Source organism: Ochotona princeps, chromosome Y (genome assembly GCF_030435755.1).
Source record: "Ochotona princeps isolate mOchPri1 chromosome Y, mOchPri1.hap1, whole genome shotgun sequence".
Classification (NCBI taxonomy): domain Eukaryota; kingdom Metazoa; phylum Chordata; class Mammalia; order Lagomorpha; family Ochotonidae; genus Ochotona; species Ochotona princeps.
In genome coordinates this window covers 8,733,329-8,877,507 of record NC_080866.1, presented here as the reverse complement: position 1 = coordinate 8,877,507, position 144,179 = coordinate 8,733,329, and the positions used below count along the sequence as shown (strand labels likewise).

The following is a 144,179-nucleotide window of genomic DNA, read 5'->3' as shown; positions in this document are numbered from 1 at the left end:
TCATTCACATTCGGATGGCTTCCACAGAAGCTTGACATCCTCCCTGGTAGCGCCTGTTTGTATGTGTGTGTGTGTGCTTTTGTGTGGGTGGAAGACCGTAGATAGTAGAGATTGAGCCACTTGCCCACTTTTTCTTTTGGGAGCCATGTATGGGGACAGGGGGAAGGTTTTTTTTTTTAACTGGATGCTTCGATATATAAATGAGTTTGTCAAGTACACCCGCCACCTCCAGAACACCAGTGAGTGCTCCAGGTGTTACTAAGGAGGGTGCTGCCTGATTAGACTTACTGTTCACATTGTGACAAAGGCTTCAATATGATCAGCATCATTGCTGCTGTTGCTCTCCTCCTGGATGTTCTGGGTACACTGTGGTAAATGGAGCAGTTGTTTATGAGTGAGTGTGGTGATGCCAGGCTTGCAACCAGCCAGCCAGGGCTTGCACCTTTCACACTATCAGTTGACAGCATACAATGCGTTTTATTAATTTGTTTTGTATGTGCTGCTATGTCTATCCATTTTTAATAAAGGTAATATTATCTTTGAGATAGCTTGTTTGATGAGCTATGCTTGGTACGTTAAGTTAGACCTCAACATTGAAGTGTACCTGTATCAAAGTATGTATTTTGACTTTGTGCTTCTGGAAGATCAAGTTTTGCAAGCAAATCAATTTAGGAGAAAATTTAGAGTGCAGGCCAGTGTTGGATGTGGTCCTGCCTTCCTTCTGAGAATGCTGAGCTGGAATTCAGGCATCAGTGTGGCATTCTGCACACACATGCTGCCCAGGTGGCTGCGCAAACCTGGTTCATGGGCAGGAGTACTAAGTCAGTTTCAAATTTAACATGATTCGTGGGTTTAATTTTCTCAGGACTGGTTAAAAGCTCTACAAATCTGTGATTAATATTATTTAATACACTCTGCACCTTATCCTGCTCTTAACCTAAAGAATCAAATTTCCTTTGGAGAACATGCTAGCACAATAGCTTAAAACTATGCATTTAAGAAGAAAATGCAAAGTAAAGTTGTATGTAGTTCAAGGCCATGATGTTAGCACTGTCTGCTCCCTGGCCACTGATGAAGTCACCAAGAGCCTTGCCAGCAGCCCCTGTCCACCTCAAGTGTACTGGTCATCTTGCTTCCATTGAACATTTTCCACATGGTCTGGTATTGCATTGGGGGAGTGTATTGAATGGAGGGTGGGTGAACAGATAAGTACCACTTTCTTTTAACTTGTTCTTTTTTATCTCACTTTGCAAAAATCTATCTAAAAGAGGCATTTAAGCTTGTAGCATATTTGTATGAAGTTGGAAAGAGTCCCTACTTTTTGACATTGATGTAGTTCTGGCAAATTAGGATACTGTTTTCCTAATAAACACATTTTAATCTAAAAAAAAAAATCATCCACCTTCCCATGCCTGTGAGCTTCCTGGGATATGGAGTTTGACAAAATCAGTGACACCTGGCTTACCATCCTATGGGCGTCCAACTGCTACAACAGCCCACTCCACACAGCCGCCACGCTCTTGTTTGGCAAATGCTTGCTACTCAAGGAATCCAAAATGCATGACAGCTTCTGACATGTATATGTCTCACATATTGGTCCTTCCTGAGCCGAGGACCCAATCATACAAGGGACAGCCCCAATGAGTGTCACATCATTTTCATAGTCCATGTTCTACCTAGACAAATGTGGTTTCCATAGGGGCTCAAGGAATCTCTGTTGTGGGACAGTGCTATGTCCATCCTCTGCCTACATCACTCTAAAGAAAATGACAATGAAACCACAACCTTGGAAAAACGCTTTCCTAGTAACAGTGTTGCAAAAACCCTGAGCTTCACTATGTTTTCAGCATAATGGCACACTCCTACGAGGTAGACAACCCAAGACCCATACACTCATTGTCAGCTGGCTTCCTTGGAGGCTGGACATCCTCCCTCATAAGGCCTGTGGGTATGTGTGGAGAGGGAAGGGGGAAGACCACAGAGAGAAAAGCTTGAGCCACTTGTCTGCTTTCTGCACCAGGCCAAAAGGGGCCTCTCTGTTGCCATTGCTTTTCTAGAATGCTGAGGCTGTAGCATTCCAGACCAATTATGACCAGGCAGCTGCTGATTGGACAGCTGGTATGACCACAAGGTACTTTGCAGTCACAGAGGGGCAGCCAATTGGGATGCTCGCTGTACCGGGACAGCCCCATGGGCTTAGGTGAGTGAAGCGAGAGTGAGGGCTGAGGTCATGGTCAACCAAAGATTGTGTGTTGTCACCTTCCGTTTGTTCCAACTCATCCACCCCATTCCTGCGAGCTTCCTGGGATCTGGAGCTTGACACAACCTGTGGCACCTGGTCTTCAATCCTATGGGCATCAAACTGCTACAATGGCCCACCCCCACACACACCCACACACTCCCACTCACCTGCCACACCCTTCTTTGGCAACTGGTTGCTACTTAAGAAATCCAAGATGAACCACAGCTTCTGAAATGTATCTGTCTCCCATAGTTAGTATTTGGTGAGCAGAGGGCCCACTTCATACAAGGGACAGCCGAAACGCTGTGTCAAACCATTCTCGTGGATCCCCATGTTTAACGTAGACAGATGTAGTATTCATAGTGGCTCAAGGATCACCCTTCTGATATTTTATGTAATTCTTTTGATGGCTTTTTTTCTGCACATGAGAAAATGGTTCCTGTATCTAGTAATAACTAAAAATGCCTTTATCAATCATGTTATGGTAAAAGGGTCTTTAGCAACTTAAGACAATGACACACAGCTAAAATCATACAGTACCACAGTCAAGACCGCATTGTTCACAAATGTCATATTATGTGTCCACCTCTGTCTGGAACTTATCTTTAAATGCATAATGTTCTGCTTAATATGTAGATTGATAATATCTTAGAAACAGATGGCAATTCTGGAGGTCTCAGGTGAAACAGGGTTGGAGTCTAAGATGGGAAGCTTATGAGCCTGACTGAAGAGTATGTGCCTTTGCTATTTTGAGGTTACTGAATCCTGGGTAAGTGTATGCATTATTTGAGGCTGAACATCTGTGTGAATGAGGCTTGGGATCTCTCAAGTTGGGCAGTTTGGGACTGGCCCTGGACTTTATTCAAAGGGCAACTCTGTGATTGGTGACATGCTGGGTGGGGGTTATTGCAGCACACCAGGTTTGAGGGCAAAGGGCTCTCTCAGGCTAGTAGACATGGTCTCTCACCCTCCAAGGATCCCTGGTCTATCACCCTGAGGAAATTGGTAGGTGCTCAGGGTGAAGGGGCCTGTGGCACAGGCTAAGATGAAAGGAGTCTCACTACATTGCCACAGCCTGGGCTGTGGTCTATTATTCATTCTCTCCCAAGTGCATTTAGCCATTGTTGTCCCCTCCTCTGACACGTCTGGGATAACAGAAAATGCCAGTATGAAGTGTGAATGTTCTGTGTGGTACTGGCTCTCTGATGATGCTGTGATGAAAGCAGTAGTACAGGTTGGCAATGTAGGAACCGATGTTGCAGGGCAGAGGAAGGAGCCATGACTATCAGTCATGGTTACCTCAGCCTTGGGTCCTGTTGGTTTGGGTGGAGCTGAGTTTACTTGCACCCAAGTCCTGGCCCTATGCACAGCACATCTGTGTCCTATTCAGGGAATAATAAGACCTCCAAGAGTCAAGCTCAAGTCAAGCTTCAACTTCAGGATGCTGCATTTATGCTGGGCCTTTCTGGAACCAAAGCCAGACCTGTTTTCAATAGCTCAACTCCAGGCAGAAGCAACTGTGTCCTGAAAAGTCAAAATCCATGTTGTGTATTGTGTCCTGGGTATGGTGAAGCACATGTGGGATGTTTCTGGGTGTGCCAGTGTCTATGTGTGTGATGGTTCCTGGGAGTTCAGGATGTATATGTGTGCTATTTTCTGAAATGTCAGTATCTGAACTAATGCATATTCTTTGGTGTTCAGCAGCTCTCCATGTGTACTGCTTTCTGAAAGGCTAGGGGAAATGTGTTAATTATTTTATTGGAGGCAGGGCTCTGAGGTAGGGACTTTCCCTTTGAACCTTGGGATTAGATGTATCTTGTTTCCTTGAATTCTGGAGACTGTGCATGTGTTACTTCCTAGGAGTGTGAGGTGATAGCTCTCACTCATATTCCTCTGGCAGTGGTATTGGTCTCATTTTCAAGTCATAAGCCATTAGTTATAGCATTATGATTGTACCTGTGAGTTGTGGAGTCTATTTCCTGTTGTTAATATCACATTGCCAGGTCTGTGTTGTAGTGAATGTATACCTTTGCTAACCCTGATGAATCAATTCATTAAAAATGAAAATGATAAAGAAATGAAATTGTATTGCTAGGAGAAAAATGACAAAACAATGAAGCAGAATAAGGGAGAAATTTACAGTACAGAATCAAAACAGGAAATACACATATTTAATACTTGAATGTATAGCCAAAGGGGAAGATAAAGTATTAGAGACAGAAAAAGATAACGTCAACTTAGAGAAAGATACGAATTTGAATGTCTTTACCTTGGAAAAACCACAAAAGTTTTCAGCACAAGAGAAAAATTAAATTCAAGAGATGTATTAAATGTCACAATGAACATAGAGAAACGTAACAAATGCTAAATTTTTATCAGAACCAGGAAGGAATATAAGTAAATGACAGAATTTCAAAATGAGAAAGGTCTTTAAAACTACATATTCCTTGTTCATATAGATATATATAAAAGTTCACCATGCGCGTGAAAAGATGTCAAAAAGCCTGATCTATATCAATTTAAATGCCCAATGTTAAACCACTTCTGATCCAGAGATTACAGAAAGGGAAATGAATGACTTGGAATTATGTGAAACCTCACAACATTCTTAGGTCCTCCTCTCTGTCTCCCCTCCTCTCTGTATATCTGATTTTCCAATTAAAAAAAAAAAAAAAAAAAGTTTTTTTTTTTTTTTTTTTTTTTTTTTTTTTTTTAAAGATGGGTGTGAGAGCACAGTCACAGTAGCCTAGCGGATAAAATCCTCACCTTGCATGCATTGGGATCCCATTTGTGCACCATTTTAATCCCAGTGGCCCTGCTTCTCACCCAGCTCCCTGCTTGTAGCATGGTAAGGCAGTTGAAAGACTTGGGACCATTCATCTATGGGGGAGGCCTGGAAGAAGCTCCTGGCTGCTTGCTTTGGATTGCCTTAGCTCCAGCCATTGCAGCTTCTTAGGGAGTGAATCAGTGAACGGATGATCTTCTCCTTTGTCTCTTGCGTCTCTCTTTATATCTGATTTTCCAATAAAAATATCTTTTGAAAAAGATACATACATATATGTATGTATATACATATATATACATATGTGTGTATATATATATACATGTTGGGAGCACTGCATGTGTGCCCTGCCCTAAGATGATGCTTGTACCATACTTCCTCTTGGAGACAGGTTTTAAGAAGTGCCTTGTGATTTGCCCTTTACTGCTTGCCTCAGGCGTGTAAGCTGATTGGATAAGCCAGGAGCTTTGGGAGAGGGGTGAGGAGGTTCTCTGTGTAATGGAAATAACAGAATTAACCGACTTAACTGAAGGCTTCTGGGTAGCGGATTTAACGGATAGGAGGGATATATAAGCCAGGGACTTCTGCCCAAAGGAAGGAATTGAAGGTTGGAATAAAAGTGCCTCTGAAACACTTTCTAGTGTCAGGTGTGATTTCTTCCACGGGATGGGAGACAAAGATATCTGGTGCCTTGATACTCGGATAGAAGTTAGCTGGTGAATACCAGGAAGGTAAGTAGCTGAGCAGAACACTCAGGCAGCCACTTATAGCAGGATTAGTGTGCCACTGAGCCTTTTGCTCAGAAAGCCACACTAGGCGGGGACGTGCACGTCAAGTTCGCAGGTTAGCCACAAGAAAAAATTATATATATATATATATATATATATATATTATATATATATATATATAAAAGGTTTGCAGTTGGCGCAATAAGGTTCATGGTTGAGAGACTAGAGAAAAGTTAGAGCAATGGGGAATTTGTCCTCCATGGTGTGCATGCAGCACCTGCAGCAGAGATTGTTAAGTGAGTCAGGAGAGTCAGATTCAGAGGATAAGGAAGAGGTCTCTGGAAGTGAGTCTTCTGAGGATCCCCGACCCATTAAATACTTGGCTAAATGCTTTGCTAAATGCTTTGCTCTGATAGCAGTTCTTGGGATGCTGATTTTGTTAGTCAGGCCTTATATTGCTACAGGTGGCCGCTTTTTGATTCATTCAGACCTCCATTACCTGACCCTAAGTTTTCTCTTGCCTGGTTTTCTACCTTTTAAATATCTTTTTATTATGATCAGAAAGAAAAGGTCAAGAAAAAAAAGACGATTTTATCTCTTGTAATTCTTAAGGCTTCATTTGTGATGTTTTCAAAAATGTAAAATTTTATCGCAAATAATTTGTTATAGAAGTTAAGTGTAATTCACTATTAAATTATTTCAAGGTATAAGTTAAATTAATGTGGTATTTATTGTATATAAAGCATTTTTATAGTTTAAAATAATTCTTGTGTTTTCAGCTGGTTATCAAACTTCTCACTGCTTTAAATTGGTAAAGATTTTGTATTTGTTTTAAAGGTATTTGAGTGATGATTTCATGTCAATAGCGAAGTCTAACCTATAATGTGTTATACTAACAACAACAAAAACCTTCTTCCAGATATTTTTAGCCATCCTTAATGGGGCATCCAAGAATTCAAGTTTCCAATTCTAGGGTTTCCCTTGGTATTCGTATGAGGCCACAAAAATGCCAACGGATTTATCTCCTGTTTTGTGGAGACAGTTAATCAGATTGATTAGATTAAGATTTGCCAAATGTAGTAACATTCTGTCATCCATGTATACATATGTATACATCCATGGAGTTGTGAAGGTTTAAATTTTAGTTTGCAATGATGAAAAGATTTCATAACGGTGACTTTTCTTTCTCAAGGTCTTTGTTCAAGACTATTTACTTGATGATTTTACAGCTATTGGTTTCTGGAGAGCACTACTATTACTAAGTTTGATTAGGAATAATTATTTTTTTTAAGTCTCCAAAAGTATGTGTCTTTGTGTGTGTGTATGCGCGCACATGTGTGTCTTAATGTTTGTCTTCTGTATATTCTAGCTTTTGAGAATTAAGTTTAAACTTCCTGTAGGAAACATTTTAAGAAGCAGGTAAATTAATGCATCTGTCTCATCAGCTATCTGGATCCTCAACTGCACATCCAGGACACATAATTTGCATATCATCAGCAAAAGCAGGTTGCCTTGAGCTCTGAATTCTGCAGACACTCCCAGAGCTTTCTGATAGGATTGTAAAAATATCTAAGTGATTTTAAACCTTTGCTACAAACTCATTTACTTTGAATAAGATTACTAGTTAACATGGATTTCTTAAATTTATGTAATTTAAATTACTAATAATTGTTTTCAAAATATATTATATCTTTGATACATTTATTATTAAGCTGTATTCCTGCCTCAATTATAACAGGAAGTAGGCCTTTGGGATAAATGTTTAGTAAAGCTATTATTTGACAGTTTTCACTTTATACTAACCCTATAAGAGTAAGCAACCTGGTACCTCATACCCAAGGCCCAGATCCCATCCTCATTTGGGGGGGAGGATCAGTCTATATTTTCCCAAAGAATGAAAATGGTCCGAGGTGGATTCCTGAGAGGCTTGTTTGGCAAGCTCCTGCTGCTGAGTCGTGAAAGCTCGGGTACTGTACAAGATGATGGCATTTGAATTGGAAGATCGACGGGACAAGCAAGTATATTAGGCTTTTATATGTTATATATTAGTATTTGTTAAGCACTTAGGTCCTGATATTTCCTGCCAGTTTCTCCTTAAACCAGACTATCAGATTGTCTGGTGTGTGACCCCAGCTGTTGGGGGTCTGGAGCTCTTTTTATAAATAGCTCAATTTCTGCCCATGCTTTTTCTTGGAAGGTGGCATACCAAGAGATTTGTTCAGAAACTGTGCAGCGTAATGCTGCTGCAGGAAACTCCCAGTGGAATTTAGAGACAGGCAGTAGAGATCTACAGGGATGTCTCTCCAAAGTTATTCTCGGAGTCAATGAGCCTTATGTTGATTTTGTAGCTAGATTTATTCAAACTACCTCAAGAATTTTTGGGGAGGTGGAGTCAGCAATGCCTTTGGTAAAGCAGTTAGCGTATGAACAGGCTAAAAAAATGGTATCAAGAGGCAATAAAGCTATGGAAGTGTAGAAAAAATGATTAAAATTATGCTATATAAGCAGAAATGGGGAATAGGGATCAATATAGATCCACAAAGGACAAGCTAGTTGTTATTTTTCAGGTGAGTATTAATATTAGTAATTCTACTGTACCATCACCCTGCATTGTATTGACTAATTAAACCTTAGGAATAGTGGCCATTCTTTTACCTTTTCCAAAAATTTTCTCACAGATAAAAACAGTACATTTAGAGGACATAAGTATTCATACTAAAATCCCATGCAGAGTATAAACACAAATTCTTTTGAGGTGAAGCCTCCGTTTGTGCTGTGGGAGCAGCAATGTCCATGATTTTTGGAGGCCAGTTGCAGAATTGCTTTTACTTTTATTCGGGTAATGATACTTTTGAGAGCTCGGTAGCAGTGGTTAATTGCACTTTCTTTTAGGCCCACTCCTTTGTGCCTGAGGTCCATTTGTGTTTCTTGTTAGCAATGCTACTCAGGTAGGGATTCACTTAACTTATGGAATAGATTGTTTTCTTTCAGAATGTTGGAATACAACCGAGTACCGCTGGCTGTGGTGATGTGCATGCCCACCTATTTTCCTAGAACGATGATGGTTGAAAAAATGACCTGTCAGTCAACCTGAAGCCAGAGTATGACTTCAGGGTTACCGCTGCCACTGTAACAGCAATAACTACTGCTGTACTGGCGGTTATGACTGTGAATGCCTTGGCACAGCAGATCTCTGTGGTTCTTCAGATGGGAGCAGTTTAACCAACATGTTTGGACTGGCTTGCTAATCATGAACTGATGAGTGGACTTGACTTAAGAACAGGTGGACATGTTATCTGAGGTCCTCTCTGTTTCCAACTTGAACCTAATCTATTTAGAAGCCTTTGAGTTTATTTGTATGGGATTTGGGATGTTCAGTTTGATATAATTATGCATGTGGTAATCCTGTTCAATCTGTATCTGCCCTGCCCTGGAAGGCTTGGGTATTGTGAACCAGTAGGGGTAGATGTTTGGGTATATCAGCTTTTGCATTTATTGATAAGGTAGGGATAAAAAATTGTAATTATAGTAGTAATAGTTCTAGAATATGGGAAGAAGATGTTAAAGTTAATTGCAGTCGTGATGTTATCTATAATGCTATTTATGTATGTGTACAAGCTCCATTATATGGGGACCTCCTGGGTGCCTAGTCTACCTGGATTGTGTGTTATTCCCTCTATTGTCACCAATGGTTGTTGAGCATTGAATTTGTCCAGAGAGTTATAATTTGACTTAGGAACTAAGATCCCAAATTATAGCCATAAATAGCACCAAAGTAGTGATTGCCACGGTAGAGCAATGGACAAATTGGATATTAAAGGGTCTTTTCTTTGCACGCCAATGGGCCGGTATAGTAGACCTGGGCCTTATCTTATTAATTATTTCTTTGGGGTCTGCTGATGCTTCATTTTTGAGTACAGTGTCAGCAGCAGCAACAGCGGCTGCTAGTGCAAGCTGTGCTTGCCCTTCACAACAGAGAATCCCCAGAAGTCTGTCTAGGCATGTTGGACTGGTAGCCAGAGACAGGTAAGTATTCAATACAGCTTCACCAACCTAAGACAGGCGCCATGTTCCTAGCCATGTGGTTAGCCCTTGACGGGTAAGGGGAGCCCGAACTCGGAACACCAAAGACAGGCACAGTCCTTTGCTTAATAAAACAAGAATGGGGAGTTGTTGGGAGCACTGCAGGTGTGCCCTGCCCTAAGATGATGCCTGACCCTAATTCATCTTGGAGACAGGTTTCAGGAAGTGCCTTGTGATTGGCCCTTTACTGCTTGCCTCAGGCATGTAAGCTGATTGGATAAGCCAGGAGCCTTGGGAGAGGGGTGAGGAGGTTCTCTGTGTAATGAAAATAACAGAATTAACTGACTTAACTGAAGGCTTCTGGGTACCGGATTTAACGGATAGGAGGGATATATAAGCCAGGGATTTCTGAACAAAGGAAGGAACTGAAGGTTGGAATAAAAGTGCCTCTGAAACACTTTCCAGTGTCAGGTGTGATTTCTTCCGTGGGACAGGAGAAAGAGATATCTACATACATACATCATTGTAGATTTCTGGTTCTGTCAAAGTTATTTTGTGAAATTTTCAAAGGTAAATGCAGAATGACCTTGTTTTCCAGCTGTCTTTAATCTACGGAATTACCAAATCAGATCTAACCCAATACAGTAACTGCTTGCTTAGTGAGAATGCTTATTTCCTGAGAAACACATTCTCATGCAGTTTTCTGTGTGTATAAATACCATGCTGTGTGCTCAAACTAAGATGATTACAATGTTTGTGGGTGATGAGATCACTCTTTTCTGAGAAATTGCTCACTTGTGTTTTACAGTGCTTGCTAAGTTGCTTGCTATACTCAACCACGTGCATGCATATCCATATAAAAGCCCTATCCACTGCAACAAAAAGATGGACACTCTTCTAGGGTTTGTCAGGGGTGAGCAGCTTCAACAATTATGGCATATCTGCGTAAGAGTACAGAAAAATAATGTCATTGGGAATGGAGCTGAAAGCATTTTATTTTATGCTGCCATACATTTTTGAATCTGTGTATAATTTAAAACCATTTATTTTTATTAGAAAGAGTAACGTGAGGACTGGAAAGGGAGGAGGAAGAATAAGGTAGGTAAGGAAAAAGGGAGAGTGGGAAGGAATAGACGGGCTGGGGTAGGATAGAGGAAAGTAGGTCTCTCATCTGCTGATTTAGCCTGAAATCACTACAAAAGCCAGGAGTAGGCCATTATGATGTTCCCTGCATGTGTGTAGGTGCCAGAGCACATTGGCTATCTTCCACTATTCTGTCACATGAACAGGAAGCTTGATCAGAAGAGGAGCACCAAGACTCCAATCATGTCCCAAAGGAAATTCTAGGATTGTGGGTGATGCTTTACCGATGCCAGACCTGGCCCTGGAGACACATATGTCATTTCACATTTTCTATAGATGCTTTGTCATATTCCCACACAGTGTGAGTCATGCCAATTGGAGCTTAATGCATAGAGTAATACCGTGCGTTAACATCCTACAACCAATTATTAACAGGAGAGGACATGCACTTGGACTAGAAGGGAGGATGTCCTTGTGTGAAGGGATATTAGTTTCTCTCTGATCCCGCTTCAACATATCTACTAACACATAAACTGGGAGGCAGCAGGTGATGGCTCCTGAGTCTAGATGTCTGTCACCTCCCTGAGAAATGTAAATGAAATCCTGATTTCAGCCTTTGGCTTAGCCAAGCTGTGGATTTGCATATATTTTGAGAGTGAAATAGTGCCACACAGAAGCTCAGCTCCAGGGAGAACAGGTCTGCATTGAGCAGGTCACAGAACAACTGCAGGGCTGACTGCAGATGCACATCTCTGGTTTTCCTTTGGAGGAACACACAGAGTAGATCTCCCATTCTCAAATTGGGGCCAACTGTGGTCATCTTTACACACGTCTGTCCCTGGTGTTTTGCATATTCTTAGAGGCAGCCCAACAGTCACATTGCAGTACCATATTCACTTCTGGGAGAAGCAGCCTGATAGATTTGTTTTCATACACAATTTTTAAGAAAATGCAGTTTAATCTTTTTTGTGATGCAGTTCCATAGGCTCTAGGATTTACCTTCCTACTTACCCGTACTCCACAGCCTATTTTCGCCTCTATCATCACAATAGTGTTGTCCTTCCAAAATAGTCATTAAGTTCATTACTCTGCTATTTAAGTATATCCTGACAATTTAACATGAACAATGCCTTAAAAGGAACTATTATAAATACTATATTATAACACATGTTATAACTTGTATAATATATATATATGTATTTTTGATTATATATTATATATTATAACATATGTAAATATTGAGCAACTATTCAAGGGAAGAAGAAATTGAGAGAATGCAAGAAAATATTTGAACATGATTGAGTGTGAGTCTGTATGTATCAAGTGTATATAAGCTTCTCAAATAACGCATCTGCAACAGCAGCAACAAAAGAAAAGCAACGCATTTATTAGATGCTTGTGCACATTTCTTAAAAGAAGAAAGACGGATTATAAACAGAGAATGAATCATGCTGTCAAATATTGCTAATTTTGTAAACAAAAGTGATTTTCTAGCACTTTGTGAATTTCCTGAAGAAGGAAAACTCAGTACATCTAGCTTTTCACTGGAACTGCTTTTCGAGTCCCTGAACATCAATTCTGAGTTGTGAGGAAGCACTTTTTTGCAGTTCAGTGTTACCCACATGATGTAGGACATTGATTGTTATTGAATTCATTATAAGGCCATGTGCAGCTGAAACCACATGCCAAGGTTTACATGTTTAAATGATATCTTGTTTTTATTTGAACCATCAACATGGAAACAGAATGAATGACAGATTGTTCCAAAGAACAATTCAAACTGTAGCCCACATAATTTGGTAAAGAAGACAATCTCCTCATCCAAATTAGAAAATTATCAGACACGTAAGATTTACAATGCTGACAAATCACTGCATCAGTTGTGAGTAAAGTTAATTTAATCTGGCCTAATTTCCCTTGTGTATGGCAAGTAATCTAACCAGAATTCCCCACATATAAACCTGTGGTATATTCATGACAAAGGACTTGGCATTTTCCTGTAATCTTAGTCAAATGTACATTTCATCCTATGGTCAATAAAGGAATGCTGTAGTCTTCATGGAATAATTCTCTTGAATTTTTAGTTTTTCTTGACACTATAATCTTGTAATATATGCAAGGTCAGGTGTATGTTGGAGATTTGAAAATTGAGAGGAGAACTATTTTCTCATTTTTTCTTCTGTGTCAATGCATATTAATATTCCACAAATTTGCAACAGAATATTCTGAAAACCACATGCTAAACTTTCAGAATTGCCTTTGAAGTTTGAATAGGATAATTTAACTACACCGATGGAAGAGAAGTTGGATCCTAATTGAATATATATAAAAAGTGAATCTGAACTTGAGTTATCCTATCATCTTATTCTGATACATTTCTCCTTACATTGAAATAAGCTATTTAGCATGTTAAACATATATGTTCTTTTAAATTTTTGTCTTCAATAGAGAAATAGGGAAAGACATATCTCAGTGAAATTCCTGGATCAACGACATGCTCAACTGGAATTCTTGTCTTGCCATAACCTCTTTGGATCCACATTTTTACAGTTGTGCACCCTAGAAAGGAATAGGTGATGGCCAAGAAACATATTTCCTGCTGTTCATGAGGACGTTTGAGTTTGAGTTTCTTTCTCACACAAATGACTGACCTAGTCCTGACCACTGTAAAAATCTCAACAATTGCTGCAAGTTTACTTTGTGCGTCATTGTGAGAAGAACAATCAAAAGAAAGGGGGAGGGGTCTTTGCCTGGAGTGCTATCAAGATTTATTTTCAGGGTTTCACTTCTTACATACTTATAAAGCAATAACTCAAACACAGCTCAGAATTAGATCATGAATGTAAGCAGGCAGTTCAAAGAAAATTAACAAGCGAGCTTTGTCAAAGCACTATTAAAATGCAGAAGAGATAAAGAGTACTGTCTGCCCTTGGTTAGCTGATTAGACCGACCATGGATGTTCGCCTTTCCTCAAGGAGTGCATGAAAACACCTTGGAGGACTCAGTGGTGGTACCATGTATGCTGGGTGAGAGGCCCTGTGCCTCCTCTTCCTGGATCCTCTTTTTGACACATCCCCAACCTTGAATCTGTCACCCCCATTTTACCTTGTTGGATGCATTCCAACAACAAGCACGACCTCACCACATACATTGAAACACTTACCCACACACTTCTCATATCTAACAATAGGAGTTAACTGATGGAGAATGTCAAAGCAAACTGAAAGATACATTTAGATTAAAGTGAGAATAATGTTCTTTTGTAGAATTATAGTATAGGCTGATTTAGTTGCTGGGCTCCATGCAGTAGGTTTGGATAACAGAGCAACTTCAAAGATGTGAAGAGAACAGCTCCCTTTTTGGCAGGACCTAGGGTAGCTGCCAGCAGTTTGGCAGGGTCTGATGGGTGTCTCTCTAACCACCTTGACACAGTTTCATCCCCTTTTTGCACAGACACTCAACCACTGCACTAAGAATTCTGTAATTGATTGAGGCATTGCAGTGCAGATCTGCTGTGCAGTGCCAGTTATGGGTTATTTCACTTGCCTTTGCCTAGCTAATTATTATTAGGAACTTGTAACTGGAATAAAGGTTATAACACATCTTCTAGTTTGACTGTTGCAACGCTATTCATTAAATATTTTGGAGAGTATAAACCAGATAAAATAATCTGTCTCACTTCCTTACACTTACACTTACATAGCATAAAACTTATTTCAAAGTCAACAGATTGTTAATGAAAGAAACGTTTTCGCCAAGGTAAGTTACATGGAATACAAATTACTTGAAAGTATGTCACTAAAACATAAGTCCACATAGTACACACCAAAGGGATTTGGTTTAAACGAAGTATTTCAAGATTATTTGTAACAAAATTGCGCAGTTTTAAGACCCTGTTGTCTTGCAAAAGACTGTTTTACCATAGAAAAGATAAAAGTAACATTTTTCTAAATACCTTTACATTGTTTAATTTGACAGCGAAATATTCTCATTGCCAGACTGTTTTGATGGCACTGCTCTGTTCTATCTATGTCTTTGTGGAATTGTGGTCCCTTCAGCTTTTTTTTCCCTCAGAATATACTTGGCTAGTCATGATCTCTTTTCTTCTCTGAGAAGATTGTTGTTTGGATTTTGATTGGGAATTCTTGAATTGCTTCATTACTTTTAGTAATATAGGCCTGTTCTTTAAATATTTATATGCATTTTAGTGCACAGTCAGATGAAAAGAGAGGAGAAGAAACAGAGGAAGATCGTCCCCCTGCTGATTCACTCTCCAAGTGGCAACAACATGCAGTGCTGAGCCAACCCAAAGCCTGGAACCAGGATCCTCTTCCTGGTCTCCATCACAGTTGCAGGGTCCCAAGGTTTTGGGCCATCCTTGCCTGCTTTTCCAGGCCACAAGCATGGAGCTGGTTGGGAACTAGGATTAAAATTTCTAGCCATAGTGTTTCCTGACATGTGTAAATTGAGGATTTATTGGTTAAACAACCAGTTGGATCCAATATGGACATTTTCATGATGTTGATTGTACAGGTCTAGAAACATGGTGAATTTCTCCATGCTTTAATTTCTGTATATCTCTAATGTGGTTTGTTTTGATTTGGTTTGATTAGATTTGATTTGATTAATGTTAGCTTAATTAGTATTCTATAATGTTCATCATAGAATTATTTTGCCAGAGTCCAGCTCCATCTGCGTCAGAATTCAAGAAAGCTGCATAGATGATGCACCAAGAGGAATAAAACAGACCACTACAATTCCAGGATCCTAATGGACAATGCGGGAAAGCTGCCCCTTTATTTTACACAAGCAATCTCAAGTTTTGACACAGATGTTTGACATCAATGTCAAAAGGGTGTATCCAAGTGTAATTCTGCCATTGGTTTCACCGAAAAACAATAGAAGTTCCTAGTACAAATCTTATGCTATAACTAAATCTTTTATCACAAAGAAAAGGAGAACCTAAAGAACAAGGCAAGAATGAAACCCTAAATACAAGTCCCTTGATTAGCATGAGGTCAATGGAGACAGCCAAGGCAGTAAGCATAATAAAAGGCTCTTTTGCAAGATGTTATCATTGACCTTAACCTCCAAGCTCACGCTGAGTATAAAGCCAACTTCATAGTACCAAATAATGCCCTAAAGGATTCAAATTCTTCATCTGGGTGGTCCAGTGTGTTCATGCAAAGGAAGGTAGAGCTGCATTCAGGTTGTTGTAGAGACATCCACCAGACCCTGCCTTAGAGCAGGTAATTGCTTGAGGCCATGCCTGCAATGGACAAATAATCTTCACACTTTTGTCCCCCACATCCACTGCATGTACCCCAGCACTTCCCCTACTCTTATTATTAAATTTGAGTGTGTGGAGTTGTCTTCGAGTGAATCATGGAGCTCAGTCATTGGAACATGAATGGGCCAAAAGACAATACAAAGAGGAGAGCAATTAGTGTGATTCTGAAAATAAGAGAAAATGGAGGAAATATCTTGTCAGAAATGAAAGATGAAAGAGATTGCAGAAATTGATTAGCAACACATCCCATTTAATGGCCTGAAGTTGAGAGTGAGAGATGGCAGAAATCTGGGCATTTAATTTGTGGATGCAAAGATTAGGAGATGTGTCACTCCACACACAATGGAGGTGAACTTTAATATCACTGTGAGAGACAATGGAGTCATTATAAGTGAGAGGAGTGACCCAATTCAATTTGTAAATACTGTGGAAATTGGTACCAAATCTGGTTTGGAAGTGTTGAATTTCATTGCCAATGAATGATGGTATAAGCTAACAACAAGTGAAACCAAACTATGTAAGGTGCATGCCAAAGATACCAATGATCCTTTCTATCTTTTACAGAGAATACCATTTCCCATCTGAGGTTTAGCCATTCTTATCCAGCAGCTAGAGCCAAGAGTAGCAACTTTGCACAGTTTTGGCAAGCTACAGGTGAGTTTTGTAATTTTTAGTCTGACATCTCCAAGTATTGAAATAATTTACATTAGTCTACACAGAAGATGAAATGGCCACTTTGCTTGGAAACTTCATGAATTAACATTGCTGTAACACTCACTGATACAAACATGAAATAGAGTCTGTGTGAGATGCTAAGAGTGATTTTTTGACACATGCACATGGGTATGGCTATGAATTTAAATAACTAGAAATGTTACCACAAAATTCCACATCTAGGATCATCTATGAACAGTGAATAAATGTGCACATATGGTTTTGCTAACTGGAAATTTAATAGCTTCATGTCTCTAGTGCAATATTTCAGTCTGTTTGTTCATTTCAGCTCATGGTGTAAAATGCATGGAACAGACACATTCTATCACATGAAGTTCCACAAATAGCTGGACTTGATCTACATTACTTTTCCCAGTCTGGCACAGAATCACTGAAACAAACATGACATACATGTCACAGAATTTGTTGCTCATTCTGTACTACTACTTTCACTATGACCTCAGTATCTCCCTCAAAGTGCCATGGCAGAGAACTTCATATCATAAATGCCAGAAATCTGAGCACTTTTACACATCTCCAACAGATCAAATTCTAAATTTAAAGCACTCTGGAGCACACCAGTTTATACTGACATGTATTCTGTCAGAAGAGCTCTAAATATGTTTCATACTGTCAAGGATCTGCATAGAAAACTAATCCAACCCTCATGTGTGTGCTTTCATTTAATGCCCCCAGAAAAGATCAAAATCAGTTTCCTCAGGACCAGCATGGTAGTGTAGTGGCCAAAGTTCTCACTTTGTATGCTCTGGGATCCATAGAGGTGCCAGTTCTCATCTGAGCAACCCTGTGTCCCATCCTGCTCCCTGCTTGTGGCCTAAGGCAATGCTCAAGGATGGTCCAAGCCTTGAGATCCTGCACTCACTTAGGAGACCCGCAAGATGATCCTCCTTTTTGGCTTCTGATTTTGTCACCTGCGGAAATTGCAGCCACTTGGGGAATGACATTGACTTGAACATCTTGCTCTCTGTCTTTCTTCCTCTCTGTATATCTGACATTCCATTAAAAAAAAAAAAAAAAAAAGCTTGAGACTGCTGTAACCGAGGGTTCTAAAATTGAGGGATAGGAGCAGTCTGAACTGAGCCCGAGAGGAAAGAACCGCGAGGAACACTGTGGGAAATTCCCCACAATGCCCTGGACTGAAACAGGTGGCAGCAAACAGCAGAAAAAAGAACGCAAAATACTGGTATCAGAAACGTGAGAAGGACAAAGAAGGAGCCATGGGCTGAAGAGACTCAAGTGAAATTGGCGAACAAAATTTGGGGAGCAAACCCTGGTGAGTTGCTAACACAGGGAAATGTCCACCCTTAGCAGGAGGCCAATTCGGGTGAACGAAATTCTCGGAGTGAACATAGATGAGTCTCCAACACAGGGAATTGCCCACCCATAGCAAGAAGAACCTGGGACAAAACACGGTGAAATTCAATCGAATCTGGGCAGGTTTGGATCTGCGCAGACAGGTCGGAGAGGGCAACAAGGCACACAAACAGAGAACCTGGGCGATCCTGGTAGCTGGAGCTACCAGCACTGGGTGGTGCCAATCCCAGGACCACGAGAAATTCACAGAAGGGACATTCAAAGCTACCATAGGGCCCGGTGGTGTGGCCTAGCAACTAAAGTCCTTGCCTTGAATGCACCAGGATCCCATATGGACACAGGCTCTAATCCCGGCAGCTCCACTTCCCATTCAACTCCCTGCTTGAGGCCTGGGAAAGCAGTTGAAAAAGTCGTACCCTGCACTCACATGAAAAACCCGGAAGAGGTTCCTGGTTCCCTAGCCTCAGATTGGCACAGAACCAGAAAAGGCGGCTCACTTGGGGTGTGAATCATCGGACAGAATATCTTCTTCTCTATTCCTTCTGCTATCTGTATGCCTGACTTTGTAATAAAACTAAATAAATCTTTCCAAGAAAAAAAAACAAAAAGCTGACATAAATCCCAGTTTTAAAGAGCCCACAAAACCACAGACCTAAGTAGGGGGAGGGGAATCCAGACGCCACAAAGAAGAAAAAAAGCAATCTAGGTCTGCAATACCTCAGGTCACCCACTAGGTGGCAGCGGAGGTCAACCGATTGAAGCCAGCAATGCCCATTATCACATAGACATGAGGCGAGGTCACAAAAAAATAAATGAGTCAGAGGAAGGAGCCAGTGCCACCCCAAAAAGTCACTGAAAGGCCTGGTCAATCGCAAAGCTTACAGATGAAGACTTTGAAGACCTATCCAAGAAGGAGGTCAGCAAAGTAATGATGAAACTCTTCAGAAACAATAAAAAACAATGGGAGGAACTTAAGAAATTCAAAAACCACATAATCACAGAAACAAAATTAGTCAAAAATGCGATCCTTGACCTGAAGCACAGAATTGAGAGCTTAGCCAACATAATTATAGCAGCAGAAGGCAGGATATCGGAATTTGAAGATTCCCAGAATGAAAGCAGGAAGATTATTAACCAACTAGAAATACAACAGAACAAAACCAACGAGGCAATGCAGAAGATGAATGCCAACATCAAGAAGTCAAATATCAGAACTATAGTACTTCCAGTAGGAGTAGAGAGACAGGCATGCAATCCGTGCTCAATGAAATTATAACGGAGAACTTCCAAAACACTTGGATCATGAGCCAAGTCCAAATCCAAGAAGGGCAGAGAACATCCCATAGATTTGACCCAAAAAGATCTTTACCCAGATACGTGGTAATCAAGCTCCCCACAAACGAATACAAAGAGAGAATCCTGACGTTAACACGAAGCAAAGGCAAGCTTACATTTAGAGGCAGACCCATCAGGATCACTGCTGACTTCTCAGAACAGACTCTCCAAGCAAGAAGGGAATGGAATAAAGTCTTTCAAATCCTGAAACAGAACAATTGTTAATAAAGAATAATGTACTCAATGCATCAGTCAAAAGACATAGATTAACAGATTGAATCAATAAACAGGACCCAACTATATTTTGTCTACAAGAAACGCATCTAAGCAGAAAAGATGCTAAGAAACTGAAAGTGAAGGGATGGAAAAAGCTATTTCATGCCAACCCATGAGAAAAAAAGTCTGGTGTAGTGGTCCTAATTTCAGATGATATAGACTTCAACGTGACAAACATCAGAAATGACACACACAGACATTTTATACTGTTGAAAGGAAAGATCCATTAGGAAGTGATTATCATCCTTAACATTCATGCTGCAAGTACAGATGCACCCAGCTATGTGAAACAATTACTTATAGATGTAAAGGGAGATAGAGATGAACATGTAATAATCCTGGGTGATCTGAAAACCCCATTGACATCAATAGATAGATCAACGAGACAAAAGCTCAACACAGAAGCTACAGAGCTCACAGAAACAACAGAACAACTGGACCTAATAGATATATACAGAACAGTTCATGCTGAGCCCACAGATTATACAATTTTTTCAGCAGTGGATGGCACCGTCTCCAGCATAGACAACATGATAAGACACAAAGCCAGTCTAATTACCTTTAAAATATCAGAATCATACCATGTACCTTCTCAAATCATCACGGAATGAAACTGGAAATCAGCAATTCAAAATGCCCCAGGATATGCAGAAACTCTTGGAGATGGAATAATATGTTATTTTTTATGAGCTTTTTGATTCATGAATTACATTATATTATGTGACACAGTTTCATAGGTACTTGATAGTTATTAAAGGGTCAGTGGATTAGAGAAGAAATTAAAGATCAGAACAAAAAATCTATGGAAATCAGTGAAAGCTCCGATACAGCTCCCCAAGAAAAAAGAACTTTACTCCAACAAATCAGAAAACCACCAAGAAATGGAAAGGTTCCCAGATTCCCACCACTTACCAATATGAACCTGAGAGGCTACAGAAGATCTGAATAAACGCATAACTGAAGCAGAGATAGAATCAGTGATTAAATCTACTAACAAAGAAAAGCCCACGTCCAGATGGCTTCACCGTAGACCTCTACAAAACATTGCAATCAGAGCTAAACCCAATACTCTACAAGCTCTTCAAAATAATAGAAAAGGAACCAACCCTGACAAACTCAATCTATGAAGCCAACATAACTTTAATCCTAAAACTAGATAGAGAATTAACACAAAAGGAAAACTACAGACCAATCTCCCTGATCAACACTGATGCTCACATTCTCATCAAAATCCTAGCCAGTAGAATTCAAAAGCACATCGGACAGATCATGCATCCAGACCAGGGAGGTTTCATCCTGGGAATGAAGGGATGGTTCAACATAAGGAAATCCATAAATGTGATACACCACATCCAAAAACTGAAGAACAAAACCATATAATAGTATCAATACATACAGAAGAAAATTCGACAAAATCCAACATCACTTCATGTTCAAAATTCTAGGCAGGGTAAGCATAGAAGGAGCAATCCACAACATAATCAAAGTAATATATGGAAAACCTAATGCCAGCATCGTACTGAATGGAGAAAAACTGGATTCCTTCCCAATGAGATCTGGAACAAGACAAGGATGTTCACTCTCACCACTGCTATTCAACATAGTCCTAGAGGTACTCACAGAGGCCATAAGACAAGACAAACAAATCAAAGGAATCCAAATTGGACGTTCGAATGGCAAAGGAAGAATTCAAGCTTTCACCATTTGCAGGTGACATGATCCTCTACATAGAAGAACCAAGAGACTCAGTAAAGAAACTCCTAGAACTTCTGCAAGAATTTGGTTAAGTGGCAGGGTACAAAATTAATGAACAAAAATCAACAGCCGGAGGAAAAAAAAATGGACAACCTGAGAGGACAGGCATAGAAAGGGAAGCGCTGAAAGTGAGACAGGGTGCAGCTGCAGAGAGATCTGCGGACCAAAGAACCACAGGAAGGAGTGCCAGAAGCTCCCTGGACATCAAGCATCCAAGAAGAAACAAATAACTCGGAAGAAACCCAGAGAAGGAACGCAGGAAACACAAAGACCCGGTTAAATCGTGGTGAGTCATCCCGGGAAAGGGGTGCATCAGCTGGAAGCCCAGAGGACCCAGGGCGGCTGGAGACAGCAGGACGGGTTGCCTTTTGCGAAGTCCCCTACCAGCAGCAGCGACCGCTCCCCTCCTGGCGTAACTTTCAGCAACCAAAGCTGTGAGACTGCTTGGCGCTCTAAGCAACACGGGCCCCTAGAGGCACCTGGCTTAGCAGTTTTGTTGTGGAGTGGGCACCGGTGACTCCGGGATGCACAGGAACCCAGAGAGGTGGAGTACTCCAGGAGCGAAAAAGAAAAAAATTTCGGGCTTTTCGTTCCCTGAGAGAACCATACTGAGACTGACCCTGCTCAGTACCCCCTCTCTTCCAGAATTCTCCCAGTCTGAAGCTGTGCGAGAAATGAACACTCCAACTTGTGTGGGAGGCCCCCGAGTGCTGCAGCGCAGGAGACTTGGGCAGCTTGGCTTTCTCTACCGTCTCGGTGGCGTTGCCCCACTGAGGACTTCCTCCTCCGTGTGGGCCTCTGCTGCTCGAGCCTTGTGATCCCCGGCCCCGGGCTGTGTTGGAGAGTTCCGCAGGCCTCAGCACCAGACTGCTCTCTGGAATTCCCGCTCGGGAGTGCTGCTCCGGAATTCCCTCTCAGGTGCTGCTCTGCTGAGAGGGGCTGTGCTGCCTCCAGCTACCACAAGCAGACTCTTCTGGGCAGGCCTCCAGCTGGAAGAACCAGTCTAGCCGATTCAGCTGAGTCAGCTCTGGTTTGGCCTCTCCCACTGGGCCCAGCAGGGGATTCTGCCTGAGAGAGGCTACTTTCTCAATTGCAATCTCTAAACCGTGGAAGCAGAGTCCTGGGGGGCGCAGGGCTGTGGGGAGCCGCACCCCTTCTGGCTTGCTCTTCTGCCCAGGTCGTGGGGTTGTGCTGAGTGTTGTCCGGCCTCTGAAGCTCAGGCTACGCCCAGCGGTAAAAGCCAGTGGATGCTCTAGCAGCCGCTCCACTGTTCAGAGCTGGTGTGGGGACTTCTGAGCCCCAGTCCATGGCCCCACTGCGGTTCCCTTTGCACTCTCTTGGAGCTACTGAGGAGTGGGGAGGCGCTTCAGGGGACTGAGGGTAATGGCTGCGGACAAAAAAAGTCAGACGCTAAAATCCCAAAACAACAGAAGGCAAAACACAATGAGGAGAAGCATCAGAAAAAGCAATGACCCAGAAGAAAGATCAAGCACTCCCTCCCAATACAACCAAAAACTAATCTCAATATCTGAGATGCAAGATGAAGATATAGAGGAAATATCAGAGAAGGACTTTAAGAAACTAGTGATGAAATTCATCAGAGACAGTGAGAAGCATTGGGAAGAGTCCAAGGTATTTGAAAACCATATCACTGCAGAAATAAACCAAGTCAAAAAGGCATCCTCGATATAGAGCACAAAATTGAAAGCCTAGCCAACAGAATGAACACAGCAGAGGACAGAATATCAGAATTGGAAGACAATCAGAATGAAAGGCAGTAGCTCATCAAGCAGTTAGAAACAAATCTAGAGAAAGCCAATAGGTCCATACAGGAAATGAAAGACAACCTCAAAAAATCAAATATTAGAATAATAGGCCTTCCCGAAGGAGTGGAAAAAGAGACAGGCTTGCAACGGGTGCTCAATGAGATAATACAGGAGAACTTCCAGAACACCGGAAATACAAATCCAGCACAAATCCCGGAATGTCAGAGAACCCCCAGTAGATATGATCCAAACAGATCGTCACCCAGACATGTGGTCCTCAAGCTACCCTCAAGTGAACATAAGGAAACTATTCAAACAGAAGTAAGAAAAAAGGATAAGATTAATTTCAGGGAAAGGAAAATCAGAATCACAGCCGACCTATCAGAAGAAACACTCTAAGCAAGGAGAGAATGGGGTAAAACCTATCAAATCCTGAAACAAAACAACTGCCAACCAAGAATAATGTACCCAGCAAAGCTCTCATTTGTATTTGAGAATGAAATCAAATACTTCAACAGTAAAGAGAAACTCGAAGAATACATCAACACGAAACCAGCTCTGGAAAATCTCCTCAGAAGGTGCTAAACCCAGAAAGAAAAAATGAAAACCAAAATCAAAGATGGCAAATGGGAAGATCCCCCCACTGAAACCCATACAAGGAAAGTCAGCTAGTCAGAAACTCTAATAATCGCAAATACACACTTGCACACTTACACACACTCATAGCAGCCCAAAATCAATTTCTCTCAATATTATCTCTAAACACAAATGGCCTAAACTCACCAATCAAAAGACATAGATTAATGGAGTGGATCATCAAACAGCACCCAACTATCTGTTGCCTACAAGAGACACATCTAACCAGAAAAGCCTGTAAGAAATTTAAAGTGAAGGGATGGAAAAAGACATTTCATGCCAATGGACAAGAAAAGAAGGCTGGAGTAGCTGTTCTAATCTCAGATGTCCTAGACTTCAAGCTGACAGACATCAAAAAGGACAGAGAAGAACATTATATAATGGTGAAGGGTCTGATCCATCAGGAAGCAATTACAATCGTGAGCATATATGCACCTAATTCCAATGCACCTAGCTACGTGAAGCAATTACTTACAGACTTAAGAGGAGACATAGATATACACACACAATAATAGTGGGCGATCTTAACACTCCGCTAACAACTATAGACAGATCAACAAAACAAAAACTCAACAAAGAAAACACAGAGCTCATACAAACATTAGAATAATTGGACTTAGTAGACATCATTAGAACTTTTTATCCTAAGACCACAGATTATACATTTTTTTCAGCAGTGCATGGCACCTTCTCCAGGATTGACCACATGATAGGACACAAAGCAAATCTAAATAACTTCAAAAAGATAGAGATAATGCCATGTACCCTCTCAGACCACCACGGAATGAAACTGGAAATCAGCAATTCAAAATGCCCCAGGAAATACAGAAACTCTTGGAGGTTGAACAATATGCTATTGAATGAACAATGGGTCAAGGAAGAAATTAAAGAAGAGATCAAAAAATTTATGGAAACCAATGAAAACTCTGACACAACATTCCAAAACTTGTGGGACACTGCCAAAGCAGTGCTACAGGGTAAATTCATCGCAATTGGAGCTCATGTCAAGGCCCAAGAGAAGCGCCAAATACAGGAACAAACCACAGACCTCCAGGAATTGGAAAAGCAGCAGCAGATGAGCCCCACACACAACAGGAAACAAGAAATCATGAAAACAAGGGAGGAAATTAACCAGATAGAAATAAAAAAAAAAAGATACACAAAATCAATGAATCAAAAAGCTGGTTTTTTGAGAAGATAAACAAGATAGACACCCCACTGGCCCACTGACAAAAAAAACCAAGAGAAAGGAAGAATTAACAGCATCAAAGATGAAAAAGGCAACATAACAACAGACATTACAACCATTAAGAACATAATTAGAAATTACTACAAAGCACTGTACTCCAACAAATCAGAAGACCACCAAGAAATGGAAAAGTTCTTAGACTCATACAACCTGCCAAAACTTAGCCCAGAGGCAACAAACGACCTGAACAAACCCATAACTGAAGAAGAGATTGAATCAGTGATTAAAGACCTCCCAACAAAGAAAAAACCCAGGCCCAGATGGCTTCACGCCAGAATTCTACAAAACATTCCGAACCGAACTAACCCCAATCCTCTACAAACTCTTCAAAACCGAAGAAAAGGAAGCAACCCTTCCAAACTCATTCAATGAAGCCAACATTACCTTAATCCCAAAACCAGAGATCCTACAGAGAAAGAAAACTACAGACCTATCTCTCTGATGAACATTGATGCTAAGATACTCAACAAAATCCTAGCCAATAGAATTCAAAAACTCACCCGACAGATCATTCATCCGGATCAAGTAGGATTCATCCCTGGAATGCAGGGGTGGTTCAACATTCGGAAATCCATAAATGTGATACACCACATTCAAAAACTGAAAAACAAGAATCACATGATAGTATCAATAGACGCAGAAAAAGCTTTCGACAAAATCGAGCACAACTTCCTGCTAAAGACCCTAACCAAGGTAGGCATAGATGGAAAAATTCACAATATAATCAAAGCAATATATGAAAAACCCAACGCCAGCATCATACTGAATGGAGAAAAACTGGAACCCTTCCCACTGAAATCTGGAACAAGACAGGGATGTACACTTTCTCCACTGCTATTCAACATAGTTCTAGAGGTACTCGCTGATGCCATAAGACAAGAAAAAGAAATTAAAGAAATCCAAATGGGAAATGAAGAAGTTAAGCTCTCACTATATGCAGATGACATGATTCTTTATATGGAAGAGCCAAAAGGCTCAACACAGAGACTACTAGAACTTATACGAGAGTTCGGTGGAGTGGCAGGGTACAAAATTAATGAACAAAAATCAACAGCCATAGTGTATGCTAACAGCCCCAAGTTGGAAAAAGATCTCACCAGCAAGATACCATTCAAAATGACAGGGAAAAGCATGAAGTATCTGGTAATAAACCTAACCAAAAATGTAGGAGACCTATTTGAACAAAACTACAAACTACTGAAAAAAAGAAATTGAACAAGATCTAGAAAGATGGAGTAACATCCCATGCTCCAGGATAGGTAAAATCAATATCATTAAAATGTCTATATTGCCAAAAGCAATATATACATTCAACGCAATTCCAATCAAATTGCCAAAAACATTCTTCATGGAACTGGAAACAATGATCCAAAGGTTCATCTGGAAACACAAAAAACCACGAATAGCTAGAACCATTCTCAAGAACAGGAAGTTAGCAGGGGGAATTACAGTCCCGGACCTCTGGACATACTATAGGGCAGTGGTTATCAAAACAGCCTGGTACTGGCACAAAGATAGAGAGGAAGATCAATGGAGCAGAATAGAAACACCAGAAGGGAACCCACACAGATACAGCCAAATAATCTTTGATAAAAAGACAAATGATAATCCAGGCAAATGGGAAGGTCTTTTCAATAAATGCTGTTGGGACAACTGGTTGATAGCCTGTAGAAACAAAAAGATAGACCCACATCTCTCACCATATACTAAGATCAAATCTAAATGGATAAAAGATCTAAACCTACATCCAGAAACCTTCAAACTTTTGGAAGAAAATTTTGGAAACACACTGCAACACTTAGGGGTAGGCCCTCACTTCCTATAAAAGACTCCAAAAGCAGTAGAAATTGAGACCAAAATAAATAAATGGGACCTCATCAAACTAAGAAGCTTCTGCACAGCAAAGGAAACAATCAATAAAGTAAAAAAGCAACCCACAGAGGGAGAAGATCTTCGCTCATGACATAGGTGATAGAGGACTAATCTCCAGAGTATACAAAGAATTACAAAACAGCCAAAACACCAAAATAAAAAAGCCACTCAAGAAATGGGCACTGGAAATGGGCAGACATTTCACAAAGGAACAATCCCAAATGGCAAATAAACATATGAAAAAATGCTCAAGCTCCCTGGCAATAAGGGAAATCCAAATTAAAACATCAATGAAATACCACCTAAGACCAGTAAGGGTATCCCACATGAAAAACACCAACAACACTTGCTGGCGAGGTTGCAGGGAAAAAGGAACCCTACTCCACTGCTGGTGGGGCTGCAGATTGGTACAGCCTCTATGGCAATCAGTATGGAGAATATTCAAACAACTCAAACTCGACATACCGTATGATCCAGCTATAGCACTCCTAGGAATATATCCAGAACACTTGTTTTATGAGAAACCAACATGCACTCCTATGTTCATAGCAGCACAATCAGTAATTGCAAAAACATGGAAACAGCCAAAATGCCCATCAACAGAGGATTGGATAAGAAAGCTATGGTTCATCTACTCCATGGAATACTACTCAGCTATTAAAAAAAACACAATGCAGTTCTTTGTGGCCAAATGGGCCAAACTGGAAACCATAATGCTAAGGGAAATGAACCAATCCCAAAAGGTTAGGTACCACATGTTTGCCTTAATTTAATATGATATGATGTTAAGCTTATCATGTTATGTTATGGATATTATGTCATTTGTAATATATAAACTAAAATTGAACTGTGAATGGGGGATCACAGAAAGTGGTTAAGAAATCGCATTTATTTTAACCATGTTGACTGCTCAATATCATGTCACTTCAATCCATAATGATGTTAATTGTTGCAGATGGTATATTAGTGCTTTTATTTGACCAGGAAGATGCTCTGCTGACTCTGCCCTCAGACCAGAGGGTCTTCCCAATAAGTAGATGGACTTGTCTGGACTATGGGATGTTGGACTCTATGCTTGGCAAATTCTTGCAGGGTGGGAACTTCAACTAAACTTGAACTATGGTTATGCAGTGGGGTGGAGGAACCCACCATGGGGGGAGTGTGGAGGGGAGAATCCCAGATTCTATGTAATTACAACACAATGTAACTAATGAATAAATTAAAAAATAAATCAACAGCCATAGTGTATACGAACAGCCCCAAAATGGAAGAAGATCTAACCAGCAAGATATTATTCAAAATAACAGAGAAAAGTATGAATCATCTGGGATAAATCTAACCAAAAATGTAGGAGACCTTTATGAAGAAAATTATAAAATGCTTAAAAAAGAAATTGAGCAAGACCTCAAAAGATAAAACAACCTTCCATGCTCCTGTGAGGGCAAAATTAATATCATTAAAATGCCTATACTACCAAAAGCAATATATACATTTAACACAATCCCAATCAAAGTACCCAAACATTCTTCATTGAACTGGATAAAATGATACAAAGTTTCATCTGGAAACACAAAAATCCATGAATAGCTAGAACCACTCTTAAGAATAGGAACTTAACAGGAGAAATCACAGTCCGGGACCTCTGGACATACTATAGGGCAGTGGTTATCAAAACAGTCTGGTAATGGCACAAAGATAGAGGAGGATCAATGGAGCAGAATGGAAACACCATAAGGGAACCCACACAGATACAGCCAAATAATCTTTGACAAAACGACAGAGGACAATCCAGGCAAATGGGAAGGTCTTTTCAATAAATGCTGTTGGAACAACTGGATGATAACCTGTTAGGAGCCAGAGACTTATGGGCCTTAGACTTGGCCTACCTGACTGTTGCATTGCAAAAGCCTGCAAGCAGGGCTACAGCAAACAGGATATTAGGACAAAACATCCTCTGTAGAGCAAGCTGAATAGAACCTCGTCCCTTGTTAATGTTCAAATAATTAGCTCCTCCCCTGTTTCAATATAGCTGATTAGTTCCTTTCCTGCTTCAGTGAAGATAGTTACTCCCAAGACACCCCTCCTTTTTTTCCCCTCCTCTAGCGAAGTAGCTATATATATGAGGAGGAAAAATAAAGAGAGAGGCACTTTTTTCACCAAGTTCAAGTGTCCTTGTGTTTCTTGGGCCATTGCCTGGGTCTACCAGCCTGGCATTTCCAGTCCACAGACAGGGTTTCAGCATCGTGTCCTGCAGGTTGGGTCAAATTGGTGGCCCGTATGGGGACCCTGATATAGTGGAGCTACTGAGGAAACTCGCTGTGAAGAATTTGTCCGAAGCGTTTGGGGTGCGAGACAAAAAAGGTGAGTCGATAATTGACTCGGACATTTCTAAGAAAAATGTTGTAGGGGCTTAAGCGATTTCATCTCCAGACCCTCTCCCTGTCCGAGGGCACGAGGGACAATCTGAGTGACCCCTGAAACTCAAGAGGGGCATAGTTGATTTCATCTCCAGATCCTCTCCCTGTTCTGGGCACGAGGGACAATCTGAGGCCCCTGGAACTCAGGAGGGGCATAGTTGATTTCATCCCTAGACCCTCTACCTGTTCTCTTGGCATGAGAAACAATATGAAGCCCCTGGAACTTTGGAGGGGCATAGTTCACTTCATCCCCAGGCCTTCTCCCTCTCTTGGGGCACGAGGGATAATCTGAGGGACCCCGGAAATCCAGAGGCAAGCTTAGAGTTACTATCCTGATCATTGCATACGGTTTAACCTCACAATTCTACTTCCTCTACACCCCGGTTCCTGTCTTAAAGTCAGGATTGTGAAGATCTAAGTCTGGAAACCTGAAGTTGGATGAGGGCTCCTGACAAGACCTACTGAACCCCCTCAAATGCAAACACTCAAAGCTTCTCATTTTCTGAAGTTGCATCAATGAAAACTAAGCCATCTTCTGGTTAATGAGAAGATTTGCTTACCTTTGGCTCTCTCCAGCAAAGATGCATCCATGTCCAAGGAGAAGAGAATAAAAACAAGTTCTAAAAACTGCTATTTGACAAATGGTGGGGGTTGAGGGAAGGCAGGCCCCCGTGAACATGTCACAAATGTCCAATCCACCCTTGGCCATTTTTTTAATGCATACTTAGCAAAGTTTTCAGCTTGTTCTATTGAGAGGTTTAGGAAGGGGAGAGTTATGTTTGTGCTTTAGCAACTTGGATTCCTCGATTTGTAGCTTGGTTATTTTAGTATTCAAATTATAGTCCAAAGGTTTGAAAATGTTTGTTATGACATGAAATGACACTGATTGATTATTGCCAATGGGGGAAATCAGCTCGTGAGAGCATGAAAGTGCTTTATTATTTTCAGTGTCTGTGGTGTTAAGAGTCTGTGCTGCTGTCCTCCACGTCACCCTGGCCTGGGGTGCATTGGTTTGGCAGGACACCTGCCAGGGCCACAGCCCAGCAACAGAAAAGGCATATCACACTTTTCCAAAGTAAAAGCTCTAAACGTAAGTACTGATTCATTGCTAAACAGATAGAACTCTTCCTTATTACTCCTGGTTGGAAAAAAGTTTTGACTGGACAATGGCAAGGGCCTGACCCCGTTCTTACTAGGGAAATGTCAGGAGCACTGCACGTGTGACCTAAGATGGCACTGAGACCTCTTCTCCCCCAAGAGCTTGGCGGTACACAGGTTTCAGGAAGTGCCTTCTGATTGGCCCATAGCTGCATGCTTAGCGCGTGTGCTATGCGTGATCAGAACTATGATTGGCGTGCCTGCCGCGTGCATTGGTGACCTTTAAGCTGATTGGACTAGGATTGTATTTAGTGGTGGAGGTTTCAGGAAGAAGCAGGCCAGGACAGCAAGATGGAGACAGATGGAGACACACGGATGCACTGAGACGGAGGACAGGGTAGGACTGCGACGGACAGATGGATGGACAGAAGAACACTAGGGGCAATGAGGAGAATGGGAAAGGAAACAGAGAGAAGTGGAAGAAAAACGGGAGGTAGTAGAAGTCCAGTCGACTGGCTGGGAAACGGACTGGTTGGAAAAATAAAGTTCCTCAAGAAACAGAGCCTGGAGTGTCAGGTGAATTCTTCTGCGGGACGAAAGACACCAACAGGGGAAGAGGAAGTGTTTGTCTTTTCCCACAGGATGAAGACAGCCCTGGTGCATTCCTGAAAGGCTGGCTAAACCCCATTTTCCCTGGCTTACTTATTCTACTCCTGTGGAACCCACACCCCGTAAGGATGGAGATACATGGGGAAATAATGAGAGCAATCCCACTTCCACTGCAATTGGGATCCACGACTAGAGTCCTCCCAAAGCTTTTTCAGGAATGTCAATGTTGACATTCATTACTCGGGTTCAATGCAGTATGTGTCACCTTGGTACAGTGGGAATGTTTCTCTACACTTGCTAGTCTCTCTCATGAGCTCTCTTACAGGTTGAATGGTTCCTGGAATGCAAACTTTGAATTCATGAGCAGCATGCTTCGACATCACATCTTTGCCATTGATTCTACCCATGTTGATCCCATTTCCTGGAATTCTCTCATAGAATTTCTAGTTCAAGGCTTCCATTTGTTCAGTAACTGGGCAGGAGTTACTGCTATGATAACTCTCTTTATTCATAGGCCTCCTTTTGCTGTGTCTTCAGCTTAAGCGGCAAAAACAGCAAGCACAGGCTCAGGTTATGGCCATAAGACAAGTCTTTGCAGTCCTAGAAGGAAGGCAAGACCCTCAATTCTGGCTCTCACCTATACAGTAGCCGGGGCTGGTAGCCAAACACAGGCAACCTCTGACCCAATCAGGTACCAACCTAAGACAAGAGTTAGGCTTTGCCATCTGCCTAAGCTTCCCATGACGGGTAAGGACCTGATGGGAGGTCAGAGGACCTAAGACAGGCAGAGTCACCGAGCCGTACACTTATTGTGTCATAGAAAAAATAGAAGGGGGAACTGTTAGGAGCCAGAGACTTGTGGGCCTTAGATTTGGCCTACCTGACAGACTGTTGCATTGCAAAAGCCTGCAAGCAGGGCTACAGCAAACAGGATATTAGGACAAAACATCCTCTGTAGAGCAAGCTGAATAGAACCTCGACCCTTGTTAATGTTCAAATAATTAGTTCCTCTGCTGTTTCAATATAGCTGATTAGTTCCATCCCTGCTTCAGTGAAGATAATTACTCCCAAAAACTCCTCCTTTTCTCCCCCTACCCTAGATAACAAAGTATTTATGAGGAGTGAAAATAAAGTACAAGTACAAGTGTCTATGTGTTTCTTGGGCCAGTACCCGGGGCTACCAGCCCGGCATTCCCAGTCCACCCTCAGGGTTTGAGCATTGTGTCCTGCAGGTCAGGATAAAAGCCTGTAGAAAGAAGAGGATAGACCCACATTTTTAACCAAGCACCAGGTTCAAATCTAAATGGATAGAAGACTTAAACCCACACCCAGAAATCTTCAAACTTTTGGAAGAAAATGTTGGAAACAGATTGCAAGATTTAGGTGTAGACCCTGACTTCGTAAAAAGGACAGCAAAAGCACTAGCATTCAAGGCCAAAGTAAACAAATGGGACTTCAAAAAAAAAAAAAAAAAAAAAAAAGAAACTTCTGTACAGCAGGGGAAACCATCAACAAAGTAAAAAAGCAACAAACAGACTGGGAGACCTTTTCACACTACATAGGTGATAGGGGGCTGGTCTCCAGAATATACAAGGGTCCCCAGAACAACCAAAACAACAAAACAAACCACTCAAGAAATGGGCAGATGTTTCACAAAGGAACACACCCAAATGGCAAACAAACAAACATATGAAAAAATGCTCAATTTCCTTGGCAATAAGGGAAATTCAAATTAAGACAACAATGTGGTACCACCTAACACCAGTAAGGATGGCACACATACAAAATTCAATCAATTAATCAATCAATCTATCTATCTATCAAATAGAATAGAGAGTCAGAAAAATACATGAAAATCTTAGAACCAAGCAGGAAATGATCATCGTGGATCCACATATACCTTACTAGATAGGACACAACGATCACTTACTCCTCACTAGGGTATGGATGATTTCTCTGCACACCCCTACTAAAACAGTTCTACACCTTAACTGTAAACAAAGGCCTGATTAGAATTATAAGCCAGTTTAAAACTATCCTAAAATTTACCAAGTTCAGCAAAATTATGCATCAACACAATAAACAGCTAAATAATAAAATGAAAACAGATATGAGGCAGCTGAATAGTAGCCTATAGCCACTTTAAGGTGTATAGCAGCTGGGGCTGAGTACAAACAAAAAACTGAAGTGTCAATGAAGTAATCACATGAGGTGGTTAAGAACTTGCATTGTTATAATGTATTGATTACTCAATACTGTATCAATTAATTCTATAATGTTGTAGAGTGTTGTTGATGTTGTGCTGGGGCTTCTAATTGATCAGGATGATATTCTGACAGTTCTACCTTCAGACCAGAGAAGGTCTCCAGCAACAAACAGTTGAATTGATCTGGACAATAAGATGCTGGACTCCATGCTTGGTATATGATTACAACGAAAGAATCTTGACTGAATTTGAACTGTAATACTGCAACAAGTTGGAGGAACCCACCAAGGGAGGAGGGCATGGGGAGGGCATGGGGGAATCCCAGAGCCTATGAACCTGTGTCACATGATGCAACGTAATTAATTAAAAAAAGCTTACAAAAGTTTCCCATCACTCCAGTGAAATTGGTGGTATTCAGTGCAAGAAAAGATGTGGATAGGAACAGCATGCTCTATTTCCAACAGGAAGAGAAGTATGCAGGACAGGATAGGATCACATCGCCAGTTACCTGTCACTCATGTCCAATATCTAGTCTCTGAGAAACATCTCACCATTGATGTTAGCTCGATATTCCTTAACAATCACTGTGTTAGAGAAATAGGGATTGCTGCAGAAAAACAACCTGATCTTGATGCAATTCTTGGGATGCTGGAGTTTGGCCACCTACTAGGAGAAGATGGAGCAGCTCCTATGTGGATTTCAGTGTCATGTGCAAGGTGAATATCTAGTCTTTCAGCCTTTAACCGCTGCCAATGTGTCCCTCATTTATGCTGTCTCTGTCACTTTCTCTTGTTGACAAAGAATTAACATTTTAAAAACAGAAGACACACATATGCAAGAGATAGAGTATTTACTTGCTTTAGTTTGAATCTACTTTCTCAAGGCAACAGCAATTATAATCTTAAGCCACCTTTCAGTTTATTTTATTGTGATGGAAGCTTCATCTAGAAGGTGTACAGGGAAGTGTTGCCCGGAGAACCTCAAAAAAGCATATGCAGGAACCTTAAATACTGTTAAGAAATACCATGTATTTATGAATTGGTAAGCAGAAGTCTTAGAGTATTTTTAAATTATTGAGGATATTGACATAAAGACTACTGACTTTGAATCTGGTGTGTTGGACCAATAAGTAAAACCATACCATGCATGTGCTGTGATCACACATGGCTGCTGGTTAGTGACCTGGCTGCTGAAATTGCCACTGAGCACCCTGTTGTGACCTGGGAAAACAATACTGGATCTCCCAAAGCCTGTGACCCTGCTCCCAAGTGGGAAATCAGGAAGAAGCTTTGAGTTCTTGGCTTCAGATTGGCTAGATTCAGCTCTGGATATTGGGGCTTATTTGGGACTAAAGTATTCGGTGGTCAATCTTTCACACTGAAACACCCTCTCACTGTAAATCTGCCTTTCCAGTATAAATAAATAAATAAATAAATAAATAAATAAATAAATAAATAAATAGTTAAAAGAAAACACCAGTCTTTATATATTACTGAAACTATAAGCATATTATTATTCTGAGGCAATCATCATGCTTTGTTCCTACAATGCTACTACTGATAGAAGGAGACATTTTGACAAGCAGCAGTTTAGCCAGTTTGTCTATTCTGCTGCTAAAAATATCAATCCTATTATGTTCACTGATAGAGGCTATTTTCTGCTGAATCTTATGGCTATTCCTAATCAGCTTAATCAACTTAATATCTTTCATTTATATCTTGGATTGATTTTCTTATCTATTTACCCTTCTGCATTATAACTTACTGAGTTTCCTTACAGTTGCTATTTTGAATCATACAATTGTTCTTTCATTGAGACATTGAGAGATTTGGGACCACTCGTGGAACCCTGCTTCTATTTGTTTCATGTGTCCTCGTCATAGTCTGCTCATCTAGCTACAAGTCCAACCTCCTAAAAGGAGTTGGTTTTATGATTCGTGAGTTTATCTCTCTTATCATACTTGAATTGGATTGGATTTCTTTCGCAGTCATAGGGCAGCTTGTATATCAAAGTTTGTTAATTTCACTGGGATGACTTTCTACCTAACAATTCTCCTAAACTTTCCTGTGAGATCTAGTAGTTGTCTTATGGTAGTCTGTATTCCCTTGTGCAGATAATAGTTTGATGTGCCCCAAATATTCTTCTGACTTCCTCTCTTACACTTTGTATCCACTTGATTTTCATTTCTTTGATTAAAATATCCAGGATTCTATTTACTAACAGGAATGAAAGTGTGCATTTTCCTTGTCTCAGGATACTACCATATATCTACAGATTTTTCCCTAATCAATATGATATTGTGCTACGTGTGTTGAAAGCATTGCTCATTTTGAGAAACATTGTCCATTTCCAACTTTGCTTTATGTTTTCAGCACAAAAGCCTATTATATTGCAACCAATGTTTTTCCTGGGTCTATTGAGTTAACCAATGCTTTCATTCATTTAATAGATTGTAGTCTTGTGCAATATTTATTTATTTATTTTTATTTTTTTTTTAAATTTTATTTTAAATTCATTAATTACATTGTATTATGTGACGCAGTTTCATAGGTACTGGGATTCTCCCCACCCCTCCCCAAACCCTCCCACCATGGTGGATTCCTCCACCTTGTTGCATAACCACAGTTCAAGTTCAGTTGAGATTTCCCCATTGCAAGCATATACCAAACATAGAGTGCAGCATCTTATTGTCTAGTCAAGTTCAACGGCTTCTTAGGTATACCCTCTCTGGTCTGAAGACAGAGCCAGCAGAGTATCATCCCGATCAATTAAAAGCTCCAACATACCATCAGCAAAAATTTACATCATTATGGAATTAATTGACATAGTAATGAGTAACCAATATGTTAAAAGTAAATGCGATTACTTATCCACCTTCTGTGACCACCTCATTGACATTTCAATTTTGGTTTATACACAACATATAACATTCATAACATAACTTGTTATACATAACATCATATCATCTTAAATTAAGGCAAACATGTGGTATTTAACCTTTTGGGATTGGCTCATTTCCCTTAGCATTATGATTTCCAGTTTGGCCCATTTGGCCACAAAGAACTGCATTTTGTTTTTTTTAATAGCTGAGTAGTATTCGCTGGAGCAGATGAACCATAGCTTTCTTATCCAATCGTCTGCTGATGGGCATTTTGGCTGCTTCCATGTTTTTGCAATTACTGATTGTGCTGCTATGAACATAGGAGTGCATGTTGGTGTCTCATAAAACAAGTGTTCTGACTATATTCCTAGGAGTGCTATTGCCGGGTCATACGGTATGTTGTATTTGAGTTGTTTGAATGTTCTCCATACTGATTTCCACAGAGGCTGTACCAGCCTGCAGCCCCACCAGCAGTGGAGTAGGGTTCCCTTTTCCCCGCAACCTCGCCAACAAGTGTTGCTGGTGCTTTTATTCATGTGGGCCATTCTTACTGGCGTTAGGTGGTACCTCATTGATGTTTTAATTTGGATTTCCCTTATTGCCAGGGAACTTGAGCATTTTTTCATATGTTTATTTGCCATTTGGGTTTGTTCCTTTGTGAAGTGTTTGCCCATTTCCCGTGCCCATTTCTTGAGTGGCTTGTTTGTTTTGACATTTTGGTTGTTTTGTAGCTCTTTGTATATTCTGGAGATCAGCCCTCTATCACCTATGTCGTGTGCGAAGATCTTCTCCCATTCTGTGGGTTGCCTTTTTACTTTGTTGATTGTTTCTCTATTGATCTTATATAGGAATAATCGCTGCACAACTTTCTTACATTCTCTAAGTGTGTAATGTTCTACGTGAGATGAGGGATATGATTAGCTAGTATTTGTTGAGAATTTTCACAATTCAGTTAATTAGGGATATTATTGTGTCTAGTGTGATGATTTGCACTTTTGATTAGGTATATGTGGCATTAAGAGATCATTTATTTGTTACTTTTCTGATTATCACTATAGGTATTAGTTTATTTTATTCATTTTTTGTTGCAAGTTGTGACTTGCTGTGTTGTTATCTTCATTCACTTCCAGGCATGTTTCAGTTTTTCTTTTGATATCTGCCGTGGCCAGTTTTTCTTCCTGGATCATGTTACTGCAGTTCTCTTTCTTTGCACACTTCCTACAGTTTCATTAGCTGTTGATTCCTTTTCATTTAATGGTGGTCACAAAGTAAACATTCTACAATTCAGTTTTTACAGTCTTAGGTATCTTTTTCCATAGTATATACTTTTTCTCTGGTTTTTCAAGTGTGTGTATTTGTGCGTTTGTTGGTGTGATGAAGCTGAAATATCTAAATGTTTAACTATAGTTGTATTGAATCCTTTTTCCTACTTTACATGTATTAAGAAATGCTTTAAATAAGCTGGTGTTATGATGTTGGTCCATATATACCTTCTAAAACATTTCTCTATATTGAAGTATTGCATTATCTGTTATTGAAACACATCTTCATTTCTTCTATGATTTTATTTTCTGATATCTGAATGACTGATGTCCGTTTTTCTCCATTGACATAGAATTTCTCTACCACCATTTCATTCTGTATCTGTGTATTTCCATTGGTGAGTTGCAATACTTAGAGACAGCAAATGGACTATGTTATTATTTAATAAGTTAGGTAAGTATAATCTTTTGGTTTAAGACTTTAAATGCCATTTGCATATGGGTTCATTATTGAAAACTAACAATCTGATATTTTCATTTTTCCATAAGCATTTTAGTACCTAATTTGTGCCCTTTGCACATAGATCAGGGAGAATTTCCTCCCACATTCTTCTCGCGAAATGATTGTAATTCTGCATTGTTGAGTGCAGCACTTGGTTAATTATTATTTGTGTCTGAATAGGTACTGGTCATTTCCTCAAGTTTCTGATTATTTTGGATTATTCTCCTACCCGATTTTCATTGTGTTTTCTTTTTGCATTCAACTGGCTGCCATAGATGTGGGGTGTAATTTTTGAGCTGGACTTTGTTTCTTTCAGAATCTAAGTATTGAAGGGGAAAGATGACAGTATAACATGCAGACAGGTTTAACTGAAGGAGAATCATTAGTAAGGGTGAAGCACAAAGGGCAGATTCCAGGAAAAGAAATCTGTCCTAGAGCAGCGGAATACCTGGAATCCACTGCATACAGCAGAAGTGACAAGAGCACAGCAGCACAGCAGAAATCAGATATACATGTGGCAGTCAACAAACAGGTATGCCATCCAAACTCCAGGGATAGTCAAATCATCAGCAGCAGCCACGTTAGAGATGAAATTCACTGGGAGCTTAGGAATTGAACACAGAAAGAGAATGGTCATTGTCTTGATGCGTTTGACTGGATAATGAGCAGTCACAGATGGAAAAGGTCATTTGGTATATTTGGCATGCACCTTACATCGTTTGGTTTCACTTGTTGTTAGTTTATATCATTATTCAGGTGTTTATAAATTTTACCCAACTTTGTCCCAGTGTGTCTTGTGTGATTATCTCTACTACACAGATGACTTGCTCTGTGGAATGTTTCATCCTTATTGTTAAAATTTCTACAAGTGTTCTCTATTTCATGCTATTTGTTTGTATATACAAAGGTATGTAAACATAGCCAAAACTGTGTTTCTTGCCCATTTCTGAATCAATCTCCTATTGAATTTCACTATTTTCATCTCATAGATTCAAAAATCTTTGGAATTTGAGTTTTATCTTTTAGAAGTTGTGGTCAAGACATAAAATGTCATTTTGAGAGAAGAGCACTAGGCTGATAAGATGGGTGCCTATGATGCATACATTCTGCATGAGCATGGTTGGAGTCCTGGCTGCTCTACCTCTGATGCATTTCAAATAAATATTGGTAAGAAAAAATCACTGAAACACCACACTCCGTATCAGTGTTCCTTCAGTATGACACAGCATGAATCATCCAGACAGAAAGCCAATAAGCCTAAATTTAAGTAAATCACGCTATCCAGCAGATGGGCCTCACAGACAGTTTGCATAATATTTGACCTAATATCTACAAACTACACACTTTTCTCATCAGCATTTGGAACCTTTTCAGAATTAGACCACATATCATGCCCCAAATCAAGTATCAGCAAAACTCAAAAGTACTTTATGACACTAACCATTGAAAATCTGCCATGTAAAACTCACCAAAGCTCTCTGTGTACCCAAATGAGTACTGCTTCCCAAGCCTTTGTGCGACCTGAGATATTCTCCACTTAGACCTGGAACTGGGATCAACTCATCTGTAGTTCTGTGCAGCCCCTCCTGGGAGCCACAAGTGTCCCTGTACTGGGTGTAGCATCTGTGTATATGGATTCATAATTGTAGTGTGTCTACCCAAGACTGCTCAGGCCCTGAAACTTTGGACCTTTTCTCACTGTTTCTCCCCAGAGCCACCAAACACAATATGAGTTCTCTACCCTCAGACACACCCAGCCAGCAAATGTTACCGAGGTCCTTGCAGTCTCAGGAGCATCGGCTTCTCCTATAATTAGCATATAGAAAAGACACACACACAAATATGTGTTACTCATGATCATAGGCACATACATACATATGTCATTACAATTTCCTGACACGCACACAGGTGCACATTTCCATGACACCCACATAGTCATGCAAACACCTACATGTAAGTGCACCATACATCTGTTGGTCTTCAACACTGAGGGTATAGAGCCTGGAAACAGCAGGTGGAGGTGCCAGAATATGCCATTTCTTGCAACAATATCAGAGCCAAAGTCAAAGAGAGGCCATCATGCTTCACTGGAGATAAGATTCCTCTCCTAAACCCCAAGGAGTATTTAACAACAGGTTTCTCTCCCACAGTCCGTGAACAGATCCGCCTTTCATATACTCAAAAGAAATACAGGTATACAGCTCCATGAAGTCTTAAGGAAACCTGATCTAGAACCTCTGTCCTAAACAGTAGTAACAGTGGTGGTATGTAACTTGGTCTTCAGGTGTGCATGCAAACAACATTCATTAGCATGAAGAAAACAGGTTGGTGAAAGATGTGTCTAAGGGTCACAAGTCAACATCCGCCAACAATCTCAGCAACACTCCTCTGTTTCTCTAACCCATTTCTCATCATGAAAGTGGAAACGTGCTAAAACATTTTTTCAGTCTGTACACTGTTGGAGAAATTCATCACTCCAATAGCTCAAGACATGTCCGAACTAAAGGCTGCTGTATTGTGTTGGCTGTTAGATGATTTTATCTCTCTTTTACTCTCCTTCTCCACAAACATGCTGCTTCTTCCCACATGTGTTCCCTAGTAAGCTGATGAGTGTAGTCTCAACCACACTCCCTGAAAGCATATGGGTTCTACCTTCTGTGTCCTCTGGTGTGTGATGAAATGTAACTTCTGTGTGAAAACCCACCCACACTCCCTTCAACTTGAGAGCATCTCCCTTGTGAGTCTTTCGGTACCTGGTGAGGTGTAATTTTTGTTGAAGCCTTGCGTACATTATTTGCACTCATTGGGTTTCTTCCTAGTTTGCAAACTCTGGTGACAGATAATAAAGTTTACACATAAGACTCTATCAACCTCAGTGTGATGACCCAAATATCCACAAGAGTCTTTTTTCATCAGGAATATCTAGACAGGGGAAAACAGCATGGTGCTGAGGTGCATTAAGCTTCAGACTGCAGTGCTGCCAGCCTGTATATATGATTGCTGAACTTGTAGCTATGCTGCTTCTGAGCAACCCCCCTGAGAGCACATCTGGGAAAACAGCAGACTATGGCCTTAGTTTGTGGAAGCCACTATGTGGGAAACCTGAAAAAAATTCTTTGGCCCTGACCTAAGTCTGGAGTTAACTGATGGAGAATGTCAAAGCAAACTGAAAGATACACTTAGATTAAAGTGAGAATAGCACTCTTGTAGAATTATAGTATAGGCTGATTTAGTTGCTGGGCTCCATGCAGTAGGTTTGGATAACACAGCAACTTCAAAGATGTGAAGAGAACAGCTCTCTTTTTGGCAGGACCTAGGGTAGCTGCCAGCAGTTTGGCAGGGTCTGGTGGGTGTCTCTCTAACCACCTTGACACAGTTTCATCCCCTTTTTGCACAGACACTCAACCACTGCACTAAGAATTCTGTAATCGAATGAGGCATTACAGTGCAGATCTGCTGTGCAGTGCCAGTTATGCCTTATTTCGCTTGCCTTTGCCTAGCTAATTATTATTAGGAACTTGTAACTGGAATAAAGGTTATAACACATCTTCTAGTTTGACTGTTGCAACCCTATCCATTAAATATTTTGGAGAGTATAAACCAGACAAAATAATCTCTCTCACTTCCTTACACTTACACTTATATAGCGTAAAACTTATTTCAAAGTCAACAAATTGTTAATGAAAGAAAAGCTTTGGCCAAGGTAAGTTACATGGAATACAAATTACTTGAAAGTATGTCACTGAAACATAAGTCCACATAGTACACACCAAAGGGATTTGGTTTAAACGAAGTATTTCAAGATTATTTGTAACAAAATTGTGCAGTTTTAAGACCCTGTTGTCTTGCAAAAGACTGTTTCCTATAGAAAAGATAAAAGTAACATTTTTCTAAATACCTTTACATTGTTTAATTTGAACAGCAAAATGTTCTCATTGCCAGACTGTTTTGATGGCACTGCTCTGTTCTATCTATGTCTTTGTGGAATTGTGGTCCCTTCAGCTTTTTTTTCCCCTCAGATTAGACTTGGCTATTCATTATCTCTTTGTCTTTTCTGAGAAGATTGTTGTTTGGATTTTGATTGGGAATTCTTGAATTGCTTCATTACTTTTAGTAATATATACCTGTTCTTTAAATATTTATATGCATTTTAGTGCACAGTCAGACAAAAAGAGAGGAGAAGAAACAGAGAGGAAGATCGTCCCTCTGCTGATTCACTCTCCAAGTGGCAACAATAGGCAGCGGTGAGCCAACTTAAAGTCTGGAACCAGGATCCTCTTCCTGGTCTCCATCACAGTTGCAGGGTCCCAAGGTTTTGGACCATCCTTGCCTGCTTTTCCAGGCCACAAGCATGGAGCTGGTTGGGAACTAGGATTAAAATCGGTAGCCATAGTGTTTCCTGACATGTGTAAATTGAGGATTTATTTGTTAAACAACCACCCTTCACCCAATATGAACATTTTCATGATGCTGATTATACAAGTCTAGAAACATGGTGAAATTCTCCATGCTTTAATTTCTGTATATCTCTAATTTGGTTTATTTTGATTTGGTTTGATTAGATTTGATTTGATTAAGGTGAGCTAAATTTGTATTCTATAATGTTCATCATAGAATTCTTTTGCCTCAATCCAGCTCCATCTGCTTTCAGAATTCAAGAAGGCTGCATGGGTGATGCACCAAGAGGAATAAAACAGACCACTACAATTCCAGGATCATAATGGATAATGCGGGAAAGCTGCATCCTTTATTTTACACAAGCAATCTCAAGTTTTGACACAGATGTTTGACATCAATGTCAAAAGGGTGTATCCAAGTGTAATTCTGCCATTGGTTTCACCGAAAAACAATAGAAGTTCCTAGTACAAATCTTATGCTATAACTAAATCTTTTATCACAAAGAAAAGGAGAACCTAAAGAACAAGGCAAGAATAAAACCCTAAATACAAGTCCCTTGATTAGCATGAGGTCAATGGAGACAGCCAAGGCAGTAAGCATAATAAAAGGCTCTTTTGCAAGATGTTATCATTGACCTTAACCACCAAGCACACACTGAGTATAAAGCCAACTTCATAGTACCAAATAATGCCCTAAAGGATTCGAATTCTTCATCTGGGTGGTCCAGTGTGTTCATGCAAAGGAAGGTAGAGCTGCATTCAGGTTGTTGTAGAGACATCCACCAGACCCTGCCATAGAGCAGGTAATTGCTTGAGGCCATGCCTGCAATGGATAAATAATCTTCACACCTTTGTCCCCCACATCCACTGCATGTACCCCAGCACTTCCCCTACTCTTATTATTAAATTTGAGCGTGTGGAGTTCTCTGTGAGTGTTTGAATCATGGAGCTCAGTCATTGGAACATGAATGGGCCAAAAGACAACACAAAGAGGAGAGCAACTAGTGTGATTCTGAAAATAAGAGAAAATGGAGGAAATATCTTGTCAGAAATGAAAGATGAAAGAGATTGCAGAAATTGATTAGCAACACATCCCATTTAATGGCCTGAAGTTGAGAGTGAGAGATGGCAGAAATCTGGGCATTTAATTTGTGGATGCAAAGATTAGGAGATGTGTCACTCCATACACCTTGGAGGTGAACTTTAATATCACTGTGAGAGACAATAGAGTCATTATAAGAGAGAGGAGTGACACAAATTGATTTGTAAATACTGTGGCAAGTGGTACCAAATCTAGTTTGGAAGTGTTGAATTTCATTGCCAATGAATGATGGTATAAGCTAACAACAAGTGAAACCAAACTATGTAAGGTGCATGCCAAAGATACCAATGATCCTTTCCATCTTTGGCAGAGAATACCATTTCCCATCTGAGGTTAAGCCATTTTTATCCAGCAGTCAGAGACAAGAGTAGCAACTTTGCACAATTTTGGTAGCTACAGGTGAGTTTCGTAATTTTTAGTCTGACATCTCCAAGCATTGAAATAATTTACATTAGCCTACACAGAAGATGAAATGGCCACTTTGCTTGGAAACTTCATGAATTAACATTGCTGTAACACTCACTGATGCAAACATGCAATAGAGTCTGTGTGAGATGCTAAGAGTAATATTTTAACACATGCACATGGGTATGGCTATGAATTTAAATAACTAGAAATGTTACCACAAAATTCCACATTTAGGATCATCTATGAACAGTGAATAAATGTGCATATATGGTTTTGCTAACTGGAAATTTAATAGCTTCATGTCTCTAGTGGAATATTTCAGTCTGTTTGTCCATTTCAGCTCATGGTGTAAAATCCATGGAACAGAAACATTCTATCACATGAAGTCCCACAAATAGCTGGACTTGATCTACATTACTTTTCCCAGTCTCGCACAGAATCACTGAAACACACATGACATATATATCACAGAATTTGTTGCTTATTCAATATTATTATAAATTAACAGATCTTTTCCAGATTTTATTGATATTGGGAAGCCGGATATACAGAGAGGTGGAGAGACAGAGAGGAAGATCTTCCATCAGATGTTTCACTCCCTTAGTGAACCGCAAAGGGCCTTTACATGCCAATCCAATGCCAGGACCAGGAACCTCTTCCGGGTCTCCCACACGGTGCAGGGTCTCAAAGCTTTGGGCCATCCTCGACTGCTTTACCAGGCTACAAGCAGGGACCTGGATGGGAAGTTTAGCTGCCAGGATTAGAACCGGTGCCCATATGGGATCCTGGGTCTTTCAAGGAGAGGACTTTTGCCACTAGGCCATGCCGCCAGAACTAACACATTTTTTTACTACAAGTTTAACTATGACCTCTGCATCTCCCTTCAAGTCCCATGGCAGAGAACTTCATATCATAAATGCCAGAAATCTGAGCACTTTTACACATCTCCAACAGATCAAATTCTAAATTTAAAGCACTCTGGAGTGCACCAGATTATACTAACATGCATTCTGTCAGAAGAGCTCTAAATATGTTTCATACTGTCAAGGATGGATCTGCATAGAAAACTAATCCAATCCTTATATGTGAGCTTTCATTTAATGCCCCCAGAAAAGATCAAAATCAGTTTCCTCAGGACCAGCATGGTAGTGTAGTGGCCAAACTTCTCATTTTGTATGCTTTGGGATCCATAGAGGTGCCAGTTCTCATCTGAGCAACCCTGTGTCCCATCCTGCTCCCTGCTTGTGGCCTAAGGCAATGCTCAAGGATGGTCCAAGCCTTGAGATCCTGCACTCACTTAGGAGACCTGCAAGAGGATCCTCCTTTTTGGCTTCTGATATTTTCACCTGAGGCAATTGCAGCCACTTGGGAAATGAATCATTGGATTGAACATCTTGCTCTCTGTCTTTCTTCCTCTCTGTATATCTGACATTCCATTAAAAAAAAAAAAAAGCTTGACACTGATGTAACTGAGGGTTCTAAAATTGAGGGATAGGAACAGTCTGAATTGAGCCCAAGAGGAAAGAACTGCGAGGAACACTGTGGGAAATTCCCCACAATCCCCTGGACTGAAACAGGTGGCAGCAAACAGCAGAAAAAAGAACGCAAATTACTGGTATCAGAAAAATGAGAAGGACAAAGAAGAAGCCACGGGCTGCAGAGACTCAAGTGAAATTGGCGAACAAAATTTGGGGAGCAAACCCTGGTGAGTTGTTAACACAGGGAAATGTCCACCCTTAGCAGGAGGCCAAATTAGGTGACCGAAATTCTGGGAGCGAACATAGATGAGTCACCAACACAGGGAAGTGCCCGCCCATAGCAAGAAGAACCTGGGACAAAAACACGGTGAAATTCAATCGAATCTGGGCAGGTTTGGATCCGGGCAGACAGGTCGGAGAGGGCAACAAGGCACACAAACAGAGAACCTGGGTGATCCTGGTAGCTGGAGCTCCCAGCACTGGGTGGTGCCAATCCCAGGACCATGAGAAATTCACAAAAGGGACATTCAAAAGCTACCATAGGGCCTGCTTGAGGCCTGGGGAAAGCAGTTGAAAATGGCACAAAGGTTTAGGACCCTGCACTCACATGAAAGACCCGGAAGAGTTTCATGGTTCCCTAGCCTAAGATCGGCACAGCACTAGACATTGCGGTTCACTTTGGGGTGTGAATCATCCGACAGAATATCTTCCTCTCCATTCCTTCTCCTCTCTGTATACCTGACTTTGTAATATAAATAAATAAATCTTTCCAAGAAAAAAAAAAGCTAACATAAATTCCAGTTTTATAGAGCCCACAAAACACAGACCTAAGTAGGGGGAGGGGAATTCAGATGCCACAAAGAAGAAAAAAGCAATCTAGGTCTACAAGACCTCAGGTCACCCACTAGGTGGCAGTAGAGCTAAAACGATAGAAACCAGCAATGTCAATTATCACATAGACATGTGGTGAGGTCACAAAAAAATAAATGAGTCATGTGATTCTTGTTTTTCACTTTTTGGATGTGGTGTATCACATTTATGGATTTCCGAATGTTGAACCACCCCTGCATTCCAGGGATGAATCCTACTTGATCCGGATGAATGATCTGTCGGATGATTTTTTGAATTCTATAGGCTACGATTTTGTTGAGTATCTTAGCATCAATGTTCATCAAAGAGATAGGTCTGTAGTTTTCTTTCTCTGTAGGATCTCTGTCTGGTTTTGGGATTAAGGTAATGTTGGCTTCATTGAATGAGTTTGGAAGGGTTGCTTCCTTTTCTATTGTTTTGAAGTGTTTGTAGAGGATTGGGGTTAGTTCGGTTCGGAATGTTTTGTAGAATTTTGTAGTGAAGTCATCTGGGCCTTGGGTTTTCTTTGTTGGGAGGTCTTTAATCACTGATTCAATCTCTGCTTCAGTTATGGGTTTGTTCAGGTTGATTGTTGCCTCTGGGCTAAGTTTTGGCAGGTTGTGTGAGTCTAAGAACTTTTCCATTTCTTGGTGGTCTTCTGATTTGTTGGAGTACAGTGCTTTGTAGTAATTTCCATGATAGTATCAATAGACACAGAAAAAGCTTTCGACAAAATCCAGCACAACTTCCTGCTAAAGACCCTAACCAAGGTAGGCATAGATGGAAAAATTCACAATATAATCAAAGCAATATATGAAAAACCCAACGCCAGCATCATACTGAATGGAGAAAAACTAGAACACATCCCACTGAAATCTGGAACAAGACAGGGATGTACACTTTCTCCACTGCTATTCAACATAGTCCCAGAGGTACTCGCTGAGGCCATAAGACAAGAAAAAGAAATCAGAGGAATCCAAATGGGAAATGAAGAAGTTAAGCTCTCACTATACGCAGATGACATGATTCTTTATATGGAAGAGCCAAAAGGCTCAACACAGAGACTACTAGAACTTATACGAGAGTTTGGTGGAGTGGCAGGGTACAAAATTAATGAACAAAAATCAGCAGCCATAGTGTATGCTAATAGCCCCAAGTTGTAAAAAGATCTCACCAGCAAGATACCATTGAAAATAACAGGGAAAAGCATGAAGTATCTGGTAATAAACCTAACCAAAAATGTAGGAGACCTATTTGAGGAAAACTACAAACTACTGAAAAAAAAAATTGAACAAGATCTAGAAAGATGGAGTAACATCCGATGCTCCTGGATAGGTAAAATCAATATCATTAAAATGTCTATATTGCCAAAAGCAATATATACATTCAACGCAATTCCAATCAAATTGCCCAAAACATTCTTCATTGAACTGGAAACAATGATCCAAAGGTTCATCTGGAAACACAAAAAACCACGAATAGCTAGAACCATTCTCAAGAACAGGAAGTTAACAGGGGGAATTACAGTCCCAGACCTCTGGACATACTACAGGGCAGTGGTTATCAAAACAGCCTGGTACTGGCACAAAGATAGAGAGGAAGATCAATGGAGCAGAATAGAAACACCAGAAGGGAACCCACACAGATACAGCCAAATAATCTTTGATAAGAAGACAAATGATAATCCAGGCAAATGGGAAGTTCTTTTCAATAAATGCTGTTGGGACAACTGGTTGACAGCCTGTAGAAATAAAAAGATAGACCCACATCTCTCACCATATACTAAGATCAAATCTAAATGGATAAAAGATCTAAACCTACATCCAGAAACCTTCAAACTTTTGGAAGAAAATTTTGGAAACACACTGCAACACTTAGGGGTAGGCCCTCACTTCCTAAAAAAGACTCCAAAAGCAGTAGAAATTGAGACCAAAATAAATAAATGGGACCTCATCAAACTAAGAAGCTTCTGCACAACAAAGGAAACAATCAATAAAGTAAAAAAGCAACCCATAGAATGGGAGAAGATCTTCGCTCATGACATAGGTGATAGAGGACTAATCTCCAGAGTATACAAAGAATTACAAAACAGCCAAAACACCAAAATAAAAAAGCCACTCAAGAAATGGGCACTGGAAATGGGCAGACATTTCACAAAGGAACAATCCCAAATGGCAAATAAACATATGAAAAAATGCTCAAGCTCCCGGGCAATAAGGGAAATCCAAATTAAAACATCAATGAGATACCACCTAAGACCAGTAAGGGTGGCCCACATGAAAAACACCAACAACACTTGCTGGCGAGGTTGCAGGGAAAAAGGAACCCTACTCCACTGCTGGTGGGGCTGCAGATTGGTACAGCCTCTATGGCAATCAGTATGGAGAATATTCAAACAACTCAAACTCGACATACCGTATGATCCAGCTATAGCACTCCTAGGAATATATCCAGAACACTTGTTTTATGAGAAACCAACATGCACTCCTATGTTCATAGCAGCACAATCAGTAATTGCAAAAACATGGAAACAGCCAAAATGCCCATCAACAGAGGATTGGATAAGAAAGCTATGGTTCATCTACTCCATGGAATACTACTCAGCTATTAAAAAAAAGCACAATGCAGTTCTTTGTGGCCAAATGGGTCAAACTGGAAACCATAATGCTAAGGGAAATGAACCAATCCCAAAAGGTTAGGTACCACATGTTTGCCTTAATTTAATATGATATGATGTTAAGCATATTTTGTTATGTTATGGATATTATGTCATTTGTAATATATAAACTAAAATTGAACTGTGAATGGGGGATCACAGAAAGTGGTTAAGAAATCGCATTTATTTTAACCATGTTGACTGCTCAATATCATGTCACTTCAATCCATAATGATGTTAATTGTTGCAGATGGTATATTAGTGCTTTTATTTGACCAGGAAGATGCTCTGCTGACTCTGCCCTCAGACCAGAGAGGGTCTTCCCAATAAATAGATGGACTTGTCTGGACTATGGGATGTTGGACTCTATGCTTGGCAAATTCTTGCAGGGTGGGAACTTCAACTAAACTTGAACTATGGTTATGCAGTGGGGTGGAGGAACCCACCATGGGGGGAGTGTGAGGGGGAGAATCCCAGATGCTATGTAATTACAACACAATGTAATTAATGAATAAATTAAAAACAATAAAAAAAAAAATAAATGAGTCAGAGGAAGGAGCCAGTGCCACCCCAAAAAGTCACTGAAAGGCCTGGTCAATCGCAGAGATTACAGATGAAGACATTGAAGACCTATCCGAGAAGGAGTTCAGCAATGTAATGATGAAACTCTTCAGAAACAATGAAAAATGATGGGAGGAACGTAAGGAATTCAAAAACCACATAATCACAGAAACAAAATTAGTCAAAAATGCGATCCTTGACCTGAAGCACAAAATTGAGAGTTTACCCAACAGAATTATAGCAGCAGAAGGCAGGGTATCCAAATTGGAAGATTCCCAGAATGAAAGCAGGCAGATTATTAACCAACTAGAGATACAACTGAACAAAACCAACGAGGCAATGCAGGAGATGAATGCCACATCAAGAAGTCAAATATCAGAGCTATAGTCCTTCCAGTAAGAGTAGAAAGAGAGACAGGCATACAATCTGTGCTCGAGAAATTATACAGAATTTCCAAAACACTTGGAACATGAGCCAAGTCCAAATCCAAGAAGGGCAGAGAACATCCCACAGATTTGACCCAAAAAGATCTTTACCCAGATATGTCGTAATCAACCTCCCCACCAACGAATACAAAGAAAGAATCCTGACGTTAGCATGAAGCAAAGGCAAGCTTGCATTTAGAGGCAGGTCCATCAGGATCACTGTTGACTTCTCAGAACAGACACTCCAAGCAAGAAGGGAATGAAATAAAGTCTTTCAAATCCTGAAACAGAACAATTGTCAAATAAGGATAATGTACTCAGTCAAGATCTTATTTGCATTTGAGAATGAAATTACATACTTCCATAGCAAGGAGAAATTAGAAAAATGTGCCAGCACAAAACCAGCTCTACAAAATCTCCTTAGAAATGTGCCTTGGCCAGAGAAAAAGCAAGAAAACCATAAGCAAGGATGGAAAACTGGAAGACATCCCCACTAAAGCCCATGCAAGGAAGGACAATTAGATACCAACAACCTGAAAAACATACGCAATGCAGGACAAAATCGTAATCTCTAAATATTAACCCCAATATGCATAATGGCCTAAATGCATCAGTCAAAAGACATAGATTAACAGATTGGATCATAACAGGACCTAATTATATGCTGCCTACAAGAGACGCATCTAAGCAGAAAAGATGCTAAGAAACTGAAAGTGAAGGGATGGAAAAGATATTTCATGCCAACCGATGAGAAAAAAAGGCTGGAGTTGTGGTCCTAATTTCAGATGATATAGACTTCAACGTGACAAACATCAAAAAGGACACAAACAGGCATTTTATACTGTTGAAAGGAAAGATCCATTAGGAAATGATTATCATCTTTAATATTCATGCTGCAAGTACAGATGCACCCAGCTATGTGAAACAATTACTTATAGATGCAAAAGGAGATAGAGATGAACATGCAATAATCCTGGGAGATCTGAACACCCCATTGACACCAATAGATAGATCAACAAGTCATAAGCTCAACAGACAAGCTACAGAGCTCACACAAACAATAGAACAACTGGACCTAGTAGATATATACAGAACAGTTCATGCTAAGGCCACAGATTATACAATTTTTTCAGCAGTGCATGGCACCTTCTGCAGCATAGACAACATGATAAGACACAAAGCAAGTCTAATTACCTTCAAAAAATCAGAATCATACCCTGTACCTTCTCAGATCATCACAGAATGAAACTGGAAATCAACAATTCAAAATGCCCCAGGAAATACATAAACTCTTGGAGATGGAATAAATGTTATTAAAGGATCAATGGGTTAGAGAAGAAATTAAAGAAGAGATACAAAATTATGGAAATCTTTGAAAACTCAGATACAGCAGCCCAAAACTTGTGGAACACCGCCAAACAGTGTTGTAGTAAGCTTATTGCAATTGGTGCTCATGTCAAGGCCCAAGAAAGACATCAAATGCAGGAATTAAGCACACACCTCCCAGAATTGGAAATACAGCAGCAAAACGACCCCACAAACAACAGCAAATAAGAAATTTTCAAAGGAAGGGAAGAAATTAATCAAATAGAAATAAAAAACTATACACAAAATCCATGAATCAAAAAGCTGGTTTGTTGAGAAGATAAATAAAATAGACACCCCACTGGCCTGACTTACAAAGAAAAAGCACGAGAAAGCAAGAATTAGCAGCATCAAAGATGAAAAAGGCAATATAACAACAAACAATGCAACCAATAAGAAAATATTTAGAAATCACTACAAAGAACTATACTCCAACGAATCAGAAAACCACCAGGAAATGGAAAGGTTCCCAGATTCCCACCACTTACCAATATGAACCTGAGAGGCTACAGAAGATCTGAATAAACCCATAACTGAAGCAGAGAGAGAATCAGTGATTAAATCTACTAACAAAGAAAAGCCCTCGTCCAGATGGCTTCACCGTAGACCTCTACAAAACATTGCAACCAGAACTAACCCCAATCCTCTACAAGCTCTTCAAAACAATAAAAAAGGAAGCAACCCTGACAAACTCAATCTATGAAGCCAACATCACTTTAATCCCAAAACCAGATAGAGAATTAACACAAAAGGAAAGCTACAGACCAATCTCCCTGATCAACACTGATGCTCACATTCTCATCAAAATCCTAGCCAATAGAATTCAAAAGCACATCGGACAGATCATGCATCCAGACCAGGGAGGTTTCATCCTGGGAATGAAGGGATGGTTCAACATAAAGAAATCCATAAATGTGATACACCACATCCAAAAACTGAAGAACAAAAACCATATAATAGTATCAATAGATACAGAAGAAAAAGCCTTCAACAAAATTCAACATCACTGCATGTTCAAAACTCTAGGCAGGGTAAGCATAGAAGAAGCTATCCACAACATAATCAAAGTAATATATGAAAAAACCAATGCCAGCATCATACTGAATGGAGAAAAACTGGATCCTTTCCCAATGAGATCTGGAACAAGACAAGGATGTCCACTATCACCACTGCTATTCAACATAGTCCTAGAGGTACTCGCAGAGGCCATAAGACAAGACAAAGAAATCAAAGGAATCCAAATTGGACGTTCAAATGGGAAAGGAAGAATTCAAGCTTTCACCGTTTGCAGGTGACATGATCCTCTACATAGAAGAACCAAGAGACTCAATACAGAAACTCCTAGAACTTCTGCAAGAATTTGGTTAAGTGGCAGAGTACAAAATTAATGAACAAAAATCAACAGCCATAGTGTATATAAACAACCCCAAAATGGAAGAAGATCTAACCAGCAAGATACCATTCAAAATAACAGAGAAAATTATGAATCATCCAGGGATAAATCTAACCAAAAATGTGGCAGACCTTTATGAAGAAAATTATGAAATGCTTAAAAAAGAAATTGAGCAAGACGTCCAAAGATAAATCACCTCCCATGCTCCTGGAAGAGCAAAATCAATATCTTTAAAATGCTTATAATACCAAAAGCAATATATACATTCAATGCAATCCCAATCAAAGTACCCAAACATTCTTCATTGAACTGGATAAAAATGATACAAAGGTTCACCTGGAAACAGAAAAATCCATGAATAGCTAGAACCATTCTGAAAAATAGGAACTTAACAGGGGGAATCTCAGTCAGGGGCCTCTGGACATACTATAGGGCAGTGATTATCAAAACAGTCTGGTACTGGCACAAACATAGAGAGGAGGATCAATGGTACAGAATAGAAACACCATAAGGGAACCCACACAGATACAGCCAAGTAATCTTTGATAAGAAGACAGAGGACAATTCAAACAAATGGGAAGGTCTCTTCAATAAATTTTGTTGGAACAACTGGATGATAGCCTGTTAGGAGCCAGAGACTTATGGGCCTTGGACTTGGCCTACCTGTTTCACTACAGCTGCTTAGTTCCTTCACTGCTTCAGTGAAGATAATTACTTCCAGGACACCCCTCTCTTTTTCTCCCTCCCCTAGAGAAGAAGGTATATATACGAGAAGTAACAATATAGTAGAGGTACAGTTGTCCGTGTGTTTCTTGGTCCAGCAGCCAGGGGCTACCAGCCCAGCATACCCAATCCACCCTAAGGGTTTTTGCGTTGCGTTCTGCAGGTTGGGACAATGGCCTGTAGAAACTAGAAGATAGACCCACATTTTTAACCATGCAACAAGTTCAAATCTAAATGCATAGAAGACTTAAACCCACACCCAGAAATCTTCGAACTTTTGGAAGAAAATGTTGGAAACAGATTGCAAGATTTAGATGTAGGCCCTGACTTCCTAAAAAGGACAGCAAAAGCACTAGCAGTCAAGGCCAAAGAAAACAAACGGGACTTCAAAAAAACTAAGAAGCTTCTGTGCAGCAAGGGAAACAATCAACAAAGTAAAAAGCAACCCACAGAATGGGAGATCTTTGCACACTACATAGGGGATAGGGGGCTGATCTCCAGAATATACAAGGATCTCCAGAATAACCAAAACATCAAAACAAGCAAACCACTCAAGAAATGGGCAGATGTTTCACAAAGGAACAACCCAAATGGTAACCAAACAAACATATGAAAAAATGCTCATGTTCCTTGGCAATAAGGGAAATCCAAATTAAGGCAACAATGTGGTACCACCTAACACCAGTAAGGATGGCACACATACAAAAACACCAACTGCATTTGCTCCCAAAGATGTGGGGAAAAGGGAGCCCTACTCCACTGCTGGTGGAACTGCCAACTTGTAAAACCTCTATGGAAATCAGTATGGAGAACACTCAAATAACTGAAAACCTGCATACCATATGATCTACTAATAGCACTCCAAGGAATATAACCCAAACACTTGCTACACAAGAAACCAACATGCATCCCTATGTTTATAGCAGCACAAAAATAATTACAAAAACGTGGAAGCAATCAAAATGCTCATCAACAGAAGACTGGATAAGAAAGCTATGGCTCATTGACTCCATCGAATACTACTTAACTATTAAAAAAACCGAAATGCTGTTTTTTTTGTGGCCAAATAGGTCCAACTGGAAACCATTACGCTAAGGGAAATGAGCCAATCCCAAAAGGTTAAATACCACATGTTTGCCTTACTATAAGAATGCCAATCCAGAAAATGGTACCCCTGTATTATAATATTATTATTAGTTTTTAAATTGTGCTGTTTTGGCTTCATCTCTTGATTTTTTTTAAGATTCATTTATTTTTATTGCAAAGTCAGATATACAGAGAAGAGGAGAGACAGAGAGGAAGATCCTCTGTCTGATGATTCACTTTCCAAATAGGCCCAATAGCCAGTGCTGCGCTGATCCAAAGCCGGGAACCAGGGACCTCTTGCTTGTCTCCCACATGGGTGTAGGGTCCCAAAGTTTTGGGCCATCCTCAACTGCTTTCCCAGGCCACAAGCAGGAGTTTGGATGGAAAGTAGAGTGGCCAGAATTAGAATAGGTGCCCATATGGGATCCTGGGGCATTCAAGGTAAGGACATTAGCCACCAGGCCATGCCACCATTACGTATAATAGTATTTTAACTTCAAACAGTCTGTGTATCTAATGCATTATGATATTGTGATGTATCAAGGTTCATACAATTAATGTAAATCAGACTGCTTATGTTCTACATCAAAGAATTATAAAATCAAATATACTTTTAAGACCCTAAGCTACTCGGAAATGGGGTGGAAGAACAGGGAAATCTTCCATCTCCTTAGAATGTGTGAAGAAGGCAGAAAGTATAACCTATCAGAAACATAGCAGGTCATTCATAGACAATAGACTCAAATCAGCATTAAGCCATCGTTAAATTATAAAGACATACAGGGGAATCAAGAGCAATACTGACAACCTCTTATCAGGAGGTCATATGCACAGAGCAGGGGGGGACCCCAGAGTGGAGCAGGTGGACAAGAGGAGGCTTGTATCCCAACCCTGAAGACTCGGATTCTCACCAAGGCCTCTCAGTATGGGCACCAAGGACTACATCCCAACAGACTAGGAACACATGGGGCATTGGAGTGCCTTCCGAGGCTGAGAACTCCAAGGTCACTCAGCCCCATCTGGATCTATCACATGGATGGAACAGACCAAATTCCTTCCACAACAGACCCAAGGTTATTGGAAAAACAGGACCCAAGGAGTCCTGAGAGATTTGCAGAAACAGAAGAACAGTAAAGTTCCTTCAGGACTAGGGAGAAGAGCTTCTTCTGGTCCTTACTTAGTTCCAACTTTGGATCCCCACCCTCTCTTGCAATGACCTTCAGGATTGCCCTGGAGCCTCACACCACAAAATTCAATCAATCAATCAATCAATCAGTCAATCAATCAATCAATCAATCAATCAATCAAATAGAATAGAGAGTCAGAAAAATACAAGGAAAGCTTAGAACCAAACATGAAATGATCAGCGTGAATCCACATATACCTTACTATATGGGACGCAAAGATTACTTACTCCTCACTAGGGTATGGATGATTTCTCTGCACACCCCTACTAAAACAGTTCTACACCTCAATTGTAAAGAAAGGCCTGATTAGAATTATAAGTCAGTTTAAACCTTTCCTAAAATTTAACTAAAATTTTTGCTTCAGTAAAATTATGCATCAACACAACAAACAACTAAATTATAAAATGAAAACAGATACGAGGCAGCTGAATAGTAGCCTATAGACACTTTTTTTGCAGTTAGGAATGAGGCATGATTATTTTGCTTCAACTTTACAATGGACAAGTGGGTGCTTCCAAATATAAATCTGCAAATTATTTCATCTTTAGGCAAGGTATTATCCATTCTGACGCTGTAGCCTAGAATTTATCAGTAATACACTCATATTGCAAAGCTTTTCTTTTTTTTAAATAAAGCAAACATTTATTAAATTGTGATAAAAACATCCCATCAAATTACAAAACCTGAGTAAGAAAAACAAACAAAACATGCTTAACTGTAGTTGACATTCAAATAAAAGTTGCATTCCCAAAATATTACACAGTAATTAGAAAATATCAGCCAAAGTAATATTAGGATACTTTTACATGCGGTCTCAAAAAATTTGAACAGAAGAAAATTTTAACAAAGGTAAATTTTACAGTGAAACATAACAGTAGATTAAGGATCTTAACATGTTTATTTTACTGCTATTTGACACTATGATACAAAAATAAGAGGGTTTACTTGACATTTTTAATAAATATCTCATGGGCTGTTGAGTGCCTTACTGGTGAAAAGATTTAACTGGCTAATCTCATTAATCCATTTTATACATTTAGTAAGCATCAACTCTGCCCTACATAACTCTTAATGCAATTCACAGCACACAAATGGTTATCATATTAAATACATAATCAACTCGGACTTCTGAACAACGAGGAAATTAGTAAACCATCAAATGGACTGCTTACCATACACTTTCCTCATAACTAAATAACACACAAAAAAACAAAATAATATTTGTCATCACTCTAAACTATTGCCAGCAACTGACGGAAACTGCCAATGTGCCATATTCATGTTCACAACATGCTAAATATACTCTGCTGTTACTTCATCCATGGAATGCCTACATGCCTAGAACAGAGAATTTTCACCATCTCTTGCTGTGGAACCTGACTTGCAGTAATCTATATTTTGATCAGAACTAATTATAAAGAAGTACAATAATTTTAACAGTAACATCAACCATCTTTTCAATAATTCCCATCTCTAACACTGCATATGCACTTTTACACATACTGATTAAACTAAATGCACAGCTCTTTCAGCTACCTATAAATCATAGCATTTTACAAGGAAAATGACTGACTAATGCAAATTTAACAAATCAATCACAGCATGAATAACAACAGCAACAACGTCAACAACAAATTGTAACACCTTGATTAAGTAATGTGTTACTGAGTAGGCAGCACATGCTTAACTAAAAGGAAATGCAAAAGTCTCTTAGGAACTATATTTCCATCGCATACTCCATGGGCACTTGATGAACCCACCTTTCCATGTTGGCTTCCTTATATGAGAGAGAATATATGGTATTTATTCTTTTGTGAATGACTCATTTCCCTGAGCATAATAGTTTCTAGTTGGGACCACCTGGTTTTGAACAGAATAATATCGTTCTTCTTGACAGCTGAATAATATTCCATTGAGTACATGTACCACAGTTTTCTTTTACCACTCTTCCTTGGACGCACATCTGGTTTGTTTCCATGACATTGCTATTGTGGATTGTGCTGCTCTGAATATAGGATTACAGATCCCCTTCTCGTATGCAGATTTTACTTCTGTTGGGTATATTCCTAAGAGCGGGATTGCTGGGTCATATGGCAGGTTTATTTGCTATTTTCCAAGCACTCTCCATATGTATTTCCACAATGATTGTACTAGCCTACACTCCCACCAGCAGTGAAGGAGGGTGCCTTTCTCCCCACATCCACGCCAGCAGGTGTTGTTTTTTGAGTTCAGAATGTAGGCCAGTCTCACTGGAGTTAGGTGGTACCTCAAGGTGGTTTTCATTTGTATCTCTCTGATGGCTAGAGAGCCTGAGCATTTTTCATATGTTTATTAGCTATTTGTATCTGTTCTTTTGAGAAACGTCTGTTCATTTCCTTTGCCCATTTTGCTACAGGGTTTATTTTTTCACTATCCTTGGGTTTCTGAAGCTCTTTGTAGATCCTAGATATTAGTCCGATGTCACTTGTGCAGAATGCAAAATTTTTTTCCCATTCTGTTGGTTGTTTCTTCACTTTTTAAATTGTTTCCTTTGCTGTACAGAAGCTTTTTTAGTTTGATATAGTCCCATTTGTTCATTTTGGATTTGATCGCCGTTGCTTTAGGCGTCTTTTCCAAGAAGTCTTGTCCTGTTCCTATATCTTGGAGTGTGCTTCCTATGTTTTCCTTTAGTAGTTTAATGGTTTCTGGGTGTAGGTTTCAATCCTTGAGCCAATTAGAGCTGATTTTTGTATAGTGTGACAGGTGTGGGTCCTGCTTCTTTATTCTGCAAGCTGCTATCCAGTTGTCCCAACAGCTTTTATTCAATAGACCAGGTTTTTTACCTGGATTGTTTTCTGTTTTCTTGTCAAAGATTAGTTGACTATACATGTGTGGATTCCCTTCTGGTGTTTCTATTCTGTTCCATTGATCTTCTTCTCTGTCTCTGTACCAGTACCAGACTGTTTTGATAACCACTGCTCTATAGTATGTCTTGAGGTCTGGAATTGTGATTCCTCTGGTTTCATTTCTATTTTTCAGGACAGCTTTAGCTATTCGTGGTCTTTTGTGGTTCCAGATGAACTTCTGTATCATCTTTTCTATTTCTGAGAAGAATGTTGCTGGGATTTTGATTGGGATTGCATTGAATCTATATATTACTTTTGGTAACATGGCCATTTTGATAATGTTGGTACTGCCAATCCAAGAACATGGTAAGGTTCTCCATTTATCAAGATCTTCTTCTATTTCTTTTTTAAATGATTTATAGTTTTCATCGTAGAGGTCTTTCACATCTTTAGTTAACTTAATTCCTAGGTATTTAAGATTCCTTTCCTCTATTTTAAAGGGAACTGTACTTACAATTTCTTCCTCAGTGGTGGAATTATTTGTATGCACGAATGCCATTGATTGTGTTCATTATTTTTGTATCCTGCTACTTTGCCAAAGTCTATTATGAGTTCCAATAGTCTTTTGACTGAGTCTTTTGGTTCTCCTATATAGAGAATCATGTCATCTGCAAATAGTGATTATTTTAATTCCTCATTTCCAATTTGTATTCCTTTAATTGCTTTTTCTTGTTTAATATCTCCGGCAAGGACTTCCAAAACTATATTGAAGAGTAGCAGTGAGAGTGGACATCCCTGTCTAGTTCCAGATTTTAACAGGACAGCTTCTAGTCTTTCCCCATTTAGTATGATACTGGCTTTGGGTTTATCATAAATTGCTTTGATTATGTTGTAGAATGTTCCTTCTATGCCTATCTTATTTAGGGTTTTTAACATGAAGTGGTGTTGGATTTTATCAAATGCCTTCTCTGCATCTATTGAGAGGATTATATGGTTTTTATGAGTCAACTTGTTGATGTGATGTATCACATTTATTTCAGATACCTTAGAAATACAAAGAATCATCAGGAACTACTATAAGCAACTATATGCGAACAAATTAGAAAACCTAGAGGAAATGGACAGATTTTTGAGCATATACAATCCACCAAAATTGAATCAAGAAGCAATTAAAAATCTAAATAGCCCAATAACATGCACTGAGATTGAATCAACAATGAAAGCCCTCCCAACCAAGAAAAGCCTGGGACCAGATGGCTTCACTGCTGAATTCTACCAAACGTTTAAGGAGGAACTAACCCCAATCTTACACAAGCTTTTTCAAACAATAGAAAAAGAGGCAATTCTTCCATACTCGTTCTATGAACCTAATATCACTTTAATACCAAAGCCAGAGTGAAAAACAACAGAAAAAGAGAACTACAGACTGAAGTCCTTGATGAACATAGATGCAAAGATCTTCAATAAAAACCTAGCTAACAGGATCCAACAATACATTAGGCAGATTATTCACCCGGACCAGGTGGGATTTATCACAGGTACGCAGGGATGGTTCAACATTCGCAATATAATTCTTATTCTACAACTTATCCATCACTTAATGGGAGAAATACATCAAAGGGTAAAAAAACTTAAAGTCCTAAGAAAAAATTTTAAACATTAAATCCCCCTATAGCTGCAGGTTCTGCAACCTCATAAACAATCAAATAATCAAAAGTGCATCTTTATGATGTTAGTAAAATCATCCTATATTTCCTCCTGTTAAAAAATTATGAAAGCAGCTAAAACAACTACATTTTCTATGTTCTAAAGACTTGCAAGGACAGGCTAACCTTTAAGGTCACAGTGACTATATTTTTTTCCATAGCAGGATAGCCTTTAGGGTCACAGTAGCTATATTTTTTGTCATATCAGGAGGGCCTTTAGGGTCACAGTAACAGGATGGCCTTTAGAGTCACAGTAACAGGATAGCCTTTAGGGTCATAGTAGCTATATGTTTTTGTCACAGCAGTTTCAGCCCATATTCCCATCACTTCCAATAGTTTGCCTCTTTTTATATTATTAATTTCATTGCATTATGTGACGCATTTTTTTATGCACTGGGATTCTCTCAACCCCTCCCCAAGCACTCCCTCCCCCACAGTGGATTGCTCCACCTTGTTGCATTTCTTTTTTTTTTTTTTTTAATTTTCATTTATTCATTAATTACATTGCATTACATGACACAATTTCATAGGTACTGGGATTCCCCCCCCTTCACCCCAAACCCTTCCCCCATCATGAATTCCTTCACCTTGATGCATAACCACAGCTCAAGTTCCGTTGAGATTCCCTAATTAAAAGTTTACACCATACAGAGTCCAGCATCCCACTTGTCCAGTTCAAGTTCAACCGCCTCTTAGGGAGGCCCTCTCAGGTTTGTAGGCAGAGCCAGCAGAGCGTCACCTCGATCAATTAGAAGCACCAACATATCATCAGCAACAGTCCAGGTATGATGAGGCTGGTGCAGAGTCCACTGATTGACATAGTCCGTCTTAGGGTTTCCCCTTGTCCAGTTTTCCGCTGCAAGCATAAAGCTGAGGTGGTTGATTCGTCTACTCCATTTTCCATCTTTTTTTGATTAATGCTTTTATTCCTCCATTTTGTTCAGGGGAATCCCCCTAAAAAAAACTTTGAGGCATTCCCAGTCCAGGCTCCTACATGTACTACTAGTAAGCACAGTGCCCGCCAACGTCCATCACTCCGATCAGCTGATGGTTTTAACCCCTGGGTTGGTTCTCTTCTGAGCCCCGACCTCTATTGGAACCAATGAGTATCGCATCTCTCCCCGGCTCTGCCCATCACACTCTTGTCCCTCACCTAAACCAGTGGGAGGAGTGCTGGTCGGGTGTTGCATTCCCTGCTAGCACAGGCCATTTCACCTTGGCATTTTGTGTTTTGTACTGTTTTTTTTTTTTTTTTTTTTTTTTTTTTTTTCGCAACCAAACACGGCCAGGCCCCCACACAGTTTCAGCACTTGGGCTTGCCAGTGGATGACGTGAACTGACTCAGCCTGGTCTGCCCCAACCCGAGCCAAGTGTATTCCAGTGGGTCACATTCCAAAGCCTCTTCTGGGTTATTTACCTCCATGCTTCTTGCGCTTATTTGTAGAGTCAGTGTCCTGTCAGAGGATCTGTTCAGGTTCCTCCCTCCGACTCCTTCATGGTGTCGGGCTTCACGCATTCCAGCAGGTCCTTCGGCCAGCTCCGCTCTTCAATCCATTCTGGTTCCTGCTGTTGAGAGTTTCAGCCCAGCCACGGCTCGTCCATACCCACGCATATCTCATATATGGCTCAGATGGGGTTGAGGCCTAGCCGAGCCCGTCCAACGTGTATCCTGGTCCTCCAGAGCTCCAAACTGTGCTGTGGTCTAATCCGGCATGGTGCGTCAAAGCCTAATTGATATTTGTGCCAAGGGATTACAACTGTGACCCGACCAGAACTCAGCCTCCCTCCAGTTCCTGTGCCCCTTAGTGGTAGGCTCCACGCAGCCAAGGCCTCCACCATGCTCTCCAACCAGGCCTATTGCCAGCCAGTGTTAACTATGCCAGAGGTTGCTCTGGTCAGCCCAGAGCGTCCTATAGACTGTCATGCCATAGTTCAAGTTCAGTTGAGATTCTTTCATTGGAGGTTTTGACCAATCATAAAGTTCCAGCATCTTATTGTCCTGGTAGGTTTAATGGTTTCTTGGTGAGACCATTTCTGGTCTTAAGGTAGAACCAGCAGAGTGTCATCCCAATCAGGTAAAAAACCCAACATAATATTTACAACCATTTACAACATTATGGCATTAATTGACATGGTATTGATTAACCAATATGTTACTAGGGAAATGCGGGTTCTCAACCACAACCTGTAGCTTCTTCATAGACATCTCAATTTTGGTTTATCTTCAACCCTGTTCTATATACCTTAAAATGGCTATAGATTGCTATTCAGCTCTCTTGTCTATTTTAATGTTAGTATTTAGCATATTATAGAATTGAAGCATGATTTTGCTGAACCTGGTTCCTTTTCGGGTAGTCTAACTCTATAACTTTAACAGGACATATGTCAACACTTAAGGTGAACGTTTTTGGGAGGGGTGTGCAGAGAAATATTCCATACTCTATGAGGAGTAACTGATCTTTGTGTCCCACCCAGTGAGGTATAAGTGCATCCCGGCTGACCACTACCTGTCTTTTTTTAAGCTATCCTTGTTGTTCTCTGTCTATCTGTTCTAGTTTGTTCATTTGTTTGTTTGTTATGAGGGGTTTCTGGAGCGATCCTGATGGTCCTTACAAAAGAGGGTGAGGACCCAAAGTTGGAAGCAGGAAAGGGCCAGAGAAAGCTCCTCTCCCTAGTTCTGAAGGAAGTTTACTGTTCTTCTGTTTCTGCGGACTGCTCAGGGATTCTGGCTGTCGTTCTGATGACCCTGGATCTTGCAAGGCAGGAATTGGTCTTCTTCCATCCCACATTGTAGATCCAAATGGGGGTGGGTGACCTCAGAGTTCTTGGCCTCGGAAGGCACTCCATTTCCCCCGTGGTCTCCTTGGCAGTAGGGATGTAGTCCTCGGTGCTTGTACTGATAGTCCTTGGTGAGGCTCTGGGTGTCTTCAGGGTTGGGATACAAGCCTCCTCCTGAGCCCCTGCTCCACTCTTGGGTCCCCCCTGCTCTATGCGTATGACCTCCTGTTTTAGAGGCTGTTAGGATTGCCTCTGATTCCTTCCACATATCTTTGTAGTTTTGCTATTGTCTAATGCTGACTCAAGTCCGCTGTCTATGAGTTACCAGTTATGATCCTGATAGGTTATACTCCCTGTCTGCCTCACACCTACTAGGGTGATGTAAGATTTCTCTGCTCTCCCTCCTCATTTCCAAGTATCATAGGACCTTACAAGTGTATTAGGTTTTACAATTCTTGATGTAGATCATAAGCAATCTGACTCATATCGATTGTTGTTTCACTGATTACTTCACAATGTCTTATTGCATGAGATACAGGCTGTTTGGGGTTGAAATAGTATTACTGTTTCCTGGATCGACATCATTTCATAACAGCCACATCAATCACAACAACAACACCAACACCAACAACAGATTATAGCACCCTGATAAAATAATGCGCCTCTGAGTAACCAACACATGCTTAACTATAAGGAAACACAGAAGTCTTTTGGGAAAAATGATGCCATCGTCTACTTCATGAGCACGTGATGAATTCTACTAGTGAAAAGAGATTATTTGGAAGCAACCATTCTGACATAAAAACATCAAAACATATCAGAAAGTGTTGCAGTCTAGGGAGACAACTGTATCTTGACTAGATGCAGCCCCTTTCCAGCTCATATGCCCCTTGGTGGGAATCTCCACCCAGTTACAGTGTTCCCTTAGACCCTCAACCGCAGCCTGTTCCCAGCCAGTGATCTGCCTGCCTGTGGTTGCTCTGACTCAGCTTGGCCTAGCACTTCACCTGTCGCAACCTTAGCCTTAGACACTGTGGATCAGCGTCCGTGGCTCATGTAGATCAGTTGGTATAAAAACTTAGTTGGGCATGTCCTGTGCTTCACCCTGGTTACCAACCTTAATTGTGGGCTAAGGTGTGCTCTGTATTGCCCGGCGCACCCATCCCATTGCCGTTTTAATACATTAACCAGCTGTTGATGCAGCTTTGCCCAGCCTTTCCGACCACCAGTTCACCAGTGGGAGATATAATTTGCCTGGGGAACTTCACGTTTCTCCCCCTTTGAGCCCCTCCTGGATCCCGTTCTCCTACATGCCACTGCGCTTTGGGCCAGTGCCGGTGCAATCCGGCCCTCCCCTTTGCCCTGCTTGAGCTGGTGAACGTTGTAGTCCAGCCCACCCCGCACCCCCTCAGAATGCACACTCTAGTGCCGCTGCCCAAACTAGTCCAGATTGCTGTCGGTTCTCAAATCTGTGGTCAAAGGCATGCTTCCCAGTCACACCTAGTTTAGTCCATCACCATTCCATCTCTAGAAGTGACCTGTGGGGCTAGAATTTCTATAGTGTTTGGCCCTCGCCTCCCCAACTGAGTCTTACCCCGATATGTTTCTCTGGCATGTTGTTAATGTTATATTCCTGCTTAAGGTGGCCGGACTCCGCTGGGTCAGTTCTGTTTCCAGCTCTGTTATCCACCTGGACCAACGGGTATTGTGTTCCGGCTCAACCCAACAGACTTCACACTCAGTCCCCACATAAATCAATGTGAGCTGTAGCCCTGTTGGGATGACTCAGCACAACCTCCACCCGATCTACACCAGTCCCTGCTTTCCATGCATGTGAGTGAGTTACCGCATGTGCGTTTCTGTTTAGCTACCCACCCCTATCTTGGTTTTGTGTTCATTAGAGGGGTAGTTACTTAAGAGGAAGATGCCTACTATCTCCTACTAGGCCACTCGAGCTTCTGTGTCTTAGTTTGGTTGGCCAAGGTTCCAATCCTTCCCCAACTCGCCCCACCTCTACCTAAGGCCGAGGGGCGGAGCTAGCCCTCTAGCCCCGTTCCGGAGGTTCCCTCATGGTGGGCATACCCAGGGGGAGGTGGTAGCTCTTGGGCCTGGGAAATAGCCAGGGACCCCCTCACTGCCTTGCGGCAGTGGTCTTGGCATGCTGAGTCCTCGTTCACAGATCCGTCCTGGCTGGGCTGCTCCCCCAGGGTCGCACTTCCATTAGTTTGTAAAATTCTTATCAAGCCATTTTTCTGAAAGCATGCTATATATCTGGGCCAGATTTCAGTGCAATGGGTAGGCACACAATAAGGTGTCCAGAAACAGCATGGGTTTAATTGTACTCCTGTGTACAGTTAAATGCCCCCTCACTAAGACATTATCAATAACATTAACTCCCAAGTACATGTTGGTTGCAAAAGCTATGGCACAGAGGTAAACAATGCCTCAATAGATTACAAAATTCTTAGTGGGGTGGTTGGGTGTACATGTAGAAAGGGGGTGGAACTGTGTCAAGGTGGTCAGAGAGATATCCACCAGGCCCTGCCAAGCAGGGGAGCTGTTCTCTTCACATCTTCGTGTTATTCACATCTAGTGCACGGACCCCAGCAGGAAGGGAGGGAAGAAAGGAGGCAGAATTGTACACTCCTTCCTTGCTTAGTTTGGCTCTAGAGTCCCCAGTGTGCAAGACTGACTCTGACATGAGATGAAAGCATTTAAAAGAGCTGAATGACTTGCTTGGGAAATAAATCCAGATTTCTATTTGAAAGGCAAAGTTAGAGAGAGGAGAGATAGAAAGCAAATTATTTTGTCTCATGGTTCACTTCCCAAATAGCTGCAAAGCCAGGGCTGGGCCAGACTCAATCCAGGACCCAGGAGTCTCTTCCAGGTCTCCCGCATGGGTGCAGGGACCCAAGGCCCCAGACCATCCCCCACCGTCCTCCCAGGCCACAAGCAGGGAGCTGAAATCCCAGGTTTTAACTTTTCGTTCTCAACTGTCAGTGTCAAACACCAGGTTGGGCTTTATCTTTTCTTCTCTCCTTCCTTCCCTTCCCTTCCCTGCCTTTTCCTGTCCTGTCCTGTCTTCTCCTCTCCTTCCCGTTCTCCCTTCCCTGCCCTCCCCACCTCTCTATCTCTCCTCTCATTTCCTCTCCTCTCTCTCTTCATTCTTTCCTCCCAGTTTATTTACTTATTTATTTGAAAAGTAGAGCAACAGAAAGAAAATGACAAAGAAGGGGTGAATATGTGAGAGACATCTTACATACTGCTTCACTCTCCAAAGAGCCCCAGTAGTCGGGAACACCATGCTACTATTCCCTGGGTGGCTAAGACTCCAGTATTTTGGCCATCACCCACTGCCTTCCCAAGTGCATCAGCAGGGAGATGGACGGGAGGCAGAGCAATTAGGACACTGCTGGTATGGGTGGGACATAGTATGAGTAAACTGTGCCTGCATTCCCCTCCACCCCTCATTGGATTTCATACGCAAGAGTGGGTTAGGTCACTCTAAGTACTTCAAGGTAAGGGATGAATCTACCCAATGGCATTCAATGGCTATTCACAATTTATTAGTAAAGACAACAAAATATTAATAGCTGGTATTTGGTCTTTATTCTCAGGATGAGACCAAACTTTGGTCATTGAACATGGTGATGGAAAAGCCTTGTTGAGACTCTGGTGAGAGGCCTGAGAGGACTCTGAGGGGCATAGGTGATATTTAACAGAGAATGCTCTAGTGATGTTTTCTCGAGAAAGCTCTCCTCAGGTGATATTTTCTAGAGAAAGCTCTAGTGATATTTTCTAGAGAAAGTTCTCCTACTTGGTCCTGAATGACATTTATTGTTCTTCTGTTTCTGCGGACCGCTCAGGGCTTCTGATTGTCTTTCTGATGGTTTCTGCACGGTAGTGTTTGCACTTCTTCCATCCCCTGCAGAAGCTCAGGTTGGGGGTGGATGACCTCAGAGTACTCAGCCTCTGAGGGCATGCAATTCCCTGTGGCCTCCTTGGCAGTTGGGATATAGTCCTTGTTGCTCGTATTGATAGTTTGTGGTGAGGGTCTGGGAGTCTTTATGGTTGGAATCCAAGCTTCCTCCTTACCACCTGTTCCACTCTGGTGTGCCCCCCTGATCCACGCACATGACCTCCTGTTAAGAGGCTGTCAGGATCGCACCTGATTACCCCCTCATGCATTGGTACACTAGTTTTACTATTGTTTAGTGCTGCAACACTTAGGAGTAGGCCCTGACTTCCTAAAAGGGACACAAAAAGCAATAGAAATCGAGACCAAAATATACAATTGGGACCGCATCAAACTAAGAAGATTCATACAGCTAGAGACACAATAAACAAAGTAAAAAAACAAACTACAGAATGAGAGAAGATCTTTGCACATTACATAGGAGGTAGAGGGCTGATCTCCAGAATATACAAAGATCTCCAGAGAAACCAAAGCACCAGAACAAACAAACTGCTGAAGAAATGGGCATGGGAAATGGGCAGACATTTCACAAAAGAACAAACCCAAATGGCAAACAAGCAAATGAAAAAATGCTCAAGTTCCCTGGCAATAAGGGAAATCCAAATGAAGACCACAATGAGGTACCATCTAACACCAGTAAGGATGGCACACATACATAATACCACCAACACTTGCTGGCAACCATGTGGGGAAAAGGGAACCCTTCTCCATTGCTGGTGGGACTGCAGACTTGTACAGCCTCTATGGGAATCAGTTTCAAAATACTCAAACAACTGAAAATCAACATACCATATGATCCAGCAATAGCACTCCTAGGGATATATCAGAAATATCTCCTATACAAGAAACCAAGAAACACGCTTATGTTCATAGCAGCACAATCTACAATTGCAAAAACCTAGAAGCAACCAAAATGCCCATCAATAGAAGACTGGATAAGAAAGCTATGGTTCATCTACTCTATGGAATACAACTCAGCTATTAAAAAAACTGAAATGCAGTTCTTTGTGGTCAAATGGGCTCGACTGGAATCCGTCATGATAAGAGAAATGAACCAATCCCAAAAGGTTAAGTAGCACATGTTTGCCTTAATCTGAGATGAAAAGATGACAACTTGGAAGATAGTACCTGTATATTGTAATATTATTGCAATCTCTAACAACCTGTATCCAATGCAATAAGATAGTGCGATATAATCTATAAACCAACAATTAATGTCAGAATACTTAAGATCTACATCGAAAAACTGTAAAGCCTACTATACCCTTAATACTCTATGTTACCCTGTAATGGGGAGGTTGTGTAGGGAAATCTTTCAGGACCATAAAAAGAGTGAGGAAAAAATACAATATAGCCTATCAAGATCAAATCTGGTAATTCATAGACAACAGACTCAAAGTGGTACTAAACCATAGTAAAACTACTGTACCAATGCATGAGGGGGTAATTGGGTGTGATCCTGCCAACCTCTTAACAGGCGGTCATGTGCGTGGAGCAGGGGGGCACACCAGAGTGGAGCAGGTGGTAAGGAGGAAGCTTGGATTCCAACCATAAAGACTCCCAGACCCTCAGCACAAACTATTAATATGAGCAACAAGGACTATATCCCAACTGCCAAGGAGGCCACAGGGAGTTGCATGCCCTCAGAGGCTGAGTACTCTGAAGTCACCCACCCCCAACCTGAGCTTTTGCAGGGGATGGAAGAAGTCCAAACACTACCGTGCAGAAATCAACATCATCAGAAAGACAATCAGAAGCCCTGAGCGGTTCGCAGAAACAGAAGAACAATAAATGTCCTTCAGGACCAAGGAGGAAACCTTACTCTGGACCGAGCCTGGCTCCACCTCTGGACCCCAACTCTCCCTCGCAGTGACCATCGGGATCACTTCGAAAATCTCTCACAGCAAACAATCATGCAAACTGAAAAAAACTAAAATAAATAGAGAAGCAACAGGAAGTAGAGCTTGAAATCTGACAGGAATAAGTTGGCATGGATTGACTCATCAATGAGGTACCACCTAATGCCAATAAGACTGGCCCACATGAATAAAAGCACCAGCAACACTTGTTGGCGAGGTTGCGGGAAAAAGAATTGCAAAATCAAATATACTTTTAAGACCCTAAGCTACTCGGAAATGGGGTGGAAAAACAGGGAAATCTTCCATCTCCTTAGAATGTGTGAAGAAGGCAGAAAGTATAACCTATCAGAAACATAGCAGGTCATTCATAGACAATAGACTCAAATCAGCATTAAACCATCATTAAATTATAAAGACATATAGGGGAATCAAGAGCAATCCTGACAACCTCTTATCAGGAGGTCATATGCACAGAGCAAGGGGGACCCCAGAGTGGAGCAGGTGGACAAGAGGAGGCTTGTATCCCAACCCTGAACACTCGGATTCTCACCAAGGACTCTCAGTAAGGACACCAAGGACTACATCCCAACAGACTAGGAACACATGGGGCATTGGAGTGCCTTCAGAGGCCGAGAACTCCAAGGTCACTCAGCCCCATCTGGATCTACACTGTGGGATGGAACAGACCAAATTCCTTCCTCAACAGACCCAAGGTTATTGGAAAAACAGGACCCAAGGAGTCCTGAGAGATTTGCAGAAACAGAAGAACAGCAAAGTTCCTTCAGGACTAGGGAGAGGAGCTTCTTCTGGTCCTTACTTAGTTCCAACTTTGGATCCCCACCCTCTCTTGCAATGACTTTCAGGATTGCCCTGGAGCCTCACACCACAAAATTCAATCAATCAATCAATCTATCTATCTATCAAATAGAATAGAGAGTCAGAAAAATACAAGGAAAGCTTAGAACCAAACAGGATATGATCATCGTGGATCCACATATACCTTATTAGATGGGACGCAAAGATTACTTACTCCTCACTAGGGTATGGACGATTTCTCTGCACACTGCTACTAAAACAGTTCTACACCTCAACTGTAAACAAAGGCCTGATTAGAATTATAAGCCAGTTTTTAAACTATCCTAAAATTTACCAAGTTCAGCAAAATTATGCATCAACACAATAAATAGCTAAATTATAAAATGAAAACAGATACTAGGCAGCTGAATAGCAGCTTATAGCCACTTTAAGGTGTATAGCGGCCAGGACAGAGTACAAACAAAATACTGAAAGGTCAATGAAGTAATCACAGGAGGTGTTTAAGAACTTGCGCTGTTATAATGTATTGATTACTCAATACTGTATCAATTAATTCTATAATGTTGTAGAGTGTTGATGTTGTGCTGGGGCTTCTAATTGATCAGGATGATATTCTGACAGTTCTACCTTCAGACCAGAGATGGTCTCCCCAACAAACTGTTGAATTGCTCTGGACAGTAAGATGCTGGACTCTATGCTTGGTATGATTACAATGAAAGAATCTTGACTGAATTTAAACTGTAATACTGCAACAAGTTGGAGGAACCCACCAAGGGAGGAGGGCATGGGGAGGGAATCCCAGAGCCTATGAATCTGTGTCACATGATGCAACATAATTACGAAAAAAAAAAAAAGCTTACAAAAGTTTCCCATCACTCCAGTGAAATTGGTGGTTTTCACTGCAAGAAGAGATGTGGATAGAAACAGCATGCTCTATTTCCAACAGGAAGAGAAGTATGCAGGACAGGATAGGATCACATCACCAGTTACCTATCACTCATGTCCAATATCTAGTCTCTGAGAACCATCTCACCATTGATGTTAGCTCGATATTCCTTAACAATCACTGTGTTAGAGAAATAGGGACTGCTGCAGAAGAACAACCTGATCTTGATGCAATTCTTGGGATGCTGGAGTTGGCCACCTGCTAGGAGAAGATGAAACAGCTCCTATGTGGATTTCAGTGTCATGTGCAAGGTGAATATCTAGTCTTTCAGCCTTTAACCATTGCCATTGTTTCCCTCATTTATGCTGTCTCTGTCACTTTCTCTTGTTGACAAAGAATTAACATTTTAAAAACATAAGACATTTAAAGGAATTAACATTTCAAAGAATTAATATTATAAAAACATATTCAAGAGATGGAGTATTTACTTGCTTTAGTTTGAATCTACTTTCTCAAGGCAACAGCAGTTATAATCTTAAGACATATTTCAGTTTGTTTTATTGTGATGGAAGCTTCATCTAGAAGGTGTACAGGGAAGTGTTTCCTGCAGAATCTCAAAAAATAATATGCAGGAACCTTAAATACTGTTAAGAAATGCTATGTATTTATAAATTGGTACGCAGAAGTCCTAGAGTATTTTTAAATTATTGAGGATATTGACATAAAGACAACTGACTTTGAATCTGGTGTGTTGGCCCAATAAGTAAAGCCATACTTTGCATGTGCTGTGATCACACATGGATGCTGGTTAGTGGCCTGGCTGCTGAAATTGCCACTGAGCACCTTGTTGTGACCTGAGAAAACAGTACTGAATGGGCCAAAGCCTGTGGCCCTGCTCCCAAGTGGGAAATCAGGAAGAAGCTTTGAGTTCTTGGCTTCAGATTGGCTAGATTCAGCTCTGGATATTGGGGCTTATTTGGGACTGAAGCATTCGATGGTCAATCTTTCACGCTGAATCTCCTTCTCACTGTAAATCTGCATTTCCACTATAACTAAATAAATAAATAGTTAAAAGAAACACACCAGTCTTCATATATTACTGAAACTATAAGCATATTATTATTCTGCGGCAATCATCATGCTTTATTCCTACGATGCTGCAACTGATAGGAGACATTTTGACAAGCAGCAGTTTAGCCAGTTTGTCTAATCCGCTGCTGATAAAACTACCAATCCTATTATGTTCACTGATAGAGGCTATTTTCTACTGAATCTTTTGGCTATTCCTAATCAGCTTAATCAACTTACTATCTTTCATTTATATCTTGGATTGAATTTCTTGTTTACTTGCCCTTCTGTATTGTAACTCACTGAGTTTCCTTACAGTTGCTATTTTGAATCATACAATTGTTCTTTCATTGAGACATTGAGAGATTTGTGAGCACTTGTGCAACCCTGCTTCTATTTGTTTCATGTGTCCTCGTCATAGTCTGCTCATCTAGCTACACGTCCAACCTCCTAGAAGGAATTGGTTTTATGATTCGTGAGTTTATCTCTCTTCATCATTCTTCAATTGGATTGGGTTTCTTTCGCAGCCACAGGGCAGCTTTTATATCAACGTTTGCTAACTTCAGTGGGATGACTTTCTACCTAACAATTCTCCTAAACTTTCCTGTGAACTGTAGTAGTAGTCTTATGGTAGTCTGTATTCCCTTGTGCAGATAATAGTTTGATGTGCCCCAAATATTCTTCTGACTTCCTCTCTTACACTTTGTATCCACTTGATTTTCATTTCTTTGATTAAAATATCCAGGATTCTATTTACTAACAGGAATGAAAGAGTGCATTTTCCTTGTCTCAGGATCCTAGCATATATCTAGAGATTTTTCCCTAATGAATATGACATTGTGTTACGTGTGTTGAAAGCATTGCTCATTTTGAGAAACATTGTTCATTTCCAACTTTGCTTTATGTTTTCAGCACAAAAGCCTATTATATTGCAACCAATGTTTTTCCTGGATCTATTGAGGTAAGCAATGCTTTCATTCGTGTAATAGGTTGTAGTCTTGTGCAATATTTATTGATCTTATATAGGAATAATAGCTGCATGACTTTCATGCATTCTCTAAGTGGGTAATGTTCTAAGTGGGTTGATGAGGGATATGATTAGCTAGTATTTGTTGAGAATTTTCACAATTCAGTTAATCAGGGATATTATTGTCTCTAGTGTCATGATTTGCACTTTTGATTAAGGTTTATGTGGCATTAAGAGATCATTTATTTGTTACTTTTCTGATTTTCACTATAGGTCTTAGTTTATCTTATTCATTTTTTTGTTGCAAGTTGTGACTTGCTGTGTTGTTATCTTCATTCACTTCCAGGCATGTTTCAGTTTTTCTTTTGGTATCTGCCGTGGCCAGTTATTCTTCCTGGATCATGTTATTGCAGTTCTCTTTCTTTGCACACTTCTTACAGTTTCATTAGCTGTTGGTTCCTTTTCATTTAATGGTGGTCTCAAAGTAAATATTCTACAATTCAGTTTTTACAGTCTTAGGCATCTTTTTCCATAGTATATACTTTTTCTCTGGTTTTTGATATGTGAGTGTGTGTATGTGTGTGTGTATGTGAGTGTGATGAAGCTGAAATATCTAAATGTTTGACTATAGTTGTATTGAATCCTTTGTCCTACTTTACATTTATTAACAAATGCTTTAAATAAGGTGGTGCCATGATGTTGGTCCATATATACCTTCTAAAATATTTCTCTATATTGAAGTATTGCATTATCTGTTATTGAAACACATTTTCATTTCTTCTATGATTTTTTTTTCTGATATCTGAATGACTGATGTCCGTTTTTCTCCATTGACATGGAATTTCTCTACCACCATTTCACTCCGTATCTGTGTATTTCCATTGGTGAATTGCAATACTTAGAGACAGCAAATGGACTGTCTTATTATTTAATACGTTAGGTAAGTATAATCTTTTGGTTTAAGACTTTAAATGCCATTTGCATATGGGTTTATTATTGAAAACTAACAATCTGATATTATCATTTTTCCATAAGCATTTCAGTACCTAATTTGTGTCCTTTGCACATAGATCAGGGAGAATTTCTTCCCACATTCTTCTCGCGAAATGATTGTAATTCTGCATTGTTGAGTGCAGCACTTGGTTAATTATTATTTCTGTCTGAATAGGTACTAGTCATTTCCTCAAGTTGCTGATCATTTTGGATTATTTTCCTACTCGATTTTCATTGTGATTTCTTTTTGCATTCAACTGGCTGCCATAGATGTGGGGTGTAATTTTTGAGATGGATTTTGTTTCTTTCAGAATCTAAATATTGAAGGGGAAAGATGACAGTATAAGGTGCAGACAGGTTTAACTGAAGGAAATCATTAGTAAGGGTGAAGCACAAAGGGCAGATTCCAGGAAAAGAAATCTGTCCTAGAGCAGTGGAATGCCTGAAACCCACTGCATACAGCAGAAGTGACAAGAGCACAGCAGCACAGCAGAAATCAGATATACATGTGGCAGTCAACAAACAGGCATGCCATCCAAACTCCAGGGATAGTCAAAACATCAGCAGCAGCCACGTTAGAGATGAAATTGACTGGGAGCTTAGGAATTGAACACAGAAAGAGAATGGTCATTGTCTTGATGCGTTTGACTGGATAATGAGCAGTCACAGATGGAAAAGGACATTTGGTATATTTGGCATGCACCTTACATCATTTGGTTTCACTTGTTGTTAGTTTATATCATTATTCAGGTGTTTATAAATTTTACCCAACTTTGTTCCAGTGTGTCTTGTGTGATAATCTCTACTACACTGATGCCTTTCTCTCTGGAATGGTTCAGCCTTACTGTTAAAATTTCTGCAAGTGTTCTCTATTTTATGTTATTTGTTTATATATACAAAGGTATGTAAACATAGCCAAAACTGTGTTTCTTGCCCATTTCTGAATCTATCTCCTGTTGAATTTCACTATTTTCATCTCATAGATTCAAAAATATTTGGAATTTGAGTTTTATGTTTTAGTAGTATAATGCATTTGTTGTGGTCAAGACATAAAATAGCACATTGAGAGAAGTGCACTAGGCTGATAAGATGGGTGTTTATGATGCTTGAGAACAGTCTTCCTACAGTATCCACAGGGGCTGTGTGACCTTGAGATTTCAAAGTGTGAGGCAGAAAACTGGAGTATGATGTTTTTATTAATTATTTTGCACTATGTGACAGTTTCATAGGCTCTGTGAATCTCCCTTCCCTCCCTACGGCTCTCCCCCTTTTAGATTCCTCCACCTTGATGCTGTATTGCAGTTCAAATTCAATCAAGATTCTTTCCTTGCAAACATATACAAAGCCAAGAGTCCAGCTACTAATTTCCAGATGTGTTGAACAGTTTCTTGGGGAGACCATTTCTGGTCAGAAGTTAGAGCTGGTAGAATATCATCCCAGTCAATTAAGAGTCCCAATATAACATCAACAGCAATTTGCAACATTATGGAATTGACATGGTTTTGAGTAACCAGTATGTTAAAAAAAAAAAAAAAAGCAAGTTCTTAACCACAACCTATGACTAGCTCATTGACATTTCAATTTGAGTTTATATACAGGACCAGCTGCTCTATACCTTAAAGTGGGTATAAGGTACCATTCAGCTGTCTCGTGTCTATTTCATTTTAGTATTTAGCCATTTGTTATGTTGAAGTATAATTTTGCTGATCTTGGCAGATTTTAGGATAATCTAGACTGGCTTGTAACTCTAACAAGACATTTGTCGACATTTAAGGTGCAGAATATTTTTATTTGGGGGGGGGGGTATGCAGGAAAATCCTCAATACCATGATAAGGAGTTACTAATCTTTGTGTCTCACCCATGGAGGCATGAACCAATCCATGCCAGCTTTTTCCTGTCAGATTCCAAGCTCTACATTTTGTTGTTTGTCTATTTATTTTAGTTTTTTTTTTAGTTTGTATGATTGTTTGTTTGCTATCAGGGGTTTTCAGAGCGATCCTGATGGTCATTGTGAAGGACAGTGTGGGTCCAGAGTAGGGTTCCCTTTTCCGCACATCCTTGCCAGCAAGTGTTGTTAGTTGGTACCTCATTATTGTCTAAATTTGTATTTCCCTTATTGCCAAGGAACATGAGTATTTTTTCATATGTTTGTTTGTTTGTCGTTTGGGTTTGTTCCTTTGTGAAACATCTGCCCATTTTTTGAGTGGTTTGTTTGTTTTGCTGTTTTGGTTGTTCTGGAGATCCTTGTATATTCTGGAGATTAGCCCCATTTCACCTATGTAGTGTGCAAAGATCTCCCATTCCGTGGGTTGCTTTTTTACTTTGTTGATTGTTTCCCTTGCTGCACAGAAGCTTCTTAGTTTTTTTGAAGCCCCATTTGTTTACTTTGGCCTTGACTGCTAGTGCTTTTGGTGTCCTTTTTAGGAAGTCAGGGCCTACATCTAAATCTTGCAATCTGTTTCCAACATTTTCTTCCAAAAGTTCGAAGATTTCTGGGTGTGGGTTTAAGTCTTCTATCCATTTAGATTTGAACTTGTTGCATGGTTAAAAATGTGGGTCTACCTTCTTGTTTCTACAGGGTATCAACCAGTTGTCCCAACATCATTTATTGAAGAGTCCTTCTCATTTGCTTGGATTGTCCTCTGTCTTTTTCTCAAAGATTATTTGGCTGTATCTGTGTATCTGTGTGGGTTTTCTTCTGGTGTTTCTATTCTGCACCATTGATCCTCCCCTCTATCTTTGTGCCAGTACCAGGCTGTTTTGATATTCACTGCCCTATATTATGTCTAGAGGTCCTGACTGAGATTTCCCATGTTAAGTTCCTATTTTTCAGAATGGTTCTAGCTATTCGTGGTTTTTTGTGTTTCCAGGTGAACCTTTGTATCATTTTATCCAGTTCAATGAAGAATGTTTTGGGTACTTTGATTGGGATTGCGTTGATGTATATATTGCTTTTGGTAGTATAGATATTATAATGATATTGATTTTGCGCTCCCAGGAGCATGGGAGGTTGTTTTATCTTTTGAGGTCTTGCACAACTTCTTTTTTAAGCATTTCATAATTTTCTTCATAAAGGTCTCCTACATATTTGGTTAGATTTATTCCTAGATGATTCATACTTTTCTCTGTTATTTGGAATGGTATCTTGCTGGTTAGATCTTCTTCCATTTGGGGGCTGTTCGTATACACTATGGCTGTTGATTTTTGATCATTAATTTTGTACCCTGCCACTTTACCAAATTCTTGCAGAAGTTCTAGGAGACCCTGTATTGAATCTCTTGGTTCTTCTGTGTTGAGGATCATGTCACCTGCAAACGGTGAAAGCTTGAATTCTTCCTTTGCCATTCGAACATCCAATTTCGATTCCTTTGATTTGTTTGTCTTGTCTTCTGGCCTCTGCGAGTACCTCTAGGACTATGTTGAATAGCAGTGGTGAGAGTGGACATCCTTGTCTTGTTCCAGATCTCAGTGGGAAGGGATCCAGTTTTTCTCCATTCAGTATGATGCTGGCATTGGGTTTTTCATATATTGCTTTGATTATGTTGTGGATTGCTCCTTCTATGCTTACCTTGGTTAGAGTTTTGAACATGAAGTGATGTTGGATTTTGTCGAAGGCTTTTTCTGTATCTATTGATAATATTATATGGTTTTTGTTCTTCAGTTTTTGGATGTGGTGTATCACATTTATGGATTTCCGTATGTTGAACCATCCCTTCGATCCCAGGATGAATCATATTAGGTCTGGATGAATGAATGCATGTCAGTATAAACCACTGTGCTCCAGAGTACTTTAAATTTAGAATTTGATCAGTTGGAGATGTGTAAAAATGCTCAGAATTCTGGCATTTACAATACTACCTTGTCTGCCATGGCACCTGAAGGGAAATACAGAGGTCATAGTGAAAGTTGTAGTAAAAAATGTGTTAATTTGTATTAACACTGAATAAGCAACAAATTCTGTGACATATATGTTATGTTTGTTTCAGTGATTCTGTGCCAGACTGGGAAAAGTAATGCAGATCAAGTCCAGCTATTTGTGGGACTTCATGTGATAGAATGTGTCTGTTCCATGGATTTTACACCATGAGCTGAAATGAACAAACCGACTGAAATATTGCACTAGAGACATGAAGCTATTAAATTTCCAGTTAGCAAAATCATATATACACATTTATTCACTGTTCATGGATGATCCTAGATGTGGAATTTTGTGGTAACATTTCTAGTTATTTAAATTCATAGCCATACTCAGGTGCATGTGTTAAAAAAATCACTCTTAGCATCTCACACAGACTCTATTGCATGTTTGCATCAGTGAGTGTTACAGCAATGTTAATTCATGAAGTTTCCAAGTAAAGTGGCCATTTCATCTTCTGTGTAGGCTAATGTAAATTATTTCAATGCTTGGAGATGTCAGGGTAAAAATTGCAAAACTCACCTGTAGCTTGCCAAAACTGTGCAAAGTTGCTACTCTTGTCTCTGGCTGCTGGATAAGAATGGCTAAACCTCGGATGGAAAATGGTATTCTCTGCCAAAGATGGAAAGCATCATTGGTATCTTTGGCATGCACCTTACATAGTTTGGTTTCACTTGTTGTTAGCTTATATCATCATTCATTGTCAATGAAATTCAACACTTCCAAACCAGATTTGGTACCACTTGCCACAGTATTTACAAATCAATTTGTGTCACTCCTCTCTCTTATAATGACTCCATTGTCTCTCACAGTGATATTAAAGTTCACCTCCATTGTGTCGATGGAGTGACACATCTCCTAATCTTTGCATCCACAAATTAAATGCCCAGATTTCTACCATATCTCACTTTCAACTTCAGGCCATTAAATGGGATGTGTTGCTAATCAATTTCTGCAATCTCTTTCATCTTTCATTTCTGACAAGATATTTCCTCCATTTTCTCTTATTTTCAGAATCACACTAATTGCTCTCCTCTTTGTATTGTCTTTTGGCCCATTCATGTTCCAATGATTGAGCTCCATGACTCAAACACTCGCAGAGAACTCCACACTCTCAAATTTAATAATAAGAGCAGGGGAAGTGCTGGGGTACATGCAGTGGATGTGGGGGACAAAGGTGTGAAGATTATTTGTCCATTGCAGGCATGGCCTCAAGCAATTTCCTTCTCTGGCAAGGTCCGGTGGATGTCTCTACAACAACCTGAATGCAGCTCTACCTTCCTTTGCATGAACACACTGGACCACCCTGACAAAGATTTCGATTCCTTTCAGGCATTATTTGCTACCATGGAGTTGGCTTTATACTCAGTGTGTGCTTGGCGGTTAAGGTCAATGGTAACATCTTGCAAAAGGGCCTTTTATTATGCTTACTGCCTTGGCTGTCTCCATTGACCTCATGCTAATCAAGGGACTTGTATTTAGGATTTCATTCTTTCCTTATTCTTTAGGTTCTCCTTTTCTTTGTGATAAAATATTTAGTTATGGCATAAGATTTGTAACAGCAACTTCTATTGTTTTTCGGTGAAACCAATGGCAGAATTACACTTGGATACACCCTTTTGACATTGATGTCAAACATCTGTGTAAGAACTTGAGATTGCTTCTGTAAAATAAAGGATGCAGCTTTCCCGCATTATCCATCATGATCCTGGAATTGTAGTGGTCTATTTCATTCCTCTTGGTGCATCACCCATGCAGCCTTCTTGAATTCTGAAAGCAGATGGAGCTGGATTGAGGCAAAAGAATTCTATGATGAACATTATAGAATACTAATTAAGCTCACCTTAATCAAATCAAATCTAATCAAACCAAATCAAAATAAACCAAATTAGAGATATACAGAAATTAAAGCATGGAGAACTTCACCATGTTTCTAGACTTGTATAATCAGCATCATGAAAATGTTCATATCGGGTAAAGGCTGGTTGTTTAACCAAATAAATCCTCAATTTATACATGTCAGGAAACACTATGGCTACGGATTTTAATCCTGGTTCCCATCCAGCCCTATGCTTGTGGCCTGAAAATAGCAGGCAAGGATGGCCCAAAACCTTGGGACCCTGCAACTATGATGGAGACCAGGAAAAGGATCCTGGTTCCAGACTTTGGGTTGGCTCAGTTCTGCCTGTTGTTGCCATTTGGAGAGTGAATCAGCAGAGGGACGATCTTCCTCTCTGTTTCTTCTTCTCTCTTTTTGTCTGACTGTGCACTAAAATGCATATAAATATTTAAAGAACAGGCCTGTATTACTAAAAGTAATGAAGCAATTCAAGAATTCCCAATCAAAATCCAAACAACAATCTTCTCAGAAAAGACAAAGAGATAATGAATAGCCAAGTCTAATCTGAGGGGAAAAAAAAGCTGAAGGGACCACAATTCCACAAAGACATAGATAGAACAGAGCAGTGCCATCAAAACAGTCTGGCAATGAGAACATTTTGCTGTTCAAATTAAACAATGTAAAGGTATTTAGAAAAATGTTACTTTTATCTTTTCTATAGCAAACAGTCTTTTGCAAGACAACAGGGTTTTAAAACTGCACAATTTTGTTACAAATAATCTTGAAATACTTCGTTTAAACCAAATCCCTTTGGTGTGTACTATGTGGACTTATGTTTCAGTGACATACTCTCAAATAATTTGTATTCCATGTAACTTACCTTGGCCAAAGCTTTTCTTCCATTAACAATCTGTTGACTTTGAAATAAGTTTTACGCTATATAAGTGTAAGTGTAAGGAAGTGAGAGAGATTATTTTGTCTGGTTTATACGCTCCAAAATATTTAATGGATAGGGTTGCAACAGTCAAACTAGAAGATGTGTTATAACCTTTACTCCAGTTGCAAGTTCCTAATAATAATTAGCTAGGCAAAGGCAAGCGAAATAAGGCATAACTGGCACTGCACAGCAGATCTGCACTGCAATGCCTCATTCGATTACAGAATTCTTAGTGCAGTGGTTGAGTGTCTGTGCAAAAAGGGGATGAAACTGTGTCAAGGTGGTTAGAGAGACACCCACCAGACCCTGCCAAACTGCTGGCAGCTACCCTAGGTCCTGCTAAACAAGGGAGCTGTTCTCTTCACACCTTTGAAGTTGCTGTGTTATCCAAACCTACTGCATGGAGCCCAGCAACTAAATCAGCCTATACTATAATTCTACAAAAGAGCGCTATTCTCATTTTAATCTAAGTGTATCTTCCAGTTTCCTTTGAAAATCTGCATCAGTTAACTTGTGATACAGCATGTCGTTGATCCAGGTATTTCACTGAGATATGTCTTTCACAATTTCTCTATTGAAGACAAAATTTTAAAAGAATAGATATGTTTAACATGCTAAATAATTTATTTCGATGTAAGGAGAAATGTATCAAAACAAGATGATAGGATAACTCAAGTTTGGATTCACTTTTTATATATATTCAATTAGGATTCAACTTCTCTTCCATTTGTGTAGTTAAATTATCCTACCCAAATTTCAAAGGCAATTCCGAAAGTTTAGTATGTGTTTTACATAATATTCCTTTGCAAATAAGTGGAATATTAATATGCAATGACACAGAAGAAAAAAAAGAAAATAGTTCTCCTCTCAATTTTCAAATCTCCAGCATACACCTGACCTTGCATATATTACAAGATTATAGTGTCAAGAAAAACTAAAAATTCAAGAGAAATATTCCATGAAGACTTGAGCATTCCTTTATTGACCATAGGATGAAATGTACATTTGACTCAGATTACAGGAAAATACCAAGTCCTTTATCATCAATATGTCACAGGTTAATATGTGGGGAATTCTGGTTAGATTACTTGCCATGCACAAGGGAATTTAGGCCAGATTAAATTAACTTTACTCACAACTGATGCAGTGATTTGTCAGCATTGTAAATCTTACGTGTCTGATAATTTTCTAATTTGGATGAGGATATTGTCTTCTCTAACAAATTATGTGGAATACAGTTTGAATTGTTCTTTGGAACAATCTGCTGCATCAGCCACACAGTGTCATTCATTCTGTTTCCATGTTGATGGTTCAAATAGAAAAAAGATATCATTTTAACATGCAAACCTTGGCATGTGGTTTCAGCTACACATTGCCTTATAATGAATTTAATAACAATCAATGCCCTACATCATGTGGGTAACACTGAACTGCAAAAAAACTGCTTCCTCACAACTCAGAATTGATGTTCAGGGACTCAAAGAGCAGTTCAAGTGAAAAGCCAGATGTACTGAGCTTTCCTTCTTTAGGAAATTCACAAAGTGATAGAAAATCACTTTTATTTACAAAATCAGCAATATCTGAGAGCGTGATTCATTCTGTTTATAATTCCTCTTTCTTTTTTTAAGAAATGTGTACAAGCATCTAATAAATGCATTGCTTTTCTTCTGTAGCTGCTGTTGCAGATGCGTTATTTGAGAAGATTATATACACTTGACACATGAAGTCTCACACTCAATTAATCACGTTCAAGTATTTTCTTGCATTCTCTCAATTTCTTCTTCCCTTGAATAGTTGCTCAAAATTTATATATGTTACAATATGTAATATGTAATTAAAATACATATATTTTTAATATATACACATATACATATATAATGTATATGTATAATGTATGTATGATATATGTATATATGTATGTGCATATGTATATATGTATATGTTATGTATGTGTGTATATGTATGTATATATGTATAATGTATGTATAACATATGTATAATATAAACATATAATGTATATGTATAATGTGTATGTGTAATGTATATGTATGTATGCATATATAATTAAAATATAAAACTCATATGGACCAGTAGGAGATAGTGTCACATTGGTGTGCCCTGGATTATTCAGGAGAAACCACCACTTTGAGATCAGCAGGGATTGTAGTGGCTGTCGTGCACACCTAGTTCTACAAGAGCACTGCTAGGTGATTGTATTATAAGGATAATGCATGTTCCACACTGACTTTGAACCCAGTTTCTTGGGCACAAACTGCGAAGGCAGGCCATTCATAACTGGCGCTGGGAACACCACTCCTCACCCTGCTGGAGGGGCAGATTCACAGAAACGAGAGAATTCCCACCATTTTGTGACTGTTGGAGTCTTCTATGCAGACTATGGGAATGCTGTGACTGCATGACAGTGTATGGTGTAAAGCTGGGTCTTTGGGCATTCTCTATGTATCGAAGGTCGATCATTGCAGGGCTCTGCACTTACAGACCTCCACTGAGGTTCTGTATGGTGCAAGTGCTGACAGTTGTAGCCACTATGGGCTAATCATGGCTGTTGCTCTTCTGGAAAGAGAGGATGTGATACTGTGATTATGTTAACAGTCTTGATAATTCCCTCGATTGATACACCCCCAGATCTTCACTGAAGAAGTCACGCAACCGAGTCACAGGAAGTAGTTCAAAGATAAAAGCCATCAGAGGAAAAATCAAAAAGTGCTTCTAGATATGCGTAAAAATAAACACAGAAATATAAGAAACAAAAACACAGAAGTGAGCAAGACTACCTAAAAAGAACACAGCAATTCTTCAAAACTTGAGTATGAAAAGACACCTGAAATGCCTGATAGTGTCCCATTCACAAAGCTGAGAGAACTCTGTAAATACCTTGAAAAAAACTTAACCATGGAATTAAGGGATCTTTACAAAGCAAATTTTACAAACTAGGCACTGATATTCCATTTAACCTCAGAGTTTGTTAGACTTTAATCTAATGTTTGGTACTTTGCTAAGATTCTCCTATATATTATCACCCTAGACAAAAGATCATCTTGACAACAAAGGATCCTAAGGTGTTCTTCAAGTATAGTATATGATGATCTGAACGAATAGAAACCCACAGCATGCTTTCATATCTTTCTGAAATATTTGCCATACAGTTTAGCTTATTGGCTGTGAGAAATCTGAGTGGAGTACATTTTACATTTCTCAGACTCATTCAACTACGTCATGAATCAGAGTAACTAGCAGAATTGAACTTACTCAAAACATACTTACAAGTCATTCCACTTTACAAGAAACCTAATTTTTCAGATTTATCCCCCTATTTGTATGTCTGAGTACAGAGCAAAGACCTGTTGGCTCTAAATTTCTTAGTCTTCAAACTAAACCAAAACATGGGTCCTCAAGGTCCTGCATACTGCTACACACTCCTAGGGATGAAGCGAGAATCTAACACATGGCAGCCTCTCAAGAAAGCAGACAATTCTGGAAGGATAAATGACTCTGTTAATTAAAAATTAACATATAAGGAAGTAGGGGAGATAAAAAGTAAAATAAATAAGGTGAAATATTCTGTAAGTTGATGGGCGGATCCTCACTGATAGGGTAACTAAAATGAGATTGAAATAAAGTAAAGCAGAATTAACATGAATAATTGTCAGATGAATGTTGTAATCCTGGATTCAGAATTTTTCTTCAGAAAATCACTATGTTAGGAAAACAGTGGATAGTTTTAAATGATATGTTATATGAATACATATAACAGAATCTCAGAAATTGTTGCAATTTAAAATACTGCATAAATTACATATACTTATGGTTTTTCCAGGAAAAAATCTAAATAAAAATTAAATGTTTGAAGTATAAAATATAAATATATAATTAAAAATACATCTATATACTATACAAAATATAACATGTATTATAATATAGTATTTATAATGGTTCCTTTTAAGGCATTGTTCATATTAAATTGTCAGGATATAGTTAAATAGCAGAGTAATGAACTTAATGACTATTTTGGAAGGACAACACTATTGTGATGATAGAGGCGAAAATAGGCTGTGGAGTACGGGTAAGAGGGAAGGTAAATCCTAGAGCCTATGGAACTGCATCACAAAAAAGATTAAACTGCATTTTTTTAAAATTGTGTATGAAAACAAATCTATCAGGTTGCTTCTCCCAGAAGTGAATATGGTACTGCAATGTGACTGTTGGGCTGCCTCTAAGAATATGCAAAACACCAGGGACAGACGTGTGTAAAGATGACCACTTTTGGCCCCACTTTGAGAGATGGGAAATCTACTCTGTGTGTTCCTCCAAAGGAAAACCAGAGATGTGCATCTGCAGTCAGCCCTGCAGTTGTTCTGTGACCTGCTCAATGCAGACCTGTTCTCCCTGGAGCTGAGCTTCTGTGTGGCACTATTTCACTCACAAAATATATGTGCGACATCCACAGCTAGGCTAAGCCAAATGCTGAAATCAGGATTTCATTTACATTTCTCAGGCAGGTGACAGACATCTAGACTCAGGAGCCATCACCTACTGCCACCCAGTATGTGTTAGTAGATATGTTGAAGCAGGATCAGAGGGAAACTAATATCCCTTCACACAAGGACATCCTCCCTTCCAGTCCAAGTGCATGTCCTCTCCTGTTAATAATTGGTTGTAAGATGTTAACGCACAGTATTACTCTATGCATTATGCTCCACTTGGCATGACTCAACACTGTGTGGGAATATGACAAAGCATCTATAGAAAATGTGAAATGACATATGTATCTCCAGGGCCAGGTCTGGCATCGGTAAAGCATCACCCACAATCCTAGAATTTCCTTTGGGACATGATTGGAGTCTTGGTGCTCCTCTTCTGATCAAGCTTCCTGCTAATGTGACAGAATAGTGGAAGATAGCCAATGTGCTCTGGCACCTACACACATGCAGGGAACATCATAATGGCCTACTCCTGGCTTTTGTAGCGATTTCGGGCTGAATCAGCAGATGAGAGACCTACTTTCCTCTATCCTACCCCAGCCTGTCTATTCCTTCCCACTCTCCCTTTCTCCTTACCTACCTTATTCTTCCTCCTCCCTTTCCAGCCCCCACGTTACTCTTTCTAATAAAAATAAATGGCTTTAAATTATACACAGATTCAAAAATGTATGGCAGCATAAAATAAAAAGCTTTCAGCTCCATTCCCAATGACATTATTTTTCTGTACTTTTACACAGATATGCCATAGTTGGTGCATCTGCTCAGCCAATAACAAACCCTAGAAGAGTGTCCATCTTTTTGTTGCAGTGGATAGGGATTTTCTATGGATATGCATGCACATGGTTGAGTATAGCAAGCAACTTAGCAAGCACTGTATAACACAATTTAGCAAGTTCTCAGAAAAGAGTGATCTCATCACCCACAAACATTGTAATCATCTTAGTTTGAGCAAACATCAAGGTATTTATACACACAGAAATCTGCATGAGAATGTGTTTCTCAGAAGTAAGCATTCTCACAAAGCAAGGAGTTACTCTATTGGGTTAGACCTGATTTGGTTATTACCTAGATTAAAGACAGCTGGAAAACAAGGTCATTCTGCATTTACCTTTGAAAATTTCACAAAATAACTTTGATAGAACCAGAAATCTATAATGATATATATACAAATAATATATATATATATTAGTATCTTTTTCAAAAGATATTTTTATTGGAAAATCAGATATAGAGAGAGATGCAGAGACTGGGGAGAAGATCATCGGTTCACTGATTCACTCCCTAAGCAGCTGCAATGGCTGGAGCTAAGGCAACCCAAAGCAAGCAGCCAGGTGGTTTTTCCAGGTCTCCCCCATAGATCAAGGTTCCCAAGTCTTTCGAATGCCTTACCATGCTACAAGCAGGGAGCTGGGTGAGAAGCAGGGCCACTGGGATTAGAAATGGTGCCCAAATGGGCTCCCAGTATAGGTCAGTGATGAATTTCTGGTGATTCCCAGCAATAGTAAACATAAACATTAGGGGAAGAAAAAAAATAAAACAAGAAAACTAAACCTAATGTACTTGTAAGGCCCCATGATACTTGGAAAAGGGAAGGGAGAACAGAGAAATCTACATCACCCTAGAAGATGTGAGGCAGACGGGAAATATAACCTATCAGGATCATAACTGGTAACTCATAGACAACAGATTCGAATTAGCGTTAGACAATAGTAAATATACAAAGGCATTTGGGGGAATCAGGAGTAATCCTAATAACCTCTTAACAGGAGGGCATATGCATAGAGCAGGGGGGACACCAGAGTGGTCAGGCAGACAGGAGAAGGCTTTTATCCCAAACATGAAGACTCCCAGATACTCACCAAGCATTATCAATACCAAGGAGCACCGCGGACTACATCCCTACTGCCAAGGAGACCATGAGGAAATGGAGTGCCTTCGAAGACCAAGAACTCTGAGGTTAATAACCCCCATTTGGATCTACCACATGGGATGGAAGAAGCCCAAATTCTGCCTTGCAGGATCCAAGGTCATTGGAACAACAACCAGGAACCCTGAGTGGTCCGCAGACACAGAAGAACAGTAAGCTTTCTTCGGGACTAGGGAGAGGAGCTTTCTCTGGTCCTTGCCTGCTTCCAACTTTGGGTCCCCACTCCCTCTAGTAATAACCATCAGGAGGGCTCCAGAAACCCCTCAAAACAAATACATAAACAAACCAACAAACCAAACTAGAATAGATAGACAGAGAACAACAAGGAAAGCTTAGAAACAGCAGGAAACGGTTAGCATGGATGCACTTATAACTCACTGGGTGGGACACAAAGATTAGTTACTCCTCAACTAGGGTATGGAATATTTCTCTGCACACCCCTGCTAAACATGCTCACCTAAACTGTTGACATATATCCAGTTAGAATTATAGAGTTAGACCACCTGAAAAACAGCCAGGTTCAGCAAAATCATGCTTCAATGCTATAAACTGCTAAAGACTAAAATTAAAATAGGCATGAGACAGCTGAGTAGCAATCTAAGCTATTTTAAGGTGTATAGCACACGGTTGAATGTAAACCAAAATTGAAATGTCTATGAAGAAGTCACAGGATTTGGTTGAGAACCTGCATTTTCCTATTAACATATTGATTGACCAACACCATGTCAATTAATGCCATAATGTTGTAAATGGTTGGAAATATTATGTTGGGGCTTTTAATTGATTGGGATGATACTCTGCCAGCTCTACCTTCAGACCAGAGATGGTCTCACCAAGAAACCATTGAACTTACCAGGACAATAAGATGCTGGAATTTATGATTGGTCAAAACCTCCCATGAAAAAATGTCAACTGAATTTGAACGAAGGAAATGCAACAAGGTGGAGCAATCCACCATGGGGGGAGGGTTTGGGGAGGGGCGGGGGGATATCCCAGTGCATAAAAAAAATGTATCACATAATGCAATGTAATTAATTTAAAAAGGAAATGCAATAAAAATATGTTTTTAAAAAATTAGCATTTGTTATATTTCTCTATGCTCATTGTGACATTTAATACATCTCTTGAATTTAATTTTTTTCTTCTGCTAAACACTTTGGGGTTATTCAAGGCAAAGACATTTAAATTTGTATCTTTCTCTAAGTTGACGTTATGTTTTTCTGTCTCTAATACTTTACCCCTTCAGCTATAGCTTCAAGTATTAAATATATGTATTTCCTGTTTTGATTCTGTACTGTAAAGTTCTCCCTTATTTTGCTTCATTGTTTTGTCATTTGTCTCCTAGCAATACAATTTCATTTCTTTATCATTTTCATTTTTAATGAATTGATTCATCAGGGTTAGCAAAGGTACACATTCACTACAACACAGACCTGGCAATGTGATATTAACAACAGAAAATAGACTCCACAACTCACAGGTTCAAACATAATGCTATAACTAATGGCTTAGGACTTGAAAATGAGACCAATACCACTGCCAGAGCAATGCAAGTGAGAGCTATCACCTCATACTACTAGGGAGTAACACATGCACAGTCTCCAGAATTCAAGGAAACAAGATACATCTAGTCCCAAGGTTCAAAGGGAAAGTCCCTGCCTCAGAGCCCTGCCTCCAATAAAATAATTTTCACATTTCCTCTAGCCTTTCAGAAAGCAGAACACATGGAGAGCTGCTGAACACCAAAGAATATGCATTAGTTCAGATACTGACATTTCAGAAAATAGCACACATATACACCCGGAACTCCCAGGAACCATCACACACATAGACACTGGCACACCAGAAACAGCCCACATGTGCTTCAGCATACCCAGGACACAATACACAACATGGATTTCAACTTTTCAGGACACAGTTGCTTCTGCCTTGAGTTGAGCTATTGAAAACAAGTCTGGCTTTGGTTCCAGAAAGGCCCAGCATAAATGCAGCATCCTGAAGTTGAAGCTTGACTTGAGCTTGACTCTTGGAGGTCTTATTATTCCCTGAGTAGGACACAGATGTGCTGTGCATAGGGCCAGGACTTGGGTGCGAGTAAACTCAGCTCCACCCAAACCAACAGGACCCAAGGCTGAGGTAACCATGACTGATAGTCATGGCTCCTTCCTCTGCCCTGCACCATCAGTTTCTAGAATGCCAACCAGTACTACTGCTTTCATCATAGCATCATCAGAGAGCCAGTACCACACAGAACATTCACACTCCATGCTGGCATTTTCTGTAATCCGAGACGTGTCACAAGAAGGGACAACAATGGTTAACAGAACTTGGGAGAGCAGGAAAGATAGACCAGAGCCCAGGCCGTGCTAGCACAGTGAATCCCCTTTCACCTTAGCCTGTGTCACAGGCTCCTTCACTCTGAACACCTAACAATCTCCTCAGGGTGATAGAGTATGGGTCCTTTGCAGTTGAAAGACCATGTCTACTAGCCTGAGAGAGCCCTTTGCCCTCAAACCTGGTGTGCTGCAATAACCCCCACCCAGCATGTCACCAATCACAGAGTTGCCCTTTGAATAAAGTCCAGGGCCAGTCCTAAACTGCCCAACTTGAGAGATCCCAAGCCTCATTCACACAAATGCTCAGCCTCAAATAATGCATACACTTACCCCAGATTCAGTAACCTCAAAGTACCAAAGGCACATACTCTTCAGTCAGGCTCATAAGCTTCCCATCTTAGACTCTAACCCTGTTTCACCTGAGACCCCAAACTTCATCCACCTGTGGGGAAGCCCATCATTCTTCAGTACAAACCTGAAGGTCTGCAAGTTGAATGCTTGGCCCCCTCCCCACACCCAAGAAACCCTGAATTCCAGTATTCCATTAACTACCTGTCTGCCCCACATTCTGGTTTCCATGATGATGCACCTCTCTTTATTGAGAAAGCAGATGTCTAGAGCTGTAGGAATTCAGTGAGTGCAGAGCCTGCCTGTTGATCACTATCCTGCTGGTGCCACAGCCCGTGGCTGGGTTCCTGGTTTTCGGACCTAGCTCACAGCAAGCCCCTGCATTTTCCCTCTCTCAGAATTCTTGCCTGATGACAAACTCAGAGGAGTTGGAGTGAGATACCAGAATCACATGTGTCAAGGTTCCTACCAAAGCAAGCTTGGACACACCCAGCTTCAGCACTGGGAAATCTGGAGGTGACAGCCTTGGGCACATTGCTGTGTTAGTGAGGTTGGCGCAGGAGGTTCAGGACAGATGTTTAGCACTGGCAGAGTATACAACTGCATAGAGACCAGAGGACATGGCTGATACCTTGTTCTTCCATGGCCACTGTGATTACACAGCAACCTCTCATGTCTTCTAACATTCCATAATGCCTTCCAAAAAATTTCCATGTAGTTCTCCAAGGAATAGTGTGCAAAGATTGGCAAGTCAGAGAAGACCTACTTTCAAAAAATGAAGTGGAAATATAGCATGCAAGTCACACAGACCTATGCAGCATCAGCCCATTGTGCTTGTGTGTCTCCTCCCCTTGTCCCACCTGTTCAGGGATGAATATGGACAAGGATGTTTGTGTTCTGACTATGCAGACCTCTCACCTGTACTCAGTACTCCCAGTCCATCCTGGGAGTGCTATGAATCATTTTGCTTTGCCTTCCATTTCTCCTTCTAGGTGTATTGCCTAAAGGGAAGATTTTGCTTTAATCTAAATAAGAGCCTGCTCAACTGGCTTTCTTATGAGTGCTGGCACTCACAGCTCCTGGACAACACTGATGCTTTTGAGAATAGAGGCCTAGTCAAGAAAGTGAGGGCCAGGAGAAATAAGCAGCAACTGAAAACCATTCTTGGCATCAAAGTCAGCAATATTTGATTAACACCATTTACTCTCTTGAAAACAGTGCCTGTCAGAGGCTGCTCACATAAGATCCTACAACAGTAACTATGCTATTAATTAGACAAAAAGTGGAAAATGTATGAACAGTAACAGTTACCATGAACTTACTAATTCAAGACGGAAGTACAACCAAGCTTATACATAAGTGGTTTGTGTATGTTGTTCAAAGTCAGAGAAAGGGAGAGAAAAAGAGACAGAGAGTTCTACCCATTTATTCACTCCCTAGTCTGTGCAGATGAACCTGGTCAACATTAGAGACTGGAACCTTTCATTTGGGTAGAAGAATCCCAAGTATTAGGGCCATTACTTCTTACTTCCCCAATTGCACCACTTGGTGATGAAGTGAAAGTGACAGGTGAAACTGAAACCAGTGCTCAAGAATGGGGTTGCTGATGTTGTAGACAACTTAAGCTGCTGTCCAACAATTCATTGGAAGTGTTGAATTCTTTTCTTTCTGATGACAATACCAGTTTTTCTTTTATTAACTCTCACAGGTTGTTAATGGAATTTTCAGGGTTTTCCATGTGTAAGCTCATGCCAAATGCGAATGTAGACAATATGTTGTTTTATTTTCAAATTGGAGAAGCTATTTCCTTGCCTCATTGTTCTGTCTAGGAAAAGTTTCAGAACAAATAATAGTAGCAAGTATGTAGAAACCATTCCTTGTTTCTGACCTTAGAGAAAAGGGTTTTATATGCCCTTTCTCAATGTTAATGTCTATTCTTTTTGGAGTTTATGAAATGTCTCATATGTTATTTCATTGAATTTGTTGTTTAAAATAGATTTATTTTATGTTTATTGGGAAGTCAAATATATAGAGCAGGAGAGTCAGAGGAAGATCTTCTGCCTGTTGACTCACTTCCCAAGCATCAGTGATGGAAGGAGCTGAGTTGATTCAACAACACGAGCCAGGAGCCTCTTCTAGGTCTCCAGTCTGGGTGCAGCATCACATGGTTTGGAACAACCTTCACTGTTTTCCAAGGACACAAGCCAGGAGCCTTAGGGTAAGTCGGGTCTTGGGTATTAGATCTAGTGTCCTATGAGTTCTTGATGCATGAAAAATGATGATTCTGAACGCTAGACTACCATACCAGGTCCATTGAATTCATTTCTTTGATAAAGATTTATTTATTTTTGTTACAAAGTCACATATACAGAGAGGAAGAGAGACAGAGAGGAAGATCTTTCGTCCCATGATTCACTCCACAAGTGAGTGCAACAGCTGGAGCTGAGTCAATATGTAGCCAGGAGCCAGTTGTTTCTTCTGGGTCTCCCATCTGGGTGCAGGATCCCAGAGCTTTGGGCTGTGCTCGACTGCTTACCCAGGCCACAAGCAGAGAGCTGGATGGGACGTGGAGCTGCCAGGATTAGAACCAGCACCCACACGGGACCCCGGGCGCCTCCAAGATGAGGAACCCAGCTGCTAGCCTATGCTGCTTCGCCCATTGAATGCATTTTTAAACAGAACTTCTCTTTCTGCACCTTCTAGGATTTCTATAACTCTTCTATGTGGGCCTTTTAATAGTGTGTCTTACTTCTTAAATACCTTTTCTTCTTTTATAGCTTTACCCAGCTCTGCTTCCACCTTTTAATTGTTTTCCCATTGTAATAAGAAATATATTTGAACTCTGAGATTATTCTTCTGCCACTGTCATTCTGTAGCCCATTTTCTCAATGTAGTCCTCAGTTATCACTGAGGGAGCTAAAGGCTTTTCTTCCTTGGCAGGGGAGTCTTCAGTTATCTATGTTGTGATTTGGTCTCTGCTTTTACTCTTGAACATTGTACTTCTCATTAGCTGATTCTTTTGCTTTTTTGTATATATTTTTATTTTGAAATTTTTGAATTTTGTGGTTCAGTATTGTATAGACTGGGATTCTACCCCACAGCACAAAAAAAAACTTCCCCATAATTCCATAATTATGTCATAAATCCAACAGTGTCTTATTGAAGTGTGCCCAAGCATTGCTGGTACAGACAATGTCAAACAGTTCAGCAACCCATTGTCTACATATTTCCAACAATTTTAATGGGAGCCCACCTTTTGTTTGGAAGCAGGAATGAATGTTGCATTGTTCCCCCACATCTGGATATGATAGGCACCAGTACTTCATCCTTGTACATTTCCATAAATGAGAAGTCATGAAACAAAGCCGTTGAACTTGACGGGACAATAAGATGCTGGACACTATGTTTGGTATACACTTGCAATGGGGAAATCTCAACTGAACTTGAGCTGTGGTTATGCAGCAAGGTGGAGGAGTCCACCATGGTGGGAGGGTTTGGGGAGGGGTGGGGAGAACCCAAGTATCTATGTAACTGTGTCACATAATACAATGTAATTACTGAAGTTAAATAATAAATAATAAAAAAAAAAAAAGAATAACAGCAACCAGGAATCACCACAGCAATTACAACACCATGAAAAAACCACACTGATTAAACAACACAAGTGTGACAAAACAAACAAACAAAAGCGCAAAAGTCTGTTATGGCCCAGCACCGTGGCCTAGCGGCTAAAGTCCTCACCGTGAGCATGCCCGGGATCCCATATGAGCAACGGTTCTAATTCTGGCAGCTCCACTTCCCATTCAGCTCCCTGTTTGTGGCCTGCAAAAGCAGTCAAGCATAGCCCAAAGCTTTGGGATCCTGCACCCGTGTGGAAGACATGGAGGAGGTTCCTGGCTCCTGGCTCTGGATCAGCACAGCATTGGCCCTTGAGCTCACTTAGCGAGTGAATCATCAGAAGGAAGATCTTCCTCAATATCTCTCCTCCTCTTTGTATATCTGACTTTGCAATAAAAATTAACCAATCTTTATCAAAAATAAATCTCTTGGGAAAAATGATGCCACCATGTAATCCATGAGGCAGTGAGGAATTCAAATAAAGGAAAGAATGTATTTGGGATAATGAAACTGAAATCTAAAACATCAAAAGATGAGATGCAGCAAAAAAAAAATAAATAAAACAGTCAAAAACTAACAAACTAACAAACAAATAAAACCCAGTATGGATCAGGTCACTGAAGTTACACTTTCCATGATGGCTTCTTTTTTTATTTATTTATTAATTTTAATTCATTTATTATATTGCATTATGTGACACAGTTTCATAGGTACTTGGATTCTCCTCACCACTCCCGAACCCCTCCAACCATGGTGGATTCCTACACCTTGTTGCATAACCACAGTTCAAGTTCAGTTGAGATTCCCGCATTGCAAGCATATACCAAACATAGAGTCCAGCATCTTATTGTTCAGTCAGGAAAAGAATGTATCTGGGATAAATGTAACTGAGTTCTAAAACATTAAAAGATGGGATGCAGCAAAAAAATAAATAAATAAAATAGTCAAAAACTAAAAAACTAACAAACACATAAAAACCAGTATGGATCAGGTCATTGAAGTTATACTTTCCATGATGGTTTCTTAATATTAGCGAGAACGTATGTATTTACTCTTTTGGGATTGATGCATTTCACTCAGCATAATGGACTCTCCTTGGGACCACCTGGTTGTAAATGGCATAATTTTGTTCATCTTAATAGATAATACTATTTCATGGAGTAGAAGCAGCACAGCTTCTTTAACTGTTCTTCTTTGGGAGCACATCTGGATTGTTTCCATGTCTTTGCCAGTGTAGATTTTGCTTCTGCAAATATAGGCCTATAGATCCCCTTCACATATGCAGATTTCATCCCTATTGGGTATATTCGTAGGAGCAGGAGAACTGTATCATATGGCAGACTTGTTTACAATTCTCCCAGCACTCTCTATACTGATTTCCACAATGGTTGCATTAGCCTACACTGCCACCAGCAGTGAAGGAGACTACTTTTCTCTCCACATCTTTGCCAGCAGGTATTGTTACTTGAGTTCTGAGTGTAGGCCAGTCTCACTGGAGTTAGCTGGTACTTCAACATGGCTTTCAATTAGATCTCTCTGATGGCTTGAGAGCCTGAGTATCTTTTTATATGTCAGTTAGCCATTTGAGTCTGTTCTATTGAAAAATGTCTGCTCAATCCTTTGCCCATTTCTTTACAGTCTTGTTTGCTTGTTTGCTTTTTATTGTCTCTGGGATTCTGTAGCCCTTTGTAAATCCTGGATATTAGTCTCCTATCACTTGTGTGGTGTGCAAATATTTCTCTGTTTCTGTTGGTTATTTTCTCACATTGTTAACTGTCTCCTTTGCTTCACAGAATTTTTTTAGTTTGATGTAGTCCCATTTAAGGCATTTAAGGTTGCTCTCTTCTATGTTAAAGGGATCTGTACTTACAATTTCTTTCTCAGCCTTGAAATTGTTTGCGTACACAGTGCCATTGACTTGTGCTCAGTATTTGTGTGTCCTGCTACTCTGCCAAAATCTCTAATGAGTCCCAACAGTCTCTTGACTGAGTATTTGGTTCTCATATGTAGAGAATCATGTAGTCTTTAAGTAGCAATAATTTCAGTTCCTCATTTCCAGTTTGGATTCCTTTAATTCTGTTCTTTCTTGTCTGATGGCTCTGGTAAGGACTTCCAATACTATGGTGAAGAGTAGTAGTGACAGATGTCATCCCTGTCTAATTCTAGATTTTAGTGGATAGGTTTCCAATCTTTCTCCATTTAGTATGAAGCTGGCATTGGTTTTCTCGTATATCGCTTTGATTGTGTTGTGGAATGTTCCTTCTATGTCTGTCTTAGGAGTTTCAGCATGAAGTGTGTTGAATTTTATCCAATGCCTTCTTTGCATCTGGTGAGAAGATCATATGGTTTTTATTTTTAATTTGTGTATGTGCTGTATCATATTTTTTGATTTGTGGATGTTGAACCATCCCATATGGTCCAGGTGAATGATCTGATGGGTCGTTGGATCTGGTTGGCTAGCATTTTGTTGAGGATCTCTGAATCTATGTTCATCAAGGATATCGGTCTATAGTTCTCTTTTTCTGTTGTTTCTCTCTCTGGCTTTGGTGTTAAAGTGATATTGGATTCATAGAAAGAGTTTGGAAGATTTACCTCTCTATTATTTGGAAAATCTTGTGGAGAATTGAGGAAAGTTCATCTTGAAACATTTGTTAGAGTTCAACAGTGAAGCCATCTGGTATAGGACATTTCTTGGTTGGAAGGGCTTTAATTACTGACGCAATTTCAATGCAATGGGATAGGTCTACTTAGGTTGTTAATTGCTTCTTGATTCAGTTTTGTTGGATTGTATGTGTCCAAAGATCTATCCATCTCTTTTAGATCTTGTGATTTGCTGCATATAGTTGCTTGTAATAGTTCCTGATGGGCTAGTGGGGAGTCTGTTTTGTTAAGTTTCTCAAAGAACCAGCTCTTTGATTCATTGTCCTATGTCTAGTTCTTTTCTCTCTTTTTTGTTTATTGCTTCCCTTATTTTGTTTTTTGTTTTTTGTTTTTATTTTTTTTTTTTTTTGTCTTGCTTCTAATATCAGGATTGAGTTGCTGTTGTTTTTCTAGCTTCTTGAACTGTAGGGCTAGCCAATCGATTTGATGCTTTTCTAGTTTCTTGACACAAGCACTGATTGAAATGAACTTTTCTCTTAGCAACACATTGATTTCCTTTTGATATCCTCACTAACCAACTACTCATTTAGTAACATATTATTTAGTGTGCATGTGTTAGCAAGTCTTGTTTGGTGTTTTGAATTCTTTGTTTCTAGCTTCAGTTGAAGATTGTCTGAGAAGATGCTTGGTATAAGTTTAATTTTTAAAATTTGCCGAGGCTTATTTTGTGGCATGTAACATGGTCAATTCTGGAGACGGTTCCATGCTCTGATTTTAAAAAAGGCTTATTCTCTGTCTGTATGATGGACTGCTTGAGAGATATAAGCTAAGTTCATTTGCTCTAGAGTTCGGTTGAGTTCTGCTATTTCTTTCCTTAGTTTCTGTCTCCTTGATCTGTTTATTGATGCTAATGGGGTATTAAGATCCCCCACTATGATCATCTTGGAGTCTGTTTCTTCCATTAAAGCCATTAATATTTGTTTCACATAGCTAGATGCTTTGGCATTTGGCACATATACATTTGTTATGATGATCTTTTTGCCGAATGGATCCTTGGATCATTATGTGTTGTCCATCTTAATGTCTTTAATGTTCTTCACATCAAAGCCTATGTCATCGGACATAAGAATGGCTACCCGTGCACATTTTTCCTTATGATTCACTTACAATATCTTCTCCCATCCTTTCACTTTCAATTGCCTCTGATCTTTGTTGGTGAGATGTGTCTCCTCTAAGCAGCAGCAAATAGATGTATTTTGTTTTTTGATCTGGTCCTCTAATCTATGCCATTTGACTGATGAGTTTAAGCCATTTAAGTTCAGAGTTATTATGGTAAGGGGCAGTTTGGTCCTGTCATTTTAGCGATGGGTTGTTCCTTGAGTGAGTCTTCTGTTAGCCTTTTAGTGGGATGTCCTCCACATTTGCTTTTGCTTTTTGTAGTTGCTATCCCCTTTTGACTTTCATGGGAACTTCTTTGAGTATCATTTGTGGGGCATGTATAGAAGAGGCAAATTCTTGAAGTTTTTCTTTATTGTGGAAGAATTTTATTTCATTTTCAAAGACAAAGAAGAACTTTGCAGGGTACATTATTCTGGGCTGAACTTGTTTGCTTTTAGAATCTGGAATATGTCATTCCATTCTCTTCTGGCCTGTAGTGTTTGCCCTGTGTGGTCAGCTGTACTGATTGATTGATTGATTGTGCTTCCTGTATAGGTCACTTCATTTCTTTAAAGGTGAACACTTAAGGATTTTTTTTTTCTTTTTGTTCAAATGAAGAGAGCACGATTTTCATGTATTGGTGTGAAGTTCATTTTTAATCAACCCTGTTGAGAGTTTGGTGACCCTCCTGTATATTGTTTTCCAATTCTGTCTCCAGATTAGGTTAGTTTCCCTTTATCATTTCATTAAAAACAGCTTGAATCCCAACTTCTCCTTCTGTGCCTTCTGGAACTCCCATAACTCTCATGTTGGGCCTTTTGATCATATCTTTTGATTATTGAATACTTGTTTTAGCTTGACCCATCTCTGCTTCCAGGTTTTTTTTTTTTTTTTTTTTCTTCATTGTGACAGAAAATATCTTCCAATTCTAACATTCTTTCTTCTGCTTCATTCTTTCTATTTTTGATACTCTCCACTGTACTTTTAATTTGCTCCACTGTGTTCTTATTTTAATACATTGCCATTATTTGCTGTGTAACATATTCCTTAAATTCCTTGAACTCTTGTATGTGCTTCTCATTGTTGGTCAGGCATTTTATAATGAGTTCTCTCTTGTCTTCCTCAGTTATCTTTGTGGGTAGTAGAGGCTTTTGCTCCTTTGTTAGAGAGTGTTCAGTAACATTCATAGTGCCTCTCTCTTTTCTTCTGTCTTTTGCCATTGCCATTCTGGTTGGTAGGTTCTTCTCCTTAATGCAGATTCCTAACATGCATTACCTGCATGTCTGCGAGTTGATTTCTATGTTCACTCAGTGCCCAAGATTAGGAAAATGCCAGTTCACCTGAATAACAAACACACAAACAAAAGCAAAAAGCAAAAAACTCTACATGACCCAATTACCTGGTTACAGAAAATGGGTGGACACCAGAGTGAGCTCTGTCAGAGATCTGGCACTCCCTGAAGGCCGCCAATGTCATGCACGAGCCAATGCTTGACAAAGGCCAACATGCCCTCTTCTATCAGAGCTCAAGCAGGGCTGATGCCAGCGCCCATGTCAGTGGGGGTATAAAACCATAGTCTCCACTACCCTGCTTCTCTTTCCCACTTGAGACCCTCTCTTCTGCTGTGCATTCCTACACCACAAGAGATAGGCCCAGGAACAAACTTCTCTTTGCATAATGAAGCTCTGTTTGTACTTGGTTGGTATTTTCTTTCTTTAGCACATCTAACAGAAAATGTGGAACATCTACTCCACAGAACACTACTCAACCACTAAAAAGATTTTGTCATTTTCCCATCTATTGAAGGGCATTGCAATTTCTCATGTTGTTTGGTGTATGAATTCAATTCTACCATATTTTAATGTTATTTGGATAGTCATCTTCAAAGATATTTTTCTAGTTTTATGATTTATGGTTTCCAAAGTGCTAGAGAATATGCTGAGACTCAGGTTAACATTGGGAAAAACTGCTTAATATTTTTCCAAACCAGCAAACTATTACATGTTCCACCAGCAATGAGTGAGAATTTCTATTTCCATCATGCTTATTGAAGTTTTAATTTGTGCTTTGACTCTTTTGATTGGTGTGCATTACTGCTGTATTTTCTGTGTATCTTTTCCTTATGAAAGGATGTTGAGTGCTGCTTTGTGTCTTTCCTGGAAAGCTGCAAACGTTGTAATTGAGTAGCTGTTTAGATATTCTTTTTTCTCTTTTTCATTTGTCTTTTTCAGTGTTGAATGCATAGCGTCTTTGTTTCTAAAGTGTGACTTACTTATTTGAAAGCCAGAGACATCTCCCATGCACTGCTTCATTCCCCAAATCACTGCAATGTCCAGAGCTGAGCAGTTAGGAGACTGGGAGCCCAGAGCTCCTTGTAGTTCTCTCATGTGGATTTAAGGACACAAAGGTTTGAGCCATCATCTACTGCCTTCCCATGCTCATTAGCAGGGATCTGACTCAGAAATAGAGCAGCAGGACGTGAAAGATGAGGGTTTTCTTTATATGAAATGTCCAAGTAATAGGCAGACCCAAATTAAAATAGGGATGTGGGATGAGAATGAAGGATATTTAATGGAACGAATAAATTTTTCACAAAGAGATCTTACAGCAAGTGGCAACAGTGACTGAAAAGAATTAAATTTTACAAGAGGAAGAGATTATCGTAGTATTTAATATTTACTAATTTGAAAGTTATGTTGAAAACTTCCACAATCTGTCTATTGTCTTTATTACCTAGAAAGTGAGAAGTAACTATACCCATTCCACATGTACTGTTCTAAGCCAGGCCTGCTTTACTCATCCCCTAAATGTTAAATGGAGGAAAGTAGGTTCTGCAAATCAAAGCGTTTGAAAATTCCACTTATCACTTAAGGGACCCATGTGATTTATACTGCAAAATGCTACACTACTTACTGAAAAATAATACTGAATAAGTAAGAGATCCACATGATACATACAGCAAAATCATGACAGTATAGTATCAAACAAGCATATGAAAACTCCTGGGACTCTTTAGCCACCTGAATCTAATGTGGATAACACACAAAGTACAACTTGGACAATAATTTTATATTTTGTATCTTGGCAGGGTTTTAAAGAATATAAATAACAACTCAACATTACCTATGGAGCCTCGCTAAGTTACTAAACAATCCTGCAAAAGAGTATTCATTCTACCATCACAACGGAATTGTTCCACAGGAAGACACTAGAAATGTGTTCTGTCCAGAAGTTAATGGCTTAGAGAACAGTTACCAATCAAAATAAGCATCTGGTGATATTTAGTGTGTGATTAATTTGCCATGAGACAAATTACATCTTTCTTTTTTTTTTAATCTCTGTTTGTGTCTGTCATATAAAAGCCACTGGTGAATCCTTCTTTGTCTCATTTGTATCTCTTGCAGAATGCAAACTTTCACTGATTTTCACTGGATCTTACGACATGTGCAAATATTGTGTATTTGATTTTCACATATTTCATGGGTTACAACAAATTATTGTTAGAAGAACGTAGTACTAAGTAATACAGTTCAATTTGAATTGAGATTGTGCAGCTAGCTGAGTTCGGATACAGCACTTTGAATCTCTGCAAGAATTGATCCTATAGCATGGGTCCTGACGATGGATAGTGAAGGTGCCCGTTTAAAGTGATATTGCAACCCTTAAGACAACATTCGCTGATACATCAGTCATAAACTTCAATTTCATGAATGCTTTTTCTATTGCTGTTATCTCTTGTTCTGTGGTGCACACGCTAACAACCCTGAACTAGTGCCCACACATAGTGAATCAGCTTACAAGTCTATGCTGTAACTCTGCACCATACAATGACTCCTACACAGTTACTCAAATCATACTCCAGTTTTCTGCCTCACACTTTGAAATCTCAAGGTCACACAGCCCCTGTGGATACTGTAGGAAGACTGTTCTCAAGCATCATAAACACCCATCTTATCAGCCTAGTGCACTTCTCTCAATATGCTATTTTATGTCTTGACCACAACAAATGCATTATACTACTAAAACACAAAACTCAAATTCCAAAGATTTTTGAATGTATGAGATGAAAATAGTGAAATCAATAGGAAAAAATTAAGAATGGGTAAGAAACACAGTTTTGTCTATGTTTACATACTTTTGTATATATAAACAAATAGCACAAAATAGAGAGCACTTGTAGAAATTTTAACAGTAAGGCTGAACCATTCCAGAGAGAAAGGCATCAGTGTAGTAGAGATTATCACACAAGACACACTGGAACAAAGTTGGGTAAAATTTATAAACACCTAAATGATGATATAAACTAACAACAAGTGAAACCAAGCGATGTAAGGTGCATGCCAAATATACCAAATGAGCTTTTCCATCTGTGACTGCTCATTAGCCAGTCAAACACATCAAGAGAATGACCATTCTCTTTCTGTATTCAATTCCTAAGCTCCCAGTGAATTTCACCTCTAACCTGGCTGCTGCTGATGTTTTGACTATCCCTGGAGTTTGGATGGCATGCCTGTTTGTTGACTGCCACATGTATATCTGATTTCTGCTGTGCTGCTGTGCTCTTGTCACTTCCGCTGTATGCAGGGGATTTCAGGCATTCCACTGCTCTAGGACAGATTTCTTTTCCTGGAATCTGCCCTTTGTGCTTCACCCTTACTAATGATTCTCCTTCAGTTAAACCTGTCTGCACCTTATACTGTCATCTTTCCCCTTCGATACTTAGATTCTGAAAGAAACAAAATCCATCTCAAAAATTACACCCCACATCTATGGCAGCCAGTTGAATGCAGAAAGAAAGCACAATGAAAATCGAGTAGGAAAATAATCCAAAATAATCAGAAACTTGAGGAAATGACCAGTACCTTTTCAGACACAAATAATAATTAACCAAGTGCTGCACTCAACAATGCAGAATTACAATCATTTCGAGAGAAGAATGTGGGAGGAAATTCTCCCTGATCAATGTGCAAAGGACACAAATTAGGTACTGAAATGCTTATGGAAAAATGATAATATCAGATTGTTAGTTTTCAATAATAAACCCATATGCAAATGGCCTTTAAAGTCTTAAACCAAAATATTATATTTACCTAACATATTAAATAATAAGACAGTCCATTTGCTGTCTCTAAGCATTGCAACTCACCAATGGAAATACACAGATACAGAGTGAAATGGTAGTAGAGAAATTCCATGTCCATGGAGAAAAACGGACATCAGTCATTCAGATATCAGAAAAAAAATCATACAAGAAAGGAAGATGTGTTTTAGAAAAGATAATGCAATATTCAATATAGAGAAATATTTTAGAAGGTATATATGGACCAACATCATGGCACCACCTTACTTAAAGCATTTCTTAATACATGAAAACTAGGACAAAGGATTCAATACAACTATAGTCAAACATTTAGATATTTCAGCTTCATCACACTCACATACACACACACACACACACACACACACACACACACATCAAAAACCAGAGAGAAAGTATATACTAAGGAAAAAGATACCTAAGACTGTGAAAACTGAATTATAGAATGTTTACTTTGTGACCACCATTAAATGAAAAGGAATCAACAGCTAATGAAACTGTAGGAAGTGTGCAAAGACAGAGAACTGCAATAACATGCTCCTGGAAGAATAACCGGCCATGGCAGATATCAAAAGAAAACTGAAACATGCCTGGAAGTGAATGAAGGTAACAACACAGCAAGTCACAACTTGCAACAAAAAAATGAATAAGATAAGCTAATACCTATATTGATAATCAGAAAAGTAACTAATAAATGATCTCTTAATGCCACATAAACCTTAATCAAAAGAAATTCTCAACAAATACTAGCTAATCATATCCCTCATCTCAATAAGAACACTACCCACTTAGAGAATGTATGAAAGTTGTGCAGCGATTATTCCTATATAAGATCAATAAATATTACACAAGACTACAACCTATTAAACGAATGAAAGCATTGCTTAACTCAATAGACCCAGGAAAAATATTGGTTGTAATATAATAGGCTTTTGCGCTGAAAACATAAAGCAAAGTTGGAAATGAACAATGTTTCTCAAAATGAGCAATGCTTTCAACACACATAGCTCAATATCATATTGAATAGGGAAAAATCTGTATATACATGCTAGGATCCTGGGACAAGGAAAATACACGCTTTCATTCCAGTTAGTAAATAGAATCCTGGATATTTTAATCAAAGAAATGAGTATCAAGTGGATACAAAGTGTAAGAGAGGAAGTCAGGAGAATATTGGGGCACATCAAACTATTATCTGCACAAGGGAATGCAGACTACCATAAGACAACTACTAGAGTTCACAGGAAAGTATAGTGGAATTGTTAGGCAGAAAATCATCGGGGTAGGGGATAGGAAAAAGATGGCCGACCACAGAGAGCTGGTGTAGGGTGGAGTAGGGAAAGAGGGGAACCTATCCAGCAGAGAAACACGCCAGGTAAACCAAAATTGTAGGGAGAAGAGTAGGAAGGTCACTGGAGTTCACTAAAGCAAGAAGATCTACACAGCGTGAAGGAACAGCCACAAAAAGTGGGAAAGAAAATACAGCACGCAGCGAGAAACTTGTTGAGTCACGATCCAAGGCAGGGGTAAGGAGGCAGAGTCTCAACCTTCCCAGGGAAAACAGAGGTGGCTGGAAGGATAGGCGCCTACACCGACAAGAGCACCAGTCCACTGGAGGGCAGGAGCCCCAAGAGGAGGCTACTGGACTGATCATAGGGGTCATAATCCCCTGCTTAGTGGAGGACAAGCAGGGGAGATTTCCCAGAAGTTTGCCTCCCAACTGTTTAGCAGCTTTGAGAGAGTGCAGAGGCAACTGGAGCTGCGCTGTGGTACTGGGGCTCAGAAATCCCCATCTCAGGTCCGAACACTGGACTGACTGCTAGAGAATCCAGTGGATCCTATTGCTGGACTCAGCCTGAGCTCCAGAGGCTGGGCAACACTCAGAAGAACCTCACAACCTGGGCAGAAGAGCAAACTAGTAGGGGCATGGCTGCACGCCCCTCAGAGCTCTGTGCCTCTCAGGGCTCCACTTCCACCATTGAGAAAGTGCAACTGAGAAAGTAGCTTCATATAGGTGCCAGGGCTGTGAATTCAAAGCAGAGAACAGACACTGCCTCAGGCAGAATCCCCTACTGGGCTCAGCTGGAGAAACCAAACCAGAACCAGGACAGTGGAATGGGCCCGACAGGTTTTCCCAGCAGGAGCCCGCTCAGAAAAGCCTGTCTGCCCAGTGGCGGAAGGCGGTGTTGCACCTTTCAGCGGAACAGTGCTTCTGAGTGGGAATTCTGGAGAGCAAAGTTTGGCAGCGCTGAGGCCAGAAGAAATTTCCCACCCAGCCTGGGGTTGGGGATTTCAAGTTTCAAGCAGCAGAGTCCTATGCTGTGCTAACTTCAAGTCCTGAAGGAGAATCTCGGCTTGGCACTGAGGCAGAAACCCCCACTGTGCTAGGCTTGTGACCCAGAGCCAAGGTGCGGCTGGGCAGAGTGAATCTCAGTGGGGCAACGCCTTGGAATGGGAGCTGTAGGGGGAGGGGCCCGGCACTAGGGCTGGCCCACAAAGCCTCCTTACCCAGCTCGGGGCTGTGATCTACAGACCCTGAACAGCAAGTAGCTGGTGACTCAGGCAGTACGCCCTGCCAGGCTCAGCTGGAGACCCCAAACCAGAGCCGGCTCAGCGGAATCGACCTGACAGGTTCTCCCAGTGGCAGCCCGCTTAGAAAAGTCTGCCTGCCAGGTGGTGGGAAGTGGTGCTGCACCTCTCAGTGGAGCAGCACTTCTGAATGGGAATTCCGGAGAGCAGAGTTTGGTGCTGAGGCCTGCAGAAATTTCCAACCCAGCCCGGGGTTGGGGATTTCAAGTTTCGAGCAGCAGAAGCACTTGCGGTGCTAATCTTAAGCCCTGAAGGAGTGTATCGGCTCGGCACTGAGGCAGAAGTCCTCAGTGGGGCAACACCTTTGAAAGCGTGCTGCAGGGGAAGGGGCCTGGCACTAGGGCTGGCCGACAAAGCCTTCTGACCCAGCTCAGGTCTGTAGATTACAAACTCTGAGCAGCATGCAGCTGGTGACTCAGGCAGCACCCCCTGCTCTACTCAGCTGGAGCCTCAGAGGTGCAACGCCTTTGAAAGGGAGCAGCAGGAGAAGGGGCCTGGCACTAGGGCTGGCCCAGATATCCTCCTGACCCAGCTCAGGGCTGTAGATTACAAATTCTGAGCAGCATGCAGCTGGTGAGTCAGGCAGCACCCGCTGTTCTACTCAGCTGGAGCCTCAGAGGTGGTGGCACACGTAGGACAACTCCTAACCAACTAGCTGCAACGGAGCCAGGTGGCAGAAATATAAACCCAGGCACAAACGGAGCAACCCAACAACAACCACACCATCACCTGCTGTCCCCAATCGAGTAAGAAATATAACACTTATGCCAGCACCCCATACAGCAGAAGCTAGATCATACCTCCTACAGATTACAGCACTGAGGGAAATGGCTGTGGACAAACAAGTCAGACGCTAAAATCCCAAAACAACAAGAAGCAAAAACACAATGAGGAGAAGTATCAGAAAAATGACCCAGGGGAAAGATCAAGCACTCCCTCCTAATACAGCCAAAAACTAATCTCAATATCTGAGATGCAAGATGATGACATAGATGAAATACCAGATAAGGACTTTAAGAAACTAGTGATGAAATTCATCAGAGACAGTGAGAAGTGTTGGGAAATGTCCAAGGTATTCGAAACCCATGTCACAGCAGAAATAAATCAAGTCAAAAAGGGAATCCTTGATCTAGAGCACAAAATTGAAAGCCTAAGCAACAGAATGAACACAGCAGAGGACAGAATGTCAGAACTGGAAGATAATCAGAATGAAAGGCAGCAGCTAATCAAACAGTTGGAGACAAATCTAGAGAAAGCCAATAGGTCCATACAGGAAATGAAAGACAACCTCAAAAAGTCAAATATTAGTATAATAGGCCTTCCTGAAGGAGTGGAAAAGGAGACAGGTTTGCAAAAGGTGCTCAATGAGATAAGACAGGAGAACTTCCAGAACATGGGAAATATAAATCCAGCACAAATCCAGGAAGGACAAAGAACCCCCAGCAGATTCGATCCAAATAGATGCTCACCCTGACCTGTGGTCCTCAAGCTGCCTTCAAGTGAATACAAGGAAACTATTCTAAGACAAATGAGAAGAAAGGATAAGATCACTTTCAGAGGAAGGCAAATCAGAATCACAGCCAACCTATCAGAAGAAACGCTCCAAGGAAGGTGAGAATGGGGTAAAAACTCTCAAATTCTGAAACAAAACAACTGCCAACCAAGAATAATGTACCCAGCAAAGCTCTCATTTGTATTTGGGCCAAACTGGAAACCATAATGCTAAGGGAAATACACCATACCCAAAAGGTTAGATACCACATGTTTGCCTTAATTTAAGATGATATGATGTTAAGCATAACATGTTATATTATTTATATTATGTCATATGTAGTATATAAACAAATTTGAACTGTGAATGGGGGGTCACAGAAAGTGGTTAAGAAACCGCATTTATTTTTTTTTAAATAAAGCAAACATTTATTAAGTTGTGATAAAAACATTCCATCAAATTACAAAACCTGAGTAAGAAAAACAAACAAAACATGCTTAACTGTAGTTGACATTCAAATAAAAGTTGCATTCCCAAAATATTATACAGTAATTAGAAAATACCAGCCAAAGTAATATTAGGATACTTTTACGTGCAGTCTCAACAAATTTGAACAGAAGCAAATTTTAACAAAGGTAAATTTTGCAGTGAAACATAGCAGTAGATTAAGGATCTCAACATGTTTATTTTACTGCTATTTGACACTATGATACAAAAATAAGAGGATTTACTTGACATTTTTAATAAATATCTCATGGGCTGTTGAGTGCCTTACTGGTGAAAAGATTTAACTGGCTAATCTCATTAATCCATTTTGTACATTTAGTAAGCATCAACTCTGCCCTACATAACTCTTAATGCAATTCACAGCACACAAATGGTTATCATATTAAATACATAATCAACTCGGACTTCTGAACAACGAGGAAATTAGTAAACCATCAAATGGACTGCTTACCATACACTTTCCTCATAACTAAATAACACACAAAAAAACAAAATAATATTTGTCATCACTCTAAACTATTGCCAGCAACTGACGGAAACTGCCAATGTGCCATATTCATGTTCACAACATGCTAAATATACTCTGCTGTTACTTCATCCATGGAATGCCTACATGCCTAGAACAGAGAATTTTCACCATCTCTTGCTGTGGAACCTGACTTGCAGTAATCTATATTTTAGATCAGAACTAATTATAAAGAAGTACAATAATTTTAACAGTAACATCAACCATCTTTTCAATAATTCCCATCTCTAACACTGCATATGCACTTTTACACATACTGATTAAACTAAATGCACAGCTCTTTCAGCTACCTATAAATCATAGCATTTTACAAGGAAAATGACTGACTAATGCAAATTTAACACATCAATCACAGCATGAATAACAACAGCAGCAACATCAACGACAAATTGTAACAACTTGATTAAGTGATGTGTCACTGAGTAGGCAGCACATGCTTAACAAAAGGAAATGCAGAAGTCTCTTAGGAATTATATTTCCATCGTATACTCCATGGGCACTTGATGATATTATTCTATTCAAAACCAGGTGGTCCCAACTAGAAACTATTATGCTCAGCGAAATGAGTCAATCACAAAAGAATAAATGCCATATATTCTCTCTTATATAAGGAAGCCAACATGGAAAGGTGGAGTTCATCAAGTGTGCATTTATTTTTAACATGTTGACTGCTCAATACTATGTCAATTAATTCCATAACGATGTTAATTGTTGCTGATGGTATATTAGTGCTTTTATTTGACCGGGATGACACCCTGCTGTCTCTGACCTCAGACCAGAGAGGGTCTACTCAATAAGCAGTTGGACTTGACTGGACTATCAGATGTTGGACTCTATGCTTGGCATATACTTGCAAGAGGGAATTTCAACTGAACTTGAACAATGGTTATGCAACAAGGTGGAGGAACCCTCCATGGGGAGATTGTGGGGGGAGAATCCCGGATTCTATGTAATTACAACACAATGTAATTAATGAATAAATTTAATTTAAAAAAGAACCAACAAAATCAACCAAAGCAAAACAAAAAAAAATAAAATAAAGTGAAGGGATGGAAAAACACATTTCATGCCAATGGACAAGAAAAACGGCTGGCGTAGCTGTCCTAATCTCAGATGATTTAAACTTCAAGCTGAAAGACATCAAAAAGGACAGAGAAGGACATTATATAATGGTGAAGGGATTGATCCACCAGGAAGTAATTACAATCGTGAACATATATACACCTAATTCCAATGCACCTAGCTACGTGAAGCAATTACAGACTTAAGGGGAGACATAGATATACACACAATAATAGTGGGCGATCTTAACACTCTGCTAACAACTATAGACAGATCAACAAAACAAAAACTCAACAAAGAAACAACAGAGCTAATATAAACATTAGAACAACTGGACTTAGTAGACATTTATAGAACATTTTACCCCATGGCCACAGATTATACATTTTTTTCAGCAGTGCATGGCACCTTCTCCAGGATCGACCACATGATAGGACACAAAGCAAATCTAAATAACTTCAAAAAGATAGAGATAATGCCATGTACCCTCTCAGACCACCACGGAATGAAACTGGAAATCAGCAATTCAAAATGCCCCAGGAAATACAGAAACTCTTGGAGTTTGAACAATATGCTATTAAACAAACAATGGATCAGGGAAGAAATTAAAGATGAGATCAAAAAATTTATGGAAACCAATGAAAACTCTGACACAACATTCCAAAACTTGTGGGACACTGCCAAAGCAGTGCTACAGGATAATTCGTTGCAATTGGAGCCCATGTCAAGGCCCAAGATAGGCAACAAATACAGGAACTACCCACACACCTCCAGGATTTGGATAAACAACAGCAGAAGAGGCCCACACACAACAGGAAACAAGAAATCATCAAAACAAGGGAGGAAATCAACCAGATAGAAATAAAAAAACACACACACACACAAAATCAATGAATCAAAAAGCTGGTTTGTTGAAAAGATAAACAAAATAGACACCGCACTGGCCTGACTGACAAAGAAAAAGCAAGAGAAAGCAAGAATTAACAGCATCAAAGGTGAAAAAGGCAACATAACAACAGACATTACAACCATTAAGAACATAGTTAGAAATTACTACAAAGCACTGTACTCCAACAAATCAGAAGACCACCAAGAAATGGAAGGTTCTTAGACTCACACCACCTGCAAAAACTGAGCCCAGAGGCAACAAATGAATTGAACAAACCCATAACTGAAGTGGAGATTGATTCAGTGATTAAAGATCTCCCAACAAAGAAAAGCACAGGCCCAGATGGCTTCACTTCAGAATTCTACAAGACATTCGGAACAGAACTGACCCGTATCCTCTACAAACACTTCAAAACAATAGAAAAGGAAGCAACCCTTCCAAACTCATTCTCTGAAGCCAACATTACCTTAATCCCATACCGGACAGAGATCCAACCAAAAAGGAAGACTACAGACCTATCTCTCTGATGAACATTGATGCTAAGATACTCAACAAAATCCTAGCCAATAGAATTCAAAAAATCATCCGACAGATCATTCATCCGGATCAAGTAGGATTCATCCCTGGAATGCAGGGGTGGCTCAACATAAGGAAATCCATAAATGTGATACACCACATCCAAAAACTGAAAAACAAGAACCCTATAATAGTATCCATAGATACAGAAAGAGCTTTCAACAAAATCCAACACCACTTCATGTTAAAAACCCTAACCAAGGTAGGCATAGATGGAAAAATCCAAAACATAATTAAAGCAATTTATGAAAAACCCAATGCCAGCATCATACTGAATGGAGAAAAACTGGAACCCTCCCGCTGAGATCTGGAATAAGACAAGGATGTCCACTTTCTCCACTGCTATTCAACATAGTCCTAGAGGTACTTGGTGAGGACATAAGAAAAAGAAAAAGATATCAAAAGAATCCAAATGGGAAATGAAGAAGTCAAGCTTTCACTATACGCAGATGACATGATTCTTTATATAGAAGAGCCAAGAGGCTCAACACAGAGACTCCTAGGCCTTATACGAGAGTTTGGTAGTGTGGCAGGTTACAAAATTATCGCACCAAAATCATCAGCTATAGTGTATGCAAACAGCGCCAAATTGGAAAAGACCTAACCAGCAAGATATCATTCAAAACAACAGGGAAAAGTATGAAGCATCTGAGAATTAACCTAACCAAAAATGTAGGAGACCTATTTGAGGAAAACTACAAACCACTTAAAAAAGAAATTGAACAAGACCTTGAAAGATGGAGTAACATCCCATGCTCCTGGATAGATAAAATCAATATCATTAAAATGTCTATATTGCCAAAGCAATATATACATTGAGCACAATTCCAATCAAATTGCCAAAAAAAAAAAATTCTTCATGGAACTGGAAACAATGATCTAAAGGTTCATCTGGAAACACAAAAAAAACACAAATAACCAGAACCATCTTGAAGAACAGGGTTTTAGTAGCAGGAATCACAGTTCCAGACCTCTGGACATACTATAGGGCAGTGGTTATCAAAACAGCCTGGTACTGGCATAAAGGTAGAGAGGAAGATCAATGGAGCAGAATAGAAACACCAGACAGGAACCTACAGAGACACAGCCAAATAATCTTTGACAAAAGACAAACAATAATCCTGGCAAATCGAAAGGTCTGTTCAATAAATGCTGCTTGGACAACTGGCTGATATCCTGTAGAAACAAAAAGATACACCCACATCTCTCACCATAAACTAAGATCAAATCTAAATGGATAGAATCTCTAAACCTACATCCAGAAACCTTCAAACTTTTGGAAGAAAATGTTGGAAATACTCTGCAAGATCTAGGGGTAGGTCCCTACTTCCTAAAAAGGAATCCAAAAGCACTAGAAATTGGGACCAGAAAAAACAAATGGGACCTCATCAAACTAAGAAGCTTCTGTACAGCAAAGGAAACAATCAATAAAGCAAAAAAGCAGCCCACAGAATGGGAGAAGATCTTTGTGCACTACGTAGGTGATAGAGGGCTAATCTCCAGAATATACAAAGAACTACAAAACAGCCAAAACACCAAAATAAAAAAGCCACTCAAGAAATGGGCACTGGAAATGGGCAGACAATTCACAAAGCAACAAAGCCAAATGGCAAATAAACATATGAAAAAGTGCTCAAGTAACATGGCAATAAGGGAAATCCAAATTAAAGCATCAATGACATACCAGCTAATGCCAGTAACACTGGCCCACATGAATAAAAGCACCAACAACACTTGCTGGCAAGGTTGCGGGAAAAGGGAACCCTACTCCACTGCTGGTGGGGCTGCAGGCTGATACAGCCTCTATGGAAATCAGTATGGAGAACATTCAAACAACTCAAAATCAACATACCGTATGATCCAGCTATAGCACTCCTAGGAATATAGCCAGAACACTTGTTTAATGATTAACCAACATGCACTCCTATGTTCATAGCAGCACAATCAGTAATTGCAAAAAATATGGAATCAGCCAAAATGTCCATCAGCAGAGGATTGGATAAGAAAGCTATGGTTCATCTGCTCCAGCGAATACTACTCAGCTATTAAAAAAAACAAAATGCAGTTCTTTGTGGCCAAATGGGCCAAACTGGAAACCATAATGCTAAGGGAAATGAGCCAATCCCAAAAGGTTAAATACCACATGTTTGCCTTAATTTAAGATGATATGATGTTATGTATAACATGTTATGTTAGGTATGTTATATGTTGTGTATCAACTAAAGTTGAAATGTCAATGAGGTGGTCACAGAAGGTGGTTAAGAACTCGCATTTACTTTTAACATATTGGTGACTCATTACTATGTCAATTAATTCTATCATGATGTCACTTTTTGCTGATGGTATGTTGGGGCTTTTAATTGATCGGGATGATACTCTGCTGGCTCTGTCTTCAGACCAGAGAGGGTATACCTAAGAAGCCGTTGAACATGACTGGACAATAAGATGCTGGACTCTATGTTTAGTATATGCTTGCAATGCGAGAATCTCAACTGAATTTGAGCTGTGGTTATGCAACAAGGTGGATGAATCCACTATGGTGGGAGGGCTTGGGAGGGGAGGAGGGAATCCAAGTACCTATGAAACTGTGTCACATAATACAATGTAATTAATGAATTAAAATAATAATTAAAAATAACAAAATAAAATAAAATAAAATAAACTTGTTACACACAAACAAAAAGAAAATAATTCCATTGAAGTTAGCAAACGTTGATATACAAGCAGCCCTATGGCTGCGAAAGAAACCCAATCCAATTCAAGTATGATGAAGAGAGGTAAACTCACGAATCATAAAACCAACTCCTTCTAGAAAGTTGGACATGTAGCTAGATGAGCAGACTATGATGAGGACACATGAAACAAATAAAAGCAGGGTTGTACAAGTGCTCCCAAATCTCTCAAGGTCTCAATGAAAGAACAATTGTATGATTCAAAATAGCAACTCTAAGGAAACTCAGTGACTTACAATAAAGAAGTGCAAATAGACAAGAACATCAATCCAAGATATCAATGGAAGATAGTAAGTTGATTAAGCTGATTAGGAATAGCCATAAGATTCAGCAGAAAATAGCCTCTATCAGTGAACATAATAGGATTGGTAGTTTTATCAGCAGCGGATTAGACAAACTGGCTAAACTGCTGCTTGTCAAAATGTCTCCTTCTATCAGTTGTAGCCTCATAGGAACAAAGCTTGATGATTGCCTCAGAATAATAATATGCTCATAGTTTCAGTAATATTTGAAGACTGATGTTTTCTTTTAACTATTTATTTATTTATTTATATTGGAAAGGCAGATTTACAATTAGAAGGAGATTAAGAGTGAAAGGTTGACCATCGAATGCTTCAGTCCCAAATAAGCCCCAATATCCAGAGCTGAATCTAGCCAGTCTGAAGCCAAGAACTCAAAGCTTCTTCCTGATTTCCCACTTGGGAGCAGGGTCACAGGCTTTGGGCCATCCAGTATTGTTTTCCCAGGTCACAACAGGGTGCTCAGTGGCAATTTCAGCAGCCAGGTCACTAACCAGCATCCATGTGTGATCACAGCACATGCAAAGTATGGTTTTACTTATTGGGCCAACACACCAGATTCAAAGTCAGTTGTCTTTATGTCAATATCCTCAATAATTTAAAAATACTCTAGGACTTCTGTGTACCAATTTATAAATACATGGTATTTCTTAACAGTATTTAAAGTTCCTGCATATTCTTTCTTGAGGTTTTCTGGGCAACACTTCCCTGTAGGTCTACTAGATGAAGCTTCCATCACAATAAAACAAACTGAAATATGGCTTAAGATTATAACTGCTGTTGCCTTGAGAAAGTAGATTCCAACTAAAGCAAGTAAATACTCTATCTCTTGCATATGTGTGTCTTCTGTTTTTAAAATGTTAATTCTTTGTCAACAAGACAAAGTGACAGAGACAGCATAAATGAGGGACATATGGACAATGGTTAAAGGCTGAAAGACTAGATATTCACCTTGCACATGACACTGAAATCCACATAGGAGCTGTTCCATCTTCTCCTAGCAGGTGCCCAAACTCCAGCTCCCAAGAATTGCATCAAGATCAGGTTGTTCTTCTGCAGCAATCCCTATTTCTCTAACACAGTGATTGTTAAGGAATATCGAGCTAACATCAATGGTGAGATGTTTCTCAGAGACTAGATATTGGACATGAGTGACAGGTAACTGGTGATGTGATTCTATCCTGTTCTGCATACTTCTCTTCCTGTTGGAAATAGAGCATGCTGTTCCTATCCACATCTCTTCTTGCAGTGAATACCACCAATTTCACTGGAGTGACGGGAAACTTTTGTAAGCTTTTTTTTTTATTATTATTAATTACGTTGCATCATGTGACACAGGTTCATAGGCTTTGGGATTCCCCCATGCCCTCCCCATGCCCTCCTCCCTTGGTGGGTTCCTCCAACTTGTTGCAGTATTACAGTTCAAATTCAGTCAAGAGTCTTTCGTTGTAATCATATACCAAGCAAGGAGTCCAGCATCTTATTGTCCAGATCAATTCAACAGTTTGTTGGGGAGACCATCTCTGGTCTGAAGGTAGAACTGGCAGAATATTTTCCTTATCAATTAGGAGCCCCAGCACAACATCAACAACATTCTAAAACATTATAGAATTAATTGATATAGTATTGAATAATCAATGCATTATAACAGCACAAGTTCTTAACCACCTCCTGTGATTACTTCAATGACACTTCAGCATTTTGTTTGTACTCAGCCCCGGCTGCTATACACTTTAAAGTGTCTATAGCTACTATTCAGCTGTCTCATGTCTGTTTTCATTTTATAATTTAGCTGTTTATTCTGTTGATGCATACTTTTGCTGAACTTGGTAAATTTTAGGATAGTTTAAAAACTGGCTTATAATTCTAATCAGGCCTTTGTTTACAGTTAAGGTGTAGAACTGTTTTAGTAGGGGTGTGCAGGGAAATCGTCCATACCCTAGTGAGGAGTAAGTAATTGTTGCGTCCCATCTAGTAAGGTATATGTGGATCCACGATGATCATATCCTGTTTGGTTCTAAGCTTTCCTTGTATTTTTCTCACTTTCTATTATATTTGATTGATTGATTGATTGATTGATTGATTGATTGATTGAATTTTGTGGTGTGAGGCTCCAGGGCAATCCTGAAGGTCATTGCAAGAGAGGGTGGGGATCCAATGTTGGAACTAAGTAAGGACCAGAAGAAGCTCGTCTCTCTAGTCCCAAAGGAACTTTGCTGTTCTTCTGTTTCTGCAAATCTCTCAGGACTCCTTGGGTCCTGTTTTTCCAATAACCTTGGGTCTGTTGAGGAAGGAATTTGATCTGTTCTATCCCATGTGATAGATCCAGATGGGGCTGGGTGACCTTGGAGTTCTCAGCTTCAGAATACACTCCAATGCCCCATGTGTTCCTAGTCTGTTAGGATGTAGTCCTTGGTGCCCATACTGATAGTCTTTGTTGAGAATCCGAGTTTCAGGGTTGGGATACAAGCCTCCTCTTGTCCACCTGCTCCACTCTGGGGTCGCCCCCTGCTCTGTGTATATGACCTTCTGATAAGAGGTTGTCAGGATTGCTCTTGATTCCCCTATATGTCTTTATAATTTAACTATGGCTTAATGCTGATTTGAGTCTATTGTCAATGAATGACCTGCTATGTTTCTGATAGGTTATGCTTTATGCCTTCTTCAGACATTCTTAGGAGATGGAAGATTTCCCTGTTTTTCCACCCGTTTTCTGAGTAGCTTAGGGTCTTAAAAGTGTATTAGGTTTCACAATTTTTTCATGTAGAACATAAGCAGTCTGATTCACATTAATTGTATGTTCCTTGATACATCACAATATCGTAATGCATTAGATACACAGACTGCTTGAAGTTAAAATACTATTATAGGTCCTGGTGGCGTGACCTGGTGGCTAAAGTCCTCACCTTGAACGCCCCAGGATCCCATATGGGCTCCTGTTCTAATGCTGGCCACTCTACTTTCCATCCAACTTCTTGCTTGTGGCTGGGGATAGCAGTTGAGGATGGCCCAAAACTTTAGGACCCTGTACCCATGTGGGAGACAAGCAAGAGGCCCCTGGTCCCGGCTTTGGATCAGCACAGCACTGGCCATTGAGCCTACTTGGGAAGTGAATCATCAGACAGAAGATCTACCTCTCTGTCTCTCCTCCTCTCTGTATATCTGACTTTGCAATAAAAATAAATGAATCTTAAAAAAAATCAAGAGAGGAAGCCAAAACAGCACAATTTAAAAACTAAGAATATTATTATAATACAGTTGTACCATTTTCTGGATTGACATTTTCACCTTATAGTAAGGCAAACATGTGGTATTTAACCTTTTGGGATTGGCTCATTTCCCTTAGCATAATGGTTTCCAGTTGGACCCATTTGGCCACAAAAAAAATGCATTTTGTTTTTTTTAATAGTTAAGTAGTATTCGATGGAGTCAATGAGCCATAGCTTTCTTATCCAGTCTTCTGTTCATGAGCATTTTTGGTTACCTCCACGTTTTTGCAATTATTGATTGTGCTGCTATAAACATAGGGATGCATGTTGGTTTCTTGTGTAGCAAGTGTTTTGGTTATATTCCTAAGAGTGCTATTATTAGATCGTATGGTATGCAGATTTTCATTTGTTTGAGTGTTCTCCATACTGATTTCCATAGATGTTGTACAAGTTTGCAGTTCCACCAGCAGTGGGGTACGGTTCCCTTTTCCCAACATCCATGCCAGCAAGTGCTGTTGTTGTTTTTTTGTATCTGTTCCATCCTTACTGCTGTTAGGTGGTGCCCCATTGTTGTCTTAATTTGGATTTCCCTTATTGCCAAGGAACATGAGCATTTTTCCATATGTTTGTTTGGTTACCATTTGGGTTTGTTCCTTTGTGAAACATCTGCCCATTTCTAGAGTGGTTTGTTTGTTCTGCTGTTTTGGTTGTTCTGGAGATCCTTGTATATTCTGGAGATTAGCTCCATATCACCTATGTAGTGTGCAAAGATCTCCCATTCTGAGGGTTGCTTTTTTACTTTGTTGATTGTTTCCCTTGCTGTACAGAGGTTTCTTAGCTTTTTTGAAGTCCCATTTGTTTACTTTGGCCTTGATTGCTAGTGCTTTTGGTGTCCTTTTTAGGAAGTCAGGGCCTACACCTAATCTTGCAATGTGTTTCCAACATTTTCTTCCAAAAGTTCGAAGATTTCTGGGTGTGGGTTTAAGTCTTCTATGCATTTAGATTTGAACTTGTTGCATGGTTAAAAATGTGGGTCTATCTTCTTGTTTCTACAGGCTATCAACCAGTAGTCCCAACAGCATTTATTGAAGAGTCCTTCCCATGTGCTTGGATTGTCCTCTATCTTTTTCTCAAAGATTATTTGGCTGTATCTGTGTGGGCTTCCTTCTGGTGTTTCTATTCTGTACCATTGATTCTCCTCTCTATATTTGTGCCAGTACCAGGCTGTTTTGATAGCCACTGCCCTGTAGTATGTCCAGAGGTCCTGGATTGTGATTTCCCCCTCTTAAGCTCCTATTTTTCAGAGTGGTTCTAGCTATTCATGGTTTTTTGTGCTTCCAGGTGAACCTTTGTATCATTTTATCCAGTTCAATATAGACTGTTTTGGGCAATTTGATTGGGATTGTGCTGAATGTATGTATTGCTTTTGGTAGTATAGGCATTTTAATGATATTGATTTTGCCCTCCCAGGAGCATGGGAGGTTGTTTTATCTTTTGAAGTCTTGCTCAATTTCTTTTTTAAGCATTTCATAATTTTCTTCATAAAGGTCTCTTACATTTTTGGTTAGATTTATTCCTAGATGATTCATACTTTTCTCTGTTGTTTTGAATGGTATCTTGCTGGTTAGATCTTCTTCCATTTGGGGGATGTTCGTATACACTATGGCTGTTGATTTTTGTTCATTTATTTTGTACCCTGCCACTTTACCAAATTCTTGCAGAAGTTCTAGGAGTCTCCATATTGAGTCTCTTGGTTCATCTATGTTGAAGATCATGTCACCTGCAAACGGTGAAAGCTTGAATTCTTCCTTTCCCATTTGAACGTCCAATTTTGATTCCTTTGATTTCTTTGTCTTGTCTTATGGCCTCTGCGAGTACCTCTAGGACTATGTTGAATAGCAGTGGTTATAGTGGACATCCTTGTCTTGTTCCAGATCTCAGTGGGAAGGGATCCAGTTTTTCTCCATTCAGTATGATGCTGGCATTGGGTTTTTCCTATATTGCTTTGATTATGTTGTGGATTGCTCCTTCTATGTTTACCCTGGTTAGAATTTTGAACATGAAGTGATGTTGGATTTTGTTGAAGGCTTTTTCTGTATCTATTGATAATATTATATGGTTTTTGTTCTTCAGTTTTTGGATGTGGTGTATCACATTTATGGATTTCCTTATGTTGAACCATCCCTAAATTCCCAGGGTGAAACCTCCCTGGTCTGGATGAATGATCTATTTGATGTGCTTTTGAATTTTATTGGCTAGGATTTTGATGAGAATGTGAGCATCAGTGTTGATCAGGGAGATTGGTCTGCAGTTGTCCCTTTGTGTTAATTCTCTATCTGGTTTTGGGATTAAAGTGATGTTGGCTTCATAGATTGAGTTTGTCAGGGGTGCTTCCTTTTCTATTTTGAAGAGCTTGTAGAGGATTGGGGTTAGCTCTGGTTGCAATGTTTGTAGAGGTCTACGGTGAAGCCATCTGGACGTGGGCTTTTCTTTGTTAGGATATCTTTAATCACTGAATCAATCTGTGCTTCAGGTATAGGTTTATTCAGATTTTCTGTCGCCTCTCAGGTATGTTTTGGTAAGTGATGGGAATCTGGGAACCTTTCCATTTCCTGGTGGTTTTCTGATTTGTTGGAGTACAGTTCTTTCTAGTGATTTCTAAATATTTTCTTAATGGTTGCATTGTCTGTTGTTACATTGCCTTTTTCATCTTTGATGCTGTTAATTCTTGCTTTCTCTTGCTTTTTCTTTGTCAGTCAGGCCAGTGGGGTGTCTATTTTATTTATCTTCTCAAGAAACTAGCTTTTTGATTCATGGATTTTGTGTATAGCTTTTTATTTCTATTTGATTAATTTCCTCCCTTCCTTTGAAAATGTCTTGTTTGCTATTGTTTGTGGGGTCGTTTTGCTGCTGTATTTCCAATTCTTGGATGTGTGTGCTTAATTCCTGTATTTGATGTCTTTCTTGGGCCTTGACATGAGCACCAATTGCAATAAGCTTACTGTAACAGTGTTTGGCGGTGTCCCACAAGTTTTGGGCTGCTGTATCTGAGTTTTCAATGATTTCCATAATTTTGTATCTCATCTTTACTTTCTTCTCTAGCCCATCAATCCTTTAATAACATATTATTCCATCTCCAAGAGTTTATATATTTCCTGGGGCATTTTGAATTGCTGATTTCCAGTTTCATTCTGTGATGACTTGAGAAGGTACATGGTATGATTCTGATATTTTGAAGGTAATTAGACTTGCTTTGTGTCTTATCATGTTGTCTATGCTGGAGATGGTGACATGCACTGCTGAAAAAATTGTGTAATCTGTGGCCTTAGCATGAACTATTTTGTATATACCTACTAGGTCCAATTGCTCAATTGTTTGTGTGAGCTCTGTAGCTTCTCTGTTGAGCTTTTGTCTCATTGATCTATCTATTGGTGTCAATGAGGTGTTCAAATCTCCCAGGATTATTGCATGTTCATCTCTATCTCCCTTTACGCCTGTAAGTAATTGTTTCACATAGCTGGGTGCATCTGGACTTGCAGCATGAATGTTAAGCATGATAATCACTTCCTAATGGATCTTTCCTTTCAACAGTATAAAATGCCCGTGTGTGTCCTTTTTGATGTTTGTCACGTTGAAGTCTATATCATCTGAAATTAGGACCACTAAACCAGCCTTTTTTTCTCATGGGTTGGCATGAAACATTTTTTGCTTCCCTTCACTTTCAGTTTCTTAGCATCTTTTCTGCTTGGATGCGTCTCTGGTAGGCAGCATATAATTAGGTCCTGTTTATTGATTCAATCTGTTAATCTATGTCTTTTGACTGATGCATTTAGGCCATTTGTGTTTGGGGTTAATATTTAGAGATTACAATTTTGTCCTGCGTTGCGTGTGTTTTTCAGGTTGTTGGTATCTAATTGTCCTTCCTTGCCTGGACTTTAATGGGGACGTCTTCCCACTTGCCATCCTTGCTTATGGTTTTCTTTCCTTTTCTCTGGCTGAGGCACATTTCTAAAGAGATTTTGTAGAGCTGGTTTTGTGCTGGCACATTCTTCTAATTTCTCCTTGCTATGGAAGTATGTAATTTCATTCTCGAATGCAACTAAGATCTTGACTGAGTACATGATTCTTTGTTAACAATTGTTCTGTTTCTGGATTTGAAAGACTTTATTCCATTCCCTTCTTGCTTGGAGTGTCTGTTCTGAGAAGTCAGCAGTGATCCTGATGGGCCTGCCTCTAAATGCAAGCTTGCCTTTGCTACGTGCTAACGTCAGGATTCTCTCTTTGTATTTGTTGCTGGGGAGCTTGATTACCACATATCTGGGTAAAGATCATTTTGGCTCAAATCTGTGGGATGTTTTCTGCCCTTCTTGGATTTGGACTTGGCTCATGTTCCAAGTGTTTTGGAAATTCTCCTGTATAATTTCATTGAGCACCGATTGTATGCCTGTCTCTCTTTCTACTCCTACTGGAAGGATTATAGCTCTGATATTTGACTTCTTGATGTGGCATTCATCTCCTGCATTGCCTCGTTGGTTTTGCTCAGTTGTATCTCTAGTTGGTTAATAATCTGCCTGCTTTCATTCTGGGAATCTTCCAATTTGGATACCCTGCCTTCTGCTGCTATAATTCTGTTGGGTAAATTCTCAATTCTGTGCTTCAGGTCAAGGATCGCATTTTTGACTAATTTTGTTTCTGTGATTATGTGGTTTTTGAATTCCTTAATTTCCTCCCATCGTTTCTCATTGTTTCTGAAAAGTGTCATCATTACTTTGCTGAACTCCTTCTCGGATAGGTCTTCAAAGTCTTCATCTGTAATCTTTGCGATTGACCAGGCCTTTCAGTGACTTTTTGTGGTGGCACTGGCTCCTTCCTCTGACTCATTTATTTTTTGTGACCTCGCCTCATGTCTATGTGATAATGGGCATTGCTGGCTTCAATCCCTTGACCTCTGCTGCCACCAAGTGATTGACCTGAGGTCTTGCAGACCTAGATTATTTTTTTTTTTTTTGTCTTCTTTGTGGCATCTGAATTCCCCTCCCCCTACTTAGGTCTGTGGTTTTGTGGGCTCTTTAAAACTGGGATTTATGTTAGCCTTTCTTTTTGTTAGAAAGATTTATTTATTTATATTACAAAGTCAGGTATACAGAGAGAAGAAGGAATACAGAGGAAGATATTCTGTCTGATGATTCACTCCCTAAGTGAGCCGCAATGTCTGTTGCTGTGCCGATCCGAGGCTAGGGAACCAGGAACCTCTTCCGGGTCTTTCATGTGAGTGCAGGGTCCGACTTTCTCAACTGCTTTCCCAGGCCTCAAGCAGGGAGTTGAATGGGAAGTGGAGCTGCCGGGATTAGAGCCGGTGTCCATATGGGATCCTGGTGCATTCAAGGCAAGGACTTTAGTTGCTAGGCCACACCACCGGGCCCTACAGTAGCTTTGAATGTCCCTTCTGTGAATTTCTCATGGCCCTGGGATTGGCACCACATAATACAATGTAATCAATGAATAAAAAAATAAAATATTAAAAAAAAGAAATCGCATTTATATTTTAACATGTTGGCTGCTCAATACTATGTCAATTAATTGTATAACGATGTTAATTGTTGCTGATAATATGTTAGTGGTTTTATTTGACCGGGATGATACTCTGTTGGCTCTGCCCTCAGACCAGAGAGGGTCTCGCCAATAAGTAGTTGGACTTGACTGGACTATCAGATGTTGGACTCTATGCTTCGCATATGCTTGCTAAGAGGGTATCTCACTGAACTTGAACTATGGTTACGCAACAGGGTGGAGGAACTCACAATGGGGGGAGGATATGGGGAATTGGGGGGGAGAATCCCAGTTCCTGCGAAATTACAACACAATGTAATGAATGAATAAATTTAGTAAAATAAAATAAACCAAATCCCTTTGGTGCATACTATGTGGACTTATGTTTCAGTGACACACTTTCAAGTAATTTGTATTCCATGTAATTTACCTTGGCCAAAGCTTTTCTTTCATTAACAATCTGTTGACTTTGAAATAAGTTTTACGCTATGTAAGTGTAAGTGTAAGTGTAAGGAAGTGAGAGAGATTATTTTGTCTGGTTTATACTCTCCAAAATATTTAATGGGTAGGGTTGCAACAGTCAAACTAGAAGATGTGTTATAACCTTTATTCCAGTTACAAGTTCCTAATAATAATTAGCTAGGCAAAGGCAAGTGAAATAACCCATAACTGGCACTGCACAGCAGATCTGCACTGCAATGCCTCATTCGATTACAGAAGTCTTAGTGCAGTGGTTGAGTGTCTGTGCAAAAGGGGGATGAAACTGTGTCAAGGTGGTTAGAGAGACACCCACCAGACCCTGCCAAACTGCTGGCAGCTACCCTAGGTCCTGCCAAACAAGAGAGCTGTTCTCTTCACACCTTTGAAGTTGCTGTGTTATCCAAACCTACTGCATGGAGCCCAGCAACTAAATCAGCCTATACTATAATTCTACAAAAGAACATTATTCTCACTTTAATCTAAGTGTATCTTCCAGTTTCCTTTGACAATCTCCATCAGTTAACTCCTGTTGTTAGATATGAGAAGTCTGTGGGTAAGTGTTTCAATGTATGTGGTGAGGTCGTGCTTGTTGTTGGAATGCATCCAACAAGGTAAATCGGGGGTGACAGATTCAAGGTTGGGGATATGTCAAAAAGAGGATCTAGGAACAGGAGGAACAGGGCCTCCCACTCAGCATACATGGTGCCACCACTGAGTCCTCCAAGGTGTTTTCATGCACTCCTTGAGGAAAGGCGAACATCCATAGTCAGTCTAATCAGCTAACCAAGGGCAGACAGTACTCTTTATCTCTTCTGCATTTTAATAGTGCTTTGACAAAGCTCCCTTGTTAATTTTCTTTGAACTTCCTGCTTACATTCATGATCTAATTCTGAGTTGTGTTTGAGTTATTGCTTTACTAGTATGTAGGAACTGAAACCCTGAAAATAAATCTTGATAGCTCTCCAGGCAAAGACCCCTGCCGCTTTCTTTTTGATTGTTCTTCTCACCAATGACGCACAAGGCAAACTTGCAGCATTTGTTGAGATTTTTACAGTCGTCAAGACTAGGTCAGTCATTTGTGTGAGAAAGAAACTCAAACTCAAACTTCCTCATGAACAGCAGGAAATATGTTTCTTGGCCATCACCTATTCCTTTCTAGGGTGCACAACTGTAAAAATGTGGATCCAAGGAGGTATATGGCATACAAGAATAACAGTAGAGTATGTCATTGATCCAGGAATTTCACTGAGATATATCTTTCCTATTTCTCTATTGAAGACAAAATTTTAAAAGAACATACATGTTTAGCATGCTAAATAATTTATTTCAATGTAAGGAGAAATTATCAGAATAAGATGATAGCATAACTCAAGTTTGGATTCACTTTTTATATATATTCAGTTAGGATTCAACTTCTCTTCCATCGGTGTAGTTAAATTATCCTATCCAAATTTCAAAGGCAATTCTGAAAGTTTATTATGTGTTTTTCAGAATATTCTGTTGCAAATTTGTGGAATATTAATGTGCAGTGACACAGTAGAAAAATGAGAAAATAGTTCTCCTCTCAATTTTCAAATCTCCAACCTACACCTGTCCTTGCATATATTACAAGATTATAATGTCAAGAAAAACTAAAAATTCAAGAGAATTGTTCCATGAAGACTACAGCATTCTTTTATTGACCATAGGATGAAATGTACATTTGACTAAGATTACAGGAAAATACCAAGTCCTTTATCATCAATATATCACAGGTTAATATTTGGGGAATTCTGGTTAGACTACTTGCCATACACAAGGGAAATTAGGCCAGATTAAATTAACTTTACTCACAACTGATGCAGTGATTTGTCAGCATTGTAAATCTTACGTGTCTGATAATTTTCTAATTTGGATGAGGATATTGTCTTCTTTACCAAATTACGTGGGCTACAGTTTGAATTGTTCTTTGGAACAATCTGCTGAATCAGCCACACAGAGTCATTCATTCTGTTTCCATGTTGGTGGTTCAAATAAAAACAAGATATCATTTTAACTTGTAAACCTTGGCATGTGGTTTCAGCTGCACTTGGCCTTATTATGAATTTAATAACAATCAATGTCCTACATCATGTGGGTAACACTGAACTGCAAAAAAGTGCTTCCTCACAACTCAGAATTGATGTTCAGGGACTCAAAGAGCAGTTCAAGTGAAAAGCTAGATATACTGAGCTTTCCTTCTTTAGGAAATTCACAAAGTGCTAGAAAATCACTTTCATTTACAAAACTATTAATATTTGAGAGCATGATTCATTCTGTTTATAATCCTGCTTTACTTTTTTAAGAAATGTGCACAAGCATCTAATAAATGCATTGCTTTCCTTCTGTTGTTGCTGTTGCAGATGCTTTATTTGAGAAGCTCATATACACTTGATACATGCTGACTCACACTCAATTAATCACGTTCAAATATTTTCTTGCATTCTCTCATTTTCTTCTTCCCTTGAATAGTTGTTCAAAATTTATATAAGTTACAATATGTACTATATAATTAAAAATACATATACTTTTAATATCTATACTAATATACACATATAATAGATATGTGTAATGCATATGTATAATGAATGTATGATATATGTATACATGTATGTTATATGTATATGTATATGTGTATATGTATGTATATATATGCAATGTGTGTATAATACATGTATAATATATGCATATCACATATATGTACAATGTATAAGTGTATATATATATATATATATATATATATATATATATATATATACACTTAAAAATGTATAACTCATATGGACCAGTAGGAGATAGTGTCACTTCGGTGTGCCCTGGTTTATTCAGGAGAAACCACCTCTTTAAGATCAGCAGGGATTGTAGTGGCTGTCGTGCACACCTAGTTCTACAAGAGCACTGCTAGATGATTGTAGTATAAGGATAATGCATGTTCCTCACTGACTTTGAACCCAGTTTCTTGGGCACAAACTGCGAAGGCAGGCCATTCATAACTGGCGCTGGGAACACCACTCCTCACCCTGCTGGAGGGGCAGATTCACAGAAACGAGAGAATTCCCAACATTTTGTGACTGTTGGAGTCTTCTATGCAAAGACTATGAGAATGCTGTGACTGCATGACAGTGTATGGTGTAAAACTGGGTCTTTGGACATTCAACATGTCTGACATCAAGGCTAAATGATCTCTATGTATCCAAGGTGGATCATTGCAGGGCTCTGCACTTATAGGCCTACACTGAGGTTCTGTGTGGTGCAAGTGCTGACAGTTGTAGCCACTATGGGCTAATCATGGCTGTTGCTCTTCTGGAAAAAGAGGATGTGATACTGTGATTATGCCTTGATAATTTCCTCGATCGATACACCCCCAGATCTTCACTGAAGAAGTCACGCAACCAAGACCCAGAGAGTAGTTCAAAGATAAAAGCCATCAGAGGAAAAACCAAAAAGTACTTCTAGATATGCCTTAAAATAAATCAGAAATTCAAGAAACAAAAACACAGAAATGAGTAAGACTACCTAAAAGAAACACAGCGATTCTTCAAAACTAGAATATGAAAAGAGACATGAAATGCCTGATAGTGTCCCATTCACAAAGCTGAGGGAACTACGTAAATACCTCAAAAAAAAAAACTTAACCATGGAATTAAGGGATCTTTACAAAGCAAATTTTACAAACTAGGCACTGATATTCCATTTAACCTCAGAGTTTGTTAGACTTTAATCTAATGTTCCGTGCTTTGCTAAGATTTTCCTATATATTATCACCCTAGACAAAAGATCATCTCAACAACAAAGGATCCTAAGGTGTTCTTCAAGTATAGTATATGATGATCTGATAGAAACCCACAGCATGCTTTCATATCTTTCTGAAATATTTGCCATAGAGTTTAGCTTATTGGCAGTGAGAAATCTGAGTGGAGAACATTTTATATTTCTCAGACTCATTCAACTATGTCATGAATCAGAGTAACTAGCAGAATTGAACTTACTCAAAACATACTTACATGTCATTCCACTTTACAAGAAACCTAATTTTTCAGATTTATCCCCCTATTTGTATGTCTGAGTAACAGAGCAAAAACCTGTTGGCTCTAAATTTCTTAGTCTTCAAACTAAACCAAAACATGGGTCCTCAAGATCCTGCATACTGCTACACACTCCTAGGGATGAAGCGAGAATCTAACACACAGCAGCCTCTCAAGAAAGCAGACAATTCTGGAGGGATAAATGACTCTATTAAGTAAAAATTAACATATAAGGAAGTAGGGGGGGATAAAAAGTAAAATAAAAAAGGTGAAATATTCTGTAAGTTGTTGGCCTGATCCTCACTGACAGGGTAACCAAAATGAGATTGAACTAAAGTAAAGCAGAATTAACATGAATAATTGTCAGATGAATGTTGTAATCCTGGATTCAGAATTTTTCTTCAGAAAATCACTATGTTAGGAAAACAGTGGATAATTTTAAATGATATGTTATATGAATACATATAACAGAATCTCAGAAATGTTGCAATTTAAAATACTGCATAAATTACATATACTTATGGTTTTTCCAGGAAAAAATCTAAATAAAAATTAAATGTTTAAAGTTTAAAACATAAATATATAATTAAAAATACATACATATATACTATACAAGATATAACATGGATTATAATATAGTATTTATAATGGTTCCTTTTAAGGCATTGTTCATATTAAATTGTCAGGATATACTTAAATAGCAGAGTAATGAACTTAATGACTATTTTGGAAGGACAACACTATTGTGATGATAGAGGCGAAAATAGGCTGTGGAGTATGGGTAAGAGGGAAGGTAAATCCTAGAGCCTATGGAACTGCATCACAAAAAAGATTAAACTGCATTTTTTTAAAATTGTGTATGAAAACAAATCTATCAGGCTGCTTCTCCCAGAAGTGGATACGGTACTGCAAAGTGACTATTGGGCTGGCTCTATGAATATGCAAAACACCAGGGACAGACGTGGGTAAAGATGACCACACTTGGCCCCACTTTGAAAGATGGGTGATCTACTCTGTATGTTCCTCCAAAGGAAAACCAAACATGTGCATCTGCAGTCAGCCCTGCAGTTGTTCTGTGACCTGCTCAATGCAGACCTGTTCTCCCTGGAGCTGAGCTTCTGTGTGGCACAATTTCACACTTAAAATATATGCGACATCCACAGCTAGGCTAAGCCAAAGGCTGAAATCAGGATTCCATTTACATTTCTCAGGCAGGTGACAGACATCTAGACTCAGGAGCCATCACTTGCTGCCTCCCAGTATGTGTTAGTAGATATGTTGAAGCGGGATCAGAGAGAAACTAATATCCCTTCACAAAAGGACATCCTCCCTTCCAGTCCAAGTGCATGTCCTCTCTTGTTAATAATTGGTTGTAGGATGTTAACGCACAGTATTACTCTATGCATTATGCTCCACTTGGCATGACTCAACACTGTGTGGGAATATGACAAAGCATCTATAGAAAATGTGAAATGACATATGTGTCTCCAAGGCCAGGTCTGGCATCGGTAAAGCATCACCCACAATCCTAGAATTTCATTTGGGACATGATTGGAGTCTTGGTGCTCCTCTTCTGGTCAAGCTTCCTGCTAATGTGACAGAATAGTGGAAGATAGCCAATGTGCTCTGGCACCTACACACATGAAGGGAACATCATAACAGCCTACTCCTGGCTTTTGTAGCGATTTCGGGCTGAATCAGCAGATGAGAGACCTACTTTCCTCTATCCTACCCCAGCCTGTCTATTCCTTCCCACTCTCCCTTTTTCCTTACCTACCTTATTCTTCCTCCTCCCTTTCCAGTCCCCACGTTACTCTTTCTAATAAAAATAAATGGCTTTAAATTATACACAGATTCAAAAATGTATGGCAGCATAAAATAAAAAGCTTTCAGCTCCATTTCCAATGACATTATTTTTCTATACTCTTACACAGATATGCCATAGTTGGTGCATCTGCTCACCCACTGACAAACCCTAGAATTGTGTCCATCTTTTTGTTGCAGTGGATAGGGATTTTCTATGGATATGCATGCACATGGTTGAGTATAGCAAGCAACTCAGCAAGCACTGTATAACACAATTTAGCAAGTTCTCAGAAAAGAGTGATCTCATCACCCACAAACATTGTAATCATCTTAGTTTGAGCACACAGCATGGTATTTATACACTGAGAAAACTGCATGAGAATGTGTTTCTCAGGAAGTAAGCATTCTCACGAAGCAAGCAGTTACTGTATTGGGTTAGACCTGATTTGGTAATTATGTAGATTAAAAACAGCTGGAAAACAAGGATATATCTTTTTTAAAGACAGTTTATTGGAAAATCAAATATACAGAGAGACGCAGAAGCAGGGGAGAAGATCATCGGTTCACTGATTCACTCAATAAGCAGCTGCAATATCTGGAGCTAAAGCAACCCGAAGCAAGCAGACAGGAGCTTCTTCCAGGTCTCCCCCTTAGATATAGGGTCCCATGTCTTAAATGCCTTACCATGCTACAAGCAGGGAGCTGGGTGAGAAGCAGGGCCACTGGGATTACAAATGGTGCCCAAATGGGCTCCCAGTGTAGGTCAGAGATGAATTTCTGGTGATTTCCAGCAATAGTAAGCATAAATATTAAGGCAAGAAAAAAAACAAGAAAATTAAACCTAATGTACTTGTAAGGCCCCATGATACTAGGAAAAGGGGAGGGAGAACAGAAATCTACATCACCCTAGAAGATGTGAGGCAGACGGGAAATATAACCTATCAGGATCAGAACTGGTAACTCATAGACAACAGATTCGAATTAGCATTAGACAATAGTAAATATACAAAGGCATATGGGGGAATCAGGAGTAATACTAACAACCTCTTAACAGGAGGTCATATGCATAGAGCAGGGGGGACCTCAGAGTGGTCAGGCGGACAGGAGGAGGCTTTTATACCAACCCTTAATACTCCCAGATACTCACCAAGGACTATCAGTACCAAGGAGCACCGAGGACTACATCCCTACTGCCAAGGAGACCATGAGGAAATGGAGTGCCTTCGGAGACCAAGAACTCTGAGGTCAACCACACCCATTTGGATCTACCACATGGGATGGAATAAGCCCAAGTCCTGCCTTGCAGGATCCAAGGTCATCGGAACAACAACCAGGAACCCTGAGTGGTCCGCAGACACAGAAGAACAGTAAGCTTTCTTCGGGACTAGGGAGAGGAGCTTTCTCTGGTCCTTGCCTGCTTCCAACTTTGGGTCCCCACCCTCTCTCGTAATAACCATCAGGAGGGCTCCAGAAACCACTCAAAACAAACACACAAACAAACCAACAAACCAAACTAGAATAGATAGACAGAGAACAACAAGGAAAGCTTAGAAACAGACAGGAAACGGTTAGCATGGATGCACTTATAACTCACTGGGTGGGACACAAAGATTGGTTACTCCTCACTAGGGTATGGAATATTTCTCTGCACACCCCTGCTAAACATGCTCACCTAAACTGTTGACATGTATCCAGTTAGAATTATAGAGTTAGACCACCTGAAAAACAGCCAGGTTCGGCGAAAATCATGCTTCGATGCTATAAACTGCTAAAGACTAAAATTAATGTAGGCATGAGACAGCTGAATAGCAATCTAAGCTATTTTAAGGTGTATAGAACACAGTTGAATGTAAACCAAAATTGAAATGTCTATGAAGAAGTCACAGGATTTGGTTGAGAACCTGCATTTTCCTAGTAACATATTGATTAATCAATACCATGTCAATTAATGCCATAATGTTGTAAATGTTGTAAATATTATGTTGGGGCTTTTAATTGATTGGGATGATACTCTGCCAGCTCTACCTTCAGACCAGAGATGGTCTCACCAAGAAACCATGGAACTTACCAGGACAATAAGAAGCTGGAATTTATGATTGGTCAAAACCTCCAATGAAAGAATCTCAACTGAATTTAAACTATGGAAATGCAACAAGGTGGAGCAATCCACTGTGGGGGGAGGGTTTGGGGAGGGGCGGGGGGAAATCCCAGTGCATTAAAAAAAATAAAGAACATAATGCAATGTAATTAATTTAAAAAGGAAATGCAATAAAATGTTTTTAAAATATTAGCATTTGTTATATTTCTCTATGCTCATTGTGACATTTAATACATCTCTTGAATTTAATTTTTCTCTTCTGCTAAACACTTTGTGGTTATTCAAGGCAAAGTCATTCAAATTTGTATCTTTCTCTAAGTTGACATTATTTTTTCTGTCACTAATACTTTATCTACCCCTTTGGCTATACATTCAAGTATTAAATATATGTATTTCCTGTTTTGATTCTGTACTTAAAGTTCTCCCTTATTTTGGTTCATTGTTTTGTCATTTTTCTCCTAGCAATACAATTTCATTTCTTTATCATTTTCATTTTTAATGAATTGATTCATCAGGTTTAGCAAAGGTACACATTCACTACAACACAGACCTGGCAATGTGATATTAACAACAGAAAATAGACTCCACAACTCACAGGTACAATCATAATGCTATAACTAATGGCTTAGGACTTGAAAATGAGACCAATACCACTGCCACAGGGATACAAGTGAGAGCTATCACCGCACACTCCTAGGAAGTAACACATGCACAGTCTCCAGAATTCAAGGAAACAAGATACATCTAATCCCAAGGTTCAAAGGGAAAGTTCCTACTTCAGAGCCCTGCCTCCAATAAAATAATTAACACATTTCCCCTAGCCTTTCAGAAAGCAGTACACATGGAGAGCTGCTGAACACCAAAGAATACGTATTAGTTCAGATGCTGACATCTCAGAAAATAGCACACATATACATCCTGAACTCCCAGGAACCATCACACACATAGACACTGGCACACCAGAAACAGCCCACATGTGCTTCAGCATACCCAGGACACAATACACAACATGGATTTCAACTTTTCAGGACACAGTTGCTTCTGCCTGGAGTTGAGCTATTGAAAACAAGTGTGGATTTGGTTCCAGAAAGGCCCAGCATAAATGCAGCATCCTGAAGTTGAAGCTTGACTTGAGCTTGACTCTTGGAGGTCTTATTATTCCCTGAGGAGGATACAGATGTGCTGTGCATAGGGCCAGGACTTGGGTGCGAGTCAACTCAGCTCCACCCAAACCAACAGGACCCAAGGCTGAGGTAACCATGACTGATAGTCATGGCTCCTTCCTCTGCCCTGCACCATCAGTTTCTAGATTGCCAACCAGCACTACTACTTTCATCACAGCATCAGAGAGCCAGTACCATACAGAACATTAACTTTCCATGCTGGCATTTTCTGTAATCCCAGACGTGTCACAGGAGGGGACAACAATGGTTAACAGCACTTGGGAGAACAAAAATAATAGACCAGAGCCCAGGCCGTGGCATTGTAGTGAGACTCCTTTCAACTTTTCCTGTGTCACAGGCTCCTTCACCCTGAGCACCTAACAATCTCCTCAGGGTGATAGAGTATGGGTTCTTTGCAGTTGAAAGACCATGTCTACTAGCCTGAGAGAGCCCTTTGCCCTCAAACCTGGTGTGCTGCAATAACCCCCACCCAGCATGTCACCAATCACAGAGTTGCCCTTTGAATAAAGCCCAGGGCCAGTCCTAAACTGCCCAACTTGAGAGATCCCAAGCCTCATTCACACAAATGCTCAGCCTCAAATAATGCATACACTTACCCCGGATTCAGTAACCTCAAAGTAGCAAAGGCACATACTCTTCAGTCAGGCTCATAAGCTTCCCATCTTACTCTCCAACCCTGTTTCACCTGAGACCGCAAACTTTATCCACCTGTGGGGAAGCCCATCATTCTTCAGCACAAACCTGAAGGTCTGCAAGTTGAATGCTTGGCCCCCTCCCCACACCCAAGAAACCCTGAATTCCAGTATTCCATTAACTGCCTTTCTGCCCCGCATTCTGGTTTCCAAGACGATGCACCTCTCTTTGTTGAGACAGCAGATGTCCAGAGCTGTAGGAATTCAGTGAGTGCAGAGCCTGCCTGTTGATCACTATCCTGCTGGTGCCACAGCCCATGGCTGGGTTCCTGGTTTTCAGACCTAGCTCACAGCAAGCCTGTGCATCTTCCCTCTCTCAGAATTCTTGCCTGATGACAGACTCAGAGGAGTTGGAGTGGGATACCAGAATCACATGTGTCAAGTTTCCTGCCAAAGCAAGCTTGGACACACCCAGCTTCAGCACTGGGAAATCTGGAGGTGAGAACCTCGGGCACATTGCTGTGTTAGTAAGGTTGGCACAGGAGTTTCAGGACAGATGTTTAGCATTGGCAGAGTAGACAACTGCATCGAGACCAGAGGACATGGCTGATACCTTGTTCTTCCATGGCCACTGTGATGACACAGCAACCTCTCCTGTCTTCTAACATTCCAAGATGCCTTCCAAAAATTTTCCATGTAGTTCTCCAGAGAATAGTGTGCAAAGATTGGCAAGTCAGAGAAGATCTACTTTCAAAAATGAAGTGGAAATATAGCACGCAAGTCACACAGACCTATGCAGCATCAGTCCATTGTGTCTGTGTGTTTCCTCTCCCCTTGTCCCACCTGTTCAGGGATGAATATGGATAAGGATGTTTGTGTTCTGGATATGCAGACCTCTCACCTGTTTCAATACTCTCAGTCCATCCTGGGAGTGCTATGAATTGCTTTGCCTTCCATTTTTCCTTCTAGCTGTATTGCCTAAAGGGAAGATTTTGCTTTAATCTAACACTGAGAGCCCCCTCTACTGGCTTTCTTATGAGTGCTGGCACTCACAGCCCCTGGACAACACTGATGCTTTTGAGAATACAGACGTAGTCAAGAAAGTGAGGGCCAGGAGAAATAAGCAGCAACTGAAAACCATTCTTGGCATCAAACTCAGCAATATTTGATTAACACCATTTACTATCTTGAAAACAGTGCCCATTGGAGGCTGCTGGCATAAGATCCTGGACAGCAACTGTGCTATTAATTGGACAAAAAGTGGAAAATGTATGAACAGTAACAGTTACCATGAACTTACTAATTCAAGACGGAAGTACATCCAAGTTTGTACATAAGTGTTTGTGTATGTTGTTCAATGTCTGAGAAAGGGAGTGAAAAAGAGACAGAGAGATCTACCCATTTATTCACTCCCTAGTCTGTGCAGATGAACCTGGTCAACATTAGAGACCGGAAGCTTTCATTTGGGTAGAAGAATCCCAAATATTATGGCCATTACTTCCTGCTTCCCCAATTGCACCACTTGGTGATGAAGTGAAAGTGACAGGTGGAACTAAAACCAGTGCTCAAGAATGGGGTTGCTGATGTTGTAGACAACCTAAGCTGCTGTCCAACAATTCAATGGAAGTGTTGACTTTCTTTCTTTCTGATGACTATGATAAATTTTTTTTGTTACCTCTCACAGGTTGTTAATGGAATTTTCAGGGTTTTTCATGTGTAAGCTCATGCCAAATGTAAATGGAGACATGTTGCTTCATTTCCAAATTGGAGAAGCTATTTCCTCACCTCATTGCTCTGTCTAGGAAAAGTTTCAGATCAAATAGTAGTAGCAAGTATGTAGAAACCAATCCTTGTTTCTGATCTTAGAGAAAAAATTTTCAACTTCTAAAAACTAAGTATGCAATTAACTACAGATTTTTCCATATGATTTTTATTTTCTTTTCAAGGAAATTTCCTTCTATTCCTAAATTGTTCATCAGTTACATTCTGAAAATAAAATTACTTTATTTAATTGAACACAATAGACATAAGTAAGAGGTGAGGTGGAAATGAGGATTTTTTTTTTTTTGCTTTTTTTGATCTGTTTTAAAGAAAAAAATCTTCAACACATACACATACATCTTAGTGATAGTTCAAAGATATTTTCATGCCACATCTGGATCACAGGTAGAATCACTACTCTCTGTTCCATAATGCTTTTCTGGTAAGAGTTTGCAAAGTTTTGAAATATTTATCAATGCTTTCTTGTCACCTTCTAGTCAAACCTCATCGCATGACCTGCAAAAAAAAAAAAAAAAAAAAAACAAACAAAAAACCACAGCAGACAGCAGAAGGTGAGTACCTCTTAAAACCCATTCACTAAAAGAAAATAATAATAAATCAATAAGTAATAATCCTCTTAAGTCCCTCACAAGTAAGAGAAGAAAGGACACCATATACTATTAACTGTCTTCTTCCTGTCATGATCTTTCATAGTAGCTAACATGACCATGAACCTTAAACAAGACAAGCCAAATAATCACTACTTCTTGTGTTGTTTTCACAGTATTTCACACTTTGTTTGTACGATTTATCATCAACACACACAGTTAAACCTTCCAACAACCCTATGAATCAGCTACTGAAAAACATTCATTTAAACGTTGAGGAACGTGAGGTATAGTACTGTTAAGTGTTTGAGATAAGAGTTGGTGTCTGCATCTTCATAAGGAATTTATTTAGAGCAGAGAAAGTCTCCAAGGGTCTAGTGGCTAAATCCTCACCTTGCACACTCCGAGGTCCCATGTGGAAGCCAGTTCATTTCCCAGCTGTTCCACTTCCCATCCAGTTCCCTGCTGATGGCCTGAGAAAGCAGTGGAGGATGGCCCAAAGCCTTAGGACCATGGCACCACGTGGGAGACCTGGAGGAGGCTCCTGGTTCTGGGCTCCAGATCAGCCTGGCTCTGACTGTAGCTGTCACTTGGGAATGATCCAGTGGATTGATAATATTTTTCTCTCTCTTTCCCTCTGGAAATGTTCCTTACAAAGAAACATAAAATCTTACTGGAGAGAGAGAGAGAGGACCTCCAAGCCTGAAGACTCCAGGCTTTAATGCTGAGAATGTATCAAACAGACAGTAACTTAAACTTCCCTCTGTGTTCACTCATACATTAAGCAGAATTTTATCTTAAACTCCTGACCTCATTTTTGTAGGACAAAACAAAATCCTCTTTCTCTGGGTACTAAGTATGCAGGCTTTCCAATGTTTGCAATTATTTTTGTTTCCTGTTGCTTCTACAATACAATGTAACCTTTGAGTTTCCAGTTGATTACAAATACTTCTCCAAAATTTTGGCAGGGTTTGCGTCATGAAGAACTTCCCCAAATTTTCTGGAAAATTGATTCAACATTTTCTGATAAAACAGAAAAGCAAGTCCATGGAATTCTAAAGAGATATATATATATATACATATATCTCTTTAGAATTCCATGGACTTGCTTTTCTCAGAATTCATATATATATATGTATATATATATATACATATGAATATATACATATATATATATACATATGAATTCTGAGAACTCAGATCTGAGTTCTGAATTCTGAGTTCTTAAGTATGTTTTCTGACTTCTGAGTTCTGAATTCTGAGTCCTGAATTTTGAATTGTGAATTCCGAGTTGTAAATTCCGATTTCCAAAAGCTGAGTTCTGAGTGGTGAATGCTGACATTTATGTTCTGAGTTCACAGTTCTGAATTTTGAGCTCTGATTTCCGAATTCTGAATGCTGAAATGTGAAATCTGACTTTGAGTTCTGAGCTCTGAGTTCTGTATATTGCGTTCTGCATTCGGAGTTCTGAGTTCAAAATTCTGAGTTCAAAATTGTGAAATCTGAATCGCAGTTCTGAATTAGTGATTGGTAACTATGACTTTTGAACATATTCAGTTCTGCAGTCTGAGTTCTGAAATGAAACTGAATTCTGAATTCTGAATTCTGAATTCTGAGTTCTGAGTTCTGAGTTCTGAATTCTGAATTTTGAGTGCAGAAATCTGAGCTCTGAATTTTGAGTTCTGAATTGTGAGTTCTGAAATTTCAGTCCTTAGTTCTGAGTTATGAATTTTCAGTTGTGAAATCAGTGTTCTGATTTCAAGGGTTGGAAATTCTGAGTTCTGAACACTGAGTTCAGCATTCTGAGTCCTGTATTCTGACTTCTGAGTCCCAATTTCTGAATTCTGAATCTGAGTTCTGATTTCAGGATTGGTAACTCTGAATTTTGAATATATTCAGTTGTGCAATCTGAGTTCTGAATTCTGAACTTGTATATATTTGCTATATATATCATTAGTATGATATATGTATGTATGACTTGGGATTAATGTATAAAAACATGGTAAACTGGTAGCAGTATTATAAAAATATTACTAAATGCACATCGATGAGTATGTAATATCTCAAAATGAACTTTAGCTACATAGTATGCCAATTTACAGGTCAACAAGAGTAGCTGTGGAGAAGTATCTAACAGTACACCTGGGTTCAAGCCAATTGATATAGGCACCAGATTATCCAGTCCCCAAATCAAATATGCTCAGGGTATTATGATTTTCAGCTTTTATCACCATCTTACTTTTTGAACAATCATCTGATTTCACCTCTTCCTAACCTCATGTATGCCACCAAATTCTGTTGTATTTCATCCTGTCTGTGCTTTCCTATATTTTCCCTTCATGGTACACAGGTTGATAAGACATACTTTCTTAAAGAAGCCCTACTGACACGCTTTCACAAATATTGTTCTCCAGATTATCTTTCTAAATGTTCTCCCCTTTTCCACTTTTATTTGTGCAGAGGAAATTGAAAACCATCTGGAGACAAACAGCCTCAAATGATGTGATCTATCCCCAAATACACTAGAAACATAGACACTGCTTTTCCCTTCAGTATTCAATCACCTCACATAGTTCCCATGTTTGCTGATACACTGAAGAATGCCATGTACCTGAAAACACTTTGCAATCCCAAAGGACAACTGGACTGAACAGTGAGTTTAAAAAAAAATGTTACTTTCTCATTAAATGGAAAGTCCAGCAGGCCTTTACATAATGAAATCAGTACGAAGAAATCATCAGGAACAGCAAATTTACTAAACACCACTGGCTCAAAGAAGGGCCGGAAAGCAGTGTTCCATCCTAAGGAATCAAACAGCTCAGGACAGCACTATACACAAAAACTTGGTAAGAAAATAATTTCAGTAGTTGTCTCTCTAGGCCCACTTGGAAGCCTAAGAGGGGTGAGGCTTGATGAGGATGATCAAGCTGTTAGGGATGCAATTGCATGCTTGGGTCACACTCAACACAAAACAAATAGAGCCTCTAGAAACATGATTATATTTTAAGCTCTTTGGGGATGATCTAAAAAAAAAAAAAAGTGGGATCAGGTTACTTAGCCTATATGCAAACACTTCATGGAGAGGAAGTCAGTTGTCCTAGGAGTGAAGATGCCAGTTAATATGCCTGTTTCCCATGGCAGAGTGCCTGGGTTCCAGAACTGACCCTATCTCTGACTCTAGCAAATTGTTGATATACAAATTAGTAACACTTAGTGAGGAGATAAGTGATTGAGGTCTTACAACTCTCTGGGAAAACTGAATAAAGCTATCTGATCTGAGACTGATTTGGGTGCTATCCAGGTTACTCAAGGAGTGAAGCTCTCCACCTCTCTCTGCCTTCTGTATGCTCTGATACTCTCAACTGCTGTGTCAATCTCTAGATGTGTCTTTCTTTGCCTTTTAAGTAAACAGATGTTCAAACTTCAGGGGAAATGAATTAAAACCAGAGATTGTAATGGAAAACAAATCTCCATGCAGTTTTTCCTTGTCTTGAAAGCCCTTTATTTTATTTGAAACATTAAACCCCAAAGAACTGATAACTTCACTGACTTAGTCTCTCCATCTCAGAACTCAGAAGAAAGGATGAGAATGAAGAATTTCAGATGTACAACTTGAAAGGAAGAAAGGGTCAGACATACAAAGAGTTCAGTGAGACTGAGGATGATGACTACCTGTGTAAATGACCCTTTGGCACATCCACAAAGAAAAATCCCATAGTCTGAATTGAAATTCCACTTGTAATTTGGTCTTACATCATTCTGTCTTCTGGTAACTTAGGGTGCAAGACTGAGACTGAGTGATGTGAGCACTTGGCTGCTTCTGATGCACTCTATAGCCAGTAACGTTTGGTATACTTTCCTAATCGCGTCCACTCTCATCTCCAAATGTGAGAAGTGTCAGATGTGCTTCCTGAAGAGCTGTGCTGCTCATGGACCACCCCTCCCCGTGTTTCTAAAGGACAATCCGGTGGATAAGGGACATCCTAGTCGTGCTCTCCTCAGTGTGCCCACTGGACTACGAATTGGCCCATCGAGCATTCCGGAGGCTGGGCTTGGAGTATTTAATGAAGCATCTGATCTGCCTTTGGGGCTGCACTTTGGTCCTTTTGAGGGCAAGATCACAGAAGTGGAAGAGGAAGCCGACAGTAGATACAGCTGGCAGGTAAGAAGCACATCCCTTTCCAGTCTGATGATTTTCACCTGCCTAGCATGAGACTGGTTCATGTGTCCTTCTACACATTATGGCATGAGTTGAGCCAACATGATCAGCCAGGCTGTAAAGATTAGCATAGGGCTCGGCGTTGTGGCCTTGTGGCTAAAGTCCTCATTTTGAACCTGCTGGGATCAAAACTGGGCACTCTTTCTAATCCCAGCAGTTCCAGTTCCCATCCAGCTCCCTGCTTGTGGCCTAGGATAGCAGTTGAGGATGGCCTGTGCCTTGGCACCCTGCATCTACATGGAAGACCCCAAAGAGTTTCCTGTACCCTGCTTCGGATCTGCACTTTACCGGCTGTTGTGGTTACTTGGGGGAGTGACTCATCAGATGGTAGATCTTTGTCTCTCTCTGTCTCGTCCTCTCTGTACATCTGACTTAGTAATAAAAATAAATAATTCCAAAAATAAATAAATATTAGCATAGAGAAGATCACTGGACTGTTAAAAATAAAGCAGTGGCAATCTCCTCTATGGGCTTCTACTGTAGGGAAATAAACCAGAATAAATGTGTACCAACACTATGTAAAGTCTCAACATGTCTTGGACTCATGTAATGTCACAGAACATGATGATAGAGTTGTTAATAATTCTGCTGATCTACCCCCATTTCAGAAATATATTAACCTATTTTTTTGAAACTCAGATAGCCAAGGGCATGAGCAGCCATGAGTACATGGATGGAAAGGATACTTCTATTGCCAACTGGATGAGGTAAGAGCCATGGCATGTTACAACTACAGAGGATATTTCTCTCCAAGACAAGATCACTTTCCTTTCTCCTTTACTTTCCTCAGTGACTTTTACATTATATGTCCTTTTTCATGTTTATTCTAATGACCTGTGGATGTCATGACCAGTTTCTCAAAGCACATTCTATATAAGTACTATTTTTTATTCATTAATTACATTGCATTATGTGACACAGTTTCATAGGTACTTGGATTCTCCCCACCACTCCCAAACCCTCCCACCATTGTGGATTCCTCTAAGTTTTTGCATAACCACAGTTCAAGTTAAGTTGAGATTCCTCCACTGCAAGCATATACCAAATATACAGTGCCGCATCTTATTGTCCAGTCAAGTTCAACTACTTCTTAGGCATACCCTCTCTGGGCAGAAGGCAGAGCCAGCAGAGTACCATCCCAATCAATTAAAAGCCAGAGAACTTGAGCATTTTTTTGTATGTTTATTTTCCATTTGGGTTTGTTCTTTTGTGAAGTGTCTGCCCATTTCCTATGCCCATTTCTAGAGTGGCTTGTTTGTTTTGACATTTTGGTTGTTTTGTAGCTCTTTGTCTATTCTGTCACCTATGTAGTGCGTGAATATATTCTCCCATTCTGTGGGTTACTTTGTTATTTTGTTGATTATTTCCCTTGCTGTACAGAAGCTTCTTAGTTTGATGAGATCCCATTTGTTTTTTCTGGTCTTGATTGCTATTGCCTTTGTTGTGCTTTTTAGGAAGTCGGGACCTACCCCTCGATCTTGCAGAGTATTTCCAACCTTTTCCTCCAAAGGTTTGAAGGTTTCTGGATGTAGGTTTAGATCTGTTATCCATTTAGATTTGATCTTAGTGTATGGTGAGAGCGTACAGTGAGAGCTTGACTTGTTTCCTATTTAGATTCCTCTGATTTATTTGTCTTATGGCCTCAGCGAGTACCTCTAGGACTATGTTGAATAGTATTGGAGGAAGAGGACAACCCTGTCTTGTTGCAGATCTCAGTGGGAAGGGATCCTGTTTTTCTCCATTCAGTATGATGCTGGCGTTGGGTTTTACATATATTGCTCTGATTATTTTGTGGATTTTTCCATCTATGCCTACCTCGGTTCGGGTTTTTAGCAGGAAGTGGTGTTGGATTTTGTCTAAAGCTTTTTCTGCGTCTATTGATACGGTCATGTGATTCTTGTGTTTCAGTTTTTCGATGTGGTATATCACATTGATGGATTTCTATATGTTGAACAATCTCTGCATTCCAGGGATGAATTCTACCTAATCTGGATGAATGATCTGTCCAATGTGTTTTTGATTTCTATTTTCTAGGAATTTGATGAGAATCTTAGCGTCATTATTCATCAAAGAGATAGGTCTGAAGTTTCCTTTCTCTGTTGGTTCTCTATGTGTTTTTGGGATTAAAGTGTTGTTGGCTTCATAGCACATTCTATATAAATACTATTTCTTTTATCATAATATAAATCACTATGCTTAATAAATAGAGCACAAACATGGGCCTTGTGGAATCTAGGTCAACTGGGGCCATTAGACACACTCTTTCTCTAATTACAATTGATTAAGCTTCATGGCAGTCAAGGTGGGAGTAAGGTGGGCTTGAGTTTTGAGGATGACTAGTGAGGAAGGAAGGAAGAAAGCATGCTTATCACAATGAACACTGTAACTACAACTTGTACCTGGGAGTTCACTGATCTCATGAGCGAGGTATATGTTTGCAGGGAGAGCTCTTGCAGAATTGGGATTCAAGCAGGGTGGAGGCTATTACAGAACACATGAGATTTAAACATGACAGAGCATGCAAACTCAGGATTTATCTCCACCCCAGGTATGCGAACTGTGCCCGCAATGATGAGGAGCAGAATTTGGTGGCCTTCCAGTAGCACAGTCAGATATTTTGCTGCACCTGCCAGGTCATCAAAGCAGGCTGTGAGCTGCTACTATGATATGGGGATGAGTATGGCCAGAAGCTGGGTATCAAGGGAAGCAATGAGAAGAAAAAGAAGGGAAGAAAAAGGAAGAGCTCACAACAGTGAGAGGTAAGTAGCACTGTTGTGTTGAAATAAGCAAAGGAGTCCCCTTGGGAATATTTGTGATTCAACTCTAAGGAGTCAAATGTATTGTAAGTGCTGCCAAAGTTCAATTCAAATGTGATTTCCATTTAGCAAAAACAAAGACTTACTTATCAAATAAAAGGAAGAGTTATAGAGAGACTCAAGCACAGAGATAGAGAGAGATAGAAAGGAGAGATCACCACCTACTGTTTTATTCCCCAAAAGCTGCACTAGGGCATAGTATGGCATCCTATGGCTAAAGTCCTCACCTTGGACATGCTGGGATCCCATATGGACAACAGTTCATATCCTGACTGTTCCACATCCCTTCGAGAATCCTCTTTGTGGTCTGGGAAAGCACGTGAGGATGGCTTCAAGCCTTGGGATCCTACACCCACATGGGGGACCCTGGAAGAAGTTCCTGAATCAAGATTTGAATGGACACAGCTCTGGTTATTTTGGCCACAGGGGAGTGAATCAAAAGACAGAAGATTTCCTCTCTGTCTCTACACCAAACTATGTATCTGTATACCATGTAAATATACATATATACAATTAGATTTAATGCTGCACCTGACAAAACTATCTCTGGCTGAAGTCAGGAGTCTAGAATGCATCTAAGTCTCCCATGTATTTCAGCACTTGTAACCATCTTGTGCTCTTTCCCTGGGTACATTAACACACAGGAGATTGGACAAGGAGCAGCCAGAGTTCAATCTAGTGCTGCTACGGCATACTAGTGTCATAGTCAGTGACTTAAACCAGTGTAACCTATTCCTGACCCATTTTTTATGTCTTTGACTCCTGGGAACAATTGATACCAGTTTCATTTAGTTCTTTCATTTGTTAAAAATGTGGTGCACAAAAATATCCCACAACACCCCTTTTGGAGAGGGCTCAGCACAAAAAACAAGTTCTTGGTCACTTTGCAGCTCTTCTACTATGGAAGTGCCCTCTGGATCATGAACAGTTTATTTTATTTTCTCCAAGACCCCCGCCTGCCCCCAAAAAAGGTGTATGTTTCTATTTAGTCATTGTTTCAATGGGATGTTGTCATTTGAATTCTGAGCTTATGACTGTCCATGGAAATGGAGATTTGCTGAATAATACAGTGGAGTGAAATATGAGTATGAGCACAGCCAAGTGTTTCGGGATTAGGTCTGGTTTTCATGTCTGTTTGCCTCTTTAGAAAGACTTTTGTATTTACTTGTAAAGCTACAAAGACAGAAGATAGAAATCCATTATCTGCTGGCTCACTTCCCAAATAGCCCCAACAACCAGGGCTGGACCAGACTTAGGTCAGGGCCAAAGAATTTCTTTCAGGTTTTGCACATAGTGGCATCCACAAACTAAGTCCATAGTCTGCTGTTTTCACAGATGTACTCTCAGGGGGGTTGCTCAGAAGCAGCATAGCTACGAGTCCAGCAATCATATATACAGGCTGGCAGCACTGCAGTCTGAGGCTTAATGCACCTCACCACCACGCTGTTTTCCCCCGTCTAGATTTTCCTGATGAAAAAAGACTCTTGTGGAGATTTGGGTCATCACACTGAGGTTGATAGAGTCTTATGTGTAAACCTATCAGAGGGCAGTGGGTATCTGAAATTGGGGTCAGAGAGCTAGTCAGTCAATGGATGGAGTAATCTTTGAAGTGGGAAGATCCAATGCATGGAAAATAGGGAAACCCCTGAGATTGGTCAATACAGAGAGGCATGACACCTGAGTGCCGGAGACCTGCTCCAGCTGACTGAGAGCTTGCAAAGGATGCATGGATCGGCGAGATGATAAGAAGAAGAGATAAGACACGGACAACTATGTCATGATGCTCATAATGGACAACACAGAAAAGTTGCCTTCTTTATTTATACACAAATCATCACAAATTTTTGCACAATATCCAATTGTTTCATTTTTACATCAATGTTAAAAAATGCAAAAACAATCCTAAAACATATTATTTGCTTTAAAGAAAACATTTTTGGCACACTATTACTCATTGAAATCTGCAGTGACCTGGCTAAAGCCAGGAATTCCACGGTTGGCAGCACGTGCAGTTACATAGTAAGAAGTAGTTTACTTATACTCAAAATTAGTCTTATACTCAAAATCAATTTCTACTAAACCCAAACTAAGATTGATTAAAATATTAAGAGTACAGAATTAAAAGATTATAAATGAAAGGTTCTTATAAAACCATATAACATAGGTTCTTTGCTAAATCTTATAATCAAGTCATGCATTAATTACTGTCACCTTCACCTAGTGTTGATTCAATTGTTTTTTGTTCTTTTGTTAAAGGGCAGTGAAAGGGATCAAGGCAGCTCAGCCAATCTACAGAGGGCCTTTACAAGAAACGTCCTTTTATCTATATAAACTGTTTTCTTTCCCTAAATATAAGTGCCAAATTAAGAGAAATGTTTTTATAAACTGATTTCTTTCCCTAAACATAAGTGCCAATATAAGATAGAGATTTTAAACCACTTTGAGTGGGTTCACATTTGTTTCCCTTTAGAAGATGCCACATATACTTTTGCTTTCTTTTTTTTTTTAATTATTTATTATTTAACTTCAGTAATTACATTGTATTATGTGACACAGTTACATAGATACTTGGGTTCTCCCCACCCCTCCCCAAACCCTCCCACCATGGTGGATTCCTCCACCTTATTGCATAACCACAGCTCAAGTTCAGTTGAGATTTCCCCATTGCAAGCGTATACCAAACATAGAGTCCAGTATCTTATTGTCCCGTCAAGTTCAACAGCTTCTTAGGTATACCCTCTCTGGTCTGAAGACAGAACCAGCAGAGTATCATCCCAGTCAATTGAAAGCTCCAACATACCATCAGCAAAAATTTACATCATTATGGAATTAATTGACATAGTAATGAGTAACCAATATGTTAAAAGTAAATGCGAGTTCCCAGCCACCTTCTGTGACCACCTCACCTATACTTCAATTTTAGTTTATACACAACATATAACATTCAAAACATAACATGTTATACATAACATCATATCATCTTAAATCAAGGCAAACATGTGGTATTTAACCTTTTGGGATTGGCTCATTTCCCTTAGCATTATGGTTTCCAGTTTGGCCCATTTGGCCACAAAGAACTGCATTTTGTTTTTTTTAATAGCTGAGTAGTATTCCATGGAGTAGATGAACCATAGCTTTCTTATCCAATCCTCTGTTGATGGGCATTTTGGTTGTTTCCATGTTTTTGCAATTACTGATTGTGCTGCCATGAACATAGGTGTGCATGTTGGTTTCTCATAAAACAAGTGTTCTGG

General features: G+C 39.8%; 1 pseudogene; it reads left to right on the top strand.

Moving 5' to 3' along the window:
- The first annotated feature begins 38,413 nt into the window (after window positions 1-38,413).
- LOC131478709 (histone-lysine N-methyltransferase PRDM7-like) lies at window positions 38,414-140,835 on the top strand (annotated as a pseudogene).
- Window positions 140,836-144,179: the final 3,344 nt, after the last annotated feature.